This window comes from Ixodes scapularis, unplaced genomic scaffold (genome assembly GCF_016920785.2).
Source record: "Ixodes scapularis isolate PalLabHiFi unplaced genomic scaffold, ASM1692078v2 PGA_scaffold2__306_contigs__length_199485367, whole genome shotgun sequence".
NCBI lineage: Eukaryota > Metazoa > Arthropoda > Arachnida > Ixodida > Ixodidae > Ixodes > Ixodes scapularis.
In genome coordinates, this window is record NW_024609857.1 from 126,233,965 (window position 1) to 126,378,143 (window position 144,179).

The following is a 144,179-nucleotide window of genomic DNA, read 5'->3' on the forward strand; positions in this document are numbered from 1 at the left end:
TCTCGTGTTTTTGTGCGCTATTTTTTCATCGTTTTTATACAAATCTCTGCCCATTCACGGCTGTCATTGTGGTTCTTGTTCAGAACATTCCTGAGCGTGGCGTGCGTATGAAAGTAGCGGTAACGCGCAGCCTCGGGTCAGTCACCTTCCGTCGCCGGCGCAAGACTTGTGGCACATTTCTTTTTAAGTTTGTAGGTGAAGGTTCATCTCAATAAGCGTTTATTTGTCGTTCTAAATTAATCTGCTTTTTTATTGGCGACAACAATGCACCATGTGGAAAGTGTATACAAATCAACACGTAGACAATTATGTGACTTGAATACATAAGCTGACAATCCATCCTTAGATACGTCTTCAACAAAAAGAACCACTAATAATGGCATATGTTTTATGATTATACTTGCTTTCAACACAGTTATATATGAAGCTACTTGAGTATATCGTACTCCAAATCAACTAGAAGAACTTTAGAACTGCGTGCGACGGTGTTTGTGAAACTGTTTACAAATTCCCATGCTCTTTCCTTCATCGCAGTATCGCAGTGAAATGGAGAGGGAAAATGAAAAAGTTATAAGCACGTTGCAATCGTCAGGCACTCATTATCTCCTATTTTATTATATTTGAAGTTACTGTAGTTTCTTTTTCTTGTTTTATTCCCCACAAACCCCGCTTTGACGGCAATTTGCACATGGCATAAAAATTAACGATCAATACGCATCGTGGGGCCAGTCAAGAGAACTAGTATCGCCTGTCACAGTTTTCTGCCAATGCTCAAAGCTATATGGGAACGTGCCTCCGAGTACCTAGAGCGCTGATCATAGGGGTGCATGAGCACATTTCACGTCTTTCGAATTGCAAATACGGTGGCTCGGTTCTTACGCCAACATTGTGGCTTATGGGACATTCGATTTGTGGAGGAGATAAACGACTTCGTGTTGATTCTTTCTACCGTCCCGAAACGCTCTTTGAAATGCGCTACGATATATAATACTCTGCAGCCAACGGCGGCGTTGCGGATGCGTAGCAACTATTTCTTCATTGCGGATAAATAAATTAATCACTACATGGCTTGACCCATTGCTGTACACTGAGAGCTTTTAAATTCTACTTCAACAATCTAATTAACGTAATCTAAGGTAATTTCATAAAAGAGTGTTCTCTTTAAAATATACCTTTTTTATCTTTCGTTCAAACTGTAATTTTTGTATGTAAAAAAAGAATCAAGTGAAATAAGTTTTTCTAGGTAATAGCGATACCGAAGAAAATGATTAAATTATTGTTGGGGAGTCTGGCGAATTTCACATGCACCTTTAAAATAGTCCTTACTTAAACTTCTCACCTGTTTTCACGACGTTGGTATTTAATTGGCAAACAATGGTCCAATGTTGGGCCAATGTGGCCATCGCAAAACCAATATTGGTGTTGCACTGGCATATACTGGCCAACGTTGGCCTGTCTTAGCCAATTGGTTACAAACATTGGTAATCAATTGGCTTAGGTTGGCCAACATTGGCCTACCTCAGCCAATGGCTTACCAACGTTGGCAGTCGATTGGCTTAGCCTGGCCAATATTGGCCAGTCTCAGCGAATGAATTGCCAGCATTGGTAATCGATTGGCTTATGCTGGCCAAACATTGGCCTGTCTTAGCCAATGGGTTACCAACATTGAAAATGTGTTGGCGCAAGGTATCAGGGTGCCTCGTTTTCTGGAACCGAACTTTAAAAACGAATGAAGTACTCTAGGCTATGAAGATCACTCTTGGCAGAAGGCGTCTTGATAAAAAAGGCTGCTAGGAAGACGCTGTGATTAAATAAGTTATTTATGAATTAAAACTGATTCGCATACTTTATTAAATACTTACTTGAGGGCAAAGGTGTCAATTGAAAAGTTGTATTTTGAATAGGTTCTTGATGAAGGAGTTTACAGCATGGTACACTCCAGGCAGTAAACTTGCTTAGACTTGCTATGGGGCCAAGATTCGGCCTTGGCCGTACTAGACTGGACCGGGACTGCCCAGGGAATTCGGTGATCTACCAGGATGGCACCTCACTGTATTTCCCAGGCACCGGAGTTACGCGGAACTGCCAGGGAAGGGATTTTCCTGGCGCCTTTTGTCTCTTTTTGGTCCGAGCCGACCAGGGTAGACAGGCGGGCGGCCCCAAAAATTAAAAATTTTGTGAGGCTTCACTGTATTCACTGGCCTCAGGATTCCACGGAACTAGAACGGAATGGTTTTGGGTGGAGTTTATTGGCTTTGTAGGATTCGGTGCGCCAAGGAACTACTGGCGTTGTCACGAAGCTCTCTAGAAAATGCAAGTCTCCAAAATCAAAAGATCAGTTCATTAGTGTAGAGTGCGAGCCGAATGAACGCAATAATAGTGTCAACAAATTGGTCCCTCCATGACATTTACAGCATCCATGTTTAAAATTGCCACATCTGAAACTGCAAAAACCCGCGAGATAATTTTTCTTTGTTTATTTTTTCAATATCACGCAACGTCGCAATGGTTCACGTACTTCGCGGCTACTCTGCTTCAACTTAGAATGTACCGCAGCACATGCTACGGGCTCTCTTTGCCTATCAGGCGCCAAAAAGGTTGCGATGCTGCGCGCGAGATGCGCCAAGCACTGGAATGGCTCCCCAGGCGTTTGCAAGGTCTCAACGACTAAGCAGCCTCTTGCAACACCAGTGACCCAACGGTGCTTGGAATTTCCACGCTCACATTGCAGCACAGCGAGCGCGGTCGGCCAGATCGAGGCGCAGTCGGTTCTGATGTCGCGATTGCTACGCCGTTGCTCTGTCTTGCACCGACATTCGAAACAACTCTCTCGAGGCTGCATGCGGGCCGAATATACGAGTCTATAGCGCGATATAGTGTCGTTACAACGCGTAAAAAGTAGTCCTCACCTCTACAGGGGCGGAAGCAGCGGCGCTATGTCCGTCGACGCGCACATCAAGAACGACGAAATATACATTAAAAACAGCTTTTTAACACCGGAAACAAATGTTTAATAACTTAATCGTGCATTTTGTGACACCTTAGGGACGTCGTATTACCTCACTGTTCTGCAAATTCCTCAAATATGCAGACGCTATTGCTGATATATTTCTTTTTTTTTTCTTTTATTACTCTGCGATATGATAAGTCGTTAGCACTTTCGACCCCAGAACCCCTCCATTTGTTGTCATCGTTTTGTTAGATTCCCGTTTTTTTTTTTTCCACTTCAGCTTTGGGGATTTTTGCATCTGTATTGCATTTATGATTACATGGTTTAAGAAATGGTACAGTTTTTGTTACATGCACAAAACCCCTCGCGAAACAAAAAAATCTATTAGCGTGCTGCGAAATATACGGCACGGGTGATTTCTGAGTAATATTTTTTCTTTGTAATTTCACTTTATTTGGGGACATCGTGCGCAGAAAGAAGACGCGGTGATTTTTGCATTTTAGTTTAGAGTGTGGGTTTTACGGCGTAAAACATAGCATAAAGGCAATTGCTTTCCGACTCCACAAACTATCTCGGTGAGAACTTTTCTGCAGTGGAAAGGAGGAGAGCCCGCGCACAGCTTTATTCAGCGCTCAAAATGGGAGAGGGAGCGCGGGCCTGTACCTTCCACAGCAGTGCCAAGAAAAGTTGTCCGTGCGTAGCCTTCATACTGCTGTCCTGTTCACTCGGTATTGACAACAGCGTAGACGCTATGCGTATTTTAGGCCAAGCGTGTCTCCGGTTACGGTCACGTGACTAGAGTCTCCAAGCGGGTCACGAGGCAGAGAACGGCACCTGCCTGAAGGACACTGCTTGGTAGACCACTTACATAGCATCCACTGCACTATCAACTTCGGGACGAACTCACAAAAGTATTCACTGACAGATCCTCTGCCTGTGTTCATTATTCGGATGACCCTCGATGACAAGCCTTTTGTGGGCGCACCCGCCTGGGGACCTTGAAAAAGCAGGATGCAGGCGAAATGCTGGAGGGAGGGGAATGTTTCCTCCTCTCCTCTCCAGCAACTCATCTGCCTCCCCCTACCAGCATTCCTTTCCCTGGCACTCTTAGCTGCGGCCTGTGTGGCTCAGTGTTTGAAAAGTCCTACGTGACAAGCGATTTCTTCGAAGAAGTCACAGAAATTCTCGTGATGGTGGTTTGGTTCGGCAAATGACAGCTTGTACCGCATAGTGTTGAATCTTCACGGAGCTCTACCATCTCGTTTGTGTGTGTACGTGGCTGTTCTCCAGTGCCCATATCGACGAATATCTCGGATTACATCTTTCAAGTCCGCTAATATTTTGGTAAGTGCACGGCAACCCGCTTGTTGGCAACGACTGGCCGCTGTTCTATGAGGCACTCTTCCAGATTATTTATAGAATTAGGCAGTGTCTATTCTCCCGGCAGCCGGGACAATAATTTTTCCGAAATTCTATGGAGAGTCGCCTCCCATTAGCTGCCTGAAATCATGCACCTCCCGGTAGAATACTGACTTCTTGTTCTCCCGGCTGTTCGTGGAAACGCGTTTCGTAGACAACTTTTCGTGGACACACGTTTCATGGACGCGTTTCGTCGACACTAACATATCACCGACACTCGTTACGTGAATCGCACGCTGCGGAGAAATTTTTTCCCGGAAGTGGATGAAGAACGCCGGCGGTCTTGTATAAAACGAATTGTGAAAACGGCTATTTGAAGCTGTAGAGTAGCTCACTGGTAAGGTGTCTGTCTCATACACAGCCGGACCCCGATTCAATCCACCAGTGTGGGCTTATTTTTTTTCTCGATCATTTTTAAGCATTTGACGATATTTACAACATGTTTTTTTTAATGATTAACACTGAAAAAAACGAATGTTGTGCACGAAACTTCGCTGAAGTAAATGGTATGGGACTGCGCCCTTCCCGGGGGTGAACGGAGGACATAGCCCGGGGAAAAACAAATTTCGCCTGTTTCCGACGGCGCGTGTATCACAGTCTGCGGCCGCTCGTTAGGAAAATATTAACCCAATTGACCCACCTGTACACGCCGCTTCTCAGCGGCCCGCCTGCGGCCCAAGCCTCGCTGTCCTTCATTCATCCCCCGAAAGGGAGTCTCATACCATTTAATTCTGCGAAGTTTCGTTGACAACATTAATTTTTCTTTTTTCAGTGTTAATCGTAAAAAAAAAAAAAAAAATGCCGTAGGTATTGCCTTATGCCTAGATAAAAGAAAGTAATCCCACTCTGACGATTAAACCAGGGTCCCGCCGTAAAAGAGACGGACGGACACCTTAAAAAGGAGTTACTCTACAGCTTCAAATACTGTAAACGACTAAATTTTCGCGAGGACCTAATCTTCGCGAATCGCCTACAAACGCTAAAAATACGTCCCGCGAACAATTCGGGCAATATGCGAACACTACGGAAGCTACGCCCGATTCGCGAAAATTCGAACCCGCGAATAATTTCAAATTTTCAGCTTTGGCCCGGTTCGCGAAAATTTGAGCCCGCGAAAATTAAGTCGTTTACAGTAGTTGTTTTCAGAATTCGTTTTATACCAGACCCAATAGGGGCAACTGTCGGCATTTGTTTCCCCGGGCTATTGTGCCGCCGGCAAAATATCTACTTCCTTTTTTCTCTGGTGCGTCACCGGCCGGCAGACCCGTCCACGCAGCTTCGCGGCGACTTTCTGTGACGGCTCATTACAAGAATGTTAACCTACGCGTCCCCCATACATGCTATTTGCGGCGACAATTTGGGGTAACTTGTTACCAGAAAAAAAAAAAAACTATTCAAATTATTTTGGAAAATAATCTGCTGGTGAATCAGCGTGTCAATAAAACGATCTGTCAATGAAACGTCATTTGATAAGCTGATTGCCACCGCCAATGAGAGGCGTATGTCAGGAGAATTTCGGGGAAAATATTTTTCCAGCTGCCGGGGGAACAGACAATATGGCCTATAATTACCCCGGATCTGTTTGCTTTGCACTCTTTTCAGCGGTCTAAAAGCTTAGCAGTACTTCTTTACGTTTCGCAGATTGCTTGCACATTTGTACTTCTGTACGGAACATGCTGTGTGTAATAAAGTTCTAGGAGATTTGAAGAGAATACTTTGTGTCTGTTTTGCTGCCTGTTTACAAACTCATGTGCGACTTCTTTTTTTTTTACGCGTTTCCTTCATCTACTAAATAGGTTAATTTAGTTCGGGACGTTTTAAATAAGTTTGAGATATCCAACCTTCCAGACGATACCCATTCAGAGATAACGAATAATTCGCATGGGTGCCAGATGCTAGCTCAAGAGCGATTCACTTCAGAAAGCATTTGTTAGCGGAGGGATGCCGCGGCTAGGCTTCTGCTACCGCAAGTGAGCCAGCACTGCCTTTCGTGGTGTGATTGCGTCTGTTCATTTGCTTGTGCGTGATATCTTCAGTTACATAGTTCAGAAGGAGCTAATGGTGGCCAGTCATCCTTGACTTCACGACGACTTGGTTGAGGTTGCGGAAGGACTTTTAGTCCATTGTGAGCCAAGCTCTTCAGAACATCGCGTTGCTACAGAAACAAGTGAACTTATGTAGAGCCTTGGGCCATTCACAACGTGCTGCTTGGAAGGTCCATATCACAAGAGCAAATGACGTTTTAGCGAACAGCGGGATTTGAGCGAATCGACGTTTTAGCCAATAACGGGGGCGCGCGTTAACCCATCCGCCGCGCTGCGCTTTACGGCGCTTCGCCAATGACAGTCTGCGGCGGCTCATTACAAAAATGTGAACTCCTATGGGCCACCCGAAAACGCCGCTTCGCGGCGTCCAACTATTCGCTAAAGTGGCATTCGGTGAAACGCGGGCGTTCGCTAAAACGTCAATCGATCACGTGAGTGCCTCCCCTGCTGGGGAGTGTGCTTTACTAAGACCAATGTGTGTTTGAAAGCGTTGATTCTCGACCTTTGGATCTTTTCGCAGATGCCCTCAGTGCGAAGCTAACAACTGAAGATTCGGCAGCTTAAAAAATGGTGCTGAAGTGGCTGCCAGGGTCTTGCCACAAGGGAGGCGGCAGGAAGTAACGTTTGGGAGCCGTAGTGGCTCCCCAGCCCCAGGACTCGCCCCAGGACCAAACATAGGCTCCCCGCTAAGCCTCCTCCCTAGCCCCTTTAAACAAAAGTTCCGAAAAAAGTATTAATTGATCTTGAATTAGTCATTTGCTCGCCAGATAAAATAGTGCATAGACAAAGCAGAGGAGGACCTTGCCATTTGTGCCCAGAATGCTTTTTTGAATTGGACTACTAATACAAAACAGGCCAGGGGTTCTTAAAACGCAATGTTGGAATAACCAGAATCTGAACGCACTGCCATCATTGCATAGCCAAAATTGAAGATTTGGCATTAACATTGGGACATGCCAATGAATTAGCTTGACTGCCAATAACGGCCTATTCAATGAATGAACTTGAATGCCAATGATGGCATAGCCATTGAATTAGTGTGAAAGCCAGAATTGGCATAGCCAATGACGTAGTGTGGATGCCAATAATGGCTGAAATATTGGTTTAACGATGGCCCAACAAAGGTGCCGATGATGGCTGGGAAGTTGGTCAAAGGATGGCGTTATATTGGTGCCAATGATGGCTTGAACATTGGTTGAACGATGGCCCAACGTTGGTGCCAATGATGGCTGGAACATTGGTTGAACGATGCCTCAACGTTGGTGCCAATGATGGCTGGAACATTGGTTGAACGATGGCCCAACGTTGTTGCCAATGATGGCTGGAACCTTGGTTGAACGATGGCCCAACGTTGGTGCCAATGATTGCTGGTACATTGGTTGAACAATGGCCCAACGCTGGTGCCAATGGCTGGGCCAACATTGGAAGAAGTTGAGCTTGGCCAGAATGCAAATGTTGGACCAACCTCCGGAGCCAGTGTTTGCCATTGTTGGCCCAATGTAGGTCGAACATTGGTGTGCTGCCTGGAAAATAACATATATTTTTTTCAAATTTTTAACGCATATCTCCTTCAAATAAGCCCTGCAGTTCTGTTTGTGCTAGTAAGTACAAGTAAGAAGTAACAACAATTTTTGTCTTCAATAAAATTCGCAATATTTTTGAAGTTATACGTTAAAGAAAATTACAAAAAAAAGTTACAAGTCTTATCCCCATGACACCTTAGCTGCAAATGCCGACTGTCCAATTGTGACGCGACTTCCCAATTGGCTGCGGGTTGGGTTCATGACGTCCTCTCAGAAGCCGCAGGTCCCTTGTCGGCTCGTTGCTAAGCTTGCTTGCTTGACCTTCTTCGCGGCTGGCTACGGAGTTAGTTGAGTACGAAGCTGAGCGTCGTTGCGTTAAAGCGGGTGAGCCTAAGCCTGGCACAGCGGGAAAAAAAATGGCATATTCTAGCTCAATCTATCGTTTATAGTCTTCCGTAATCGTCTCGTACCCGCAGAAAGTAGCTGCTTGTTCTTTGTGAGTGGTTTTCGGCCATAGTTAGTAACGTCCTGCAAATAAACAACGAATCTTAACGGCGTACCGCTGTTTTGCTTTTCCACAATTTATTCCGATCGGGTCTTGAACTTCATGTCCTGAAAGCCAACCGAAAATTTCGTAAAAATAAAAAAAAAGTAAAATAACGTTTCATGCTCTTTTTAAAATGCAGTACTGCACGTACGTTACATATATCTTTTATTGAGGCGTATTTGTGCTTGTTGCAGAATAAAAACCCACGTGTCTGTTTTTCTAAAATATTGTGCTGGATTGATTTTCGAACTTCCAATTTACTTGTAATCATTGTACATCTTCCTGGCAGATATGTTTCAACCATACTCAAAACAAGACAACTCCGACAAAAAGGCATGCAAGAACCACAAGCGCGATGTGTATTTTTCACAAATCCCATACTTCCAGTTTTATTTGGTCATCCAAACGTGCGTCTACAAAATAGTATGGCTCTTTGGTAGTCCGCAGTCTTCTGCCGTAAATGGTGTAGGAAATTTATCTCGAATCAATCTGATAAATTCTGTAACCCTGCATGGCGATGCGCAGCCCTTTATTGGAAACACAACTGGATCTGCAGTCCCATTTCTGTACAGGACTCTAATCTCGTGCTCACCCTGATTTTGTTTTGTCACCTCGAAAAGCACTAGCGAGCCATAAAAAGGCTTTTGGGAAAACGTTTCGTTGAGAACCATCAAAGTCGCCATGATATTCAGGTCGTGATAAGAAAAAAAGAGGAACTTGGTTTGACTAGTTGCATTTTCAAACCCTGCGATGGCAGTTGCGTTCTGGGTTTCGATTGCTGCAGGCTGATATCGTTCCTCAAGCAGTGTGGCAATGTCCCTGGAGAAGAAGAAGAATATCGTAGTTTTATGTTAATAACTGAAATTAATATTATACCGAACGGAAGAAGCATCTTTGAGTTATGAAACACAAGGGTAATAAAATCATGACGAATTCTAGAGGAACACAAGAAGGGAGCTGACTTGAATAATCAGAAAGTGAAGGTTTCGCTAAAGGCAGAAGTGGAACATGACACTTTTGATTACGTCGATACCGCCGTCGTGCTTCCTGGCTAGAATGACTATTGCCACTCTCAAACTATGGAAGAATATTTAGAAAAACGATAGACTCCTCTTGACGTTCCGATTCACGTTCCAATTGACTGGTTTTCGCGAGGTTGTCTGATTTTCTAAAAAAGTTCCGTATTTATAAATACGTAGAGCCGTATTGTATTTAAACGAGGAATTATGGCAAATAAGCATTAAAAATATCTATTTATTGCATATTTTACAACTTAAATTTAACTCAATCTAAATTGGGTATTCATGTACTGTCTTCTTCTATATGACGGTGAAGGTGCGCGTATCGACCCATCGGTACTGCCAACGGCAACAAGCGGCGCCTGCGCCCATCACATATAGAGTAAGCACATGCACGGAAAGAACTCACATTGTCGCGGTAGTGTTTATCTCCCTGGGCGCTCTCTAAAGAAATAATGAAATTACCGTCGCGTTCCGGAAAATATGGGCCAAACTCGTGCGCTTTTCTTATAAAATGCAATGAATTACAATTACAAACTACCGAGTCTCAAATGTAATGGACTACCGTTACAAATTACTTTCGCTGAAAAGTAACAGATTAGTTAGTCTTTACGTTGCAAATTACTTGCACGTTACTTTTCCCGTACACTTGTCAAGAAAACACTAGTAACAATCTTAATGTTTTCAAAAAAGTTATGCAATACTGCATTACATTTCTCATTCTCGGGGGTAAAAAAACACAATGGAAGGTGATGGAAAGATATAGTGCCCACACGGCGTTGTCTTCTTGATCTTTGATTTTCGTATGTATTGCGCGTTTTCAGGTGGTTCTAGTAACCGGACTTACAAAAGAATCGTGTTTTATTTTCGGATTTTCTCCTTTTCACAATGCATTTTTTGAACTTGTTAGTTTTATGCTGCGTAATTGCCTGCTCATATTGCTCCACTTTTTGCATTAGGTTTATATTTTTAAAATGTTCCGAGTACCTGAATTAATTTGTTACCAGTAATTGTAACGAAATTTCATTACAAATTACTGCCGCAGGAAAGTAGAACACAATTACAAATTAACTTGAAAAAGTAGCGGATTAGAAGTAATTCGTTACTAGTACCGGATTACTTAACATGTCTGAACATAACGCACGGAGCGACAGCAGCACAGCCGAGAGCGTAGAACGTATTGACTTCGTCATTTCAATAAATAGATGAAAAATATCGCCGCATCATACCTAGACTGGCATGAAAATGGAGGTAATATGCATTCTTGCAACAGTTGAATCGTTCTTTCTGTGCAGACACGTACTCTCTCCGTGGTTCACGAAAGCGCCGCTAGTCGGCACTGGCAGTACTGATCGAACGACGATCGCATCTTCGCCGTCGTATTAAAGGACGACAGTAGGGGAGAGAAAAAAGTTACACTCTTGCGTACTCTAAATTGATATTAACGTTTTTTTGCATGAAACCGTTTAATACTCTTTAATTACTTCTATGACTGTTTAAAAAATATATATTGTCACGAATGATGGCTGACGACACAGAAATAACTGAGAAGAAATAAAGGTGTATTGGGGTGAACCTGTGACGATACCATAGTACAAGATGTGGCATTGAGTGCGGCAACGTTGGAAACAACAACTACGTCCCTGCCTGAACACAATAGTTCCCAAAATATACAGAAGAATTCCACCCATCATGCCAGACAAACGCTTGACCTGACACAAGCTTGCAATCCTGGGTACCTAAATTGGACCTAATACGATTTTGCCTTAAGGCGTTAGTTAATGCCGGAGTACTCTTATTTAGCATTTTTATAGATTTCCTTTAACTCTAGACATGGTTTCCAAAGTGCCAGACGTCAGCCAATGATGCCATGTATGAACCAATGAACCATTGATGAAGCCTGAATCAAGCACTCAGTTGTTTTACAATTTCCGCACGAAGTTGCTACAAGAAAATCGAACAACGTGAAGTGAAGCTTATCTCCGGCCTTTTTTCGGTAATTTAGACCAAAGCTGCCGAATGAGACCATATTACTCGCAGTGAAGCCTAACTTTGGAAGTTGCTTGGCGAAATGGGGCCAAAAAGTTTGACCTATATTGCCTCCTTCGGGCTTTTTGAGGGCTTAAATTTCCAGAAAAAAAAATGTTGGCCCAAGGACTTTAAAACTGAGTTTTAAAGTCGATGCACGAATTTCGGAGTGAGCTCGGAACGTTGAGTCGGAGAAGGAGGATGTAGACTGTTGCAAAAAGCGTTAACTCCAAGCTTGTGCATATAATAGCGTAAAATCGCAGTCGACCACGGTCAAGCTTCAAAAGAACACGCTATCGTCGCTTGCGGCTCAACAATTCGCGTCTTCAGAACGTTGCTCGCTCTTCCGCGGAGGAAACGGGAGCCTGCTAGCGAGAGTCCACCATTTCTCTCGCGCAGGATTAACGGCAGTACTGCTTGTGGTCATGGCTGGTGAACAGAGATTTCTTAATCCAAAGACCACTTTTACTTTCTCAACGTAGGGCTGCAGCATGTATGACGAGCCTTGGCGTTTCAACGGTTTTCCGAAGCCAACGAAACTAGCTGTAGTGAACACAGTGTAAGCGGGTGGGCATTCCTTCGAACTGCATGGAACGGCTGAGATTAACGTAAAGACATGCGCAAAAATGCAAAAAAAAAAAAAGAAAAACATAATTTTTTTGTAAATAAATAATAAAAAAAGCAACAAATCCTCCCTTTGTTCTTCGGTGCACTTGGTACAAAAGGATCAGTGGTTAGCTTGGATGTTTTGCCGATTTTCAAAGGCCATGAGTTTGATATCACCATATGCTTTCCCACAGTCAGTGTCATTTTAAATGAATTCGTTATGATAGCTAGAGAGATTCCATTCATTTTAGACTACTTTTACATTAAACTTGTTAATTAAAAACGCTACACTTTGTACCTGCGATGGTAGTTTGCTATATTTGGATTACCTTAGCTATTCTCGGGTTTTAAATTAAATTATACGCAAGGAGTGAACTAGTGGTTAAAAAACTAGGCATTAAGATTTCCTAATTTTATTATTATCCACACTAATTTTGATAATTCATGCCCGCAATACAAGCCGCAATCACAAAAATATGCAATTTAACCTAGTAGCCTTTACAGGGAAGTATAATGATTTATCTTATGGAAACTCTGGCTTCGTTATCAATATATTCATAATGACATGTTAAATGTAGTACTATGAGTCACGCTCTACCTTAACTGGAGAGAAATTTAACTAACTGGATTGGACGTATGTGCCGAAAAATTAGTTTAACATTAAATATTTTAAATCAATAATTACGCCGTAAGACTTGCATTGGGATCGAAGCCGAAATTAACGTCGATATTGAGATATGAAATCTAAAAGGGAAGATAGTTTCGCATTTTTTTCTGGATTGAAATGTGTCTCCTGAAGTACATATTACTCTAAACATCGCTGTTGTTTGTTTTTTTGTAAGATAAGGAAGTGACCCTCGTACGTAACGCCCGGCATCCTGCCTAGGCGCATTTTCAAACACTTCTGGCGGCTAAAATCTCGTCTTTTCCCGCCGTATTTTTTGTGTTTCCTGGTGCATGTACTTTTCCGAGGACATTTTGAAAGCATTGTACCACATTTGAAAAGAGAAAGGAGGAAAAACAAAAATGTGAGCTATTTTTGGTGGGTACGCGCGCAACAGAATGAACGCGACTGAAATGCCAATTTTAGTGTTTTTTTACGATAAATGTTGACGGCGCCGCTTGATTAACCGTGTGTCAGACGACAAAGCACTTCGCTGTCGAAAATAATTTACAGCAGACGATAGCCGATAAGCATGAATTTTTCACGCTTACAAATAACGTGTTTACCAATCTATAGGACAAGAACATACGATTTAGCAAGTGTTAACATTCGAACAATATATTGTACGTACCACATGATGTAACGTTATCTGTAAATAATTTATTTTAGAAAGATCTCCAATAACAGTCAACGTCAACGACAGTCACACCTTGACGACCGGACGGAATCCAAGATGACTTCGTTTTGGAGCACGCATTAGGGAGAGCTTACTTCTTTAACACCAGCACCAAGGCAAAGGAACGGGCACGACTCAGTCCAACCCGAAGAACTATTATTGGCTATAACTAAGAAAGGGGGGGGGGGGGGGCTTTACGAGTATTATCTCTGGAAGGGAGAGAACAGTTGTCATTTTTTTTCCGTCGACGGCCGTTTGTCGTCATTTCCCTCCTTCGTTTTTCGTGAATGTCAAGCAGAAACGCTCTAATGGCCAGGCATTTACCAGCCACAATTCTCAAAGTGGAAGATCACACAAAAGGGGTGCGCAGCTTGAATAAAAAAAAAAAATTAAGTGGAAACTTTCAAGACGGGCTAGAAAACGTCAAATTCAAAACCGAAAAACATAGGTCGAGCATCCCGCTGACCGGGTTTTCACAGTTCAAGAGAGTGGCAGAAACTTTCTAGCTGATAGGGAGAGTGAGTGTCACATCCGCAGCATCAGCATCATCACCATGGCAGCGACCTGGGAGCGTATTTTTTGGAAATGTGTATAAACAGGAATAATTTCCGTCGTTCAGTGAAACCAGCAGACCAGACGGGCTATGCCACTGGTATACCACAACGCATTACCGACCCCCACTAGATCCGCCATTTTGAAAACGAGTGGCGCTACATATAGACAATGGCGCCTTGAGCGAGTCTCCGACTGGTGTGTTTAGCACGTAAGTAAAAGTGGTCCCTCGATTTCCGCCTGGTGACGTTATAGAAGTGTCATGCTGTCACCAGTCGCGATTTTGGCGGTGTCCCAGCAGCGGTGCTGAATGTGACAGACGCCTGCTCTGGTGCGGGCCGCTCTCCTGTGTGGCAGTCCACGGAAGCTTCGGCAGCCAGAAGTTGAGACGCCGCGACGACAGCGACACTCGCGTTAGCTGGTGCTTTTCGTCAGCATTTCTTAGGCCAGCCGCCAGAATCACGACATCCGACAGAATAACACTCCGGCTTTTATGACGTCATTTGTCGCCACTTTGGGACCACTTTTGATGTATGGGCAGAATAGGACGCTAAACACACCAGTCGGAGACGCGCTCAACGCACCATAATATATAGAGTTGGAGTCGCGAGTATGACCATTCATATAGAAAAGAAAATCAACCGAGTGCTTTTGTTTGTTTTCTTTTAATCGAGATGGTGTAAAAATAATCAAAAGAGCGAAATGACAAGACGCGTGGTTCTGTCGGCCATTGAGGGAGCATATTCAAATTGTTTCAGCAAGGCGATATGTCATTATAAAAAAAATATTTTAACAACCAAAATATGACGAAACAGTTATGTGCATAACGCATTGGTTTATTTCATTTCCGAGACAACGGGGCGCTTCATTTTGCTCGTTCAAACTTATTTTAAAAATGCAAGTTTCAATCTTGAAATTTAATCGGTACTCACATATTCTTAGTGGTCACCCCAAGTACCGAGGTCTCACACGAAAAATGAAAATACATTGGGAGGCCACATTTAATAAAGTGCTACCAACTGCTTAACATGATCAAGTTATGCTTGGAAGTAACTTAATTGACATCCAAGCACTAAAACAAAATTTCACAATTTTCATTTTACAGATATGCTGCATAACCAAATATAACTCCTGTAACGCCGAATTAGAGCGCAGCTCTTGAGGAGGAGGAGGAGGGAAGGGTACTGAGGGGACGGTATACCCCTCCTCCCACGCATCACAGATCGTTGGGCCAATATTGGTGCTCAATTGACAAAGAATGGACCAATGTTGGGTCATTGTAGCCAATAAAATTCCAATATTTTGGGTACACAGCCATACACTGGCCAACATTGGCCTGTCTTAGCCAATGGCTTCCCATCGTTGTTAATTGGTTGGCTTAGGCTGGCCTTTCTTAGCCAATGTCTTACCAACATTGGTAATTGATTGGCATAGGCTGGCCAACATTCGCCTGTGTCAGCCAAATGATTACCAACATTGGAAATCGATTAGATTAGGCTGGCCAGCATTGGCCTGTCTTAGCCAATGGGTTACCAACGCCGGTCTTACCTGTCACGAATTAAGGCGACGAGAAGGCGAACCGTGAACTGAATGTAAAGGTTTAATTGGCGAACTTGTGCCAAACAAAAATAAGTAACGAAAGGGCGTCGGGGCAGCAGAAAAGCGGGCGGCGATTCACGGGACTACAGAGCGCTAGCGAGACTGGGACTGACTCGACAAGGACGCAGGCAGCTGCTTATCTACCGTGCGTCACTATCTCGAAAGTTTGGCAAAGAAGGTTCGAGCGTCGCGCGCTCGGGGCGAGGATGAACTGACACTTTTGAGAATAACAAAGCAGAGGGAAAGTTACGTCTGCTGCGAGAATGACCGGGAATCTTCTAGAAGACCGTGACCAAGCGTTGCCTTCTCGGCTCTGCGGGCGGCATTATCCCCCTTTTAAAAGTGCATCGCCCCGACGCTAAACGAAAGGAAAACGGAAATGGCTAAAAAAATTACGGCGAAACAAAACAAACATGCAGTGTCACAATCCTAACGCGCGTAGAACGGCTTGAGTCGAACTACGTGGACGACTTCGGGTCGTGGCTGGCGGCGTCCTGATGGGCGAGTTCCATCGGGGAGCACCTCGTAGTTCAGGTCCCCAAGGCGGCGGATGACCTTGTAGGGTCCGAAGTAGCGTTTTAACAGTTTCTCGCTGAGGCCGCGGCGGCGAATGGGTGTCCACACCCATACCCTGTCTCCGGGCTGGAACCCCACGTCGCGGCGGCGAAGGTTGTACCGGCCAGCGTCCACACGTTGCTGGTCCTTTATTCGAAGACGGGCTAGCTGGCGTACTTCTTCTGCTCGTTGGGTGACCAGTTGGACGTCGTCAGTGCCGTCGTCCGTCGGGTCGTGGGGCAGCATGGCGTCGAGCATCGTCGTCACCTTTCTGCCGTGCACCAGCTGAAAGGGTGTAATGCCCGTAGTCTCTTGAATTGCCGTGTTGTACGCAAACGTGACGTAGGGCAGCACTTCATCCCATGTCTTGTGTTCCACGTCCACGTACATCGAAATCATTTCGGCAATGGTCTTGTTTAGTCGCTCCGTCAGCCCGTTGGTCTGCGGGTGGTATGCCGTGGTCCGGCGGTGGTCGGTGTGGCTTAGGCGGAGTATCTCTTGTGTCAGTTGCGCCATGAACGAGGATCCTCGGTCCGTAATCAGGACTTGGGGAGCTGCGTGTCGGAGGACGATGCACTCCACGAAGAACTTGGCTATTTCCACGGCGGTCCCCGACGGGAGTGCTTTTGTCTCGGCGTACCTGGTGAGATATTCAGTTGCCACGATTATCCACCGGCCGGTTTCCCTGCGTCGACGATGGGAAAGATCGAAAAGATTCATTCCAACCTGCTGGACTGGTGCAGTAGGGGGCGCGATCGGTTGCAGGAGACCTGCCGGCTTCGTCGGTGGTTTCTTGCGTCGTTGGCATTCGTGGTACGAACGGACGTAGAGGTGGACAGTCTTCGGGAGCTTGTGCCAGTAGTATTTTTCTCGGATCCGTGCAAGAGTCCTTCCTACTGTAGTTAAGGTGACCAGATGTTGGGTCGTCGAGGCAGGCTTGAAAGATCTCTTCTCGAAGACTAGCAGGAATGACCAGGAGCCACGTCGAGTTGTTGCCCCCGAAGTTCTCTCTATAGAGGAGACCTCTCCGGACGGCGAATCTTGGCAGGTCACGTGAGAAGGCTCTGGGAATCGTACCCTCTCGTCCCTCCAAGTGGTCGATCAGTGCACGCCACTCAGGATCGTCCCGCTGGAGCGCTGCCATGCCGTGAAGGCTCACCGCGCCAAGAAAGTGGTGGTCGTCGTCGTCGTCGTCTTTGGCTCATCCGGAAGCTGACTCGACAGGGGCTCTGGACCGGCAGTCGGCGTCGCTGTGTTTTCGGCCTGACTTGTAAACCACGGTCACGTCGTACTCTTGCAGTCGTAGGCTCCACCGAGCGAGGCGTCCCGATAACTCCTTCGGGCTCGCCAACCAACTCAGCGAATGGTGGTCGGTGACCACCCGAAAAGGAGTCCCGTACAAGTATGGGCGGAATTTCGTGATGGGCCCAGAGGACGGCCAGACACTCCTTCTCGGTCGTCGAGTAATTGCGTTCCGCGTTCGACAGCGTCCGGCTAGCATATGCGATCACGCGCTCCCCACCGTCTTGTCGTTCGACCAGTACCGCTCCGAGTCCTGTATTACTGGCGTCCGTGTGAACCTCCGTTTCGGCTGATTGGTCGAAGTGGCCGAGAATCGGTGGTGACTAGAGCCGTCGCTTTATTTCGTCGAATGCCTGTTGTTGTTCTCCACCCCATTCAAATTTCACGGCGTCTTTCGCAAAGTGCGTTAACGGCGCAGAAAGCTTGGCGAAATCCTGAACGAATCGCCGGTACTATGCGCAAAGTCCAAGGAATCTTCGGACGGCCTTTTTGTCGGTGGGCGATGAAAAAGCCGCTACGGCGCGAGTTTTCTCAGGGTCAGGACTTACACCTTCGTTGCTCACAACGTGGCCCAGGAACTTCAGCTCGCCCTAGGCGAACCGGCACTTCGTCGGCTTGAGGGTGAGTCCTGCGGTCCTGATTGACTCAAAAACGGCACGAAGGCGTCGCAAATGCTCGTCGAAGTTGGCCGAGAATACCACGACGTCGTCGAGGTAAACGAGACAGCTCTGCCACTTGAGGCCTGCCAGGACGGTGTCCATGACACGTTGAAACGTTGCCGGCGCCGTGCACAGTCCGAAGAGCATCACCTTGAACTCAAACAGTCCGTCGGGCGTGACGAAGGCAGTCTTTTCTCGGTCCCGTTCGTCGACTTCGATCTGCCAGTAGCCACTCTTAAGGTCCATCGACGAAAGGTATCGAGAGTGGCGCAGCCGGTCCAGCGTGTCGTCGATGCGGGGGAGCGGATACACGTCTTTCTTGGTGACCGCGTTGAGCCGCCGATAGTCACCGCAGAATCGAAGTGTAGTGCCGCCGGTAGTCAACGCAGAATCGAAGCGTTCCGTCTTTCTTCTTTACAAGCACGACTGGAGAGGCCCACGGGCTGCTCGAAGGCTGAATGATGTCGTCGTTGAGCATCTCCCGTACTTGTTCATGAATGGCCTCTCGTTTCTTTGGGGAGACCCGGTACGGCGGCCGATGCACAGTGAGCGCGTCCTCGTTGGTAATGATGCGGTGTTTCGCAACTGTTGTCTGGCGCACCCTCGACGTCGTCGCAAAGCTGTCGTCGAACTCGGCGAGGAGGTCTCCGACCTGTCGTCGTTACGTGGCGCTGAGCTTGGGGTTAACGTCGAGTTGTGGCGGCACTGTACTGGACTGCTGACATGGCGAGGGCTCGTCGGAGATCGCGGCGATTTTGGCGTCGGCCCGGAGTTCCTCGGCGTGTCCTATAGCGGCACCTTTCGTGAGATGCTGCGCCTCCGGTCGAAAGTTCGTCACGAGGACCACACAACGTCCATCCTGCAGCTCTGCTACGCCCCTTGCGACGCCTATTCCTCTTCCGAGAAGCAGTTGGACGTTGCCTTCGAGAAGGACTTTCCCGCTGGCAACTGCGCCGGTAACGGCGGGCACAAGAACACTCGACCGTGGCGGCAGCTTCACGTGGTACGCAATGACTTGGACGGCGGCTTTCGCAGCGTCAACCTGTTTGCTCCAAGGTCGATCACCGCGCCGTACTCACAGAGGAAGTCCATGCCAAGGATGACGTCTCTCGAACAGTCTTTGAGGACGACGAATTTCACGGGGCAGGTCTCTCCGTGGATGTCCACGCGCGCAGTACACCTTCCCACTGGTGTGATGAGATGTCCACCGGCGGTTCGTATTTTCGGGTTTTCCCACGGCATCATCACCTTCCGAAGGCGGCGAGAGAGCTTCCCACTTACAACCGAATATTCTGCTCCGGTGTCGATGAGCGCCTTCGCGTCGTGGCCGTCGATGGTAACGTCGAGGTTACTCGACACCGTCACAGAAGCGTCGTTCTGATGCGTCTTGTCGCTAGTGTGGGAGCCCTCCGACGTTTGTGGAGGACATTGGCGTCGTTCGTCCTCGGCAACACCACCTCCGGTACTGCCGCACTTAGTTTTCCCGGCGAGGCAGGGGGAACAGGCTTTCTCGGCGGGACCTACGCTGAGGCGATGCAGGGCGTTGCGGTGACGGCGATCGGAAACCGCGGCGGGGAGACGGTCCTGGTGATGGCGAACGGCGGAGGTATTCGTCGATGTCCCTAGGCCGCTCTCCGTAGCGCGGTCGCGGATCGTCGGGGTGGCAGCCGCGTTGCCCAGCTGCCGGTACGGGCAACGACGGTAGACATGGTCGGCTTCCCCGGCGTGGTAGCAGAGCGGGCGTCGGTCGGCGGTTCGCCACACGTCGGTCTTCCTCGGCGAGGGTCGCTCTGGGCCAACGTCCTGGGCTTGTTCTTGGCGTCGAAGGATTTGCGGCGTTGGATTGTCCCGTCGAGATGACGCCTGGTATTGATGGGCAACAGGCGGCGGTCGGCGGGATACGGCGGCGTAGCTCAGTGTCGGCTCCTCTTGCGCCACCATGGTGCCGGGAACCTTTGGCCGGAGTGTCCGGTGAATTTCTTCATGGACAGCCTCAGCGATGGAGAGGGATGCCGGAGGACTGGCCGCAGGTAGCAACTTTTCGAGCTCCTCCCGGACGACGTCGCGGATAACCTCACGGATGTCCCGGGTACGGGCGCCGATCTCGTCGTTAAGCAGCGTGGAGGCAACGACGCCGGGATGTCGTTGGTTGTAGGGGGCGCGTGCTTGGAGGGCGTGCTCCATGTTCGTTGCCTCCAAGACAAACGCATCGACGGTGGTTGGAGGGTTGCAGACGAGGCCCCCGCGCATGAGGACGCGCAGCTTCTTGTCGTCGGCGGCTTGTGGGTCGTCACGCGCGCTCAGACGCAGGACGTCTTGAACGAAGCTGGTGACGCTTTCGTTGGGACCTTGCGTCCTCCTCCGAAGGAGATCTTCTGCTCTCTCCCGTCGGTATATTGTTGCGAACGTGCGCTGCAACTCGGCCACACAGATGTCCTACGACGTAAGCGAAGCCTCGTGATTCTCGAACCAATGCCTCGCAGTACCCTCCAGCGAAAAGTAGAGGTTCTGGAGGCGTTGCTCGGCGTTCCATCCGTTGTGGCGGGCCACGCGCGCATAGTGAAGGGTCCAGTCCTCGACGTCTTCACAGATTTCGCCATGGAAAGGTGTCGGCGACCGGGGGCGACGGGCAGGACAACGACGGGCGGAGCGGTCATCGTCGCGGTCTTCTTTGAATTCTGCGGAAGGGCTCCGAGTTCAGGAGCTTGCCCTTGAAGACGGCGGCTGTCACGATGCTCTGAGTCTTCAACGGAAGGTCGTCGGGAAATGGGGCTTGCTGACCGAGTTCTTTGTAGGGGTACGCTGCACCGGTTTTGTACCCCGCACCTCCACCAGAAATGTCACGAATTAAGGCGACGAGAAGGCGAACAGTGAACTGAAAGTAAAGGTTTAATTGGCGAACTTGTGCCAAACAAAAATAAGTAACGAAAGAGCGTCGGGGCAGCAAAAAGCGGGCGGCGATTCGGCGGCGCTACACAGCGCTAGCGAGACTGGGACTGACTCAACAAGGTCGCGGGCAGCTGCTTATCTACCGTGCGTCACTATCTCGAAAGTACGGCAAAGAAGGTTCGAGCGTCGCGCGCTCTGGACGAGGATGGACTGGCACTTTCGAGAATAACAAAGCAGAGGGAAAGTTACGTCTGCTGCGAGAATGACCTGGAATCTTCTAGAAGACCGTTACCAAGCGTTGCCTTCTCGGCTCTGCGGGTGGCAATATGCATAACTTATCGGTTTATTTCAGTTCCGAGACAACGGGGCGCTTCATTTTGCTCGTTCAAACTTATTTTAAAAATGCAAGTTTCAATCTTGAAATTTAATCGGTACTCACATATTCTTAGTGGTCACCCCAAGTACCGAGGTCTCACACGAAAAATGAAAATACCTTGAGAGGCCACATTTAATAAAGTGCTACCAACTGCCTAACATGATCAAGTTATGCTTGGAAGTAACTTAATTGACATCCAAGCACTAAAACAAAATTTCACAATTTTCATTTTACAGATATGCTACATAACCGTGTAACGCCGAATTAGAGCGCAGCTCTTGAGGAGGATGTAGAGGGAAGGGTACTGAGGGGACGGTATACCCCTCCTCCCAGGCATCACACAGCGTTGGGCCAATATTGGTGCTCAATTGGCAAAGAATGGACCAATGTTGGGTCATTGTAGCCATTAAAATTCCAATATTTTCGGTACACAGGCATAAACTGGCCAACATTGGCCTGTCTTAGCCAATGGCTTCTCATCGTTGGTAATTGGTTGGCTTAGGCTGGCCAACATTGGCCTTTCTTAGCCAATGTCTTACCAACGTTGGTAATAAATTGGCTTAGGCTGGCCAACATTTGCCTGTCTCAGCCAATTGATTACCAACAGTGGAAATCGATTGGATTAGGCTGGCCAACATTGGCCTGTTTTAGCCAATTGGTTACCAACGTCGGTAATCGATTGGCTTAGGCTGGCCAATATTGACCTTTCTTAGCCAATGGCGTACCAGCGTTGGCAATCAATTGGCTTAGGCTGGCCAACATTGGTCTATGTTAGCCAATTCGTTACCAAAGTTAGTAATGAATTGGCATAAGCCGGCCAGCATTGGCCTGTTTTAGCCAGTGGATTATCAACATTGGCAATCGATAGGCTTAGGCTGGCCAGCATTGGACTGTCTTGGCCAATGGCTTACCAACGTTGGCAATTTATTGGCTTAGGCTGGCCAACATTAGAATGTTTTAGCCAATTAGTTACCAACGTTGGTAATCGATTGGCTTAGGCTGGCCAGCTTTAGCCTGCCTTAGCCAGTGGGTTATCAACATTGATAATTGATTGGCTTCGGCGGGCCAACAATGACCTGTCTTAGCCAATGGCTTACCAACATTGGCAATCGATTGACTTCGGCTGGCCAACAGTGGCATGTGTTAGCCAATGGGCTATCAACATTGGTAATCGATTGGCTTAGGCTGGCCAACATTGGCCTGTCTTAGTCAATTAGCCTAATTACCTACATTTGCATTGTTCAGGGTGTTGAATTAAGAGATGGGGGCTATTCCAAGATTGATTGATTGATTGATTGGAGTCTTATGGCGCGAGAGCAACTAGGCCAAAATGCGCCAGGTGCATACACTATTGCAGGAAAAGGGTTAAGGAGAAGACAGAGCTATAGTAGCTGGTGATACAATAAAAGTATGAACATGAATCGTGTAAAAGATGTGGATATGAATTTCAGGTAGGTATAAAAGTTATAATCAATAAGGAATTATCTGAAAATAAAAAAAACATGTTGAAAAAGGAGGGGTTATAACAGGTGTAGATAACCTGTTAATTTAAGAAATTCCAAAACTTTACTGAAAGGTACAAGAGGTTCATTTCCTAGCAAAAATTTGGGGTGAATTGGAAGATGGGATTTAAAAATAGTGGAAAAACATACTTGTCGTTTTTGATCCAACTCCCTACAGTGCCACAGAATATGTAGGACAGTCAACGTTTTGCCACAATGCTCACAGCGCGGGGTATCATCATTACAAAGTAAATATAGATGCGTTAAACGAGTGTGACCAATACGCAAGCGGCACATCAAGACCTCGTGGAACCGGTTCCTCTGGTGGGAACTCTCCCATAATCCTAAACAAGGTTTGATATTGTGTAGTTTATTGTCTGTTTCTTGATTCCATTTCAACTCCCAAAGTTCATAAATTGATTTTTTAATAACTGGTTTAAAATCCTCACAAGGTAGGCCGACCGATGCTTTTAGGCCACCATTAACAGAGGCAGCCAATCTATCTGTTGCCTCATTACCTGGAATACCTACATGGCTTGGCACCCAGCATAGTTTTATATCAAGGCCAAGTAGGAGAGCGCGATTCATTTGGACACGCGCTTGTTGAACGAGGCGATTCTTCGTAACGGTAAGAGAACATAAAGCCAGTAGAGCACTCTGGGAATCTACGAACAAAATAGCCTTCCTCACACGGTCTTCTAAGATGTGTTCAAGCTCCATGAGCACAGCATAAAGCTCAGCAGTGAAAATACTTGCAACACCGTCAATTCGTCTCGCTCTACTAAAGTGTTCCGAATATACTGCGGAACCTACGAAAGACGGGCTTTTGGCCCCGTCAGTAAAAAATTGCACAGAGTCTTGATATTTCTCTTGTAATGCGAGAAATTCCTTGAGGAGAACCTGATTCTTAACTGACCTTTTGTTACATTTTGTAAGCGACCAGTCACATGGCAATCTTACTGCCTTCCAAGGGGCAACAGTTTGTGTTGCCTTAATCAAGTTACTTTCAGGAAGAGCCAGCTGCAGGGAGGAAGTAATGCTCTGAAGCCGGAAGCTTAATGGGCGTATTATGCTAGGTTTGTTTTCAAAAAGCCGCAAAAACATGGAGGTGTGAACCGAATTGTTTGATGGATGCATAGGATCAGATTTCACTTTGTACCCATAACACAAGCTAAGATATTGTCTGCGCTTCTCTAGTGACATTTGATGTGTATCTACATACAGGCTCAAAACAGGCGATGTCCGAAATGCTCCTGTGGCAAGTCGAAGGCCAAGGTGACGGACCGGATCCAGCATTTTCAAGACAGATTGCCGTGCTGATCCGTACACAATTGCACCATAGTCCAGACGGGAACGGACCAGTCAGTTGTACAATCGGATGAGACATCGCCTGTCAGACCCCCATGATGTGTGTGAAAGTACTTTGAGAATGTTAGACGACCACAAGCATTTCTGCTTCATCTCCTTGACGTGAGCCAGAAAGGTAAGTTTCTTGTCGAAAATAACCCCTAAACATTTGTGCTCGCATTTTACAGGTATTGCAGCGCTATAGAGCTGCAAACAAGGATGAAGCACCAGACCGCGACGTAGTCAAAAGGGCACACACACAGTTGTTTTCAGATGAAAACTTAAAACCATTTTCATCGGCCCAATTGCTCATTTTGTTTATTGAGAGTTGAAGCTGGCGCTCGCAACTTGAGAGATTGCTGGACGAAAAGGAAGTCTGCTCATCATCTACATATAATGAATATGAAACTGATGGAGGTATCACTGCAGCAAGGCTGTTTCTCTTCATCACAAACAAAGTAACGCTCAATACAGCCCCTTGAGGGACGCCATTTTCCTGAGGAAAAACATCCGAAAGTGTGGAACCAAACCTAACCTGAAAAGTTCGGTTAGTCAAAAACTCCCTTATGCAGCGCAACATGCGGCCACGGACACCATGTCTGTATAAGTCCTTTAGAATCCCGTAACGCGAAATAGTATAATAAGCTTTCTCTAGGTCAAAAAATACCGAAACGCAGTGCTGTCGATGAACAAAAGCTTCACGTATGAAAGTTTCCAGGCGAACAAGATGATCCAATGTTGATCGCCCCATTCTAAACCCACACTGATTGGGATCTAAAATTCCCTCAGTCTCTAAAAAGTGTACTAATCGTCTATTTATTAGTTTTTCATAAGTTTTCCCAAGGCAACTGGTCATTGCAATGGGACGATAACTTGCTGGTAGAGTAAAGTCTTTACCGGGTTTTAGGAGAGGAATTATATGTGCCCGCTTCCAGCACTGAGAAAACGCAGAAGCCATCCACAAATGATTAAAAAAGGTTAACAAATGGCCTAGAGATTCAGGAGACAAGTGCGGCAACATTTCATAGTGGATTTTGTCAGGACCAGGTGCCGACTGCTTTTTTAACCCAAGGGCCACCTCGAGTTCGCACATTGTGAAAGGCTGGTTGTATACAAGAGTGTCTGATCCTGACATAGAAATTGGCTGCTTTTCTGCTACAGCTTTGAACTTCTTAAATTTTGCCGAATAATTAGATGAGCTAGACACTTCACAAAAATGTTTCGCAAGAACATTTGCCTGGCCTTTCAAAGTTGGCGAAGCCGAGGGAAAAAGAGGCGTTCTAAAAGAGAAGTAGTTACCCCGAATTTTCCTCATTCGGTCCCACACCTCTTTAGTAGTGACAAAACTGTTCACCTTGGAAACATATTTCATCCATGAGCTTTTCTTAGCTCGTTTCCTTGTCCAACGAGCCTTTGCTTTACATTTTTTAAACTCTATCTAGTTCCAGACCGTTGTGTAGCGGCAGAAAGTGCCCCAGGCCCTGTTCTGACGTTTAAGCGTAACAGAACAGTCTTTGGTCCACCAAGGCTTGCAGCGCTTAGGAAGATTTTCAGATGTTTGTGGAATAGAGGCAGAAGCAGCATTTATGATACGGTCAGTAACGTACAACGTGGCATTTTCCGGAGTCATAGCTAAAAGTTCGGCTGGGTCAAGCACTGCTTCCAATGCAAGAAGAGCTCAGTCAGCTTTGTCTAATTTCCCCCTGGGGATACGTGTTGAAAATGATGGAGGTGCTACAGTACTTTCTAAAAAGACAGGAAAATGGTCACTCCCAAAAGGGTTATCTAAAACCTTCCAAGAAAAACAGGGAAGTAAAGCTGGGGATGAAAGAGACAAATCAATGGAAGTGAACGTATTATGAGCTGCACTAAAAAATGTAGGATCATGTCCATTTAAAAGGCAAAGGTCGGATGACCATAAAAATCTTTCAATGACACCACCACGGGAGTCTTGGCGAGCACTACCCCACATAAGATGGTGGGCGTTAAAATCCCCCAAGATTAAAAAAGGTTGCGGAAGCTGCGCTACAAGTCCATTCGGGTCATGTAAATGCAGTGGAATATTTGGTAGCAAGTAAAGTTAAACAAGCGTAATAAGGCGGTCAAGAAGAATACGAACTGCCACTGCTTCTAGAGAGGTTGTGAGAGGAACAGAAGTACAGGCAATACCACTCTGCACAACCACAGCTACTCCACCAGAGGAGTTGCTATGGGATGCACGGTCCTTTCTAAAACCCTGATGACGACGTAGAACATTTGTCTGTGTGTCCTTGAGATGAGTCTCCTGTAGGCATATAGCGACAGGTCGAAGCTCATCAAGAAAAAAATTTATGTCATCAATATTAAGGAAAAGACCACGGCAATTCCACTGCATAATACTATAGTTTTTTGACATTTAAACGAAAAAAAAATATATATATATAAAAGTGACCTAAAAGGCAGATCCGTTAAGGTTTAAAATCTATTTTTACACGTGGGCTACTCTGCTTTTTAGGAGGATCTTTCTGTTTCCGAGTGGGGTCACTGGCAACAGAAAGAGACGACTCCGATCCTGAGAGGGGAGCGTCCTCCTCGGCCCTGGGCTCACTTACGTCCATGGGCTCGTCTGTTGCCGCCGGCAGCTGACCCTTGGAGGTCGTCTGCTTCGGCGACTCCCCGGGCTTCCTCTGGGGAGCAGAGGTGCGAGGGGGTAAGCCTCGGCCCTTAGGGGACGAAGGGCCAGGTGGAGCAAGGGGGGGGGGGGGGTAAGCCCCTGCCCTGAGGTGGATGCTGAGGAGGCAGCATCCACCTTACGATTCGAAAGTGGTGTCACTGGCACCGCTCCCGAGGGCGCAGGAGACCTCGACGGGGGGCGCAGATCGTCCATAGACGTCTGTGTTCCAGTCGAAGCCATTGGCCATACCGGTCCCCTGTGTACGACCTGGGCCTACGAGCCTTTGGAAACAAAGGCAAAACGCTTTTTGGCATCAATGTAGGAAATGTTTTCATTAACCTTCAAGGTGAGAATTTCTTTTTTTTGCTTCCATAACGGGCAAGATCGGGAGTATGCTGGGTGTTTTCCTTTACAGTTCGTGCACTGAGCTTCGTTCTCACACACATCAGCGACGTGCTCCTTACTAGAGCATTTGGCACAGGTCTCGCTGCCCCGACAGTTGCGCGACCCATGGCCGAACCTTTGGCACTTAAAGCAGCGCTGAGGGTTCGACACATAAGGCCGGACACGGCACTGAAGGTAGCCTGCCTTTACATTAGTGGGTAGAGTCGTGGAGTCAAAGGTCAGAATGACATGCCTGGTTTTACGTTCTATGCCGTCGCGACGGATGGTGATGCGTCGTGCTGCAACCACTACTTGTCTTTAGAGACCCTCAACTAGCTCTGTATCTGTCAAGTCGAGCAAGTCATCTTCAGAGATGACCCCTTGGACGGTCATCTTTCGGTGAGGGGTCACACTGACCTTATAGTCTGAGACAGAGTTCAGGGCTAGGAGTGATTCAGTTTGTTTCTTTGTATTCACCTCAACAAGGAGGTCGCCTGATGCCATCTTTTTGGCGCTAAAGTTCGCACCAATAATATTTTCAAGCACTTTAGATACTAAAAATGGAGAAAGTTTAGCCAGTGGCTTTTCACCCTCAGCGTGCAAAACAAGGAACTTTGAGAATTTAAAAAGATCAGGAGTCTTAGTCGGAATGTCAAGGACTTCGGTGCGGGTCCTTTGCAGGGCCCGATCACTTGGTTTAGTACGAGAACCCATAAAGATGTCAAGGAATTTCAGTGCCCGGGTGCACCGCCCACCAGGGAGCCCAACGAGGGGGTAGGTAATGTGCCATAACAAGAAAGGCTTGGCTGACACAATTACTCTACCAGTGCTGCCCGGACACTATAACCGAGTGTGGATGCAGGGACAGGACCTGTTTCCACTCAAGGTTAGCCCTTGCCGCCTAAGAAGGTGAAAAGGAAAGAAGAGAGTGCAGAAGAAAAGAGAAAGAGGTGGAAGGAAAAGTGAAAGAAGGAAGAAGAGGGTAGAAGAGGCGACTGACTGAATCATCCTGGTCGGGCCAAGCCAGGACACCCGTCTACGAGAAGCAGGTGTCGAAGCAGTGTATTGCTTCGCCCGGCGGGCCCCGAAGGGTCCAAACATACCCCGGGCTCAGCTCAACCACCAGGGCCCCCTTTTCCCCGGACACGGGTACGACACGCACAGCCAGACGTGGGTGGGCGAACCCACATGGCTCGGGGTTCGTAGTGACGCCACTCACCAAGCACCTACTAAAGTAGGTGCCCCCTGCGTGCGGGTATGGTGGCCCACGCGGCTGGGGTCCGTGGTGACGCTACTCACCAAGCACCAACACCTAAAGTGCAGGCGCCCCCTGCGGAGCTCGGGGTCCGTGGAGACGCTACTCTCCAAACCCCTGCTTTCACAGGTGCCCCCTGCGGGGGCTATTCCAAGCGACAATTCAAATAATGTATTAAGGAAGAGTAATATCTGCTCCGGCTCTCCGTGTTTATGCGCAAAATAACGGCAGTCACCGGCCAAGCCGGATTCAAAATTAAGACTGCCATATATGGAGATGGTGCGAACTTAGCGTACGTAGAGAGGGGCGGGGGTCCGTTGCCGCTGCGAACCCTCCGCCCAGCCCTTCGCCCAGCCCTCTGCCCTGTCCACTGCCAAGCCTGCCGCCGGCCCTGCCGCCGAGTCTGCCTAGGCTCCCTGGTTGCACAATTTCTTTTATATTTTTATTCGATTTCAATAAATTATGAACTGTCAAACGTTATGAACAATTCATTTGCATGCTTTAATGATTTCTAAAGTGTCCAAATATGGCAAATTGCTGCATTTAATAAACTTTAGTATCAGAAAGAAAACAGTGCTTGAGGAAAAAGGACAAGGGACTTGCTTGGTTCTCTGCACTGTTTTTGTGACGCTGGTTAGAACACTGGCTGAAAAATGGCATCCAATTATGGCATAGACAATGGATGCAAAAAATAGCCAGTGTATTAGACTGGATGCAAATATTGGAATAGCCAATATTTAAGCCAATGTTGGAAGAGTTAGTGCATAAGGCGCTGGATGCCAATGCTCGTTCGGCCAACGGTGAAACCGCTTGCCAATATTGGATGATCGATGGAAAAATGTATTTATTTTACGACCAAAGAAGTGGGCACCACATGCACCCTGCTGTTTGGTCAACCAATCTTGGATAAAAAAGCGAAAACCACGTTGGTCCAACGTGGCCTAGGACGTTGGCAAACCAGTGGTCCAACATTGCCGACAATGTTGGACCACCATTGGATCGGGTGGCGTTTTGGAAAATGGCAACGTCAGACCAATATTGGAACCATTTTTTACCAACACTGAGCCAACGGAGGTCCAACATTGTGGGCTGCCTGGCCGCCCTCCTCCTCACCTCCTCATCCTTCCTGCCACTGCTCCACCTCCTCCTTGTCCTCATTCTCCACTCCTCCTCCTCCTCTCCTCCTCCTTCACCTCCTCCTCCCCTCAACCTTCAAGTTCCTCCCCTCCTCTCCTCCTCCTCCCCCTCCCTCCCCTCCTCATCCTCCTCCCCTCCGCGAAAAAAGAAAACAGCTCGTCAAACATTTATTATTTCCGATTAAGCGTAAGAAGTGTGTATATTCTTAGACCACGTAAGCTGAAACAATAAGCGACGTCCGAAAGCAAGAACCTCAACCTGGGATGACAGATTGTATTATAATTGTTGACAGGTTAAGAATGAAGTGGATGCTCCTCTTACCTATTTCTACTTTAGCAGAGCGAACGCTGGAGAAGAGGCGACCAACTTTCCGGCGTTCATTCTGTTAGAGTGGAAAGAGGTGGGAGGCGCTTCCACTTCATTCTTAACCTGCCACCAACTTTAGTGCGATCAAGAGCAGGCGCACAAAACCTCGGCGTCTCTGTGACTCATTGTATACTTTGAGAGTGTGAAGGCGGCAGCTTTAAATCAAATCGCATTCACGTTGTTTGCTACTGCTCACCGATGCGAGGCACTAGCTTTATTACATCATAACACCGGGGCTAGCTACAGCAGAAGAGAAACTGAAACGGTTCTGCATTTGAGTAAAAACGCTTATATCATTTTAAATTGGCCTCCAGGATCACAGATATCGAGATTAATTTTCAGTTTAATGCACAAAGACTGCAACCAAAAAAAAAACATTTTAAAAGTACCGTTGAAGCCAATCCTTCTAGACCGTGACACTCTATTTAGAGTTTGCGAAATCTCCGCTCTCGCGCATCATCAGCGCCTATCAAAGATATGCACGTGCACTCTGCTTTTTTCAAAAAAGGTCCTCAAAATACGTGACGATTGGCGTAAATACGGGAGAATATACCTGACAAGCTTGCACTTGCAAGCGCTGCCCGCACGAGCGACATATGCTTGGCGGCCCGAAGATTTTAGTATGCCGCCACGACTGGTAGGTTACCGTATGTTCTCGCGTTTAGTGACATCTTCGGGAAAAACGAACGTGATATTTAAATTCGGGAGATATAATATGCGAGTATTAACATCTAAATCGTTCTTTTTTTAAGGCCTCTTCAGCTTCCCGTTAAGGGTATTCTCATAAATTTTTTAAATACACTCTGGTACCACATGCTCGTTTTTGCGCTATTTCAAGTTCTTTGAGGGCGTCGGTCGAATGATAAACTGAACATAAAAACGTAATCCGCGAACTTGTGCTAGAAACAAAATAAACAAGAAACGTCGAGAAAGCAGCAGCAGCGTCGACGGCGGCTGCGTGAGGGACGGTGCGTCGACGTGAGAGCCGGCCAGCGCGAGAGTGAATGAGTCGTCTAAACCGCGCTCGGCTCTTTATCTACAACACTCGTTGTCTCGAACATTCGACCTAGAAAGTTGGGGAGTTAGCTAGGTGAGACTGACTGGGCGATGTCAACGTGGCCTCCTTAACTGTTACACGAGGGGTAAGAGTAAGGACGAAGCTTCTATACTTCGTTATAGCTTAGGTCCAGACGCAGCTGACGGTATGACCAGATGCGGACCAAGCATACAGCATCAAAAACGCACCATCACTCCATTCCCATTGTGTCAGTACGTGTGCTCTAATCGCTGAACCCATGGCAGACACAGAAGACATATGTTGACTTGCGCTTTTAACGCTGCTTGTTTTGTCTCATTAGCGGTAGCGTCGGATGCTTTTGGACATAAGCTGAAACAAAGTATATAAGAACGGAGAAGCGTTCCTCGTCGGGTCATGCACGCCGCATTCTTCAAAAGCGCACTGCCCCGACGCGACATTAAATAAATAAACACATAGCTAACCCAAATGAGAGCAATCAGTAAACTGCAAGGTCGTCTGAACCATAAACAGACGTCAGTCCAATCGAGCATTAAACGGCTTGAGACGCGGGACATGCACCACTTAGGGTCGCCGCTTACGGCGTCCTCAGGACTGTGTTCCGTCTGCAAACACCTCGTAGTTCAGGTCTCCGCGGCAACGCAGCACATTGTATGGTCCTAAATAGCGCTTCAAGAACTTCACGCCGAGGCTGTGATGTCGTATCTGGATTCGTACCCACATTCTGTCTTTCGGTTAAACACGGACGTGATGTCGGCAAAGTTTTTACCGGTTAGCGTCGACACGTTAATGACCTTGAATCCGCTGGCAGGCTAGCGGATTCCTCACGCCTCTTCTACTCTCGGACTGATGGCATTGGCGTGTACGCTCCACATCAACGTTACAAGAGGGGGAACTGTAGGAACTTGAGCGGCATTCACTGGAGGAGAGCGGGCCGCTGCGGTAGCGGGCGATACAGTGGCGCTGCCGCAATGTTGTACATATTCCTCAAAAAAGGAACGAAAGCTCGTTCCTCGTTCCTTCTGATTTCTGGAACGCGCTCCCGTTACAAGTTTCGTCTGTGGGAAAAGAACTCGTTCCCGTTACGGGTTGAAAATTGAAACTTATCGTTACGTATACGAGCACGAGACACCGCCGAGAATCGATCTTAGGACGACCACGGCGCCACCTCTTGCGCGCTCTACGAATTGGAGTCACGAAGTGAAGCGGGTTTTCAAACTAACCCCCTGTATACTCCGTTCACCCTTAAGTTGAATTGCTGCCAATGCCACAAGCAGGAGAGCTCGAGGTTGCTGCTTTAAGCGTTTTTTTCCAGAACGAACGCTCACGCTAGATATACATGTTGGAGCCCGGGCTAGCTCGCGCTTGAAACTTTGGCTGCAGTTTCAGCTTAAAGGTGAACGGATTATAGTAATGTTGGCTCCCATCCTTATCTGGTTTGAGAGGCAGCATCGAGTCAAGCATCGTCCTCACCTTTCTGTTATGCCCCAGCTGAATATGTGCCACTCCGGAGGTTTGTTGGACTGCCGTTTTATAAGCAAACGCGACGTACCGTGGCACTTCGTCCCATGACTTGTGCTCCACGTCGACATACATGAAAATTATGTCGGCGATGTCTTGTTGAGCCGCTTCATGACCTCTTTGGTCGCCTGCTGGTGGTACGCTGTGGTTCGTCGTGGCTGGTTTGGCTGAGCCGAAGAACCTCCCGAGTCGGGTGAGCCGTAAAAGCTGCTCCTTGGTCCGTAATCAGGACTTGAGGGGCGCCGTAACGGTGAACGATAGACTGAATGAAGAACGTAGCAAATTCTAGGGTTGTCTTGAATGGGAGGGCTTTCATCTTGGAGTGCCAAGTGAGGTAATCCGTCGTGACGACTATCCGCCGATTTTCGTGCGTCCACTTGGGGAATGGCCCGTGTAAATTCCTTTTGATCTGCTGGAACGGGCGATCGGTTGCAACAGTCCTGCGGGCTTCGTTGGTGGTTTTTTGCGTCGTTGGTATTTGAGGCACTATTTTGTGTATTGGTGGACGGTCTTCTAAAGCCTAGGCTTGTAGTACGTTTCGCAGATTCGTGCCAGTGTCCTGCTGTAGCCAAGATGTTCTGCCGTCGGTTCGTCATGGCAGGCTTCGAAGGTCTCCTGTCAAAGACCGGTGGAGATTACCAGAAGCCTCGCCGAATAGTTGTCCCCGAAGTTGTCTTAGTAAACCTCGCCTTTTTGAACGGCGAAGCTTGCAAGGCTCGTGAGCAGACACAAAAAACTCTGCTTACTCCTTCGATTTTCCAAATCTTCAATTAGTGCGCGCTGCTCAGGGTCGTCTCGTTTGAGTGCCGCCATATCGTCGACGTTTACTGCACTGATAAAACTCTCCTCGTCGCGGTCGTCGTCGTCGTCGGTGCCGGCGAGAGCTGATTCGACGGGTCCCTTGACAGGCAGCCTGCGTCCCTGTGCTTGAGACCGGACTTGTACACCACGGACATGTTGAATTCTTCCTGTCATATGCTCCAGCGAAAAAGGCATCCTTACGGATCCTTCAGGTTCGCAAGCCGGCAGAGCGAGTGGTGGTCTTTGACCATTGTGAACGGACTTTCATACAAGTAGGGACGAAACATGGTTATCGCCCAGACGACCGCAAGGCAGTCCTTCTTCGTTATGGAGTAATTGATTTCTGCCTTGTAGTGCGTCCGACTTGCGTAGGCGGTCACCCGTTCTGCATCTTCTTTTGTTTGTACAAGTACAGCGTCTAGCCCCATAATACTGGCGTCCGTGTGGACTTCAGTCTCGGCATGCTGCTCGAAATAGCTGAGGATCGGAGAGTCTGTTTCAACTCATCGGATACGTGCTGTGTCTCTTCTGCCCAGTGGAACTGTACAGCGTCCTTTGTTGCGCTCGGCCAGCGCCGCAGAGATCTTCGCGAAATCTCAAAAGATTCGCCTGTAGTAAGCGCACAATCCGCGAAATATCCTCACGGCCTTCTCGTCTCGCGGCGGTGAAAATTCAGTCACTGCGCGTGTCCTCTTATTGTCAGGACAAACACCTTCCTTCCGTAAAACATTGCCTAGGACTTTCAGTTCGCCGTAAGCGAACCGACATTTCGGAGGATTGTGTGTCAGTCCTACGGTCTTGATGGCTTGGAACGAACACTGCGCGGAGTTGTCGCAGGTACTCGCCAAAGTCTCTTGAAAATACCACGACATCGTCGAGGTAGACGAGACAACTCTGTTATTTTAGACCCAACAACGCAGTATCCAGGACACACTGCAAAGTGGCTGGTGCTGTACGAAGTCCGAAAGCCACCAGCTTAAACTCGTACACTCCGTCGGGTCTTCTCGCGGTCCCGCTCGGCGACATCGATCTGCCAGCATGCATTCTTCAGGTCCATCGATAAAAAATACAGAAGTAGCGTAGGCGATCTAGCGTATCGTCTATGCGTGGTTGCGGATAGACGTCTTTCTTCGTCACACAATTCAAGCCTTCAATAGTCCACGCAGAAGCTCGGTGTTCCATCCTTCTTTTTAACACCACGACGGGGGAGGACCAGGGACTGTTTCAAGGCTGGATTATGTCGTCCTCGAGTATCTCTTGAACTTGTTCTTTATTAACTCCCGCTTTTTCAGAGGGGTGCGGTATGGCGACTGGCGGATAGACAGGGCATCTTCATCCGTAACAATGCAAAGCTTGGCAATCGTGGCTTCGCGCAAGCTTGATGAAGTGGCGAAACATTTGTTGCACTTGGCGAGAAGGGGAGTCTTCTCGATGAAGGTCATCGCGGCTGAGCCTGAAAGTCCCTGGACGTTGCTCAAGGCTGTGCCCCTTGTCAGGTGTCGTGACTCTTCTCGGAAGTTCTACACAAGAGGTATCGTGCGCCCAATCTTGAGCTCTGTTGCGCCCCTGGCAATGCCGTTTCCTCTTCCTAGGAGCAGTTGAACGTTTCCTTCCAACAAAGTTTCACGGGACAAAATTGTTGCAATCCCGACTGGCATAAAAACTTGACAGCGGCGGCAGGCTCGCGTGGTACTTAAGGACTTCTACTGCGGCTTAGGTCGCATAGAGATCATGTTTCCCCGCTAAATTTAGCGGGGAAACATGACCCGTTAACTTACTGAATATGCAAGACACTACTTCGTCGTCGCGAATCCTTTTCCCTTCGAACGGCTGCGAAGCCGTTGCGCCTGTTTGCGAGCGTCGGCGATTCATCGTGTGTTGAAAGTCGGACGATGTGCTGTCCGTGGTGTCTTTTATGTTCCGTAAAAACATTGAAACACTGTTCCGTGAAAACATTGAAGTTTAAAAACGCGAACCTAACAGCATACACATAATTTTAAATTTATTGGTAAAAATATATATATATATATATATTTATTTATTTATTTGTGGAAATTGTGCCAAAAAATAGTCGCACTTAGAGTCTAGAAGGCAGAACAGGGCACATGCCTGAAGCCCAAGGCCACACATAGTATTCACTGCACTAACCATTTTGGGTGCAAGTGACAAATCCTCTCGTTTTGGTCATTCTTGGGATGCCCCAGAAGCTAAGCATTTTGTGTGTGCACTCCCGTTTTTGCCTTTCTTTCTCTCCCTTTCTCTTTCTCCTTAAGCTGAAAGCGTGGTAGTAGGTGCGCACTTGCCGAACCAATCAGCCGTAGACTTTTTATCCCTTGACTCCACTCTCTTTGCGTGGAAAATGGCAGAAGCGTGGTCGCGTGGCGTGACGGATGACGCATTAGCCATTGCCAATCTACGAATGCCTGCTTGCGTACCTGGTTTGGAGGGTGGCGCCCTGTGTGTTTGCTGTGGTTTCTGCGTCTGTAGTAAATGGTATCTCGTTCGAAAAGTCCAACCCGTATATCGAAAAGAAGCGATTTCTTCAGAAAAGCCCAAGAATGTTTTGTGATGCGTTTAGCTTTCAGTTTCAGAAATGACAGCTTGTGCTACATTGTGTTGAATCTTTACGGACACTTTCCTTCTCGTTTTTGGGTTTGAGCGGTTGTTCTGCCGCGCCAGTGTCGACATATATCTCGGATTACACGTTTAATGTCCGGTATCGTCAACGTAAGTGCGCTGCAACCTACTTCGTGACAATTGATCGTTTTCCCACAAGTACTCTTCCAGATTACCTCTGGAATTAGGCCCTGTCTATCTCCATGCAGCCGGGAGAAAAATATCCCCGAAATTCTACCAGCAGTCACCTGCATTGGACGTCTGAAAACATGTCAGAACTGCAGGTAGAATACTGAATGTTTTATTCTGCGTTTCGTGATAACACCATCAACGGCCACCTTTTCGTGGATACAGGTTTTATGGGCACGTTTCGTCGACATTAACGTTTCGCCGACGATCGTTACACGATTGTCGATAATCCTGCTTTCCTGCTTTCCCTGGGAACCAAGTTTATCAAAATGAGGAGTGGCGTAAAGCAGCTCATGTAAAAATTATAAAAGTTGGTACATGCTCAATATGCACTTCGTATTTTTCTTATACAAATGAGAAGTCACTTTTGGTAGTCATTCGTAGAATACAACAATATATATAAAGGTTGCCTTATTTGATAGGGACATACCTCGCCTTATATGAGAGGCAGATATGCCCCTATTTGGCAGGCCAAATATGGATATATAAAAAAATTGGCAAATCTTGCCAGGTTTGCCTTATATAAACATATATGCTTTATAAAACCAGATCTGCTGAATTTTTATATAATTATATCTTGTTTTTTTTTTTATGTAAGTCCAGATAAGCCATTTTTGTACGGGATACTTCTTTTCGAACGACCTTGATGATCGAGAGCGAGGCCGCGCGTTCGACGATAGGAAGCAGCTACTTGAGCTCCTCCCGGACGACGTCGCGAATAATCTCGCGGATGCCCGGTTTACTTTACGTTACGTGCAGACAAAGAGCTGGCCGGTTTAGGACATTGGAAATTCTCGGCCGCCGTTTTTGCTTTAGTTTTTAAGTTTCACCACGTCTGAATGTAGCTTTAAAATATAAAGTTTTGTTGTGTTATAAACGGCGTTGGCGTACCCAATTTCATGTACGTATGTTTGGAATTTTTCAAGGCGAGTCAAATGGGTTGGTTCTTACGGTTGATACCTGTAATTACCCTTTATACAAACATTGGGCCATTACGTAAACAGGCAGTAATAAACAGAAGGTGCGGCTCTCTTTCCCGAGAAGTATTGACAATTTAAAATTATTTTTTCTCGATTAGGCGTGTTAAATTTATGCATGTATTGTGGAAAAACAACTCACCTGAGAAGTTCGCCTCCCATGTGCCCTATTAAAGCTTCAGCAATCAGGAGGTAGAGTCTTCGAGAAGCGTCCGATAGCTCGCCGTATCGCTCCTCGAACCAGTCTGGGATCTTTAAGCCGTACTCCTTCTGAACCAATAGAGCATCAAGTGCGTCCGGAATGATGGCATTGTTTTTAAATAAACTAATTTGAAGCTCCCAAGCGGCTCTCACAACAAACCACGCCAACTTGAACAAGCCGCTAAATGGATTAAACAGCTTCCTTAGAATCTTCTTGATTTGGGGCTTGCAAACTAACCTGCAAATAAAAAAAGAAGTTGCAGGGCATGAGGCAAAGGTCTGCATTATATAAAATAATATTGCAGTCTGTTCGAATCAACCAAACGCGGATTGTTTCCTTGCATACTTCACGTCTAACTGGCAACCAATATTTTGTTTTCAGCTTTTTTGTAGTTATCAAGCACTGCAAATATGGCTGTTTTGTGACATTTTATTTTCGTCACATTTCAGGTTACTTTTACCTTCGTAATTAACACCAAGTCTAGCATAAAAGGACACCGGTGCCTCTGCGTGTCAGAACGTAATCTACCAATTGTTTTCACATAAATCCTTGCTCTACTTCATGTCTCCATAGTTACTTCCAGCATCTCTATAGCCAAGATAGTTTTCATTTTTCTTCTAAAATACGCACCCTGTTTGCTGTTTTTTTTTTGTGATAATTGGATCCGAATGGACTATGTCTTAGATCAGGGCTCTGAAACACGAGGACCCCGGGCCGCATACGGCCCGAGACTCACTGGGACGAGTCCCGAAAGCATACCGCGGTTACGAGCCCCCGTTCCCATGCCGTGCGAGCGCTACAAGTGCCATAAATATTAGTTTCATATCGTCGATTGATTTTCCGCTCTAAAAGAAGCTCTGCACAGATAGCGTGCTCCCATATATTGCAATATTCTGTTTTTGTTTACAACGTGTATTGCTTTGTGCAAATATTTACGTCTCAACCCTTTCTCATGTAAACTAACCGGAACGAGAACACGTACCACTATATTAGGCTACAAGATCTAGCGTTGCTCCAAGAGGCACCCCGGCTGCATAAACTCTCGCTCAGCAGAAGCCACTGCCGAAGCTATAGCTATGTTCTCGCGGACTTCTGACCGTCAGAAGATATCTTCAAAATGCCAGTATTTTGTTCTGTTTGTGCTATAAAGATTGTCAGGAAAGTAAAAACTGCCGTATGAGCAAGTATTTGTTTCCATGACTGGTGAGCCTAGTGAACTGTGGAAGAGGACAACGATAATATGATTTGTTTTGTTCTATCGAAAAATGCCCTACGTTGGGGTTTTAAATCTTATCAAATCAAGGCTGGACCCAAGGTAGACGTATATTAAAACCAAATTTAAAGATACCATTTGCAAAACAGCGAGCTTACAAAAAGCAGAGAGCACGAAGTTTCTCTTCTAGAGACTCACTGAGGTGTCGCTGGGAGAGTCGACTGCTTTTCAACATGAAACAACATTCGCGCTCATTGTTGTTATTTTTTCCCACAAGCTTTAGGGGTGGGCTATCTGGCCATTACACTAGAATGAGTTTGATACCCCTCAAGGTGAACAAGAACAACGAAGGTAATGCAGACACTGTCGTCGCTTAATTAAGCTTTTTTGCTCGCAAGGTTACTTGAGGTACAGGAATTCACCTGCACAAATCCTCCAAAACCAGAAGAAGACTTCACACCCCGTACGACGCCCGTCATCTTATACTGCATCGAGACAACAAGAACCTGACGCTCGACGTCAACGTCTGATAACAACTGTGTGGTTATCAGATGATGGCCGCAGATGTTATCAGATGATGACGGGTGTGACATCATCAGATAACATCTGATAACAACTGTGTTGTTATCAGATGTTATCAAGTTATCATCTGATAACAACTCAGGCCGTCTCACGTGTGATGTCACAGGCTTCGAGCTGCGTCCGAAAGAGGGCGCTCACGTGATGTCACACAGGGTTCGTACTGCATTCAACAGAGGGCACTGCGCTCCGGTCACATGACGGTCACGTGTTTTGAATTTGAATCGCTGCGCGGTAGGCCCTTTTATTCGATAATAAACGGCTCCGCGGCCGGCTAGGAATTGAACTTGCTAATTCGTGCACAGCAGCCCGACACTCTACCCCCTGAGCTACGAGCACATTGCTTCCGAGACCGCTTAAGTCGTCTTAGTTGTTCGTGTGTGTGCAATTCAGATCACGTGGTGTCCCGCGCGCTACTTGGCTTTTGTAATGCGGTTAAAGAACAGGATGCGTCATTGCCGCAGGTCATGTGACCATGGTCGTGTGACGTTGCTCGTCTTCCTATCACGTGATTTCGCACGCGCGATTCAGACGGTGCTCGCGGACTCGTCACCTCGGCAATGGCTTGCGTAATCTGGTGACAAAAAAAAAAAAAAAAAAAGCACTCCACGGAATGTGAACGCGTCATTGCTCCAGGTCATGTGACGAAGCCTATCTACAATTCCGTCATGCAGGAAGCAGTCTAGATAGGTTTTGATATGTCTCGAGAGCTCGGAATATTTTTTTTTTTTTTCATATGCAAATGAAATACATTGTTTCGACGCTCCGCTCGTGCGCTTTTGTTTATTCAGCTGTCGCACTCGGGCTCGGAATGTCACTTGTGCGCCGGAGGTCGATCTGACAATATGCTCGTGCGTGAACGTCTCGATGGCTGCGCAGAAGAACAGACTCGATGGAGCGATGTCAAAGCCTGCGCTGGACAACAAAAAGCAAACAACTTCTTTGTGTCGGCGTTCGATCTGCTGGTGGTCCTCGTCATTTTTGGCAAGTTCGTTCCATGTGAAGTGGACCCCGTTGTGTTCAGGATAATAGCCCACGTCTACGAGAGCTACAAGGGGCGGGACAAGGAGTGGGAATCGCACGAGCAGCCCTTTGTGCTCTTACCCCATTGGTCGGGCAAGGTGTTGACCAAGGTGACCGCATCGGAGACGACGGACGTGGTGGAATTCATCACGGATACGCTGAAGACAATCAAACGCGCGATGCAATATAAGCACCACATCGAAGCCACCTACATCCATTGCCTGGCCACCGACGTTCTTCGATATCGCCTCATCACCGTGGACACCGTAGACTCGTGGAAATAGAATAACTAACCCTAAGATGACTGCGTGTCTCTCTCCTGTGGTTGGTCGCCTTGTTAAAGACTGGACCCTGTGAAGCGGTCCGGTCAGTCTGCTATCGACCTACGTACAGATCGGTCGCGAAGGAGCGAAATGAGGGATGAGTTTTACGTGAATCTATTCTCAAATGCCACGTCAGACATTTTTCACGACAATAGTTTCAGCAAGTTCAAAGTACAATTGTCCCAACCTAGTATATTAAATGAACCGTACGAGGTGGCCCTAGAAGAACTGAATTTCCCATTTAGCATCAAGAATGTGACGAGCCCATCTTACGAGCTGTACTTGGTCAGGCCTACGGATGCCGGGAAAGTGGAAGGCACCAAACAGCTCCGGATACAGCCAAAGCGAGACTTTATCGCGCTGGTGAAAAGCGCCCTGCAAGAGCTCTTTGGTCCCAAGACGAGCTTCGAGCAAAGAGGAAAATGTTACTCTATAAGCTTCCAGAGAAACAATGCACTGCGCATATCTCCTACATTGTCGAAAAAACTCGGATTTGCAGATATCGTTTTTGGAACAGGTCAGCCCGTGGAAGGCAGCCCCGTGGAGGAAGATACATTCGATCAGGAGGTAGAGGTAGAGCTGACGAGGGTAAAGCACCTGATGACTCAGGGCCGAATTGAGATCCTCGAGGGCTTCTACGAATCGCCAGAAGATCTCATTAACGCAATAAACAGCGCCTACCAGTCTCATCTTAAGCTCAATTCCTCGAAAATATTGCTTCGTTATAATCCATACATCAAAGTCGTAGAGTTACATTTGCACCACAGCGGGTATATCTTAATCAATGCTCACTTATCCCACATGCTTGGCTTTAACCAGAAAAGCGTGTACACTTCCTTCTCGGTGGCAGACCGTGATGTCATATTATTTCCCAATAATTACATTTTACCTATTGCGCTATCATAGAAGCGGAGCACGTCGGCGACGTGAAAGCCCCTCTATTGAGAGTCGTCCCATTCGAAGTGTCAAAGCGAAACGAAATGATACCGTATTCTTTCAATCTACCCCAATATAAGAAGGTAATCGTAAAAGAAGTGAGCACCATTTGTCTCGAGCTTGTTGGCGAGAGAGGAAGCTACATCCCATTTCTGGACGGATCGGGTCACGTTGCAGCCACTCTTCATTTTAGAAAATGCACGTGAAGTCCCCACCGTGTTGTTTAGAACATTTCTCGGGTTCCGGAGAAAAACCGCTCACGCATTTTGTGTCCGGGCCCCTGTTCCAAGTTGGGAGCGGACTACTGTCGGACCTTTATCAGAGGCTATCGCCAGTGTTTACAAAGCGAGTGGCCCCTTACCTGGGTCGAAAATTAGTGTCCACGGGTAGAGATATCACCGAGCGAATGAGACAGGGTTCCTTGCTGAAGGACGCCATAAAGAAGGGAATTGGCCGCACCTATCGATACACCAGGGACGAGTTTCTCCAAAAGCTGCAGTCTGGCGGAGGGCATAAAAGAAAGGCGTCCAGCCAGTGCTGTTCAGTTTCTCGACGACAAAAGAAAGGAAAGGTCGTGCAAGACTTTTTCGATACCTAAAAAAAAAATGACGGGCGATATTTTTACCCTGCACGAGCGTTCCTGTCTGTGCACCAGCGGAGAGCTCGATCTGTTCTCTCTTCCACCTACGTCTTTTGCTTTGGAAAAGTTCGAATATATCGAATTCTTTCCGGTCGCCACGACTTGCGTCTTAGAATTTCACGTTCCGTCTCTAGGACCTCACTTTTACGATCTGAAAGCAAGCTTGCTGCACATCCCGTCAAAAATCGTGCGAGCCAATGGCGATACCGCGAGCACCACCGCAACGGACGGAACTGTCACGCACGATAAGGTCATACCGATTCAGGCATTTGGAAGCTCCCTTTTTTCAATACTTACACGTGTATGTGAATCAGACTTTGGTGAGCCAGTACGACAATTATTCTTATCGTTCCTATCTCGATATTCTCCTGCACGCAAACCAGACGAGTAAAGATGACTCTCTTTCCGCGATGTTGTACGAAAAAGACCCGGTAAATACGTCCAAAAAGCTCAACATTCCCGCCGATGCTAAGGGCCTTATGGCACGTTTCAAAACAACCGAAGGAAGTACGCTCTGTGATTTGTTTTGTCCTCTTATGAGTGACATATGTAACCAGGACAAGCTTCTCTTAAACGGGGTGGATATTCGCATCGTGCTGCGGCACAATACCGAAGATTTCAGGCTCTTGGCCGCTTCAACGGTTCCCCAGAAACACGTCGTCCAACTTCCTCGCATTGTGCTCTACATTCGACGCGTGCAAGTTGCCCCGACGGTGCCTGTGGGCATCGAAAGACGTCTCCAGTCCTCTCCCGCGACTTATCTACTACGTGGAATGGAGATCAAGACCAGAACCGTTTCGCCCGGTGTGTCGCACATTGTCCTCGACGATCTGTATCCGCATCGAGTGCCGTCAAAGCTCCTCGTCGCTTTCGTGAAGAGCGAGGCGTTTCAGGGAAGTCGCGAGGACGACCCATTCAAGCTAGAACACTTCAACTTGAAAAGGACGGTCCTGGACGTTGGTGGCTGCCAGCAGACGGAGCAGTTTGATTTTGCTCAAGATCTGTACATGAAGGCCTATATGAGCTTCCAACACCGCCTCAATCGAAGAGACGTCCCCTACTCTAAAGGTGCCTTCTCAAAAGACTCCTTTCTGCTCTACTACATTTTGACTCCGGACAGGGAAGAGCAGAATCTTTGTCTAATCTCCACGGTGAACGTGAGACTCACCTTGACCTTCAAGCAAGATCTAACTAAAGCCATCACCATTCTCTATATGTCAGAAACGCCTCGCGTCCTGGAAATTGACAAGGAGAGAAACGTCAAGTTTGCCGCTTGAAATGGAAGAACACGAATTTTACCCAATGTTCGCGGGAAATCATTGCACGCGTCCCTGGTTTCGTGGAACGTTCGCGTGCGACGAGATTGGTCAAGAGACAGCGTCACCCGGTCGTTACGTAGTGAATACGGCACCGAGGTCTTCGTTCGATGAACACTGGGTTCTTTTCTACGTATGCCCAAAGGACAAGGCAATTAGTTATTTTGACAGTTTCGGAATGATTCCGATTCACGGGGAATTTTACGACTTCATCGGAGACGCAGCGGCTTTCTTCTACTCCAAAAGAATTCAAGGGACTCTGTCGCACACGTGCGGACTTTACTGTCTACACGTGGGTGCGCGCCTGTGTTGCGGTGTACCGCTCCGCGAATGCATCCAAGCTTTCTCGTCGAGCGACTACCGACGGAACGACACACACATTTCCATACTCGTGCGCAAGCAATTTCCTTCTCCCGCTTTAAAGCTCTCCTGCTGCTCCGCTCTGTAACCTGATCTCGAAGTAAAGCCACACAAAAAGGACACAAAGTGAGGATGGATCTTTTTCTTTTTTGTTTTATTCAATATGCATGCATCTAAGCTATTCTCGAGAATATGGCTCGCGACAGCTCTTTATACAAATATCAAACACTTGGTGAAAACCAAAAAAAAAACAACCTCGCGCTACATAAAAATGGTTCTTTACAATACCCCCTGTACACACACACACACACACACACACACACAAATACATCAGCTTGAAATGAAAAAGAAGAAAAAAAGCACTTCACGAGAGGCTCCAATGTCCGAAAGGAAGAGTTGAAACGCCATCAGAGTCGATGAAGCCCTTGTTGTCGAACGGGTTGAGTCCTATCTCCTCTGCGACAACAGTCTTGTTCTCGCACAACTTACGTGCGATAGTCCGCTGCGTGATCTTGTGCAGAGTTTGTTGCTCGAGAGTTTGAACGTACAGCTCGTAGGTTAGCTTACGGGACTCGCACCTTTTCACTCCTTTCGCCCTCACGTAGTGCTCTCGGGAGGCTAGTTCCGTCGAATAGAGTTTGGGTTTTAAACAAACAAATCCAATAATGTGATCTTTTGGGAGCTCGTTTTTGAACACTCCTAGTTTCATTTTGTTTGCGGGAGAGAACAAGGGGTGATCGGCTGTGTACCCAGAAGTATCCAGGTGAGTTTCGGCAAGGGTCGCTAGCTTTGAGTCTATATCCGGGTCGGTGATTTGGAGGATGAACGAGTCTGTGTCGCTGTACGCTGCGCGAGCGTCGGGGAAAATGCGCCTGACCTGCTTGTAGAAAAATTCGTACATGACCAGTTTGGACATCTCTAGGTTAGAGAATCCCGCGTACACGGGTTTGTTCAAGTGTAGGGTTCTCTGGGAAAACTGAAAGATCACAACGGTCGGGCTAATTGCCGCAAACTGTCTGAGGTTAGGTTTCTGCAGGTTTTTCAGCACTTCCTTCTCGCTCACGCTAATGACAACGTTATTGTACTGACGTGGGTTTTCGATAGTCTTGCGATAAATCGAATTCATAATGAGCTTAGATAGGTTCTCTTGAAAAGCATTTGTCGCCTGTTTTCGGAGGTTGTGGTTAAAGTCGATGAAATCTTTAAGAAATGCCCTCTGCGAAAACTTCAAAACACGATGAATGACCTTTAGTTTTAAGCCCAACTCCAGGTACAGCTTGAGATTTCGGTAGTGAATGATGTAATTGCGTTTCGGGTAAAAGGTGAGAAGCAGCTTTCGCTCAGACTCTCTCTGGGGTAGGTGAAATTTTTCGACGAGCGCTTTTTGATAGGGTGAGAGCCATTCGAGTGGGACTCCTCGTTTCTCGGGAGCCAGAGGAAAGTGTAGTAAATCGTGTAGTTCCCGAGGGTAGTCGAGGTCCACCTCTAAAATGTAACCCTCGGGCGCGTCGTCGGGAACCTACTGGAAGTGGAGAGCGTTGATTTCCGCGCGGTCTAGCCAGCGAAAATTTGCGCATGGAAGGGATTGTCCCGTGGTGGAAGCGTAAAGGCCGTTCACGTCAAGGTCTAAAATTTGAGAAACCGCCGTGTTCGGATCGAAACATGCGGTTCCTGGCACGTTAGTCCTCGTGTTACGAATGGCACGTTGAACGATTCCTCCTCGCAGACCCGCTCCGATGAAGAGATACGCATCCACGTCGTCGAGCAGCTCGAGTTTTACCCCAGTTTGTTTAAGTGCGCAGGCGTGACTAAGCGCGGGGAGGGAAACGTAGTGTAACGGATCGAGCTCGTACGTGTCTAAGGTCATATTCCTGAAATTTTGTAACACGTCGACGAGAAGTAGGCAGTCGAGTTGCAGGTAGCAGTCACTGTATTCTCCTAGGCTTTTGAAATTAAATGTTTCAAAGACGGTTTGGGCGTGACGGTAGTCCTCCTCTGAAATTTGACTGTCGTTAAGCTTGTTGTAAAACGACTCGGGCGGCGGTAGCTCGGGCTCCCGGTAAGCCTCAAAGCTGGTCACGTAGTCGTAGGGAAATACGCCTTTCCGCGGCCAGAAGCTCAACGTGCTGCGGAAAAACCTGCTTTAGGCAGCACAGGTTTTCTAGTCCCTTGGAACGGTGGTCCTGAACCAGCGCGTCCAAGCTGGCGGGGAGAAATGCCAGACTGTCGAGAAACCGCAGGTTACCCACGTCGAGTCGCTTAAATTGTTGGCAGCTAGTGGCGAGCACTTTAATATCTTTAAACTCGAATAAGTCGAGTTTCGGTAGGATAAAGGCCAGGTCATACGAATGGTTGTGCGCGAGCACTGGAATGACTTTCTTGTTTACTCTCAAATTTAAATTGCATCCCTGACACAACGACTGACTGTACGATCCGCTGAAGTGGTCGTGATCTCTGACTTTTCTCTTTCGATTTCCAAACGATTTGCCACAAATCGCGCAGTGAGAGGCCAACGCGTGAGCCTCTTCGTCCACGCTCACCATTGGCACTTCCTCGCTTCAAATCGATTCGCCAATGAGCTTTGACAATTGATTAAGGATGGAAATGAACTTTTCCGCGCAGTCCTCGCCCCGGTACAAAAACTGCTCGACGATGCGCTAGTCCGTGGATCGGATTACGAGTATGCAAAACGAACTGGGGACGTGCTTCTCGTAAGCCTGACCCATGTTTTCCGCTTCCAGAATGGCCTCGAAATCGTAGACGCAAGAGAAGGGGAAAGGTTCCATCGTGTGTGGGCTCCGGAAATACAGGCCGTCCCCCTTTGCAGGACACACTGTTCGAACTGCCTTCTTTTCTTTACACAGCAATAAATGACTCCCCAGCGCAGTGTGAAAGCGAAAGTCCATCATACACCTTTTAGAGCGAAAGCGGTGATTGTGCCTGTTCGCGAACAGTCCGGCAAAGTTGGTGATTAGAACAAAGTGATCGTCTATTAGAAGCAAATCCACGTGCTTCTCCCGCTCGCTATCGTTGACTTTGAGCGGGTAGACGAACCTTTGTTCTCGATCGTAACCGTACACGTTCACGGACACGCAGTTTTTCCTCTCGAAAGCCTGTACGTCTTGCGAAAACGTCTCTGGATACCTGGTGGGGAACCAATACTTCGTCAAATGCTCTCGGTAGCAAGAAGCTCTCGATCGTTTAGAGGGCACGGGATGGAGACCGGCGAGCACAGAAAACACAAAGCACATGTTTTTTCCGTGTCCTTGAGTTTTTCGGTCACAATCACTAGGCACTGTCTGCTTGGGAGTTCACCGGGCAAACGAAGCTTGCACAACCTACCGTGGGCGGAATGAAACGTCCAACGGGGATGGTGCAGGTCTGAATGGCGACGACGACAAGCCCAGATCCTCGTTCTTGATACTGTTCGAGGCGAGCAGAGATCTTGACGTATGCAGTCTGTAGAGCATCGCGAATGCTACCTTCGGCCCAGACCGTGTGGACTAAGCATTGAAAGTAGTGCACGCTCAATTCAAATTCGTCGTCGCCATTGAGACGAGTCATTTCCACGGTTAGTGTGATACAAAAACGCAATGGCATTGCATAATGCCTAAAAACATTGGCCATTGCGTCGGACTGAAGCCGAAAAAGCGTGGATACATCGTGAGACTCGTCGTCGCGCTCGTGCAATTTCATATCATAACGCGCGGTAAAGTTTTGAAAGGCGCACAGCGAGTTGATGAAGGGAAGGCAATCTTGCGGCGGGATATTGTGCACCTGGGCCAGATGAACTTGTAACGACTCCGGGCTGGAGTACTGCTGCCGCTCTCGCGCATCGCATAAGTGGCAGGTTACCATTTTTTTTAATTGTTCCGCGTGACTCACAAGTTTTTAGTCAGAGCCTGAGAAGGTAACAAAGGGTGACCGCTCGTCACCGATGGTTTTTTCCATTAATAGTCCGGTCACTGCCTTCATCTTCTGGATGACTTCCTCGTTGAGCTCGGCGAATCGTTTCGGTAAAAATACTTTTACGACGTCGCTCTCAAGTTGGAGAGCAAGACAAACTGATGGTCCGTAACGGGTGTCCATTCGCCTCACATCCAGCACGGGTATTTTAACATTACACGGAATGGTGGTCATGCTTACGAAGACAGAGGATGACGACGCTCGCAGTGAAGACAGCTTGCTCAGGATCCCGTCCATTTTGGATTGACTGCGGAGAGGGCGGCGCCGATGGCTCCATGTGAGACGACAGGTCTGAAGAATATTCACGTCAGTACACGGCGGACCTGCGAGGCCTTTTTCTCGCATTACCTTTTCTTCCGCGGAGAGAAAGCAGTGAAGGAGAGCGGATGAACCCTCGACATTTATACCAAGCGGATAGTGAAATGACGACTCGCCGTGAATGAATACGTGCGTCACTATATACGAAAAACAAAAAAAATACGAGACTGAAAAACAAAAGTGAACGAGCGGATTGTCAACACAGCGTATTTGATTTGCATATAAAAAAATCACATTCCGAGCTCTCGATACACGTCCAAACATGTCTAGACTTGTTCCTGCTAGGTACGCACTTGGGTAAACATTGTGATTTGGGTATACGTTCGGACGTCGCTATAAACCGCACTGTTGCGACGCGTGTAAGCATTTATCGGGAAGCAAAAGCCGCACGGGTCTCCCGCCGCGCGGGAATGTGCTTCGAGGAGTACTTAGAAACGTGTCTGCGATGCCTTCTATTCACTCGTCTACGAGCGTAGCATGCATGGTCACCGACATGTCTCGAGCCTAGACAAATTTCGTTTCCAAACGCCGGCGTCATTCACGATGATTAGATCCTCTAAATCGGGCAAAGGGCACGTATATTCGCAAATTGTTGAGATTTAGAAGAGAAATGTTCGACAAATAGTTTCACGTCGTCTACTATGTCTACGAGTTTCCCCAGAGCTGGTTTTCGTAGACGAGCGGGGTCATTTTCACCAAGGAGATCCCGCAAAATTTAGACCCCGAAAGAGACTCGCTGATGATATTCGACGACTTTCTCGCAAATCGAATAATCTCAAAGGCATTTGTGAATATTTTACAGGAGCTGCTCATCACTATAATGCTTCGATCATTTTCATCACGCAGAACATGTTCCTCCAAGACGCGTACTTTAGAACAATAAGCCTAAATTCTTCGGCCTTGTTTATATTCCGCTCAGTTAGGATTGCCGATCAGCTCCTAGTGCTATCCCGACAGCTCTTTGGGGGTAGCAGGGGGCAGGTTCTACCGCGTATATATTCGGACGCGTGTAAAACGCCGTTCAGTTACATTCTGATTGACCTATCGCAAACTTGTCCCGATAATTTCCGTGTGAGAGCAAATATCTTGCCGGACGAGGGTCCGCAAGTCGTGTACGACACGTCCGTCTCCTAATGAACCGCATCACCAAGCACGCAAGATTCTTGCACCTGTTGTCGGAAGCCAAATCGTGTAAGCAAAGGGAATCACTACTACGTCAGGCCAAGGAGGAGCATCTTAAAATAATTAGGGAAATTTGTTTAAACCTGTACGCCGGAAACCTCCGTCTCTCCGCGGATATAAAAAAGAAAGTGAAGAGATTTGCACCCGACATACGGTCACTGGCAAATCGAAAAGACACGCACAAGAACGTAAGAAGGACGCTGGTATTGAAGGGAGGTTTCCTACCCCTGATCCTTCCTGCTCTTATAGGCTTCATATCAACGATCGGGGGAAGAGCCATCGCGAGGGCTATCGGAGTCTGAGAAGCATGAAAAAGTACCATCTCGTACCTTACACAGAGAACATTACCGAGATTCTGAAAGAAGACGACGAACTGGATGACATCATGCTAAAGAAAGTAATTCAAACGCTACACAAAATGTTACGTCCGTACACGTCGAATGATAGTAGCGCACACATTGACGAGGTTAAAGCGACACCAATTGCACGGAAGAACGGGCAACGCAGAGGAGCGAGGAACAGCGTGGGGACGACCCTTCCGTCATTGTCAATTACTTGAGCAAAAACCTACCGGCAAAAGGGTCGATCGCTTCTGGCTCTACTGAGGCCGGTGCTCACCTGGGACCCGCAAACCTTGGAAATTTCGATCGACGAAAAACCTCTACAGGGATCCAACATTGTGGACCTGGTTTCCTATTTAGTTTCACGCTCAATGAAATTGCCAGTTCCGGCTCATTTCGATCGTGTCACGAGGTTATTGGTCAAAGAGAACCTGCCAGTGACCATCGTGAATCACGATCGCTTTAAAAGAAGGACCCTCAAGGCGCGGGCGACCGTTCGTCGAGGTGCGTCTTCTTCTTGGGTCACTTCGCCGAAGCGCCTTCGTACCGCTTCCCCGAAGCAGCGGAGTGCAGGATCACCGACCTCATCGCCGACCAAACCGGCTCCTGCTGATCCCGTTTCTACCGCACCACCTCGTGCCTCGCAGCGCCTGGTCGAGAGAGCAGGGAAGAAATTCTTGACAAGGGTTACTTTAACGACGAAAAAATTCTTTCCGCTTTTCACCCACGACACCGAGCGAAGGTCGAGACGCTCCTCGGCGCGATTTCCTCGGTAATTGCCTACACCACCGAGGGAACGCTGGTGGTTCGCGGAGAGCCGCTCGAGGGATCCAGCATTGTAGAGCTTCTGCACTACGAGCTGTACAACAGGCAGCCTCCCTGGATGAGAGGCGCCATTTCCTCTCTCATCAATTGTCACCTGAACCTGACGACGTTTCGAGCTCGACACTGCCGACCAACAAAGCGGTGCACCCAGAAAGCATGTGTTCGTCACAAAAGAAGGGGAGCAAAGCCGTCTACTACGAAGCAAGTCATCCAGCCTCTTTCGGTGGAATCAACAGGCTCGCACGACATACGGGACGAAGAACGGCGGAAACGTTTCTAGAAGGCTCGGACGCATATACGCTGTTTAGGGAAACCAAGCGCCTTCGCGTTTACCGCAAAACGCTATCCTTGGGACTGCGAGACGTCTATCAAGCTGACCTAGTGGAAATTTATAAAATTGCCAAATACAACGATGGAAAACGATATATATTATGTTTGTGATTGATATGTTCTCACGATTTCTCACCGTGGTCCCCATAGCTCCAAAGACGGGCGAGGAAGTTGTCACGGCGTTGAAAATTGTCTTTCGCAAAATGGGGAAAAGCAAGTGTTTATGTACGGATTGTGGTCGTGAATTTTACGGAAGATTGGTCCTCTCGTTTCTGGAGAAAAACGACATTAAATTGTATTCCGTGAATTCGAAGCAAAAGGCTTTGATAGTGGAACGCGTACAACGCACCACAATGAGTCGGGTTTACAAGTACTTTGAGTATGCACGAACCAAACGATTAATTGAAATCCTCCCGGAAGTCGTCAAATCTTATAATTTTAGCCACCGCAGGACACTGAACGCTAGGCCGGTCGATGTTACCCCACAGAACCAGACCGAATTTTTCTTTCACTTGTTCCCCGATCCCGGTCGTGTGAAAATACCTAAATTTCGCGTGGGTGAGCATGTGCGCATCTCCAAAGATCGTCACGTTCTCTTGAAGAAGTACAAGCAGTCGTTTACGGACGAGGTGTTTATCGTGGATCGAATTCGATTAGGTGTGCCCAATACCTACCACCTAGTCGATATGGTAAGAAAAGAGCCCGTTCTCAGCTCTTTTTACGAGGCAGAACTGCAGCGCGTTTCCCTGGCTGAAGACAAGACCTTGATCGTGGAGAAGATTTTGAGACGCCGACGAGCGCTCCATCTTCAATACCTCTTAAAATGGAGGGGCTACGACACCTCGCACAACAGTTGGGTTAATGCGAAGGATTTTGAGCAATAAAAGAGATGAAGAAAAAAAAAATGTTCGCGTCCTATACCCGATGCGTCGAGCGACTGCGTGGGCTCCGTGTGCACACAGATCGCGCGAAACACACACACACGCGTAATGAGTTTTATAATTTTTTATTCAAAAATTTCACAGGGGCAATATAGCTTCACGATCGAGATTTATTCCGTACAATGAAGCTTTCCTTCCTCCGATCAGTCACCGAATTTGATAGATGTTCAGAGGACATCTTCGAAAGTACATGTACTCGCTGATGATGCAGCTGTCTTCACACTCGAAATCATATTTCCGGGGAGCAAGAACGTCCAGCTCATTGAGACAGTGCTTCAGCGCTTCACTCTGATTCCTGTCCAAATTTACACCGGCTCTTTCCGGATAGCCCTCTTTTGAGCATACACGTATTGCTAGCACGAATGCAGGACACTGATGTACTTTGATCTCCTTGTTCAGAGTCATCTCGAGCGTGCAATTTCCGTGCAGGCTCGCGTTCGAGATGCTGACGCCGATGGTGATCACGCAGACAATTAGAAAGGAGCCCATGATGAATGCGAGAAGAAACATGACGGACGCGAGCGCCACCGCCATAATGACAGTGCGCCGTCGTCATATACCACATATATATAGGACATTGGGTAAACATGCGACAGTTATGTGTGGGGCGCCACGAGGCTACGAGGCCGCGAACATCGTTTGAATCGCGCGCGCGAAATCACGTGATAGGAAGACGAGCACGTCACACGACCATGGACACATGACCTGCGGCAATGACACATTGTTTTTAACTGTATTACAAAAGCCAAGTAGCGCGCGGGACATCACGTGATTTGAATTGCACACACACGAACAATTAAGACGACTTAAGCGGTCTCGGAAGCAATGTGCTCGTAGCTCAGGGGGTATAGACCCGTTGCTCTCGGGCAGGGGGCGCGAGCGCGTCTGCAAGACGCGACCATGTTATGTTGGCAGCACAATCCAGGCGGCGCTGTAACGTTCGATTTTGCACGTGCAACGTTCGAATGCAAGCATCTGTCAGCATCTGTAGACGCGCGATAACAAAACGTCTAAAAAATAACTAAAATATAAAAAAAAGAATTATGCAGCTCGCGAACTTAGCGTCCCATTCAGCTTTATTATTTTATAGCGTTCTTTAATCGCTTCCATGAGCCCGTATGTTTCACTTTACGTGATAGCGAAGCTGAAGCTACTTGCAAAAATATGTTCCCCTGAACGATTCTCGCACTGCACGAGCGCGCGTGCTTGGAAGGGACAATGCAAGATCGGAGCTCGCTCTTGTAGCCTCTGCTACGCTGGCGGTGAAAATGGAACGGAGTATAAAAAACTCTAGTGGGGAAGCGTAATGAAACGCGTTCGAAACGCGAGCCAAATATTCTATTTTGCTCGCCTGGAGCGCTGCTCAAAACTTGAGAACTACGGGCCTATAGTGTGGGGCTGGTATGCACGAAGTAGCGAGTTCGATTCCCAAGCGGCCACGGAGCCGGCTGGGGATTGAACATTTACCGCGCAGCGATTCAAATTCAAAACACGTGACCGGAGCGCAGCGCCCTCTGTTGAATGTAGCACGAACCCTGTGTGACATCACGTGAGCGCCCTCTGTTTGACGCAGCTCGAACCCTGTGACATCACACGTGAAGACGCCCTGAGCGCCGCAATTCAAGTCCTCTGTCGAACGAAGCTCGGACCCTGTGACCTCACGTGGTTGTTATCAGATGGTGACCGCAGCTGTCAACCCTGGTTAACCACACTTGTGGTTTGAGGTTTGAGGTCATGGTAAGTGGCACGCGCCTGACACGCGACGCGCACGTCACTCGAGGGCGGGACCTCGCTGAGCTCCGATTGCTCACTGGCCAACGCCCATGCCCTGTCATTGGTCCCAGGGATAGGAGAGACGCCCCGCCCTGTGGCTCTGTGATTGGTCGGGGTGATTGACAGGTGGCCGAGTTTGTAGATGTTTTCTACTACTGAAGTCGGGTGCTAAGTGGGCTGGCTTGACTCTGTCCCGAGAGACTACTTCTTCTCGACCGTTAACGTCGAGCGTCATGTTCTTGTTGTCTCGATGCAGTATAAGATGACGGGCGTCGTACGGGGTTTGAAGTCTTCTTCTGGTTTTGGAGGTTTTGTGCAGGTGAATTCCTGTATTTCAAGTAACCTTGCGAGCATAAGCTTAATTTATCGGCGACAGTGTCTGCATTACCTTTGTTGTTCTTGTTCACCTTGAGGGGTTTCAAACTCATTCTATTCACCTCATTCAATACCTTGAGGGGTTTCAAACTCATTCGCTTTGATGTTGTTTTTTTTCTTTTTTCTTTTCGAACCATCGCGTATTTTGTTTTGACTTGTTTGGCTTAGTTTTTACTTTCACTTTCTTTCCTTCGATACTCCCGCCAGTTATTCTGCTCCTCTATGCTTGGACATCTGGAGGGCCGTCTACAACTTTGTTGTTTTTGTTGTTCTTTCTTTTTTTTTTTTTTTTGCACGGTCGTCTGCGATAACCTCTTATTTTCGCTTTCAATTGAGTTTCTATCGGAAATCTTCATATGTGCTTTTTGATACTTAATAAATATATTAAAGAGTGTAAGCTCGTTATAAACTTCTATTTGATTTTATTTGAGTGCGCAGTCAAGTCTGGTATGGGTCATCGTTTTTTGATCAAACGGCCGTCTTCGGGCATACACCAGCGCATACTTGGAGGTGGCAGGCATGCCATGTGCCGCCTACCACTGCAAAAACAAGTTTTCGCGATATGGAGAAAAATCCTTTTGTCGCTTTCCGAAGACCGAACAAACGTGCGTAATTAAGTTACTTTAAATTAAACTGGAAGAGCTATCCAAGTCTGGCTTCAAAATCGACACTGACGCCCCAACAGACGATTATGACAAATCCACGAAGATGGCACAAATATTCACGGACGACAGACCAGATGCACAATTGAATACTCAATCCTATGTAGCCGGGTGGGGAGCCAGTCAAATCTGTCATCATGCTTGCTAAGTCCAACTGCAAGCGGAAACATGGAACACCTCGAAAGACATTCTGTTGAAGAACAAGAAATACTCGCATGCGAAAATGACACAACCTTATGACTTAGCTCGTCACCTAGCCGGTAACATCAGTCATGCCGTCAACACACATTTCACTTGACATTTTGCACCGAAAAAGAGTTCAGCTGAAGGCGTACTTAAGCCCGCCGATCGACACGCAAAACAAAGGCACGGTGTGCAAGGATTGCCTAGAGACATATACCTGCAAGCACTTGAATATACTTTTGAACTGCTTTGCCAAGCGAGCAACAAACAACCTGCTAAATTCACTGGGAAAGAAAAATGCGAAAGCAAAAAAGCTCACACACTGCTAGCACGTAGCAGATTGCAGCGTGCGACTTACCGGGCAGTGTGTGCTGGTCTACGTTATACCTTTCGTCCGTGTTGTTTCTAGATCCTACCAACGCCGCGAAAGCAAATAAACAAACGTGTAACATGCAGCAAAAAAAAGTAAAGCTTTCTTTTAATAGTTTCCACATGTTGCTTCCGTATGGTTTGTTGTAGACTCAACACCGACGGCGACCACCGCCGGCTCATTTTCAATGCTCCTACCGACTCTTCGCGCGATCGTCGTCTTTGAAGGAGGTCTTTGGTGGGTGGTTTGTATCTTTGTATAGTCTGCTAACTTCTTTGTTTCATTCGTCGTTGTCCACGACTATTCCCCATTTCTTTTTTTATTTTCGTCTAGATCGTTTCTGCAAAGTTTGGAAGGTGTTTGCAGAGTAAGTTTTCTCGATGCGTTTTGTTTTTGTTATGCATCAGCGGCTGGTGCGCTTGGTCTGGTAATCTTAACATGTTGTTAGCGCACCTTTTAATGATCACCCGTTTAGGTAAAAAATTGTGGCAACTCAGTTTGTAATAGATCAACAGTAACCACTAACGACGTAGTTCGTGTAGCTAAATGCAAGTACGTTTAAATAGGGCAGGACCCGGCATTACGTCATGCTCAGTGCGGCGGAAGATAACCCAATCCCAGACTGCCTCGCGCACCGACCCGCTCTTGACGAAACTAAATTCAACAAAGCTCCCATCGTCTGCTCTCCGCTCGGTCGTTAGCATAGAGTTATTAACAATAAACGCTAGAGGTTCGGGTGGCGCTAGTCTGCTGTTGCATTTTGAAGCGGACAGCAAGCAGTCATAATTTGACTTCCGGTAATGCATTCGTATGGGAAAACGCAAGTGGGTTTTCTCTTGGGATTCGATTATTAGTGTAAATATTGCTTCGTGTTGAGACGGAATAAAAAGTTTAGAACGCTTTACAATCGGATGAACGAAAATTCGTGTCATTAAGAGCGCTTTTCTTTAGAATTCATGGCGTCGAACACTGCGCTAAAATAGCCCAATACATATGTATTATACGGGTTGAAGTTGCAGACTGCTATTATAAGGCACGTATTTACGCATATAGTCAATACTATGAAGCACGCGGGGTGAATGAGCTTTAGAAAATACCGAAAGGATGCTAATATCTGTCAAATAAAACAATCGAAACAAACAACAAGAACGAAGCATGGAGTTATGGAACGAAGAACACGTACTGGATTAGTAACAAACTGTGCACGAATAATCATTGATAGCTTGTATATATAGCTTGCATTGATTGATTGATAGCTTGTATTGACATTCGATAGCTTGTATTGACATATGCCGTACAACATAGACCTGGGCCTCAATGTTTGCTAACTTAAACATCACTCAGGGAGTTTTAAAAAAAAAACTATTAACTAAAGAAATTACGCTTTTAGTGTGTGAATAAAGCTACATAGTACCCGTGACGAGGAAAGAAACTTCGCTGATTTCTATTATTCCCTGCTGAAGAGAAACATATCACGTACCCTGTGTTTCCAATAGGAAAACACAGGAAGACTGGAAGAGTATACTGCTTGCTGTCTGCTTCAATCTGCAATCGGAAGTCCCGTTGACACTAGCGCCTGCTGAGCTTCTAGTATTCATTGTAATAACTCTATAGTCGCTAGGCTCAGGCTACGTCTACTCCGTGCCTGCGGTCTGCTTCGTCTTCTCGCTGTCGCGGCTGGCTTTTCATTCGATCGGCGCACCAAAAGATGTTGCGATACGAACCCGGATTCTCATCACGGCAAAGTGAAACCAACACCTCCCGGAAGCAGGGTTTGTACGGCTTTCTCAACCCGCGGTGTTATTATCAGCGTTCGTGCATACGACGACTGACACGCTCGCTTTCCAACATCGAGCTATCACACCTCGCTCTAGACGACGCTCCCGGCGCGGTGTCGAGAGCGTCCGCTGCACGCCGACTTCCTACTGGTCAAGCAAGTGTGAGGCTCCGAATCTCACCTGTTCGACGCCGATTCAGTAGACGCCACCATGACATTATGGGGCAAACAACAGCGTTGCCACGGCCATTTCATGGCAACGAGGGTTGTTTGCCCCAAAACATCAATGGCGGCACCCACTGACGAGCTCCCTATCGGTTAAGAAGTGATCGTGGTTGCGCCTACTTCCGTTACAACTCGCTCCCTGCATTCGACATAGGGACGCCACCTCCTGCCCATTATAACTTCCTTGAAATAAATGCCTTTTTTGCCCTTCCCCGACGAGCTTCAAACGCGTGTGATCCCGTGAGTGGCGTTCGAGATTGCTAAGTAAACTGCTCTCTCTTTGTTTATGCGCGCGTTGTTGTTTGATTGTCCTTCCAGTTGCGATCAGTGGATTCGGCTTTGCAAGCGGTCTGACCGCAATGAATTGTTTCAGCTGTTGGGGTGACGAATCGGGGCTCGCAGAGCTCGACGGCGTCGCGGAGTCTATACGCTTCCATTGTGTCGTCTGTTTCCGTAAACTCCGAGTCCGCTAGAGGCCTCACTGTCGCGTTCGCTGCCTCTCCCATGGGTTTTCGGAGGAGTTTCCAGCATTGGCGAAGCTATATGGCATATGATTTTACCTTTTTCAAAAATAATTTTATGTTTTGAGGAACAAAAGACTAGATAGTGTCGCTACAGTTTTCAAAAAATATCCAGAGATTGCACTTTATGGTTTTGTTTTCAAACCATGGAGTTATTATACCGTACGCTATAGGTTCAACTGTCACTAGTTCGCTAGTGTCTATGCGCCTTCGAGGATGCAAATTAAAGGAGACAGCAATCGTCTACTTTAGCGGGGCTCCTGTGCATTCCTATGGGAAACAAGCTTGCATTCTGCCTCTTCGCAGGAAACTAACATGGATCAGTTTTGTAATTCAGTTCGTACCGAATAGTATGTACCTTTATTATCATTGCAAAAGTTTAAATTTTTTTCTTTGTCAGTATTTGTATTTATTAGTGGACGATGTTAAACTACGCTATATTCAAGACCCAAACCTGTTCCACAACAGTTGCTTAAAAACAGGCGACTATTCTAAGTGAAATAACCATAAAAAATGTATAGTGTGTTCAAGGTTCGCCAGCGTTCCGGTGACGTTCATATATTGCTGATATGGACTCGCCTGCATGCCGTCCTTTAGTGCAGGCTCGACTTTAAATATACTGTATTCTTTTTTTTGCTTTTTTACACGTGTGGGTGTATTGAACTTCATTTTATTTATTTGAAGTTGTGAGCAGTGAGCCATGCTTCCTTAATTGTGTTTAAAACATTTTTAAAACAATATTGTGGGGTGTTAGCAGTGAAACTTTGAACTTTTTGTATGTGGCTGAAACATTGGCCCAACTTGTATATTTTGCTTTCTATTTTACTCAGTGCTAAAACTCCACCTTGTATCTGCCCTTCTAAGCTAATCGTATAATAAACAAACAAAGAAATGACAGGACTGCCACAGTTTATGAAACTGGCCACGTTGGGCATCTTTGCGACCGCTTAAAAATACTAAAAACATAAAGAATAAAGTACGTCGTCTATGAAAGGTGTCTTTTTCTATTATTAATTCTTATGCCGGGCTCCTTTTATCGAGCACCTGATTCCTGCATTCTCCCTATTTTCACAAATTTGGAACCTTCGCGTGATGTTTTGAACGCAAAGCAAGCACCTAGGCATATATGCACGAAGAAAAAGATTGAACCAATACACATTCATTGCAAATTAAACTATATTACATTCATGAACTACATCCAAAGAAATTGACCAATCTTATACTAAGCATTTCTTGCGTCTCTCATGTTCTTTCAGATGTTCTTCTTTCGTTTGGCACGTAAAGTCCCTATGCAGATAAGCGCCGCACCGTGTTGGAGCCAAGAGTGCCCGACAGTGCCCACGAATGTAATTATGAAGTTGTTTTAGGACTGTGTTTAATGCCTTGAAAAAAAATAACTGACCTATATTTTTATTTACGTTGTTGGGAAAGGTTTCAAGCTAGTTACTAAGCTATAAATATTCGCTTTTTTTTTTATCATAATCAGGTGCAAAGGCAAAATGCAACCGCTTTGCCCGGTAGATATTTCCGGAGTATAATTTTCGACAGGTTGGTGTCCGTTTCAATTTGCAACAGCGCACTAGCGCCAGCTGAACCTCCATTAAGGTGGCGATGCAGGCGAGTTGGTTAATGACGAAGAAACAGCACAACAAACAGAGACAAGAGTAGTAGAAGGAAACTGAACGAGCGCACATTATAATGTCTCCACATTTCAAACTATAAGGAACATGGCTGCCGGCGTTCGCGGCGTGCTCAACGAGCAAAGATCGTTTAGATCGTTCATTTATATGAGTCTGTGCCGTTTTGCGTTCACCGAGGTCTCAAACGACCAAGTTTGCCACGAACATTTGAGTACGAAATATCGGAAATTCTGCGCGGGTGCTGGTTTTCGTAGCGGGACTGGCCTTAGTTAGCCTAGCGTACTATGTCAGCTACTTAGCTTGATCTGGCTTGATTTATTCGCTTGCGCGTGTTGATGCTGAATAATGATGTTAGCCCCCGTAAAAGCGGCCGCACTGCTCGTTGAATTGTGAAACCGTCGTGATTGCGACCGTGCTTTCAATACCGAGAAGATACATACACAGGTGAAAATTTGTGAGCCATTTGGCTGGCGACAATCGGGTGTTCACCTCGCATCAAGTTTGTGCAGTTATGTTCCCGTAATTTCCCCTGGAAAGGCAAGTAGCTCTTGAGCTTAGCAAGGAATGCTTTTTACTGCCTAAGGGAATATTTTTAGGACGTGTTTTAATGGTGCGTCATGACGCTTACCCACCCTGCTGGCCGATACAACGCGGAAACGAAAGAAGAACAGAGGAACTAAAAATAACTGCATATTTAATTTTCTTTATATTTTGTTTTTGCCTTCTCGGTTGCTTTTTAAGTAAACCGCTTTGCCTGATATGACTCGATTTGTTTGTTTGCACCTGTTAACACTGGATAAAAATGCCGGATCCAGTAAGAGCGGACCCGCTGCTTTGTGAATTGGTAGAACCCCATAACTGCGACGACCATGGTTCGAGTTCTGGGAGGATGCATATATGCATGAATTTTCCAGCCATTTGGCTGGAAGCCATCGGGTGCTCGCCTACCATCCGCGTCAGGTTTGTCTTGGTATGTTCTTGTTTTAACTGTTAGCAGCCCCAAACTTGGTATTATGGTTCGTTTTGGGCGAGAGTGAATGGGGAGAACAGCCAACTGATAAGGCATATTAATAATTCGAAGGTAGGACGGGTTCACTATCGTGGCTCATTGTTTCGCTGGCTGTCTGGGTCGCCCTCAGGAGTCCAGGTTGGAAACATTACCTAGTGATGTATGAGAGGTGCTCCAATTATCCAGGGGTGGAGGACCTTAATGACGCAACTTCTAATGGTGTGATCACCAAACGTTCTGACATTTTTTTACGTCATAAAATACCATCGGAAGTTTGCTCAGACAGAGGTCCGCAGTTTTCTGCAAAAGAATTCAAATACTTCTTTATGTGGTATTATTTTATTCATACAGTCTCAAGCCTTGGGTATCCCCGCTCCAATGGCCTGGCCGAGAAAGCTGTCCAAGTTATCAAGCGTATAATCCGCAAAGCACAATCAACAGAGTATGACTTTTTTTTTTTTTTTTTTTTTTTTTTTGGGGGGGGGGGGGGGGGGCAGCTCAGCTACCGTGCGGCTCCTCTGTAAGGCAGTCTCTCTCAATCGGAGCTTTCAATAGGTCATGGTGTCCGAACCCTTGTTCCTGACTTTTTTTTTTTTGGATCCAGCACCGCCTGTTCGAACACACGCCCAGAACCTCAAAAAGGGACGACATCTAGAGCCTCCGCAGCCAGGAGACACCGTTCGTATTCCAAACAATGGAGAGTGGTCCACGAAAGCAACAATGGGGCTGGACGTCGCTTCTAGATCATGCAGCGTCATCACAGAAGATGGCAGGACGTTCCGTCACAACCGGCGACATTTCCTTGACGTTGACGAAGATTGTGATTCAGGGACAACAGAAGAAAACGACGACTCAGAATCGAAAAATGATGGGCAACCGGAGTCACCTGGACCAGATTCTTCAGATGAAGACACAGAGGACTATGAAGCACCGCAAGCTCAGACACAGCAGGAGTCCTCATCACGCCTATCTGGCAGATGTAGGCTGCTTCCAATCGAAGTTATGATATGCCGTTCTAACAGATGCCGTAGTTGTTGTTTTTTTCCTCGTTTGTTTATGTTTTTCGTATTCTAATATTTTGTCTGGTTCTAATTTTACATTTTGCTTTTCCTTTTTTTAACGTTCAGAGAACGTTAAAATCCTCGCGCCACGAGGATAGCTTTGTGGTGCTTAAATAAAAGACAACGACGAGGAAGTCGTTCCAATCTCATCCTGGGTAGCTAAACTCGTCGAGCACATCTTTGTGTCCGAAAGTTGCGGAACGCGCTAATTGGACTCTCGCGACGCTGACGTCAAGCCGAGCGAGGTGTCAATCATCCAAGCTCTCTCGGTGCTCAAATTCCAGCGAGAATGTAAAACACAAAGTGGGAGCGAGCTCCATCGAAGCGCGTGCGAGCAACACCGTGGTGCGAGCCGATTGAACGGCTGCACTGATGACGTCTCGCCCGAGTGTCCCTACATCCCTACGCCGCGTTAGAGTCAACGATGCGTAGATTGTACCTAGGCTGCCGGTAAATACTCTGAACTTTCTCGTCGCAAGATCGTCGCTTGTGGAAGTTATCGGTGACGACAAAGCGACGTTTCACAACTTTGGGAAGGAGTTATTTGAGGCCAAAATCTTCGCTTCAGAATCGAGGCGAAGATTGAACTTTGTGATGTTGTGGAGCCGTGCGCGGTGTCTTCCGCCACTTTCAACAACGCCACCGGGGTCACCCACAGGCGGTTTGTGTAGAGACGTCGGTAATCTCTGAGAGATGAGGGGAAACGGGGAAAACAAGAAAAAAAAGAAAAAACCGAAGAAAGGGAATTAAAAAAAAATTAAGACGTTTACAAATCTTTGTAATGCGAAATTAGAGCTCAACTCTTGAGGAGGAATAAGGGAGGGTACGGAGAGGAGGGTATGCCCTTCCTCCTCTTCTCTTCCTCTCCTCCCCTCCTCCTCACATTCAGTTTCTCCGCTAAATTTAGCAGGGAAAAGGACTTCACATGACAATCTAGCGGAGAAGTGAATTGGTGTTGAAGTCACGCAGCTGGGAATTGAATTGGTGTTGAGGTCATGTGACGTCAATTTCGCGCTAAATTTAGCGGGCCGGTTACGCCGACCGCGACGCCCACGCCGCGAAACCCGGAAACGGGCGCCGAAGAGCTGCGCTCTAAAGAAAGAATTAAGGTACGACCAACACACGCACAAACACACACACACACACTGTGGGAGCCACGTGTTCCCCGTCTCCCTATCTAGGCCTAGCACAAGCAGGCCGTGGGAGCGTTATGGCGACGTCATCCCGGATACGGGGGTAAGGCCGCATTCCTCGAAGAGGGCGTGTCTTCCCTCGCCCTTTTGGGTGAAAGTGCCCCCGGCGCACCCTTCGGAAATGATTGTGGACGCGGCCCATCTGCGGGAAAAGCCACACTACCTACCCCGGGCGCGTCCACTTTCCGCTGGCTAGATAAGCGGCCGCGAACGGCGGCCCTGGGTCTCGTCCGGGGAAGGCTCTGGGCCATGGAGCCTCGTTCTTTTTGGAGCTTTCCCCATTCCACGAATCTGCCTAATGCGGCAGCGTGGGCCCCCTCCAGGTGAATCTGTCTAATGCGACAGCGCCGACCTTTTTCCGTTCTTTTCTTTTATTAGTTTGGCCGACGGGCACAGCGTGGTGGCACAGCAGCCAAATAAACCCGCTTCTTCAGTATCTTTGTGTTTTGGAGTGAATCCTCTCCTCGGAGTCCACGGCAGCCTCCGGACGGACCCGACCGTAGCAGTCCTCAACATCGAGCTACGGAGTGGGATCGACCTCGTGGTGCAGTAAGGCAAGTAGAATCCCACATTTGGCGCCCCAACGTGCGGCCTGTCCGGCGACTGCAAACAAAGCAGCACTTTCGCAATGACAGCGAACCACGCCAATTTCCGGTCAAGGATCAAACAGGTGGACAAAGGGAGAGGCGAACGCCCAACACCCGATGCCACTCAATGGCTTAGTGGCCGCGTCAGCCACGCAAAGAGACAATGAATAAGTGTCTCGGCCGAACGCCCTCCCACACGGAGGTGACTCAACGCCCGGAATGCGTCCGAGGCATTCCCTTTCGGGACGACGCCAGCCTACCTCGCTGGCAGGGTTACCAGATTGGGCTATTAATAGCCAAATTGGGCTACTTCTTTTTTTATTTGGCTTCAAAATGTGGCGGTTGGCTATGTGGCTATTTTTGGGCTATTTCAAATCATGACGGCGAAAAATAATTCAACTTGACAAACATTGAGACTGCGGGCAATATAAGGGGACACGAAGACACAGAAATCTCTATTATTTATTTTTCTTGTGCTTGCTTTAGGGTAGAGAGATAAAAGACACTTTAGGATGGACACAAATCAACAGTCCATTTTTTACGGATTCCTGCTTTCAAGGTTTTCTGTGAAGATGCGTAGGCATGACGTCAGGACCACGGCTTTGACCTAGATTCATTTCTAATGGCATCGCTTCTGTATTCATTGTCGCTTATCTTATGCCTCCTAGTTCACACAAAGAAGGACCTTGCCCCTGCATCCTCCTCCCTGACCTTTCTTTTCATCACCCTACCATTTCCTAGGAAAGAGGTGGATTGGGAGGCTACATCTAGGTCAAAGCCGTGCAAGGGCAACTCTTCGATATTGATGAAACGAGTAATCATGCCGAATTACGCATCACCCGAATGCGCGGACTGGGAAACGAATGTGCTTCATGTACGTGCATGTGGCTTCGGAAGTGTTTTTCTGAATACTCTTGAACAGTCCTCGCTTTGCGAGAAGGACAGAATTGCGCTCTTGGAAGTATGTCGGAGGTTTGTGATTGCGTGTATCAAATGTGTGATGAAACGCCTCCCTGCGAACATGCAGCTTCTCAACGATTTGTTGTTTCTCAAGCATGGCAGCATCACACAGCTTTCTTTTGACAGTTTTTACAAAGCGTTTTCGCCTTTTATACAGACTTCGGTGATCTCGGCCATGGAGTCCGAGTACAGGCTTCTCCAGACGAATATCAGAGATCTGTCTGATGATTGTTTAGAGCTATCTTGGAACATTGTAAGGGAGGCAAGAAACAGCTCCGGGGCAGCCATGTTCCCGTTGCTCTCTGCGCTTGGCACCGCGCTTTTGACACTACCCATGTCAAATGCCGCCGTTGAGATGGTGCTTAGTTAGGTGTCCCTCACGAAGTCGGACCTCAAAAACAGATTGTCCCATTCGACCCTGGAAAGCATCCTGTTTGTGAAGTTCGCATTCCTTGGGAAGAAAGAGTGCTGCAAGGACTTCAAGCCCACAGAAGAATTTTTTGCGCGCTTCAACTCGTAACTGATGTATGAGGTCAGCCAGCCCTGCACGAGCGATTGTTAACTCTATGTGACTGTACAAACGTGTGTCAATACTTAAAAATGCCGATACTTTTTTGTGTGTGTTTTTCCAATAAAATGTTTCATATACATTTCAAGATGTTGCTGTTCTTGGAAGCTTCTTCTACACAATATATGCAGATGCAGTTCCGGCTCCAGTTCCTACTTGCGAGAGCATAATTTTGAATTTTGTGGACCCTGACACTCAGCTGGATTTTGGCTACTTTTTGGCTATACAAATTTTTTGCATTTGGCTACTTTTGGGCTACACCGTTTGGCATTTTGGCGGTTTGAGCTAAACCTACCTGGCAACCCTGCTCGCTGGGGAGAGCGCACCTGCGGATTCCCGTCCCGATGCCTGGAGCCCGCCTGCAAGCCACCTGTACTGCGGGTGGGCGCTCGTGCCGACGCCAACGACGGGGCGCGTCGTCGGGAGACGCCCCGGCGTCGTCATTGCTGGACTTCGGCCAAAACATCGTCCTGTCCCTGCGCCATGGTGAGCCACGGATTTCAACGCCGGGAGCGTCCCCGAAGATTTTTTCATTTGTCAACCCCAGCATGTGGGGTCGGTACCGGACGCGGTAGTTTTTTTTTTGTTTCGTTTCTTTTTGTTTGAGAGTCGGTAGGCCAATTTTGTTTTTTAGTCCTACCTTAGCCTTAAGGGGGGAGGAGTGTGGGAGCCACGTGTTCCCCGTCTCCCTATCTAGGCCTAGCACAAGCAGGCCGTGGGAGCGTTATGGCGACGTCATCCCGGATACGGGGGTAAGGCCGCATTCCTCGAAGAGGGCGTGTCTTCCCTCGCCCTTTTGGGTGAAAGTGCCTCCGGCGCACCCTTCGGAAATGATTGTGGACGCGGCCCATCTGCGGGAAAAGCCACACTACCTACCCCGGGCGCGTCCACTTTCCGCTGGCTAGATAAGCGGCCGCGAACGGCGGCCCTGGGTCTCGTCCGGGGAAGGCTCTGGGCCACGGAGCCTCGTTCTTTTTGGAGCTTTCCCCATTCCACGAATCTGCCTAATGCGGCAGCGTGGGCCCCCTCCAGGTGAATCTGTCTAATGCGACAGCGCCGACCTTTTTCCGTTCTTTTCTTTTATTAGTTTGGCCGACGGGCACAGCGTGGTGGCACAGCAGCCAAATAAACCCGCTTCTTCAGTATCTTTGTGTTTTGGAGTGAATCCTCTCCTCGGAGTCCACGGCAGCCTCCGGACGGACCCGACCGTAGCAGTCCTCAACATCGAGCTACGGAGTGGGATCGACCTCGTGGTGCAGTAAGGCAAGTAGAATCCCACAACACACACACGCACGCACAGGCACAAACAAATAGGAGTCTCAAGAAGGGCCGTAGAAATTGTTCGGGAGAGAGAGAGAGAGAGAGGAGGTGATGGTGGTGAAGAAGGGAAATATTCCTTTCCCCTAATATTTTATTATAACTCTCTTAAATGCTATGGTGGTTCGGGGCTGGGGCGATACCCCCCCCCCCCCTTCCACCCTTATGCCCCTTGCCCCCTCTTTCGCCGCAACTGGGGGAGGGGGGGGAGCTAAATCCCCCGCCTCCCCATCCTCCTGTTTCGACGACCCTGCTTAGAGGTGTTCCAATGAGCAATGACGAGGAACAGCACAGCCTGCAATTTTCGAAATGACGGTTCAAGAGATTCTGGAATTAAAACGGGTCGCGTTCCATGAACTGAAGAGTGGCCATGACAGACTTTCAAGCGAAAGACTCGTGCCACGGCACGTATATAGCAATATATAGTGTGCGGGCGCGTTCAGTGACGTCATTTTATAGATGATAGTTCTGACGATGGAGTCAGGATTATCAGTTGGGAACGACAAATTGGATGGTGCGTGTTCAAATCGACGATGTCAAGTTTAGTGTCCTCGCGCTCTTGAAGCATCACCGCCAATATTGACAACCTGACATTACTTTTATTTCCTTATTTCCGTTGATAAACATACTTAGTCCCAAACTGACTCATCTTCGAATGTCTACCATAAAATGATTTTATCCCGCCGATGAAGGGGCAACTGCCCGGAGGCGAAACTCGCCGGAAAGTGGACAACGGTAGTTGGCTGGTTGTGACCTAGCCACGCCGGGCTACACTTTGGCCGGATTCGAAAGGCCGAGATAAATCAAAAGAACGGCAGGGACGCTTTTTAGTAAATTCTGCTTTATCGGCGGAAATAAGAACGATACCAGACTATCAACTTCGACAGCGTTGGTTTTAAAATGCAATTCCCAAGCATCCATCGTGCTTTTTTAAAGACCATCAAACATGACGGTCGCAGCTGATAATCTTTGTTGTGACGTCGCACGTATGAGCCACGGTCGTCTCCGCGCGCTCTCTAGTGCTGCTCTTGTTCGGTGCCTAGGAAGGCGTAGGGATTTTTCGTCCCCTCAACGAAAAACGTCGCGAAGACAGACTGATCTGCGGGTTTGTGAGAAAAGAAAACTTCGCACTAATCTTTCGGCTCCTCCCCCCACTATGTCATAACACAAAGAATATTTTTGTTGACGAGTTTAGCGACCCAGGGTTGCTAAACTAGTGGAGCAAAACATTCTTCGCTTTTTGACGTAGCGGGGGGAGTGACCGAAAGAACGCCGCAAAGTTTCCTTCTCCCTGCGCACGCTCAACTTCGCAACTTTTCACGAAAAATTCCCCGCGATCCCTAGGCGGTGCACGAGAGCACGAGACAGCGCGGGGAGGCGAGTGTTCACGCCGCTCGCTGTACGTTGTCTTTGAGCTCTCTAGTGCCGACAATCCCGTCATGCCTCGCCCAGGCAGGGAGCGAGAGCAGACGACGAGAATTCGTCTGCTACGATGCGGCATTCGCACAGCGGAACCGTAAGAAAAAGTTGGTTTTCTGCTCGATATCGCGTCCCGCGGGCCACAAACTGAAACGCGAGCTTGAATTGTAAGTGTCTGATATTTCACGAAGGGAGGAATCGACGACCCGTGTTTTATTTGTAAAATTTGAATCGTTTTGTAGCCGTACAGACGCTGAAACCTACCAGTGTGTATTGAAAGGCCCAGGACAACCACAGAGGCCGCGAGATCTCACATCATCTGTGTGCGGGTGAAAAGTGGAATATTTTTCGACAAAGCTCCCACGGCAGAAACCTGTGACGCATTCACTCAGCGTCCGGGAAGGCTAAATATGGAGACGTTGCCCGAGGCTCAAGCAATGTCATATTTGAACGGCAGCTATCTTGCCCCGTCATATTTGATTTTGAGAAAGCTCTCGTTCTCAGTGCCCTCACCAGGGGAATAAAAAGTCTTACGAAATGTAATGCTAGATGTTCCAAAGAACTAGATTTAAGCCGTATCCTTTCAGTGGTTCATTCATAATACTATGCTTAAAACGAAGCAAGCTCTTGCGCGTACAGTGCCATCACTTTTCTCCAGTGTAAGCTGTTTTGTAATCAGCTTGTTTCGGAAACTTACGCCGTCTGTAGTTATCTCTGACAGCCGAGTTCCTTAATAGGAAGTCATCGCAAATATAAGTTTCACGTTGCAGCAACCAATGTTTATAGATAAACGATGGCAGCGACTGCACTCTCGCATTCTCACCCATCACGTGGAACAAAAAGGCGCTAGTTTCGGTTTGAGGTCGGTACTTTTCTACAACATCTATGGCGACAGCATCAGTCTGCACTCGGTGCATTCGGCAAATTTGTTTGGGGCCTGTTCTCCGTGCAGCACTCCGCGGGTGCAATGCATTAGAACTTTCACAGTGCTAGTCTGGATCGCGGATCGGGAGCCCGTCACTGGCCTCACCGGCAGTCATTGCTTGACAACAGGCAATACGCCGCGTCCTGTCTAGTTCTCCCTTCGTTTTCGTCCTTGTTGTTTTGGCGTATTACACCATGAGGCAATACACGCAAGTCTAAGGGAGAAACACGCGAAAATTGGAAGGTTGTATGCGGTGCTCGAGGGCGAGCATTTTATGACGTGCTGCGATGATTATATATATCGGGTTCTTGGAGATCAAATAGACATTCATCAAACGTTCGAACATCGATTTAAAAAAACAAAAATGAGCCGGAGCACCACCGACTCTACCGACGTCGCTCGCTTCGGTTGCTAAATAAATGGCACGTTCAACAATTGAACGGCACGCTCCGAGTTTCATTTTGTCACTGAAGCCCTCACAGCAGTTCAAAGAAAAAGCTTTCACCATGAAGTACTATGTACAAGCGGTTAAAACGATGTGAATGTCCCCAGTAAAGGCCTTCGAACTTATCGTTTGCTGAGCTTTCACGACTCCAAATCACGGATGACTCCACAATAACTATCGGTAGCCGTTGTCTCATTAAACACATCACAGTTAACGCCCAACAAAGTCGCCCTCGACCGTCAACCACACAACATTTATTTAAACAAGATTGGTATTCTAACGCGTTTAATATTCTTGCCCACAATATTAACTGTTATTTGTGGAAACACGATAGAAGTTTCATGATTGAGAACAACCTACTAACGTAATAAAATTGAGTTTTCCCGTTTCTCCTATAGCATGCATAAGATCGTGTCAAGCGATGACTGCCGGTGGTGCCGGTCGACCCCAACAATACAGGCCTCTATCCGCGATCTGGCCTCCTAAGAAATCAGTGGTGCCAGTGCTATTAGACATAAATCGTTTATTTGCATCGGTACACCCATATCTGCGGATGTCGGGCCGAGGCGCAAAACCGTACATCTGGCCAATATTGAAGCCGGTTTTCGGCCGAAATTGCCTCGACACTCGCCAAGAAGCAACGTGCTGTTTCGGCGACTCGTTTGTGTAATTTATTTGTTCAGTCATATTATTAGGTCCCGGGCCACTGTGTACACCCCAAAAAAGAAATGTACTGTGGTAATTACACCTTGGCGAGAAGCAGGCACGTAGCCAGAATTTTGTTTAAGGGGGGGGGGGGGGGGGGGGCCATGACAAAGTGCTCTATGAGGGGCAGGGGGGAGAGGAGGCCCCAGCAAAATGGAAGTTTTCGGGGAGGGGGGGCGGGGGGGGTGGCGGGCCTTATGGCGGTCCCCTGGCTACGTGCCTGACGAGAAGGGGTATTGTAGTTTTACATCTTTATAAAAAGGTGTAGTGCATTATCACACGTTTTAAGAAACGTGTTTAAAAAATCACACATTTTAAAGGTGTGAGGTTTACATTTCTTTTATAAGGTCCATCGCTACACTTATTAGGGTGTTAATTATGGGATACCCCACTTACATGCATAAAGGTGTGAAAATGTTTAATGTGCATATACCTCTAACGGAAAAAAAATCTAATCTCTTTCATGTGATTACATCGCGTGCCGATGAAACGATCTGTCGATGACACGGCGTTCGATGAACTGATTTGACTCCAATGAGTGACAACTGCCAGTAGAATTTCGGGGAAATAATTCTCCCGGCTGCCGGGAGACTCGACCCTACTCAAGAATTACCCCCGGTTCTTGTTTGTTTCCCAACATTCTGAATTGTATACCAGCTTATTAGTACCTCTTCAGATATTACAGGAAAAAAAAACAAAAAAAAAACGATGGCAGCCGCGAAAACTTTGACAGCCCGGCTCACAGTCGTGTGGGAGACTGACAGATGCTCGTCAGTCGCCATCATGCCTTGAAAGCTACCGGTTCCAAAGAACCGGATCGCGCAGAGAACTTGTTGTTCCACGGTCATGGTAGACGCGATTGTCCGCCGCCTCGAAGTCCGGGCGCCGAACGATGCTCGTCGCAGAGTCAACGCACAACGGCTTTCGATAGCCGGCACTGTTGCCGAAAGCGGTCGTCGGGGAGTTGAAAGGTCTCGGTAGTGACGCCGACGGTGGCGGAAGATAAGCTCGGCCGCAGCGTACGGCACCGCCATGTTGACAAAGTTTAACTTCGCCTCGATCCGAAGCGAAGATCTCGAGCTCAAACCACGGCTCTCGCAAGGTTCGGAAACGTCACTTTGACGTCAGCGACAACTTCGACAAACGAGGCTTCTTTTTTACACAAACTTCTAAGGGATTTTGAGCGTCAGCAGGTCGCCTAGGGACAATCTGCAAAGCATTAGTTTTAGCTTGGCGTAGGGATGTAGGGACAAATGGGCGCTACGTCATCGGGAAGCCGTTCAATCAGCGGGCTCCTCGCGCATCTCACGCGCCGCACGCGCGGCTCGATGAACTTTGCTACATTCTGCCTCTCTCGAAGAAATGAGCGTTCGAATGATTGACACCTCGCTCGGCGCGACGTCACCGTCGCGAGAGTCCAATTAGCGCGTTCCGCAAATTTCGGGCACAAAGTTGTGCTTGACGAATTTCGTGACCCTGGTGTCCCGTTCATCACCCGCAGTCATTCATCATAGAACGATACAACCATGAGCTTTTCACGCACTGTATTTCTTGCGGAAGCCAGTTTCCCACGCAAGTAAGGAAACTCGCGTTTGGAACGCAGTTACCGAGTCCTCTGGCTGCCGATAAAGTTTAAGTGTGAACACTGCGATGTTAAACAGATACAACCAAAACCAGGCCATTTCACGCAATTCAGGTCTCACCTTTGCTATTCCTCGAGCCATATAACCTTCGTCAACACCACGCGCCACTCAGGAGTGGTAAATCCTTCGCGAAACCAAAAAGCGCGTTTAAAAGAGCTAATTCAAAGCAACCTACTTGGTTCATTGCACCGTAACCAGAAAATATCCCGAAGCGTGAAAGAAGATTAAATACCTCCCCACCAGATGGCACGGTCAAGAAGAGTAGTGGGAAGTAGCTAGGCCAGGTAGCGCTGGTACAGGCCAATTCCTGGGCCATCAAAATAATTTCGCTCCCTCACGCAGCCATTGCGCTTCGAGCATGTTTATCATGCACACATGTACATACATTTCGCGTACTAGATTACACGATAGCATCAGCTCAGCATCATATACAATGAGCATTTAAACAGAACATACAAACATCAACATGAACACTCACTATCCGATTACTAATAATACCAAAGGCTGCGCTTCCACTTTTTATAGACGTAGTTTCTAAAATACGTATTTCTTGGTGATCACCTGAGCAATAAATAATTTCCCCAGTTTGTAGATTTTTCTTTCAGTAATGTTAATCCTCAAAAGGTTTTGCAATGGGCCAAGAGAAAGTCTCTTAGTAAAAAGTAAACATCCATGTAGTAATTATTTCGATATCTGATATAATAACCCGCTCAACTGCGATTCCCAGCAGCCACGTGTTCGCTTTCCCACAAGTCAAGTCGTAGAATGGCGTGAGGAACGCGTTTTTCTATCGAGTATTTGAATATTTTTGCTCTGCTCGTGTGCGGCCGCAATAGTCGTCTTGAATTTACCTCTGCATAGGAGATAATCACTCAGCTAGAACCATGGCCGCGATCTGCGGCAGGTTTTGTTCGCGGATAACTACGCTGTGGCGAGTTCAAAACCGAGCTACTCGGCCACAAGTCGAATGTCTACCAAACACTATCTGCCTTAGATGCGTCGGAACTGTTCCGGAGAAGAGGGGGGGGAGGGAGAGCGGGGGCCGGCAACGGTGGTGGCGGTGGGGGCGAGCGAGATTCGGGTTGCATCGGGCCGATACACTTTTAACGGAAAGGGGGGGGGGGGGGGGGGGGGGGGGCGGGGGAGTAATGCCGCGTGCATGACCGAGAAGGCACGCAGTACTTTAGAAGTGTTTCTCTTTCCGTCCAGTGTAAAGGATAACCAGGCCAGAAGGACCTTGCCGAGTCAGTCCCGCCCTAGCTCACTCGCGAGCATTCTGGGTTGAATATTCGAGATACCGAGTGTAGTAGACAAGGAGCTGACCGTGGCTTTGCCGACTCGTTCAGTCTCTCTAGACAACGACGCACTCAATCTCGCTCCAGCCAGCAACGACGAAGACGCCGCGACGTCCGCTGCCTCTATTTCAAAACTCACTTTTTTTCTTCTTTTTTTTTTTTTTTTGGGGGGGGGGGAGGAGGGGGGTGGTAATTGTATGTTGATTGAAGATTTATTTTCAGGGTACACTCGTCGAAACTTATCTATTCGCGACAATACCTCAAGAAGGGCGGTAATTATCACGATCACGACGAACACAAAAGTAGGAGCCTACATTCACTTACGTGTATTTATCGTGATGCTCGGTCATTCTCGTCAGATGAAACATACTCTCTTCCTTGCCCGGGTAGAGACCCTGGAGCACAAGAGCCGCACTCTTGAAGCATCTGAGATACAATGAACGAAAGGTATAAACCTGTTATCTTTTTGGGCGGTTTCTCTCGGGTTCTTGGTACATCTAAAGTGGGACGGCCCTAGAGTTTTGCAGGGTTAAAGGTACTCGCATGTAAAGCAAGTTATTAGTGGCACCGTGGTGCCGAAGATATATATCTGTTCAAAATAATCACTCATTTGATTTCAGCTTTGTCTGAACTCGGTACACCTGCACTAACGCAGAGCTCATTCCAAGTATCTATATACCAAAGAACAGAAAACCATTTTTATGGCATGCGCTAGTTTACTTTCTTTTTATGAAACAATCTGAGTTATAAAATTTATTGCCAAAATGACTGTGACCTTCTGTATGTTTTACCGTTGTGTTTACTTGCCGTTTTCGTCCTCAGTCACGCTGAAATACAACTTGTTCCTACCTCTCTACAGGGAACTTTTCGTAAAAATCCAACTGAGCTTCAACTGAATTCAATTAAAAATTAAAGGTCATAGTACCCCGGACCTCTAACACGTTCTTTTGTCTGACGTCACTGGGAGTACCACCCGGCTTCCCGTTGGGTTTTTCCTTCGGGTCCTCCAGCCCTTCCTTCACAATAGACCTCATTCATTATTAGCGCCATCTCTCGGCGGCCACGGGTATACTATCAGAGGTTCGGTGCCATCTTTGAGGCTTCGCCTCCCCGCCGCCCGCCGCAGTACGAACTCCTCTCCCCTCTTTGCGTTCGTGCATGTTCCTGCGTTTTTCTTTTTTTTTTTTTGTATATTGATGGTGTTAGTTGCTCGAGAATAACTTGGGAATATTAAGCTCAAGTTTGTTTTCAGAGGTTTCACTAAGAATCTCTTTTTATAAAAATGATCTTCATTCCAGCACCAGAGCAGGCCGACTCACGCACTTGTTTTAGGATCGTGCGTTAAGTTGACTGATCAGCCGATTATGCCCGTTCGCACAAAGACGATTTATATTATATATTTAGCAGAGCCGTCAGCTACTGTGTGACAGTGTGTTTTTATTTGGCATTTGCGGCTGCGGGTCTCAATAATGCGAGGATTTCTTCACCCAGTGCGCATTGACCCAGCGTGTGCAGACCCGAATTGCAGAATTTTATGATTGCGGCGTTGAACATTAAATTTTGGTTCCCGCTGCCTTAACCTTCGGAATATTTAAGATATGATTCCGCACACACACACACAAAGATATGAAAATAAATATGTTACATCGATTTTTATGTAGTTTCTTGGGGAGATCATCGAATGGTAGCTGAAAACATCAATATAAGGAGTCCGTGTGATACATCACGAATTTACGATAGTAGTATTTTTATCGCAGGTAAAAAAAAAAAGGAACGCTGAAGATCTACACTAGCATGCTCACCAAAGCGTATGCGAGGCACAAAAGCGTAAAAGGAAATGACCGGCGTGTCGCGGCAACGCAAGTATGCAGAATATAACGTATAAAAAAAACGATTTTACGGAAATTTTTTACATTTTTATTTTATAATCATATTAATAATTCTAACAACTGAATTCAGTACTACCGCATATATACTCCTTGGCCCTTTGAGAGTAAATGCATTAATAAATGTCAGCAACATTTTAATTTGCTCCTCCTGGTAGCGCGGTTACATAGTTAAATTTCATGCTTACTCGCAATAGAACATGACCAGTGCTCATAAAAGTGGCTGCTTGCAGTATTGGCTCCAAATAAAAAAGCCTCTCCCGCAGCGCGAGCCCGATTTCTTGAGAAGCGAGCAAGCGCTACTGTTGAACTCGCCAACAGGTCCAGGTTAGCAGTCAAGAAGAGCCCGCTTCTATGCTTTCGTCTACATCTCGAAAATGTTTCTCGAAATGTGAGAGACGCGTGATAATAATGGTACAGCGTGAAGTAAGCGGGCGTTCACCTTTGCTTTTTAGCACCGTTGTCTTTATCATTCATGCGTTAAACGAAGTGGTTACGTTGCCCAACTCTTCTGCACTTTGCATCAGCTTTCAATCGGATGTAAAAAACTTACTTGAGCGAGAAAAAGAAAAAAAGAAAAATCTCGAACAAGTGAACTGAGTGATGTTGACTGGACCTCGCAGTTCCTCCGTGCGAGGGAAGCTACGATGCTAGCCAACACCGAGCTACCCAAAAAATCACATGAAATAATAGATGCTCGCTGTTGTTACATGCAAGTATCATGAGCCCTTCATGCCATTGTGGAAAGTGTCATATATTAAAAGCGGTTTAAAGGCCTTGTAAAAGCACCGCACGCTAACGCGCGGGTGGCTCTTGTTAGGAGCATGAATAGTGCAGGAAAGCGCTACGGCTATTAAAACGTTGGCTATAATAGCTTTAACTTGAAACGAAAACAATGGGACTCGAATCTTTACACCGATTGTTTTTCATTTCATTTCCTCGTTGAATACGATAGCGGAACAGAGCAGTCGTACGGTCGCAAAGCGTCGCTTTCTCGCGCCGCGAACGGCCACAGCGCTTTGCCAGTCGCCTCAAAGATGGCGTGGGAAGGAAGGTTGGCGCCACGTCCGATAGATGGCGCGCGAATTTGAATAAGTTCGATCGTCGACTTGTCAAAAATTAGCGTCGCTAGCATTACCCACGAGCGCTTGAGACAAAAGGCGTTTTGTCACGGGGCTGACGGCAAGTGTTGCAGCGGAGCGGGTGTGTTTTTGTTGAATTCCGTGTACTCGCAAAGACGGGAGACTGTGGCTCCTATAACCGCAAGACGAGGCCAAAGATCGTCAGATTATATGTTCTTCTCTTTGGGATTACGTAGCGGAATTGTAAACTTGAAGTAAAGATGACGCGTGACTTTTTTTAACTTGTGCCAAGACAAAAAATTTAATATACAACCGTTTTTAGGGTGAGCTCGTTGGTATTGGGTAAACATTTTCCGAAAGAATTACGCCTAATTCTTTTTATTTAATATTGCAAGCTGCAAACTCTTTCCAAGATATAATTATTGCACTGCCCCTATAAAAGAGCGTTGAACATCGCACTCGAAGTGTTTTCTATTGCACTTCTCATCGAGCAGGTTGGCCTTGAGCGGAACTATACATATCTCATTGTATTTTATTTTTTTTAGATTAAGCATTTAAAGAGGGACCGTAATTACATTACAATAGTGTCTGCACACGTAATGACGCATATTATGGGTTTTATGATGCAAAATCCGGCTGTTCCCAAGAACAATTGGGCATTTTCAGATAAGATCGAACAACCGTGTCCAGTGACCATTTTTAATATAGATGAAAAATTATCACTGGATGATTAAAAAGCGTAAAATTCCGCGGGTGGTCAGGAAAATACAAATTGACAGCACAGAGGTGGACTGCAGTTTTGAAGAGAAAATTCCTAATACATTTGCGTACAACCGACCCAGAAATGCCCATATGCCGGAGCGGTCGGGAGGCGCCACCTTGTAACATGCTTCGCGGCGCCTGTTCCAACAGCCGGCGTCTAGCGTCTCGGTCTAAGCGATGTAAAGGGAGACCGCGGAGCGACTTTGCAACCAGATCAGCCTACAACCTTGGCGGTAACATGATATACGAGGTAGGGCGCGGCTGACCCTGAACCTGCGCCGCCCTTGAGCGCCAATAAATCCTTCGTCGTAAAAAATCGCACAACGCAAAAAAAAAAAAAAAAAAATTGAATAAGATTGTCTGTTACTTACTTTATATGACAATGGTTTGGAGAATCGTGAAGTTCAATTTGGATATGCTCATGTTAGGTTACATGAGCAAACCCAAATGGGATTCCAGTGATGGTGCAGCAAGCCACTTTAACAACAAGTACCAACTACACGAGCTGCAGAGGAACAAGTGGAATCACTGTGTATGGCTCCTGTTCTTCCCACCGAAAACAACAATTAAATAAACTAATTTATAAAATTGCAACGAGCATTGCCTATGCTTCGAATTATGAAAACCTTGATAAAGCAGAAAAATTGGCCTCCCTCCAAATATTGCAAATAAAGGAATTAATGAAATTTGTTGTTCTAATAAAATATTATTATAATAATAATTACAAGCACAGAGTCACCAGACAAAAGACCTCATGACATTCGGAAACCTTTTCTATCCCTATGGTATACACAAATTACGGACGACGTTTAAGAAAATACTATGTTCCCTCCTACTTTAATAAACTTCCTCAAGATTTATGCGACTTGCCATCTTTAAAAGTAGCCAAACAGAAGCTCAAGGAATGGTGTTGTCGGTTTGAATTATAAATGTTATCAATTCTCATGTATTATCTATTTTCCCAGCGGACTCGTCACTACGATTTTAACATTCTGTACACTTGTTTTGAGCAAGATGTGACTGCCATCATTTACTTTTTGAGCGTGATGTATGCACTGTTTGAGTGCGTTGCTGGGTTGCCATGGTCCCGCACACAAGCGCTTGCGCGCTTAAGTGGGCCACCGATTTCACTGTACAAAAGACTGTGCAATAAAGGATTTATTATTATTATTAAAAAAAAAGTACACGTCAGCGAAGTGCATCTTTTATGCAACTGGAGATGGCAAGAGTTTCTGCTATGGAATCGAGGGTCGTGTCAAGCGCCAGGCAACGTTGTACAACCTCCGATGGTCCACCAGGTCGGTGATCAAGACGGCGTCCGAGATGGTTGCCTCACTGAACACTAAACTGTCCAGCATGGAGCTAATTTACCTCCCGAAAGTTGACGTCAAAGCGTTCGGGGATATGAAAGCAAAGGAGTGGGACTTTGTTTCTGTTTTGCGAGAAATTCAGTCCCGGCACTTGTGGCAGTGTACACGGTCCGACACTTCGCAACCCCAGCTGTTTTATCAAGAACAGTAGACGCAGAAAAGATATAGCTTTGAAAGTAAAGTCTCCTATCGCTGCGAAAAGCAGATCGAGGTCACGAGCTTGCAATGCTACTGCGAAGAAACGAACAGTGATCGCGACAGGCAAAACGGGAAGCAAATGTTCCTCCTCAGAGTGCCAGGAGAGCGCCGTGACCGATTCAGGTCAGGGTCCGGCAGAAGGGATGCACGCGACAAGCGCCGAATGTGCGCCCAGTATCGTGATTCATTAAACTCGTCTCAATTGCACGACTTTAAACATGTGTTTTTTCTTATCACCATTTAAACCTGGTGGTCAGCAGCCCAGCATCCCTACGAAAGTTAGGCTCCAAATTTTACTGATCGGAGAAATTTCTATTTAGGTTTTAACTTGTGCTTCAAGCTAACCTGTGATCTTTCGTATGAACTCTTATTTTTCACAAAATCCTGTCACAGTGCTTTCTCTTCACAGGCTTCCTAAATTTTCCGACCCCTTTTTTGACTTTGTTTGAAATCGGCAACGTCCTATCTTCCTCTATTCCCGCTACGGCGATTCGTTATATTTAGCCCTCTGTAACAATTAAAATGATAAACAAATATTGCAAAGTATTTTCAAGGGGCAGATTATGAGCCTTAATCTGTGAAAAGTAGATTAAACATTAGTATAACCTCTTATTTTAAACTGATTTTGCAATTATTGCAAAATCGGTAACCTGTCTACATTTCAATGTTTTTTTTTGTTCTTTTTTTTTCTTTAGAAAGGTTATTGTTTTCAATTTCGATGACAATTTGTGCAAATATTAAACAGATGCGTCCAAATCGTGTTAGAAAATTTGAATTTCCATTGTTTTAAGATCCAGATCCATAAATATATAAATTGCTTCGTAATCGATAATGGATGTTTACCTCCTTTTTATTTTATGTACAATCTCTGCGCAAAAAGTATTAAACCTAATTCGACAATCGTTTTTCTTTTATAAACATCCAAATAATATGGATTCTTGGGCTAGTTGGTAGCTCAGGCTTGGATGAAATAGCGCGGATATACAGTCACCCTCACAGGCACACAGAAGGAAAAGAGCGCTGCGAGACTGTTCCCTTCTTGTGTGCCTGTGAGTGCGACTGTATTTGCGCGCTCTTTCATCCAAATATCCAAAGGGGCGGTTTTACGCAAGTTGCAAAAACGTGCGTGTATACCGACAACGATTTTGTGATTTTTGTTCATTAAGAGAAATTTTATTTTCAGCAAAAAGAGCGCGAATATCTTTTTGCGGTTCCGCAACAAGTAAGTCTGCAAAGTCGCTCCGGTTTCTTCCTTCATGGCGTGTAGACGGAAACGCTACACGACGGCTGTTGAAACAGGCACGGTGAAGCATGCTACTGGGTGGCGCCTCTCGATCACTCCGGCCCATGGGCATTTTTGGGTCGGTTGTACGAAAATGTATTAGAAATTTTCGCTACCGTCAACCTCTGTGCTGTCGATTCGTCTTTTCCTGGCCACCCCGTAGAATTTTTCCGCTTTTTAATAATAATGAAATTGTAAAGAACGGGTCGGTGCACGCCCTATTTATGGTAACCGCGTTAGCCTCAATTTAGCCATATTTCTCGATTTGTAACTTCAAAGCCAAACAAATATTGTATCATGTTTTGCGGACTCTGTAAGTACATATTATAAACGTTAATTTGGGAGAGTTTAAAGAATACTAAAGATGGCCTTCTTTTTAAATAATTTCCAAAATAATGCACTTTTAGTTAAATGCCCCTGTGTGAGCAATTGTTTTAAATATCTCCAGCCAACCAGCACAACAAGATTCCATGTAAAGATGAACAGGGCAACACACTGGTAAATTTTGAAGACCTTAGCTTTTAGAGACAAGGAGAGAAAAATCTTTGATCCAGAGCGTTATTGCCCAATGTGCTGTGTTTGCGATTTGGTTCCTCAAAATAACGACCCCAAAACTGGGTGATTGATACTTTTCACAATCCTTCCTGTGCCTAATTTGCCAGTAAATATTTCTAGAGCCGTAGCAAGAACAGCTGTTTTAGGGAGAAAACGCACACGTGACTGAGAGGGTGCTTACAATTTTTTTTCGCCGAGACAAATTTTTGTTTTACATCGCAAGGATTGCTTTTATATTTCTGGGGATGGAAGCCAGCAAAGTATTCTGTATCATCAAAATTAGAAATGGTCACCGGACATGGTTGTTCGATTTTACCTGAAAACGCACAATTACTTAAAGAAAACGAGATACAATTAAAAATACTTAATATTATATTGAACAAAACTTATAAAGAGACCATGCAGCTCTTTTTCAAGAATGTTTAGAACACACAAAACAATATTACCGGTATTTCGGACTGCTTCGGACGTATGTTTCGTCGGCTTCACCCCTTGAGAAATTTATATAGCGATTCCTGAGGTATTCGCCGACTTTCCGCATGGTTTGTATACCCCGAGCTGTGAGATTCCCCAAGCCGTCTATCCAGAAATTGCTGTTTCCATTCATGTCAGTGGGAAATGTCGTCAGGGGTGCTCTATCGCCGTGACGGAAAAGACCAACCACAAGGTCTAAGCCTTGAGGCACCGAAGCATCTTGCTGAGCTTGAGTGCAGAAGGACGGTGGCCACACCAGAAGAAGGCAAATAACTTGGAGCAATGGATGTGCCATGGTGCTTTCCTGATTCTGAAAGAAATATATTGAAGTATTAATGATTCAAGCTAAAAGAGTTTGGGCATTCCGTATCAGCATCTGAACTACATAAAAGTATATACCAGGTGTCCCATTTTAATTCGAACAAATGTATTACGAAGCATTCGTAAAATGTGCACTAATACAGTTTGTGCAGGTGAGTTATACGGCCAGAGGGACATTAAGTGGGCGACTGAACTTTGCGATAAGTTGGATAATTAAGTAAGCTTTCTTAATTACGATTTAATTAGAAAAATAGTCATAATAGTTCAATAAGAAACATGCTGAGCATAATCGAAAACCACTATATCGGCCAATTTTAGAACGACTTGAAGCTCGTAGGAAACTCGCGGGCTCACCAAAATTATCACTTGTGCAGCAGGCGTAAAGCTAGCAGTGGCGGAGCGCGATTGTAATCTAATCATCTGCGTTTTTGGTACTGCTAGCTTTGCGCCTGCTGCACGAGTGATAATTTTGGTGCGCCCGCGAGTTTCCCGAGAGCTTCAAGTCGTTCTAAAATTGGCCGATATAGTGGTTTTCGATTATGCTCATCATGTTTCTTATTGAAATAATATAATTATTTTTACTAACTAGGGAGTCAATTAAGACAGGGTAAGCTAATTATCCATTTCATCGAAAAGATTAACCACCCACATAAAGTCCCCATGGTCGTAGAGCTCACCTGCACACACCGTATTAGTGCAACTTTTACGAATGTAGTGTAATAAATCTGTTCGAATGAAAATGAAACACCCGGTATATATATATATATATATATATACCGGGTGTTTTTTTGTTTTTTTTTCTTCTTCTTACAGATCTGTTTAAAAAAAGCCATAAAAGCTAAACTTATGCGGTTTGTGCGAGTGAGTTATACGCTAAGGGGGACATTATGGGGATGGCTAATCTTCGCGATAAGTCGGCTAATTAATTAAAATTCGTTAATTAACTTTTTAGTTCTTGAAATTAGTCATATCGTTCCAATAAGCAATTTGCTGAGCGTAGTCTAAAACCCCTAAATCAGTCATTTTTAGAAAGATTTTGAGCGCGTGTAAAGTGCAAAAATGCGCTGAAGTTACCACTCGTGGAGCAGGTACAAGGTAAGGCTAGATAAGAGACGAAAAAATCGCGCGGGCGCCTTATCGCAACCGCTAGCCTTGTACGTGCTCCACGAGTGGTAACTTTAATGCACTACTACGCTTTTCACACGCTGAAAGTCTCCCTGAAAATGATTGATTCAGTGGTTTTCGATAACGCTGAGCAAGTTTCTATTTGGAACCATATGTCTATTTTCACAACTTAAAATGTAATTAACGAATATCAATTAATTAGCCGACTTATCGCAAAGATTAGCCACCCACATATTGCCCCCCTGGGCGTATAGCTGTCTCGCACAAACCGCATAAGTGTAGCTTTCATGGGTTTCGTTGAACAAATCTCCAAGAATAAAAAAAAGTATGTATATATATATATGTCATGCTTAATACAGCGCAAATCACACAATTCAGAAGTCCATCAAGCAATAATGGCAGTCACCAGTGAATGGGCACGAGGCGTTTGATTGAATCTGATACCTCGTCGGATGCAGACGCAGTACTCCTGTCAAATGCATGCTCGGAGCACATTCCGAAACAATGGCACACTAGGGTAATTGCGCAACCGCCACTAAATGGCCCGCGCTTTTTAAAAGGGTATAATATAGAGAGCCAAAAAAGGTAAATATATTTTTAAATCGTCGTACCTCGAATTCAATTTTACTGCACAAAGCGATCAAAACTAATACCTTTTAATATGAAACTTTCTTTTATAATTCAATCCCTTATACAGTATAAATGTCGTATAGCGTATAGAGTAAAGTATATATAGCGTAGAGTTAAAGCCGCTAAATGAGGTAGCGCTTAATGGAACAGTGTAAACAACAGGCCGCTGGCTGAAGTTCAAAATCTTCGATATGGGGACAACACAGCACCCTGCCTTCGAGGCGATATTTGCTTTCCGCCTCAAACACTAGAAACAAATTATGCTTATTGAACGAATCGTCTGATTACTGACCACTAGAACAGCTTCTAACGCATATTTGTGCGAAAAGTAGATATTAGCATACCGCAGAAATTTCTTTGGTCGTCACGGTCCAACATGCGCCTTACCCCCCCCCCCCCCCCCCCACACACACACACACTTTCACACACCTCTCTTCTCGTGTTGTTTCAAGTAGGGTTTTCTTTTCTTTCTGTTTTAGAGAGCTACATTATGAGCATTTTTTCTGCCATCAGTATAGCGATCACATTGCAATTATAATGACCGCAGTGCAAAGTTCAAACGTGCAAGTGTTCATTCTTCCTGGAGCGAGCTTCCAACGCATTCATTTGACACCATGAAACTGCTTCGAATCAGTTGGGAACAAATTCTACAGTCCAAAGAGTGAACCCCTGCACTTCCACTAACGTCACTTTTTCGTTGTTGCCAGTAGAGACTTTCAGCTTTAAAAACGCGGTGTTTACCAAAATTGTAAATTCAATAACTTCGTAAAAAAAATTATTTTGACCTATTATTTGGGATACTATTTTGCCGATGTTGTTTGGCGAGTCTAGCAAAATTTCAAGCGTATCGGAGACCATGAAGAAATCGCCGGAGTACCCTATCCCAATATAGTTCATTTTTGGCTAATGATGACTACTTGAAGATACCCTAACATATAAATACTAAAATAACTAGAAAGAATAAATAATAGCCTGAAATAGGCATTTAGCTACACAGGGTCAAAATAAAAAAAACATTTACTGATTCGCATATGATCTTTCTAGAACACATCAATTGATACAGAAGTGCCATAATCAAGTGTTTTTTTTTTTTATTTTAGACGGTAGCTATGTATTTTTAACGATAGCGTAAGGGGAGAAACAGTGGAGCACCGCGACTGATATCAATTTAATTTTCGGTACCGAGTTGACCACTCCACGCCAAGAGATGGCACCACTTCTGTGTCTCCCGCCAATCCTATGCATTTATGGTTGAGTTTCCTGTATTGGTCTCAACGGTATTTTCCTACACGATCAAAAAGGAAGGGACTGGGCAGTGTGTAAGCCAAGCATCGGTCAATCTACATAGCAAAGAGATACGTTATCTCGACACGTATCGAATTGCCCATGATGGTGTGGATTGCTGTTGCTTACTTCGGTGTTTCTTTTCAGTACAAGTTTTAGTAGAGTGTAAGCGCTTGCCCTACGTACACCCTCGTAGTTTGTCTTCGTTTGTTGTGCACTATGTCACATACACTAAGCATGAACCAACTAGCCCGCTTTGCGATCCCAATTCAGCCCGCACTGCCACCCTAATTCATATGGCATCGCAACTAAAATATCTTAATACTAACACATCTTGGTGTCTGACCGATTGTTGTAAAGAACGAGGATGACTTGTTTCGCCTGAGGAGGTAAACCAGTTGTTCTTTCAATCTTTGCTTCAAAAAGTGGTTTTCCCCTCTATGGCGAACCACGCATCTCTGCTTCCTAAGGAACTTAGGAGTTATATGCCACCTTAAGAAAGAAAGTGGTCCCTATTTTATTTTTTTTTCGTCTAAATGTGCAGTTAGCATTAATATTAAAGAACTCACATTGAACTTTTATTTGATAATTTTTCGAGTTCTTTTGATGTTATTTGTTCACCGAGACACGGTGCACTGATCATTTTGATATCTTTCATTTACCATCCTATAAAACTTACCTTCTTTTTTTTTTACATTTCAATTTAAATCTTTAGAGCGCGTCAGAGGATGGCTTTCCTAACAAAAAGAAAAAGCATAAACTGTGATCTTCTGAGTGACAATACATTTATAACGAAAAATGTGGAAGTATTGTGTTCGCGAGAAAACAACTCAACCTTTTCGCTGTTGTTTACGGATCACCAGATGGTGACATTTTGCCATTTCTTGAATTTTTCAATATTTTTGTCCTTCACAAACAAAGGTCGGTATAACGCCATTGGCGGGGGTGACTTCAATAAAATGTGTTTTCTGACCGCGCCACTAAAAAGAAAATGAAGATCCTTGTTGGCGTGAAGGGATGCATCAATACGATGGCCAATCGCACTAAAATTACTTTGCACTTAGCAACTGTCTTAGATTTTATTATAACGAATTTTTCTTAGGTCGAGCGAAAAGGGGAGTAATTATAGCTGTGAACTGAGCTACCATCTTCCAAAATGTTTGCGTGTGCAGGTGCGGTGTCGTGCATTTGAGGCACGCCACAGCACTTGGAATGTTGGCCTCACGGTTTCCTCTGCTTTAGGAAGGTCCCTCAGATTTTGAATGCTAAAAGGACGATGAGGTACTTTTGACTGCGGTGTCGTGCCCGACCCACGTGCGCATGTTTTTAGAGTGCAGCGCTTAAGGCCCTGTCACACTGAGGCAACAGTTGGACAACTCTAACCGCCAACACGGGAAAGTCGTGTTGCCGGTGACGCTGTCACATCGCGGCAACAACAACAGTCGGGCAACATGTTCCTGCCGCCCGGCAACCGTGTTGCCCGACCCTGTCACACCGCGCTGACGGCGAGGACGTGGCGAGGACAACAAGGGGAACAATCCGCCATCTTGATTGTTTACCTTCGTTCGTGTGCGGCGCGGAATCGCTGGAAATGTGACTCTGCAAAGTGCTAGTGCGTTCGAAGGGCAGGGAATTATCACGGTACTACATCAACCAGTGACTGCGATTAGAAAACTTGACACGGGGAGTATTTTCCGCTCTTTATTTTATCGAAATGTTCCTCATTCGCTGACAAAGCAGATAGCCCTAACCGATGAAAGTGACATCGCTGATATATTTTTGGGATTTACGCCACCGTATGAAGTGTTTCTGTCCGGTTCTGTCATGCAATTCCTATGTCTTCTGTAAAATTGAGTTAGCACCGGCAGTACCCCAAAGCATCTTTTGTAGAGTGGTGTTGAGCTGAACTGACAGTGCTTCAAAACTGCGACACCGACACGATCGGTCTTTCTAACAATCGGTGGAATAAATAGTTTTCAACGCTGTCTACTTGCCTACCGCGTGCTATATGATCGCTTCGTTCCCCCAAAACATCCTGGGTATTTTGAAAATAAATCATGTATCTGGTAACGGCTGTTTCCAAGTTCCAAGCATCAACAATCATGATCAAAATGGTCGTTTAAATGCTTCGATTTTTTAATCTTTGGTGTTCTGGAATATTTTTATCCTACTTCATTAGCGGGTGAGTATAGAATGCCATTTTATTTTACAATCAGTAATGTGAGCTGGTCTCTCCGCAGTTCCAATTTCAAAACCAGTCTGAACGTTCACGACCGCAGCTGTGACCATTTCAGAAACCGCTTTCCGTAACTACGCAGCAAAACATTAATCGAAAATATTTTAGCTGCACGCCAGTCCTAAATATTGTTAAATAACGTTTTCCAAGCCTTTATTTGAGTAAAACGTTATTGATAGGGGACTAGCTCTACCATCGAAGCTATCTATGTTGTGTTGCCGGCCCGAAATTCGCTAGCCAGCGATCAGGGCAACACACGTTGTCCAACACAAGTTGCTGCTGTTTTTGTTGCCGAAAGCTGTCATACCGAGCAACATTTTAGCTGTCGTCCATGTTGTCGTGCTGTTGCCGCGATGCGATAGGTTTGTCGGACAAACATGAGCAGCGAGCAACAAGTTGGCCGACTGTTGGACAACGTGTTGTGTTGCTGTTGCCGTCGTGTTGCCTCAGTGCGATAGGGCCTTCAGGCGCCCATTTCCGTGTTTCGCGGCATAGGCGTCGCTGTCGGCGTCGGCGTAGCCGCTCTAAATTAGCGGGAAAAATTACGTCGCGTGACCTCAACACCAATTCAATTTCCCGCTAAATTTAGCGGGGAGATTAAGTTTCTCCACTAGATTTAGCGGACAAATCCAGTTTCTCGCTTTTTGGCGGGAAAATTAACGTCACGTTACCTCAACAACAATTCATTTCCAAGCTACGTGACCTCAACACCAATTCAATTTCCCGCTAAATTTAGCGGGGAGATTAAGTTTCTCCACTAGATTTAGCGGACAAATCCAGTTTCTCGCTTTTTGGCGGGAAAATTAACGTCACGTTACCTCAACAACAATTCATTTCCAAGCTACGTAACCTCAACACCAATTCAATTCCCCGCTAAATTTAGTGGGGTAATTCAGTTTCTCCGCTAGATTTAGCGGACAAATTCAGTCTCTCCGCTAGAGTTAGGAGGGAAACTGATGTCGGGTGACGTCAACTTTCCCGCTAAATCTAGCGGAGAAACTGAATTTCTTCATAGGTGACGTGACACCAAGTCATGTAACGTCATTTTCCTCGCTAAATTTAGCGGGGAAACTGAATTGGAGGGGAAGCGGAGAGGAGGGGATGGAGGAGGAGGAGGAGATTGTACAAAGGAGGAGGAGGGGCATGCCCTACCCTCTGTAAAATTCCCCCTTCTCCTCCTCAAGAGCTGCGCTTTAATTTCGTATGAGAGACTTGTAAACGTAGACGTAGCAGAGTGCGTTGAAAACTACAGAATACACAGAAAGAATAAAACACATGAAAGAACTGTGTGCGTCTGTGTTCGTCCTTCGTGTGTTGTATTCTTTCTGTGTATTTTGTAAACGTCTTTCATTTTTTGTTCGTACTTTTTATTCGGTTGGTCCAAAGATATGAACGTTGCTACTACTGTTTTTCGGAGACGTTGAAGACAAACCTGGCGCAATAACAAAAGAACAGGAGCAGCAGCTGGCTTCGGTGCTGTCAGCTTTCGGTGCTGAAACTCTTTTGACGCACACTTGAGACCAAGTGGCATAACCGATAAACGGTACCTGCCATACGGAGTGCAAAGGTGTAAAATTTTGGGCTCTCTTCACCCAGCTTCAGGTGGTAAACTAGATGTGAGATATCGCACAAATGTAAACACAGTTAAATCCTGCAGCTTGTCAAGGAGGGTATCTTGTGTTTGGGTATGGTAATTCGAACGCATGATGTTCTCATTCAGCGTTCCTGAGTTCAGATATAGCCGGAGGGAGCCGCCTCGCTTCGTAATGATGACGAGATGACTGACACAACTAATCGGCTTAGTCACTTTTACAAACACGTTTTCAATTTTCACTTTCTTCGGTTCAGCTTTTATTTGATCCTACAATCCGTTGGATATTTTCTTGGGTGCTGAAACACCTGGCTGAGCATTATCGAGCCGTAGAGTCTTGTGGAATCTAGGGAGTCTACCTCTTCCTGTGAATACATCTTGATGTTTTTCGATGATGCTTCGTGTTGCTTCTGGCGGGTCGTTCTTTCTTAATCGTTGCTGTTTTTTTTTTTTTCTGCAATGCGATGTCACTGTATCGCATGGAACTGTGTCGCACATTTTTAACCAAATTGTACCGTTTGACTGCCTCCAGTCCAAGTATGGGCAATGCCCCAGGTTAAGGTTTGGCAGTACTTCCCTGTATTTCGGCTACCTTATGCATTCTGCGTTCAGTTTACTGTATTCGTATCCGCAATACTTTTTTCTGGTATGGTTGGTGCCTAGTCGGAACCAAATTGATTTTAAATGCAACCATTAGTACAACATACAAGAAAAACTGGTAGTTAGCAAGGAAGTTATATGAAGCCTCATAACTGTTATCTTTACTGTTTTGCTGTTTTTTTTTGTTTTTTTTTGCTGTTCTTTTTTTTTTTTTTTTTTTTTTTTGTGCCGGCGCAAGTACATATATTACCTAACTAATTAACCACGCTCGAGCGAAGCGACGAACATACTGAAGGAGGATTGAATGGGGAAAGCTCTAGTGGGCTCAATTTGTTGTCCTTTATGTGATTTGTACCTTGAAAGTTTGTAAATTTCAGAACGCATTTGTTGCCCTTCCTGCCATCAGAAACGCCTCGATAGGGCCACATCCGTCGATATATCACGTCAAAAATAACATTTCCTTCGTACACTGGTTACCCCTTCCTTTCAAAGCGAGTGCGCAGAAAAAAAGTAGATACACGTGAAAAATTACCGAGAATAGTGACTGAGGAAGAACGGTTCTTGTTTCACAAGACATACTTCAAATAAATTCTGATCGACCGGTATGCTTTTTAGTCGCTTTATAGATTTCTGAAAACAAGGTTTTCAAGTACGAAAATTACATATTCCAGAAGTAGGAAGTCGAGAACACAGAGCGATAAATCAATCATCGATTAATTGAGAGTGAGCCTTCATAGATTATTTCGGTTCTGCTGTCCAAAATTCACGCCTTCGTGGGTGCCCCTAAATATGCGAAGCACCAGAAGAGATACTGAAATACTTTAGATTCTCACGAGTAACTTCAGTTCGTAGGTCTGTATGATAAGTGAACAATTTTAATGTGTATTTAATCAGCCAAAAGGAAATATATTGTAGTGGAGGAAACCTAATACATTGATATAGCCTGCGAAATCCTCGAAGGTGAATACAAACATGTTCTGTGCTAATTTAAAAAAAGATTATCATAAAATATCTAGAGAGCTGTGTATCAAACTGGCAAAACACATTGCATGATTTTAAATACTTCGCATTAATCAGAGTTTCGGTGTGATGAAGAAAGTTTCATGTGTACGTTGTATATTTATTCAAAATTAAGTGACATATTACCGAGAACACGCGAGCCCTACTATTTATACAACACAAAAATACAACTAGTAGTTACTAAAGAAATCACATAAAGCCACCTGACGTTTATCGCTATTGCTTCTTTTTTTTTTTTTTTTTTTGGGCGTTTGTTTAAATATTTATAGGACCAAGCTTAAGCGAAGCGACTCTCGGAAAGAGGACCAAGCGGGGGAGATGTAATGGACGAAATTAGTCCTTTCAGTGATTCATACCGGGGTGTTGAATCGGTCATTATCCGATTCTACTCGGGTTTGGGTTAAGCGGCTTGGTGTTTGTATCCGGATCGTTTTCGGATCAGTAACGCATCCAAAATATCGGTTTCGTTATTTGGTCCGCCATGCGCAAACCGGTTCGAACCGGTTCAAAACTCTTTATTAGATAGTAAGCTGCACTGCATTTCCTGCGGCTTTTGTTAAGAACGCGCTACTTCAAGTAACCGGGCAGCAGTTTGGAGTGTAAGGTATATGGCATGTACAATAATTTGCTCAACCTATGCGAACTGCGCTGGGTCACCTCGCAAGCGACGGGCACCATTCGCATATGGCAGTACTGGTGAGCTTCTTTTCATAAAATGTACGAAGAGCTTACTAATTTTAAGGTCAATGTTTTAGAGAAAATACCACACATTATCTTGTTAGAAAGGGAGAGTACGTTAAATAGAACTTAAATATAGATCAAATGCTACAAGTCAAGACATATTATTAGAGTCATTTCGTCTTGCAAAAAAACTATTTGAACTGCAATTATTGGGTGGCACTAAACCTCAGTGATCTGTTTGCAGTTCTTATTTCCAGAAATAGAGCTTGACTTACTACAACATAACGAACACAATTGGCGTATCGAGGAATGTGGAAACGCAAATAAAACCTGTCACAATTACCAAGAAACGTGTTTCACGCATTTAAGTTATAAATAATTATATGCACCAAAACAAATGAAGACTCATCGTATAATTAAGAACACGCGTAACTTCTGATTTGAATTTTTTTTTTATTTCAATAAAACTATTCAAAACACGGAATTGAACTAAAGAAAATATAAATCATGTCTAAGTGATGATTTACATGGTCCTAATTTTATGTCTCCAACCTGATTGTATCAGACTCGAGCGCCGTGCTCTTGAGCAGAGAGCCAATTAAATACATACTTCATTAAAGCCCTAACCACAATAGGCAACTCCTCTTTGTGTTTTTTTTGTTTTTTTGCTGTTTTGTTTTAGCTAGAGAGCCATATGATCTCGAGTCTATGTACAGTCTCCGGCAATATGAAAGACCCACAGGGAGCGCGTGGCCGAGGCGGTTCCATTCTGCTTCGAGGGGAGGACGCTCACTCGGGGCTCAGCTAAAGCGAAACGCGCTTATCAGATTGTGCTGAGCCGCGAGTGAGCGTCCTCCCCTCGAAGCAGAATGGAATTGCCCGGAGCGCTCGCAGCGCCCCCGCCAGCCACCGCCTCGAGCACGCGCTCCCAGTGGGTCTTTCATATTGCTGGAGAGTGTACTTGTAGATGCCCACCTACGAATGGAAAACACTTCCAATTACAAAACACCAGCAAGACTTACAAACACATTTTTAGCTTATAATAAAGCGTGTATTTTATGCAGACTAAATAAAACACTACTGAGCAAAAAAAAAAAAAAAAAACAGCATTGCAGCGTTTGTGGTAACCTTCGGCGTCGGAACAAAATCGTATATAGATAGTGTAATAATCATGACGAGGCAACAGTTAAGCCGAAAAACAAATGTTTATTTTTTTAGATCTGCCCCTTTTTTGGGGGCTCAAGGTCGTGACGTAAACGGCGCGACCGTCGTCTACAAATAATGGCGAATTGGAGTGGTCAATCGCCGGCGAGACCGAGCCGGCGGAACCGGCAACCAGAAACGCGCCGGCGGCACACCACGTGACCCTCACCACCCGAACACCAAACGCCAGACGGTGGCAGTTTACTTCACCTCTTGCACGCGCGACAGCGCTAGGGAGGTGGCCACCCATGTCCCAACGCCTTGGATTGACTCGAGTATTGGCTGCTGAAGTGACTTCAGATCAGTTTCGTTCTTTCGTTCATTTTTTCTCACTGACCTTCTCTCCCATTTCGGAAGTGACGACACCGGATACAGTCTGGCGCCTGCTCGCCCGGCCGTTTGGAGCTCGGGCGGAAAAAGCGACGGAAAGTTGCCGGTGCTTGCCGGAGAACCACCACCCGAACGGTGCGCGCCGGCCGGAAAATGACCACGCGAACACTATTGCCGGTTTTCCGGCACAATAAGTTGCCGGCGACTGACCACCCGAATTCGCAATTAGTCGCCTATCACTTGACGACCGCGTGAACGTTGTTGACACCAACACCCGCATATCACCTCACAATGCGCTTTCGGTGCCCGGTCAGCGCTTGCACAGCGCTCTAAGGTCACGTCGCTTCAAATACATGCTTGCTTTCCTTAGCACAAGGTGCTAAGGAAAGCACATCCACATCCACGCTTTCATTCGCCACATCCACGGATTCATTCGCGGACTTTGACTCTAGCTCATGTACGCAGGGTAAAAAAAAAAACTGGCACGCTACGAAAACTTATTTTTGATACCCTCTACTCGCAGGCATCGTCAGACATATTTTGAGCTATCGGTTACAGCGGAACAGTTATGAAAAACAAAAATCAGATTGTTCTTTGGATAGCATAAACGCTCGGCACACTATAGCCCCTGCATATCGTTTAATGAGTGACAACATCAGTTAAATCAAAAACTTTGTCGTAAAACCATAAACTTACACCAATCTTGAATCTGAACAAATATAAGACTGTATAGCTTGAAGTCGCTAACAACCAAAGTGGGTTCATCTCGGCGTCATCTGATTTAAAACATAAAATAGTGATCACAAGCCATGCGGCGGAAGCGGGGACAGAACAACAAATATACGTATACTTGTAATCAGTACTCTGGAAGTTTTATTGCACACACCACTCGATGCAAAGGATGTGGTCACACGCGCTCGGGAAATAAAACGAAGTAGAGTACTCACATGCGAGGTAATGGTCACTGTTGGTCAATATGTCAGCACACACCGTACTCTCAAACTGCCTTTTTTACAATGGCTGACTTGTTGCTTCGGAGGCGAGAAAAACGGATAAAGTTAGAAAAAAACGTAATAAAAAAAAAGAAACCGACAAAAAAAAAAAAGTTTGCCAAGCAGAGTCCAGCGGCAGTTTCATCTGGATAAGCAGCCGCCGAAGCTAGGTCTTCAGGAATCTCGCCCTTTGAGCACAAAATATCACGTCTATTGTTTTCACTTGACAAGAAATATTTTTAGAAACATCTTACATATCCTGAAACAACAAGTATTATGTGAATTCTTTATTTCATTTTTTTTTGTGGAAAAAAACGTTGCTGGCTTGGTCGGTGCATATTTAGATACAACTAAATGAGCGCAAAGGGGACGTGCGCCTGTCTTGTCTACTCTCATGTCCTTGATACTTTTGCTCTATTTCATTTTGAAACGAAATCAACTAAATGTGAGATTGCAGGCCGTCTCCTTTTAATGCCTCTCTCTCCCCCCATACCTCAATTGATTGGACGGTGTCGTACTCTGGGTTTAGTTGTCCAACTGCTGTTGCTGCAAGGCTCATCAGAATCCACAGTGGCGGTTCGGGTCCGCAGAATCGACACGGAAAAGGAACAAAGGCACGTCGGTAGAGTCGGCTGAGCCGGGACGAAAAGATAATGACGACCCACTCGCTCGATGACGGAGGCAAATGAACAGGGAGCTCTAGCCCAGCTCTTTGTTAATCTGACGTCGTTGCACGCTTCCTGTATTGATCTTTTTTACCATTCATTAATCCACATTACCACTTTCTTATTTTCATAAAAAATATCTGTTGGAATAAAAGATGGGATCCTGTGAACAAGAGGTATGCACCGAAAAAAACATGTAAGATTAGAGAAAGCAGTATTGATTACGTTAACCTAAATGTTTCTACATCTTTCATTTCTCCTTTCCTTGTAATGACGATTACCAATACCCTTAGTACTTCTTAAAAACAAACATTCAGACTATTTTTACATAAAACGTTGCAAGGTAGCAGACTTTTTTTATGTAATTAATTCACCTTTTATCTTCACAAGCTATCTACATATTAATAAACATCTAGTTGCTTTTGCCTTTCTTTTGCCCTCCTTGAACTAAAAATAACAACGAGATTCGAATATAAATGCACGTTTACAAAACCTTGTCCTTCCTTGTTTTATTAATTTGAAAACTGATTTAACTTAAAAAGTGTCTACAAAAAAACCTGCAAGGTGTCACAAAAGAAAATTTACAGGGTTTTTTTTTACCGCAAAATAAACTAGGCATCGCCGAACGCTCATTCTCCGCCTAAAGGTAGTGGTACAGGTCACAACCAGATGCCAAAGTTTCAGCCCTATTCGATACCTTATCCAAAGGTTATAAGTGATTTCCTCAAAATTTCAATGGAAAAATGGAGCCCATTTTTACACATTTTCGGTTTCTGGTGCCCATAGAGCCACATGTATTCGAAAACTCCCTCGGCCGCCATTTTCCCATTGAAATTTTCAGAAAATCACTTATAATTTTTGAATAAGGTCCAAGCTTCCAGATGTCGCTGTTTCGATTCGTGTCATTGCGATAGGTCATAAGAGCCTCCCAATCGCCATGTCAGAAAATTCCAAACACAACGTCGAGTTTATGAACTTCGGACTTTTCCTGTGAAGCTTCATCACCAAAGCCATCCTGTGATATCAACAAGACGTAAATGACTTGAACCCAAGGATGCAACATGGGTTTTTCCTGTTTAGGAGAAAACAAGAAGTTATGTTTAACAAGAACGTCCAAGGAAAAACACCCCACAATATTTAAAAAAAAGGCGATGACTATCATGTTGGCCTAAATTTACCGTAATGTCTTTGGATGCGTTTTAGAATCTTGACCTAACACTTAGAAATGAAAGGTCACAAAATAGTGTAATAATTTGTGGGAAAGTGATATGCCTTGCTCTATAATCTGATAGTCTTTGTTACAGCTTTATATTATATGTCAATATTTCAAATTACATTTTAATACTTCAAATTACTATTTCGTTGAGGTCGCTTAAAGCTACGTATTCTAACAGCATTCTACAAACAAAAAGTTAAGGGGAAGCCCAAGTTTGAAAAAGTTAAGGGGAAGCCCAAGTTTGAAAAAAAACAAAAAATTTTGCTTCGACTCTGCAAAAAACAGTATATATGAAGAAAAACAGGAATAAGAGTTGTGTACGTACACGCGGCCGCCCAGCCCAGTCTTCCCGAGTACGCAGAAACACCAAGTCACATTCGGTCGTTTTTTGCAAATATAAGAAGTGTTTTAACAAACCGCGACGACCTATTATCACTGTTTGAATCATGCACTGCCGACCTCATCATTCTGACAGAAACGTGGCTGAAACCCGAAATTGCTGACTCAGAAGTGTTCCCCCCAATATGAATTATACCTTACACAGATGCGACAGACTAACAAAGAGAGGTGGCGGTGTCCTAATAGTTATCCACAATCATATTAGTGTGTCACAAGTTAATGTTCCAGGTAACCTTGAGATGGTATGGCTTCAACTTCACTCTCAATCTTCCAATATCTTGATTGGTATGTGTTACAGAGCACCCGATAATCACGCTAGTTTCATTAGCGAGCTTCATGACTCCCTCTCGTTCATCTTTAATACCCTTAAACCAAATACGTCGGTCATCCTATCTGGCAACTTCAATTTTTCGAATATTCATTGGAACTCCCTGGTCATCAGGTCATCAGTTTGATCATGACTTCATCCACTTAGCTCTCAGGTTTAACCTCTCCCAAATGATAACTAAACCAACAAGAGTTAGCCATCACTCTAGCAACATTCTTTACCTGTGCCTTACTACTGACCCTTCATATGTGAATAACATCACTCATCTTCCCGCTAGTAGTGACCACAATGTTATACACTTAAACCTGCAGTATGACGTCGTCATCGAATCATGTCATTATAAATTTATTAAAGACTGCAATAAAGCTGACTATGATAATTAATAGAAATCTTCAAGTTTCATTAAACTTTCCATATCAACTTTTATCAAAGAACAGTTGAGGAATATTGGAATATCATTAAAAACAAGGTAACACCTCTGATTGACACGTGCATTCTAACCACTTTAATTAAAACAAACAATGCAAAGCCTTGATACAACAAGAAAACCTCCAAATTAAGTGCTAGGAAGAAACGACCTTTCAAGCAAGCTAAAAAAAAGACAGTACTATTGCATGGAATAATTACAACGCGTCTGCTAAGGAATATAAAAGAGAAGTAAAAAATGCAAAGAATAAATTTTTTAACTTCGACCTTCTTAACATTTTAAAGAATAAGCCTAATAAGTTGTGGGAGATCATTCATCCTAAAGAGCATAAATCCATCCACCTGACTAATATAAATGGAACTCTCGCATCTGATAGCGAAAGCGCCTCACTAATAAATACTTACTTTAGCTCAATATTTACTTTAGAAAACAATGACAATATTCCTCTCCTAAATCACCTTTCTCATTATGCTATGCCTTCTATCAAAATAAAATGTTTTGGTTTAGTGAAAGCGATAGAAAATCTCAAAACTTTTGCTAGCTTCGGTGATGACCAAATACATTCTAAATTGCTGAAGAACACAAAACATACCTCATCCCAATTTTTAACCCCTCTTTTTCAAGTCACTTGATGTCGGAAAGCTTCCGTCTGACTGGAAAATTGGAAGAGGTACCCCTATTTTTAAAAGTGGGGATCGTAATGGTTGCATCGAACTATCGCCCAATATCTCTCACGTAAATTACTAGAGCACGTCATTTTCTCTTCTATCATAAAATATCTGAAAAATTATGATCTTTTTAAAAATCAACATGGTTTTCGTAGACATATTCGTGTGATACCCAGCTAATACATTCAATCAATCAATCAATAAATCAATCAATCATTTTATTTTTCTTTCACAGGAAAGAAGGTAGCTGGGGCAAAAAGCTGCAACATGTGCAGCTTGACAAGGCCCCAGCTCCAAGACAGCAGCGCGCGTACAGGGCTTTGTTCAAAAATCAAATCTAAAATGAAAACATTCTTCAAGTTCAGAAAATAAAAAAGACATTAACAAGATTCTAATGTAACATATGATATCAATTTATACGGTACACATACAACACGAAGCCTGAAATTCACAACCTCGACAGTATCAACATTAAAGCTTCAAATGGTAAGCTATGGCTAGGATCTGTTTCAGCATTCAGCTTTGTCAAGAAAGATGGAAGTATGTATGTAAGCGATGTCAGTCCATAATTTGTCCGGGGGGTGGGTACACTCCAGTCTTCACTTCGCCGTGTGTTATAAACACTAGTATTTCTATTTAAATTTGCTATTTGTAGAAAACAACTATGTTGATTTTTTTGTGCTATTTTATAAGATACAAAAAGGCGGTAGTAATGTAGGTGTGTTATTTTGACAACATTAAAACGGAAAAAAAGAGCATCTGTATGGTAAAAATAGGACACATTTGCAACCACTCTTAGAGATTTTTTTTGCAGAGTTAGAAGTTTGTTCATGAGCTTCACAGTAACCTTAACAAGAGATTACAGACCGATGTGATTTTCATAAACTTTTCTAAAGCATTCGATAAAGTGCCTCACCAACGTCTGCTACAAAAACTAACCCAACTGCGTATTTATAATTCAATATTCACTTATATAAAAAAAATTTCCTATCCGATCGTACACAATATACTGTTGTAAACGAGTCCCGTTCAGCTCTTTCTCGTGTAACGTCCGGTGTGCCCCAAGGTAGTGTTCTTTGCCCATTTCTGTTTTTAATATACGTTAACGACTTTCCCGCTAACCTAACGTCTAAAATTCGCCTCTTTGCTGACGATTGTGCTCTATACAGACCGATCAGTAATAATAATGATCAGCTACTCTTACAGGCTGACTTACTAATAATATAAGAATGGTGCCAAAAATGGTAAATGACAGTTAATGTAAATAAAACAAAACTAGTGTCTTTCACCAGATCACAGTCCCCATTTCTCTTTTCATATCAACTCACCGACCCAATAATTAACCCCTGTGCATCTTATAGATACCTCGGCGTCCATTTATCCTGTGATTTATTTTGGGCAACTGGGCAACTCACATTAGTTTTATATTATATAAGGCTAATTCATCATTGGGATCTCTTCGGCGCAATCTCAAACTGGCCGCACCTGAAATTAAACAATTATCATACATAACATTTGTTAGATCTCGTCTAGAGTGTGCGTCTTCTGTATGGTCCCCATGGCAGCATTACCTGATTATGAAATTAGAGGAAATTCAAAACCGAGCTTTAAGGTTTATTTTCACAGACTACTTTCGTTCCACTAGCGTAACAGGACTAAGAGCAGAGCTAACCTTCGCTCACTTTTATTTAGGTGCATTTTTTCACGAACTAACCCGTTTAATAAATTATAATATAACAATGCCTCTCTATTAGAGCATCCCTCTTCCTTCCACCCCACAGCATATCTCTCCGCCATGATAACTCCCGCAAAGTTCGCCTGATTTTTAGTTCAACTGTAGCATTTTATAATTCCTATCTGCCCATGACAATCAAGGACTGGAATAAATTACCCGATAGTGTTTTAACCGAGACTAGCTCTGATTGATTTGCCGAAGAACTGATACATTACCTTGAACTTACAAACATGTCATCTGCTAATTTTTTTCTTTCTTTTTACTGTTCACAGTGCATACCGTTAAGAATGATAATAATATTGTGTAATGTCGATAACGACATTCTTTTGTTGTTCTTTGATTAACCTGTATTTCTGACTTCCTCACGTGAGTGTTAATTTATATTAAACGATGATTATTAGTGTGTTATTGACCCCCCGTGTATAATTCCCTAACGGAATAATAAGTGATTGAAGAATGAATGATTGAATGAACGGTTAAAATGTAATGTAGACACTTTAACTATTAACTCTCTTAAGTTTTATTTCGATCATATTAATAAGAGCAACGTAGTTGTCATGTAAAACTTCGAAGTAGACCACCACCCTCTTGACAGAAGGCCACGGCACCGTGATCGCACCGTCATCAGAGTTAGATCGATCGAAGCCTGAGATTGGGCCCGAGTGCTGTGTCAGTGTTCGTCTAGGGCTCGTGCCCAATCAGCGCGTTGCCAGGTCGGGCTCGGGCCCAACAGCCGAGTTAGCGCGACCCGACTCTGATGACGTTTCATGAAAGAAGAGTGGAGCGTTCGGAGTGGAGCGTTCAGAGGCCTTCTTTATTCTAGTTGGTATTGGATAGACCCGCCCGTCGCGGTGGGCCTATGGTCGCGAAGCGCGAGAGCGGAGAGACAAAGTAGCAAAAGCGATGTCATCAGCGGGGACGGATAACCCTTGCTCGCGACTGAGCTGGCTTGGGGATGTTGACGATGACGTCACGACATTCTGATCAAAAAACAGGCGTCCGAGAGAATATCCGCCTACCCGGTGGCAAATGCTGCACATATTTTTTTCAAAATAAATGTGGTTCACGTTTACTTCTGCCCAAGGGAAGTGCGATAACTGCATTCGCGGGAAATTGCATGATCGTCAACGAACAAGCGCAGTGAGGAAAAATTTTGAAGAGTAATGTACGCAGATAATCAATAAAATGGGATCATTGACCCTTCCCTGCGGGACGCCAGACCTTACAGTGCAGGTCTGATATTTCAGATTATGATAAAAATGTGGTGGGATTAATCCCGCAACATTTTCCAGCCACAAGAAGGTGATGAATCATACGGTATTTCGCTACGGTCTATTCAAACTAATTGACGAGGAACCTGGTCGAATAACTTAGGCGTGTCAATGAAAATATGGTGAGTTTAAGAATCGCAATCTAAATTTCAATAAGTCTTCGAAATACATTATGCTGACTGAGTTTCAAACTGTAATAACTGAGGAAATCCGTTTCACTATTCAAATAGAAGGTCCTGCGAGTCTAAGATGTTCATTTTTCTTAATTAAACTACACCATTGAAAAGTTTAGACGGAGCTCAAGTGAGAGAAATATGGCGGAAATCACTGATTAGCTGCAGCTCATCAGTTTTGTGAATTTGCCTTAGTATATTCCAATCACACGAAATTTTGAGAAGCCTGACTAACTGCATGACGATGTCGCAGGGGAAAGTAGAGGAGTTGTGTATAAAGTTTATTAAGTACTTTCAAATTATTCTCTTTATACTATAAACTACAGGATGCTTTCAGCTGTTTCATGGCCTGCAGTACAACAGTCATCGGTTACGATAAAATTCATATGAAGGCAATAGATATGGCATGAGTCAAGACTCATTGACATTTTATTGCGTTATCACGGTCCCGTGTAATAAACGCCTCTTCCCAGATAAGGAGACGGGAGCAGACAACCACGCAGAGGCTGTCGTCGAATGCTTTCACCGCATGTCAGCGGATCAATTCTGGGTGGCTGCTCGGCCGCGGCAGCAAAGTACGGCGGTCTGCGACTTGCAAAATTTTCCGAGGTTTATTATTCTTCAAAATATTAAAAACTTTCTCTTTGCTATATCCGCGGGAGCCGCTCAATTTCATTGGCTAAAAACAGACACAAATACCTGCATAAGCCTAAACGGGAATGAGAAGTCGTAATTGCTTCGCTATGCCGCTATTTCGTTACAGCCGACTTCGTTATAAATGGCCGCAGCATATGACTTTCTCCGTGCCTCGAAGGGGCTGGAAAGTTGAGAGTCAATATGATGAAAACATGTTCACAGAAGTGACGTCTCTTGAGGCGTACAGCAATGACGGGGCGAGCAGCTGTCTTGTCAGTCACGGAAGTACCGTTGGCTACGTTTTTCTCTTCTTTTTCTTATTTTCTTTCTATTTTTTAAGCGTAAAGCAATGACACGACAAACAAGCTGTTGCTTCAGCCACACAGCTGCTGTTGGCTCCGCAATTATTTTGTTTCATTTTAAAAACTGGTTTCTTTCTTTCTGCTTGCACCAATGATGCGACAAACATGCTTTCGTATCAGCCATGGAGGCGCCGTTGGCTCCCTTCATCCACTGCTTTCATCATTGTGTACTTATTCCCCCCAAAAAAAGCTTCCCGTTGTATGTTTGAAAGGGGGGGGGGGGGGGGGGGCAGTAGCGCGCCCAGGTTTCCTCCGTCGGCTTACTTCGCACGCAATTCCGCATATGTGCCTCGGAGATGGCGGCGTGGGGGGCTGCAAAATTGTCTCTACATGATTCCGAGTCACGGGCATTCCCTTCTTGCGCACCCGGCATCGTCGTGCGGCATGAACCCGTTGACTTAGCTCCAGTTGTCACGAAAAACACATCTGGGATGAGTGAAAAAAGACACTGCGCCTGGGAATTTTCCAAAGTGAAATCCACTACTATTGGAGATGCAGCATTCAGGCACGGACATTTCCGACAAGTTTTCGAGCAAGCCCCTGCATTGATTAATTTTTATATGTGTAGAAAAAAATAAAAAAGAGGAGATGAGAGCACTCGGGGACGACAAAACAGCAAGCTTTATTTGGAACGATTAGTGGGTAGATGCAAAGCTTGGAGAACATAATAGCGCTTCACGACAGGGACGAAGAGTATATAGCAACGAGACAACACAAGCGCATTGTGTTGTCTCGTTCCTACTCTTCGTCCCTGTCGTGAAGCGCTATTATGTTCTCCAAGTTACAGCACCAACTCGCCCAAGAATCCGCATTACTCAGATGCAAAGCTAGCTGCCTTTGTCTCTAATAACGGTTCGAACGCAAACTGAAAACGCCGGACACCGCGTTCGGCATTTAAGCGCATTCGAACAGTTAGTAGAGACGAATTTAGCTGGCATTGCATCTACCCACTGCTTATTCCACCACAACTCGGCGTCCTGGTGCCCATGAACGCTCTCCTTTCTTCCTCTCGTTGAGTTTCTATCAATATCACAAGCGCGCGACAAAACTGTGGCGCCACGATGTGGCTCCTAGCAGAAGCATATCGCATTGGACACAACCAGACTAACGGAGACTTCCTGAGTAGCAGTTAACTTTAGTTTAGCACAACGCTATACAATTCGTTCGAGGCCATATTCGGCGCTTAGTTTATTTCACGCAAGGCCTATATTTCAGAGCACTGATTCCGTCCTTGTGCCAACGAAAACCGCCTAGACTGAAAAGGTCATTCATGCATCTTAAGCGGAGCATAAAAACAGGACCGGAGGAAATATCAAATTAAATGCTTCGCAAGTTGCCTAAAAACAAACAAGACGAATTGTTCCAATATATTAACCAGGTAAGGACTACAGAAGAAATGACATCGACATAAAAAGAAGCTCATCTGGTGCTCCCCCTTAGACTTGGCAAATTTCCCAAAACACACTCCAACCTCAAACCTATTTCTGACATAGTGCGACGATCAACTGCTGAGCAAGTTTGTCCTCAACCTTTAGATTGCCACATGAAAAAAATAGCCATCATTTCGGCCCCACGCCTGTCGGTTCCCCAAGAACGTCAGGACACAGGCCGTCGTAAGACATATTAGAGAGTAGGCCTAGGATACACCCAGCACTGCACAACTCCGAACGATAGTGGAAGTAGATATAAAATAGGCATTTGACAATGTAACTCACGAGGCCATTTTTACTAAGCCCCATGAAATACAACATGACATCCGCATGTTCCGCTATATCCACAAAAATCTCTAACGTGGAGCAATTCGTTTCATCGATCACGACACCCAACCGTTCAAGCCTGACCCCTTCACCACAGAGCTCTATTCTTTCATCCACACTCTTCAACTTCGTAATGAACAATCTCCACCATAAGCTAGCACATGTTCCACAACCCTGCCATGCAATTTACGCGGCAGGCATCACGCCATGGAGCACAAGGAGCCAAGGCGTGTAGGAAGCATGCTCCTGAGAGGGCTGGACATCATACAAGAAAACGCGAGGTCTATCGGCCTACAGGGCAACCAAGAGAAATCGGAGTTCACAGTCGTCTTCAACCACTTTCACAAGACCACCGACGATTACTAAGGTCTTATCTCTTTCCATGTAAACGGGGTATACCATTCCCCGCAAGCCGCACATCCGTATATTGGGATTTATCCGGTATCAAGACGGCCGCAGTACGCAGTACTCCACTGATCTAGCCAAACAGATTAATAAATTCAAAACATGCCCTTCAGTCGCTCGCCCCAAACAAGGCACGAAGGAATATGAGTTGCGGTAACACTTCAAAGCAACTGTGTACGCCAGCATCATATATGCATATCCACACCTAATCTCTCCAAAACACAAATTATAAAAATTGAAACAGCACTAAGCAAATGTCTACGCACCAAAGACTGGATGCCCACCTACTTACCAAACACTGGGATACAGGGCGTTGCTCTCCATGATACACAAGAGGAGAAAAGGGCAGCCCATTACGTGCCCAACACCATCGCCTCAGCCTACAACATCAAGACAGTATCAATATAGAAATCTCGGTTATTCCATAGAGAACCTTCCCTTTATCCCCAGGAGTCCTCTTCTCTGGGACACCACACCCCGCATCGCAGTACAACCGATCCCCAAATAGATAAACCAAACAATCAGCGAAGGAAGGCGTCCGGCTCGGGTCAACCACTTACGGGAGCCATCGCACGACATGTACTACACTGACACCAGGCACACGAATCATATCACAATTGCAGTAGTCGGATCACGAAGTCACGTCGTGCTCCGTCAGAGAAGCGTAAAGCGCCCTACACGCCTTCGCAAAAACTATACCCGACTACCTTCACGGACCCCTCAACGCACATATGCACAATCACCCCCATCTTCGCGTCCTCCTGGGGACGCGAAGATGGGGGTGATTGTCATATATCTCTCTGCAAGAGAGAGATATATGGCAAAGCCATGTTCTTAGTAGGAACATTCAGGTATATGTGAACGCCGTAGGTATAATGTTTCTAGAGATATAAAATTGAGAAGCTCGATGCGTGGACATTTCCTAGATATTACGATGTTAATTTGCACTGCTCCACCAAGGCAAGCACGTGGGTTTTTTTATTTATTATTTATATTTGAAACAATTGAAAACAAGCACGTGAAATATTAAGAACTATATTGCTATGTTTCTATAAAAAAAAATAGTTTCAAACACGTGACAAAATATGTTTTCTTGACATGTTTACAAATTATTTCCCTCCTAATATAATAACGCAGAATGTCACCAAATGCATGATGATGTGCGTCCTGAAACTTACCTTACGAATATAAAGCAAATATTTGCTTAACCATCATTTCAGGTTTGTTATTTACGCAGAAACAAAAGTCATTTCTCTAAACGTAGCGAAATCGCATGTCTCTATTAGAACAAATCCTATATTATTTCCTTTAAGCTCAACTTAACTGCTTGCAGTTACTTGAACTAACTCGTGATAACAAAACATTGAGTACCATGTGACCTATATTGACTACTATATCAGAAAAGCGACGACAAACCTTCACTAAAATTAGCTAGCTTGTCTTCGTTGTAGGTGCTTTGCCGCACGACGTCGGCTCCAGAGAGATATTCTCTAGAATCGGCGAAGTCCACAACGGTGCCGCACTATTGCAGAGCGTAGAAAGTCGTCCTACTTTAAAACCATAGGACTAGAATGAATTAAAAAAAACGGAAAACACAACACAAAAGCTAAAGAACAGCTGAGTTTATTGGAAGTACAGAGTCTCCGCTAAAGAAAGGGAAGTGATCCAGGAGCAAGTTCAAGAGATGCTGAACGACGACATAATCCAACCTTCAAGCAGTCCCTGGGCCTCTCCAGTCGTACTGGTTAAGAAGAAGGACGGAACACTTAGGTTCTGCGTGGACTACCGGCAACTGAACGCGGTGACGAAGAAAGACGTCTACCTACTCCCCCGAATCGATGACACGCGAGACCGGCTGCGCCACTCTCGATACTTTTCATCGATGGACCTGAAGAGCGGCTACTGGCAGATCGAAGTCGACGAACAGGACCGAGAGAAGACAGCCTTCGTCACGCCGGATGACTTGTACGAGTTCAAGGTGATGTATTTCGGCCTATGCAAGGCGCCGGTAACTTTCCAGCGTGTCATGGACACGGAACTGGCAGGGTTGAAGTGGCAGAGCGGTCTCGTCTACCTTGACGACGTCGTAGTGTTCTCAAGTGACTTCGGTGAGCACTTGCGACAAGTCCGAACTGTTCTCTAAGCCATTCAGACCGCCGGACTTACACTCAAGCCGTCAAAGTGCCGGTTCGCCTATGACGAACTGAACTTCCTAGGCCACGTGGTTAGTAAGAGAGGCGTCCGCCCAGACCCCGAGAAGACTTGCGCCGTCGCGGCATTTACAGCGCCGATAAACAAGAAAGCAGTGCGAAGATTCCTTGTACTTTGCGCCTACTATCGACACTTCGTTCGGGATTTCGCTAAAATTTCCGCACCGCTCACAAACCTCACGAAAGACGCTGAGAACTTCGAATGGGCCGAGGAGCAGCAGCAGGCATTCGACGAGCTGAAACGACGACTCGAGACTCCTCCTGTGCTCGGACATTTCGATCAGGATGCGGAAACTGAGATTCACACAGACGCAAGTAACGCGGGATTGGGCGCAGTACTGAACGAAGTGCAAGAAGGCCTCGAGCGAATCATCGCCTACGCAAGTCGAACACTGCCCAAGGCGGAGAAACATTACTCCACGACTGAGAAAGGATGCCTTGCGGTCGTCTTGGCAATCACGAAGTTTCGTCCGTACTTGTACGGGAGCCCGTTCCGCGTGGTGACGGACCACCACTCGCTTTGCTGGCTTGCGAGCCTCAAGGACCCATCAGGACGCCTCGCTCGAGGGAGTCTCCGACTACAAGAGTTCAACAAGACTGCGGCCTACAAGTCAGTCCGCAAGCACAGCGACGCCAACTGTCTGCCTAGAGCCCCCGTCGAAACCCCTTCCGGCTGCAGCGACGACAATGACGACGAGTGCTTCCTAGGAGCAGTGAACACTGACGACATGTCACAACGTCTACGGGGCGATCCTGAGCTGCGCGCATTAGTCGAGCACCTGGAAGGGGGCGGGAGTACCGTGCCACGTGTCTTCTCACGAGTACTGCCGACCTTCGCCATTCGACAAGGTGTGCTCTACAAAGAGAACTTCGGGGACAACAAGACACCGTGGTTGCTGATAATCCCGACCGGCCTTCGGGAGGAGATCTTTCAAGCATGTCACGACGACCCGACGTCCGGACTTCATCACGCTGCCCCCAACGACCGGAAGTCGTCCACGTCGTGCGCCTCAAGCCGTACTACGATCGATAGGACTGTGAATTGTCTCTTGTAATACGCTCGATAAGACTACGTTGCACAAGTCTACGTAGTTTGCCATTAGTTTTTGTTTTGCTGCTTTTGCTTTCCGGCATGTCCCATCGAGACGACGCGCTTTTAAAAGGGGGGAGTAATGCCACGCGCGTTGGCGAGCAAGCGCGCGCGTGGTCGAGTGGTTACCGCGCTTGAATGTCGCACGGAAGGTGTAAGTTCGATTCCGGTCACGCGACTGTCTTATTATTTATCCCTTCAACTTGGTCTTCTCGCAAGTTCGAGAACATTCTCGTCTGACCGAGTTCCGAAAGTTCTACGCACCGAACGTTCTACGCCGAATGATCCAGAAATCCACGAGGGCACATAGGGACTCCGCATGGCGAGCGGAGTAGTTTCGCCCCAGCGTCCGATTCTGCTGTTTCGCCGACTCCGACGCCCGCGACGCTCTGCTTTATTCTGTTCCCTTTTTAGTTTCTTGAGCACAAGTTCGCCCCATTAAACGTTTAGTTTCTCCTGTTATTATCGCTTCATCCCTTGTCATTCGTGACAATATTTAACCATCACAAGTTATTTAACGTTACTGCAAAAGAGTTAAAGAGAGTTTATCAAGAATAAAGATGGAGTTTTTTTTTATTATTGACGTTTAATTTTGCTACTTTAAGAGAAATGACGTTTGGCATGAATAAGATATCTACTGTGATGGATAAATGAATTTTTTTCTTTTATATATTTTCGTAAGCGTAAGCGTAAGTAATTCATATATTTTGAGACATTTTGCATCGAGCTTTTTTTTTTTATAAATAATTTAGGAATTTGTCTCTAATAGGTATTTTAGGCGTTGCGTAATTTGTTTCGAAAAAATATTCTAATGTGCGTTTTTAATTTGGTGTGCGCGTTGTAAATTGTCCGTAAAAACACTGGAAAAAGTAACTACATGCCTGTTTTAGTGTGACATTGGCGGCTGTGCAAATCACCCTAGTGAAATCCCGGCAACGACCACGCCTCGAGCTTCTCATTCTTATATCTCTGGGAAAGCATTTGCAACGGCGTTCACATATGACTGAATGTTCCTCCCAAGATTGTGACTTTCACATATATTCTTCACAGAAATATCCAAGATATGACCCCGACAGTCATTCTACGATCTGACGTGGTAACATCAACAACGGACGTTATTTCAAGTAGTGGCAAGAGCTTATACAGATATTGCTCTAGAAAAATGGCTTAGCTCTGTGATAACGCTCCCTCTTCAAACGCAGTGGACCCAGGATCGAATTCCTAGAGCCGTGGCCGATATTTTTCAAGCAGTTGGCAACACGGGACCAAGCCGGAGGCAGTAGAGTGTGGCAACGAACAGCAGCCGGGTGACGGACCCAAGCTCTTCGAGACTTCAACCTGGCATCTGCTGCCGGCTCCATCCAAGCCCCACACCTCCGCTGTAGGCTGGTGTGCATGTTGCCGGTGCACCTCTCAAGACAGGGTGGCGCCGTGCTCCCCAACACGCCACCCCGGGGCGTCCATGCAGCCATATCTCAACACCATTCTGTCATCGCCAGCACCCAGAGCGCCCACCAGGTCTACGAAGCGATATGTGTCTAAGCGAGCTCTCAAGTTTATTTTAGTATTACCTCCGTAATTGTGTAGAGCTACATCTAGCTCTCTCTTCAAGGGCACCTCAATTCGCTGACTGACTCGCCTAAACCGTCATCGAACTTCCGAAACTCGGTTAGCGGTTTTCGCGACAATCGGAAGAAGTAGTCCTTCTCTTGTATTATATATTATCACTAATTTACAATCACTAGACGAGGCACCGCAGGAACCCCATGGTACAGTATTTCGCCTTCCTGCGAAGCCGCGGCTCTTATGAGTCAATAAAAATTTGTTTTAAATTATTTTATTAGTAAAATGTTTAATATTATTATTATTCATTAAAAATGTCCCAACGCCTTGTTTCTCTACCTTTCCTAATGGCCTCTTCTTTTCTAATTGCGTTAATTGAGAGCCTTTTTTTTGTGTGCAAACGGCCGCCTCCTTCATTTCGAGAACTGCATCTTGGCAATAGTATTTAATTCACAACTTTGAGCCTTACAGTCATAACTCCTAACCACTTATGTTACAAATCGCACCTGGCGTGAAGAGGTTAATTGTGATTGCAAGATATGGGGGGAAAAAGTTATTCGGGAAAGCAAATTTCGCATATGACCCCATCAAACGTATTACGCAACAAATTCGTTGCATGATGTGATGCGAGCCTCCTTCAGTACAGTGGTTTCGTGTTATTTCGAAAATAGAGTTGTGAGATTAAGGATAAAATGTGGTTTATATAGATGACCTTCTTGACAATCATTCCATAATATATCTCTATGAAAACCAGGCACGTAGCCAGGGGGAAGCCCATGCCTCACCCCCCCCCCCCCCCCCCCGAAATCTTTCATTTTGCTGGGATCTCCTCTCCCCCTTCCCCCTCATACAGGATTCTGTTAAGGGCGGGCCCCAACGAACCAAAATCCTGGCTACGTGCCTGATAAAACTCCTTTTTTTTGCCTACTTCCTCCAAAACCAACTTCTGTAACGTGTGCTACAGCCACACCAGCTCGTGGATTGCGTAATTCGCTATAATCGTTGTGTCATTGTCGTTACTGCGCAGCCTCATGAGCTCCATCCTCAAGGTTTTCATGGTGTTTCCCGCTTCCTTTCCATTCCGCACACGTACCTCGTCCGTACTTCGTCTCCGACGAACCCTCTCAGCCAGTACCACCTAGGAGGCAAGGCCTGCGTATGACGCCATCGTTAGTGAATCCCCGACCCACCTGAAGCGGCAAGCCCACTAAACCCCGACGAGTGTCACCGCAAGACCGGCAGCGGCTTGGCGTTGCCGTGTGCTGGCGTCGTGCTCGCTCAGAGACGCCGCGAAGCAGGCGCTGGCGGCGATGCTGACGACACCTGCAGGCGGCGCTTCATAGATCCACTAGTGACGACGGTTGGGGGATAAAGACGAAACGGCTTGTCTTCTAGGAGGTATTGCCTCAGCCCGCAAGAAAGAAACCTCATGGATGAAGAAAGAATAAAACAATTGAAACAGGGACAACACAACCACATCTTTCAACTAGCAACAGACGAGTAAACTTTCAAACAGCGAGCAGCCGTCTATACCCAGTAGGAGTAGGGGAGAGAAGGGGGAGAGAAGGAAAGAAAAGAAACGCGAAGTGCAAGTCAGGGTGGTAGGGTTATCTCGGATTTTAAAAATTCAACCTCACTTTTCGTCAGCAGGAGGGAAGGGTTAGACACAACCTTCCCTCCTGCTGACGAAAACTGAGGTTGAATTTTTAAAATCCGAGATAACCCTACCACCCTGACTTGCACTTCGCGTTTCTTATCTTTCCTTCTCTCCCCTACTCCTACCGTGTATAGTCGGCTGCTCGCTGTTTGAAAGTTTACTCGTCTGTTGCTAGTTGAAAGATGTGGTTGTGTTGTCCCTGTTTTAATTGTTTTATTCTTTCTTCATCCATGACTTAAACCAACACGCTCTTCTCCCAAGCAAGGAAACCTCCTTTCCTCTCAAACGTTCCTAGTGCTCTCCCTGTCTCACTTCGCCTTTTATTGCCCTCCTCTCCCGTTCCGCGTTCCTAGTGCTCGACCTCTCTCTTCGCCTGGCGTAGCCTTAGCTTGCACCGCACACAGCTAGTGACACGCGGTAGAGGTAGAATGCAGGACATTCGGCCCATTTGCTTTACACAGAGCGATGCCAGCGCCGAAACCTTTCTTCGTGAGCTAGCTACCTTGGCGGCCGACGTCTCTCCGCTCTTTCGTTCTTATCATCTTTCTCAATGCCTCACCGGGAAACATGGACCCGTCTTTGCGTGGGCATTCGGTGACCCGGAACTGCCTAAATCGGGAAACACGGATGCGAACGGCAACCACGTCCAGGGAACAATGGTTGGTGTTATGCGAATGGTGAGCTAGTCTCCTATTCACTTCATGAAAAAAAAAAGTATTTATTAGGGGTGAAGCTCCTTAGGGGCTAGCTATGTCCGTATGTCCGTCCGATGTCCGGCGTCGGATGCTCGTGCTCACGAGCACGTGAGCACGTGCTCCCGTGCTCGAGTAGGGAAAAAAAAAACCGCATCTCCACGTGGTGAATGATGTTGTTTGGGGCGAAGCTCTGGTGGTGCTTGTCTGCGTAGGCGCTGAGCCGCAGCATGCCGAGCCTTTCGTTCGTTTTCATTCATGTCAGAAAGAGAATGTGTGGTATAGAACGTGGTTATATACGCATTTGAGCATTTGACCGCAGCGTGACATGTATGAAAAAGGAAGGAAAGGCACGGCATGCTGCGGCTCAGTGTCTACGTAGACAAGCACCACCAGAGCTTCGCCCTAATCAACATCATTCACCACGCAGATATGCGGTTGTTTTTTTTTAGCAATATATATCTAACTGTATTTATGAAAGATCCCTTAAACTTAGTTCTGAATGATCATCGTGGAATTAAAAAAATATGTATATATTACTTTAACTAAACTAGTTTAAGAATCATTATCGCATATTCAACAGCTTGTTGACTATTCACGAAATATTAGGCTCCGCTGTTATTAATGACGTTCGTATCGTCTTACGTGTTTCTTAATAAATACAGCCGACAATGTAATTGACAGTTTTTACCACGCGAAAATAAAACGGAAGTAAATTGCGAAGCTAAACCTTCATCCTACGATGTCGACCACAATACATTCCTCTTCCGATCGCAAAGCTAAAAACCTTCTTTTCAGCGAAACGTATCTGCCACGCTAACTAAATATTAAGCCCACAAAAATAAAGACGCTAACATCTGCCATATCTATGTCCTCTCACTATTGAAACATGACCAACTGATTTACTGTTTACTTGCCTGCTAAACGCGCCTATGGCGTCTCCAGCTTCCTTCCCCATTAAATCTGTACCGCTGTAATGCGTGATTTGCGACTAATGACACGGACAAGCACCATCGTAATACTCAACGAGTCCGGTAGCTTCAAATTGGTGTGACTACAATTTGAAAGCCCGCTAACATACTTTACGATTAGAAAAGATCAGAACGACGAACTGCACGTACACCAACTACGCTGCCGGCAGCGAAGCAGCCAAACCGAGAGGTGGCGCCAGTTACCAGCCTAATCGAAAGAAAAAAAATAACACGACGTTGTGTTTTTTAGGTATCAAAGCGTCAGATCCCGCTCGAGCAGAACCTACTGTGTTCGCGGGAGTGGCCTGTATTTCCCTAGCAAAGTATTTGAGAACACCGAGTTATTGTTGAAATGGTTAATTGGTAAACGAAAAGCTATCTACCCTTGTTTCTTTTCATAATTCAAACGCAGACAGCTGCGTCCTTCGTTCAATGTTTGTTTTCGAACAGCAGTAGTGACAAAGGCTTTGCTTTCCCGCGCGCTTTCATCTACTCTTCTCGCTCAGTTTTTACTCGTATAGCCACTGAAAAGGTGAGGACGTCAGGACATCTTTTGAACGCCCACCTTGAGCACCAGCTGGTTGCCTTTAGTCGACCTGGAGGCTGACGAGGCACCGAAGCGTTAATGAAGGTAGAGAGAGATGAAAGTACTGTCGATAGTTGAGGAATTCGAAAAACGACGCCCTTCAAAATTGCCACGTCGAACATGTTATCCGCTGGAAACGGTGCATCAACCACTGGCCGAGCGCCTATGTCAGAGTCTACCAACGTTACTAAAACACTAAGTTGGGAAACTCGCCGTCGAAACCTGGGCCGCTGGCGTCCACCGAGACCGAGCTAAATGCGACAACAGCGCCACTCTTTATCGTTTGTCTGTACTGTGGTCACCTTGAGCGTTTTGAAAGCCTATTTTGCGTAAAAACAAACGGAAAAGACACTTTTTGTACGAAATTTATTGGAGTTTCGTACCAAATGATGGGCGCGTGATGTTTTTATCATCTTTAGTTCGCAAGGTTTTGCGGAACAATTAATATTGTTTTCATACAACCATGCCTCAGCGGGCCTTTTAGATAGCACGTCCTGACCTAGGTGCATTTGGACGTCAGTTGTTGAACGCGGCGCGTCCGCCGGGGAGATGGGGGTGGCACCCCTGTAACCTCTGCCGCTGTATCTGTTCTTAAAGCAAAAATAGAAGTCACGTGCACTTCCTCCAGAGGCCGCTGCGGGAGAAATGGTGGCGTTGTGTTCGTCATTAGCTCGGTGCTCGGAGACAGATTGGAGCCACTTTTTCAAACCCTTCTCTATGGGAGTTTCCCAACTGAGTGTTTTAGTAACGTTGGAGTCTACCGACGGTTCAAGCGATTACCGCATCAGCATGCCTCGTCTTTTCTACGGTAACATTCTTCTCAACTCCGTCTTCTTACATGACAACCTGGGCGCCCATCCCTATCGTGATGCCGACTTCCGAAACACTAAGTAGGAAGTCATCGATTTGAAGGACCTACTAGCCTTACGCCAATACCGAATGAACCAAGAATGGATCTCATATTTTGCCACCGCTCTCGCCAAAAAAAGAGCTCGTGTTAAAATGCAAGCTGCTGGTCGAAAAGCAAAAGTGTAGCGTCAACAATCCCGACACGAAGGATATTTAAATTAATCTGCGGCGGCTACAGCAACCACTTAAAGATCGCCGATTAGTGTAGGGTCTCAGCCTTACAGAACCGTGAAGTCCGTGGCCCGGAAGAGGTGGAGGTGCCTGGGTCTGGAACACATAGACACACTCAGTCGGTAGGTTGTCTTGAGAATCCATGACCGCATTTCGGTGGTCCAAGTGACGCCGTGCGAAAATCAAAGCAATAATCAAAACGTTTAGGGAAAAGTCCCTCTTTCTTTCCTTTATCATTTTTTACTTAGTAGTTTCACCAACCCGCTGTTTGTTCCACGCCCCACTCGCTAAATGTGTTTGGGAGCCAGAGCTCGGTTTTAATGCCGGTACGCCCTCTACTGTGCCTGTGCTTCAATAGAGTGGGCACGTCCATCGGCAGTGCCGCGCGCCTCAGTGTGGTGATTGCTAACGTTTCGGACACCCTGCCGTGGAATGTATTTTCACATACGCTGACAAATAGCCCAAGAGAACAGAAACAAACGGCGACGGAGCAGCCGCAGACCCTTTCATTTACGTCAGCGAGATACCCGACGCTACAGATGAATTGTGCTCTCCTGATCCTTCTCGGCAGCAATCTCTAAACACCGCTTTGCGTCCACCTGACGAAGCCGACCACCCAGTGTCCGCAAAGGGCTCGGCTCATGCAACTTCCTAAGAGCAGTCGATTTCGGAGGTCGTAGTTACACCTCAGTTTGAGGCACGGCCGAAGCTTTCCTCCTCTCACATCTTGAAGACAGCTGCTTAGCCTGCACCCACTAAAGCACCATCTGAACCACAACCCATCACCACTTTTTCGTCGAGCAGAACCCTCACCGTGCGCCCGGCATCGCCAAGTTCCGACCTGCCGTACTTGTCCGCTACTGCATCTGCTGCCAAGACTCGCGCGGCAGGCGTTGGAGATGGCAAAAGGAAACCTTCCGGACTTCGAGTGGTGCCGTACGTTAAGCACAGTGGGTTGCTGAAGATGCCCAGTGGCAATCTGCACCACCATGAGCCCCTCGAGTTTCTCAACATTTAATGCTCAGCATTTACGGTCAAGGGTGAAGCAAGTACAAGTGAAAAAGCTTTTGTTCCGCGAGCAACTCATTTTGTAGTCGTTTGGGAAGCAAGCTATTCACCGATAAGAACACCGCAGGTGCTCTGGATCCCTTTATTGATGCTAACGAAGTGTTTCAGTCCTTCAGTACGTGTCTCAAATGTTGTTTTCCGTTCCTGAAGAAGTCTTTTGATCACTATTTCCTTTTATTTATCGTTGACACTCTGGGAAGATTTATATATTGGTATTTTTTCAATGTGAGTTTAACGGCGGGTGATATGTGTATATGCGTTCAATGACTCCAAGAGGCGTTGATCTTCTTAGCAACGTAGCCACTTTCTTTGACAATGATAGGTAATTGTTTTGTTTGGAGGTTTCAATTGTGCATACATGTGAACAATCGGGTTAAAGCTTTCTCAAGCCAGAATAAATAATAATACTAATAATATATTTATTTTCACCCCCTGAGACATGAATGAATGCTAAAAAGATCAGCACAAGAAGCTACCTGACAAGGCCACAGCAGCCTTGTACATTGCTCAGCAAACACACACACACACATAAACATACTAGAAACAACAAAGACGTAAATATAAAATCAATCAACATAGCACAATACCACGTAGAAAAAAATGCACGATACATAAATTTACTATTTTAGAACTAGAACGTTTGAGTCACTGTTTTATGTTTGTTGTTTGAAACGTTGTTTTCACACGTACTTCTGTCTTCTTTAAGGAAAAAAAAAGAAAAGGGTGCATGCGGTTTGCAGGTAGTTATTTACTACTAATCACAACACTTTCATAATAGAACACAACTGAACTTGAGGGCACGGGACATCCCGAAGCCTTAGACCGTCAGTCAAGCCGAGCACTAAACCTTTCTTTTGTAAATGGGTGCTGCCCCGCAGAGAAAATAGACCAAACCACGTGTGCTGAGTGAGTATGGTTGATTATTCTCCGTTCCAAAGCTTCGAAGTTGGTTTTCGCGGAGTTTGTTTCTTTTATTTACTCTTCTCTCATTGTAGTTGTCCAATAACCATCCTTCCCTCCTGGTGGGTGGGGTCTTCTATCACTTCTGTCCACACAAAAGGGATCCCCGAAACCTCAGTGGTTAAGAACCACTGCTATATCTGTTCGAATGAGCAGCCATAATTTATTAACTCATTAAACGTGTGATTTAACTAATTTACCATCTGTCTTTCGTGCATAACTTGTGCCGACGAGGATAAACAGCGAGTAAAGCACCCTCAGGAAAGAAACATTGTAACGCAAAGGGCACAACTGGACCTGCAGCCTTTGGATGCATGGAGGATTTTGAGCCCTCGCAGCCAGACTCATGGCCGCAATTCGTCGAGCGACTTCGAGTTTACTTCCTCAGTAATGGAATCGACAACGACGCCATGAAGCGTGCTGCCTTGTGTGGCATAAAACCTTCCGCCCACGCAATCCTCTCATCTCATTGTCCTCTAAAAACACCAGGTAAAGTATCTCTCAAACAGTTGTTAGGAACGCTAACAAAACACTTCGCCTCAAAGACATCGGTAATTTCTTACTGATTCATGTGCAGCAAGCACTACCATTGACAAAGCGAGTCTCTGGTCGGCTACATTGCTGAGTTGCGCAGTCTTGCCGTGCACTGCGAGCATAGATGCCAATTTCGGACGAGATTCTCCGTTATCGGTTGGTTTGTGGGGTCTTCGAGGAAACCGTTCAGCGGCGCTTTCTCGCCGAGTCTGATCTCACATTCGCTAGAGCTCAAGAACTGGCGATCGCCGCAGAGTACGCCATAACACATCTTTGAGTTGTTCGAGGAATAAGTGACCATGAGGCAGTTGTAGCGTCTCTGAAATGTTTGAGAGTGCCCAGATACAAAAGCCCATCCCAAAACACATACTTGTTCAACAGACAAGATTACGATAGTATGGGTTTTTATCTAATCAATCTTTGTCTGATTTTGAAGTGCACAGAGTGTCCGTTAATGTAAATACCCTGTTGAATATCCTTAAAAAAATACTGGAATTGGTTGATATTTATTTTCTAATGAATATTATAAGCGCGAAGCGTAAGCAAGATAAGCCTTGAATGAATTCGGAAATCAAGTGTTCAAGAAATAAAAATAAACAATTTTTTCACGATATAAAAAAGTAACCATTCACTGATCCTAAGGCAGCATAAAGATTTTCAAAAATATCTCAAAACAAAAATAAAAAAAAATGCAGAATTTGAATATTTTGTTTAACTTGATAAGGAACCTAAAGACTGTCCCAAGGAGCTTTGGAAGTATGTAAAATCACAAAGTTAAGATCCCCGCTTTTCTGTTTGAGGATAATCTCGTGACAGACGATAACGTTAAGGCAGCCGCTTTCAATAGAAACTTCGAGTCTACGTTTTCAAATTTTACACCTACACCCTTAGCTTGGACCTTTGATGAAATTAGCAGCGAGATCAATGATATAACATTCGATCACAACGACACACGAAAATTACTAGACAATACAAGTCAGGTTTTTTTCCTTTCTGATGATGATGTTTGATGCTGGTGCTAGCTGCTTGATGTCAATTTTGAAGTCTCGCCTCCTGTCGAGGATGTCATATAACGCATCACGGAAACTTGACGTCAACAAGAACAAAGACGTTTACTAATTAAGAGCGAATATAAAAATTACAAGAGCAGGATTTTACAGAAAAGTCATCCTTGCCGGACACCGCATGAGTCTTCCGGCAAGACCCGCTCCGAGAGCGTATATCTGGTCACTCCCTGGAGCCCGTAAAAAAACTCCCTTTCCCCAGTCCTCCTCGGGTTTAAAAACCCGTGGCCGCCACTTGTTCCACCCAATCACAGTCCAATACTCCTCCTATTAGGTGCAGTTCGCAACGCCGTCATAACATACATACGAGAGGTCACGCACCCCCCCCCCCCCCCCCCCCCCCCCCTTTTCTGAGGCCGGAACAAGGACCGTTGGGTGATCACTGGTCTCAGAACAGTCGCAGGAAAAGGGCCCGAACGGGCACCCTATTCCTCGGCACTTGTGGCGGCGTCGGCGTAGCCACCTGCCAAGGCGGTTCTCAAAAGAGAGGATGACGAAAGCCGACACGAGTCGGAAGCCGAAAGCAGTATCAGGAATCAGGTATCTTCCCCCCTGCCTGGCTCCCCTTGAGAAGCAAAGAGAGCCGCCAGGACGGAGACACGCGGTGCGAGGAGGACCGGAAAGGCGAACATCCTCGGGTAAGAGAAAGAAGAAAGGGACACCGACGAGTCGATCCCAGATGCTGTCCGTTCGGTACACGTGCAGGGTCTTTCCAAGTGCACTGCCGCGGGCGAGCAATAATCGGGACCCGACACCGCCGAAGAAAACCCCTCACCATCCACCCTTCTGAGCCAAAGCCGCCGTGTATACAAACAGAGAGTCGCCTTCGAGCGGCGGCTTCAGGACACACAAAGCTCTTTAAATGGTGCGCCCTTTCGACCGCTGCCGCGCATAGCGCGACCTCACAATACAAAATTAAAAAAGCACCAGGACCGAATGGAATTCCGAATATTGTATTAAAATCTTGTGCTCATATCATAGCGTCATATAATATTCACGAAGTTGCTAAAACGTGGATGTCTGCCTGGTGATGTGAAATTGGGAATATAGTTCCAATACGTAAGAACGGTAAAAAAAAATAATGTCGAAAAGTACTGGCCCATTTCCCCAACAAGTGAATGATGTAAATTAATGAAACGCATAATTTATTTTAATATAATAAATCATTTGAATTGCAATCAATTTTGTTTCTCAGTTAAACACGGCCTACGCGCAGGGTTATCAACCACTTTAATTTTATTGCGACCTTCCGTGTGCATTCGAGAAATGTTGTCAAACTGATTGTACTTTTTTAGATTTGAGGAAAGCTTTTGACGTAGCAAAGTGGAAAGATGAGCCAGTTGGTTCATGGTTCTTTAAATAATTGAAAGCGCCGAAAAAGACAAGGACAAAGAAGGCGCTTTGTGTCGTTCCCCTTCTTTGTCCTTGTCTTTTTCGGCGCTTTCAATTATTTAAAGAACCATGAACCAACTGGCTCAACTTTCCACTTTGCTGCAATTTATTTCTTTTAAGCGCCTTGTGTCGTTGCACTTCTTTGTCCTTGTCTTTTTCGGCGCTTTTGACGTAGTTAATCACTCTCCTTCACTGCCTAAGCTACGTAATCTAAAAATCGATGCAAATACTTTGCAGTAGATAGCCAATTACCTCGACGGTAGGAAACGGCGTGTCATCATAAATGAACCTCATTCACTGTTATGTCGAAGTAAATTCTGGTGCTACACACGGCTCTGTTTTAGACCCTCTGTTTTATATATTTAATTATGATATCTCGCATGGAATTCCATCGAGTACCAGGCTGCATGCTGACGAGTGCTTTTTATACATAAAAGTGGCCGAAGACGGCGACGTTCAAGTCCTACAGTGATTTAGATAAGTAATAAAATAAAGTGATAAATAAAAAAATGTAGTAATGTATCCAAATGTTGTCTATGTTCGATTCTCTAGAAAACGTGAAATTGTCTCTGCAGGTCATTAACAAAAAAAAATCATTCTTTTGAACTTAGTACTAAAGCAATATATCTCGGGGTTCGCTAGACCGCTGATTTAAGATAGAATAATCACGTGAAGAAATTTTGTTTTAAGGCCAGCGGCATGATGCATTTTTTGCGTCGCAATCTCAGAAAAGATTTAACTCACTTGAAAGAAACCCTTTACTTTTATGACGTCCTCTCGATTCTGGACTACGCCTGTATTGTTTGGGACGCGCACACTCAAATACGTATAAACTAAATCGAAAGAGCATATAATAATACCCTTGTTACACGGGCACACTTAACTGCAGTTACGCTAAGCCACAGTTAGCGCACAATATTTGCTGACAACATTCTGCGGCTACGCACTCAAAGCTATGGGCGAACGTGCGCTTTAGCATTTTGATCATCCACCAAAGCAGTGCACGCGCGCTCTTCACTTTTTATGGAATAGCCGTCCGAGGGTATAGTGCGGCATGTGTGCTGGCACGTAACCGCAGTTAAAGCTGAGTTAACCGCGGTTAAGTGTGCCCGTGTAGCAGGGGTATTAGGCTGCGAGATATGTGACAAAAAGCTAAGATTGTCACGAAAGTATTTTTTAATTAAAGCTTCAGCTCGGATGGAAACTTTTACAACAAAGACGAAAAGGGCCTCCGTCTCTATTTTATGCATAATCTATATTACTGTAGCATCGGCAAAGATTAATCAAAATAGCTGTTGTCACCTCATTGTGTTTTTAGTCGAACTAGCATTAAAAAAAAGATCTGAGAATTTTTCTCACGCACTGGCGTTCTGAAATATGTATTTTTGCCCGAAACAATTAGCGACTGGAAGGTGCTTCCCGACTCAGTGGTACAGCTTCCTAGTATTCAATCCTTTTTTGATGAAACCATGTTATTGAAATTTGTTTTGACGGCTTACTTTGTTCGACCTGTGGTTGCTGTTGATTGTGTCTCATATTACTGTATTCTGTATTGGCATATTTCTTCTGTATGATTTTGTTTTTATTTGCTTCTTTCCTTATATTATCGTTTTTGTATAATTATTTGCGTCCCTCCTACTAAAATACCCACCGGGCGATGTAGGCAACAAATAAATAAATCAATAAATTACCACACCAATATGTAGAGTAAGAAAACATAAATGTTTAATACTATTTATAGTGAGCGGCTGTGGAAGCCGGTAGACTTCAAAGTCCCGTACACGTCGCCTTGATTTCTTTTTTGCTGCCTTGCCTGATCGCTACAGTATGAAGCGAGAGTTAAAAAGAAAACTGTTATGTGAACCAGATTCGAGTCAATAAACATACCTCTACAAATAAATTGTTCTTCAACAGCACTTACCGTACTTGAAGACGTGACTGTTCTTATTACATACGCTTTTGATGAGAGCGTTGCCTTATTTCTTATAGTTTGCAAATAACTGGGTGCCATATTGTGTTTTTCTTGATTGCTCACACTATCAAATTCAGAGCCTAGAAGTTGTATTTATAAACTTTCTTCATTACAAATTAATTTCAAATATTTGAGCCATCTTTTTATGCCGGACTATGTGGCAAACATGCTCTTTTGTTTGCATTATGATTTTTAGGTATGTAGGTTTCTGTAGAAATTGCATTCATGCTGAGACTGGCTGGTGTTCTTTGGGTATCAGTCAAGAGGGCTGTAAACTTTCCTTAAAATTTAAAATCATCAAGACTTTCGACACAAGGAATGATATCAGAGTCCTATCTTAGATTTGAAAGATCAAACAAAAAAACATCAACAAGCAAATGACTAATAAAGAAAAAAAATATGCAAGAAATGGCGCTAGCATCGAAATTGATTTAATGGGATCATAATCCATGCAATACATGCCAATGTCTGCATATGTTCTCATTCGTGCGTGCGTCCAAATAAAAGTACAATAAAATTATAAACCGTTCGACATTGAGAGTGGATAAAACAATAAATAAGCAATATTATTTTGTCAATACGACCAAGGCAAGGCTTACTGACGCACTTGTCTTCAGCCTTGTTGGTAAAAAAAGCCTCTGTTATTTTTCCCAGTCCATTTGTTTGCTATATTTAAAATTTTGTCGTGTTCATGCATGGTTCACGCAACATTTAGAGTGCTAATCGAGATGACCACCAAAGCTGTTTTGTACTGATAACCCATGTTCGCAAGCTCTGCCACTGAAACAACGACGAGTTTGTGCAATGTAGGCGCAGCCACGGCTAAAAGGAATTGGGTTGGCAACCCCCTTGCACACTCCGTTGACGTAACAACATGAAAATTGCTTCTGCTAAGTTGTTTTATTGCCCACTAGTTTACTCGACATTAAGTGTGAACCATCTAGCACAAATACGAGTCGCTGTGTAAGGTCGGCCGGTCGGAATAAGATTCTTCCTTCCTCTTCTTTGTTATTCTTTTTTTATTGCACGTGGAACATTTAGTCTTGTCATCTCATATTTCTTTTAAATGCATGCAGGTGTGCTCGCATCATGCATCACCCTAGTGAAAAATCAATTTGTATGAGCATTTTCTTGTGTCCAATAAATACACCTTAGTCATACAAGATATATTAGAACATTTAGGAACCATATAAGAAACGTATAAGAAACTTCTCACAAGGTTCTTATATGGTTCTTGTATGTTCTTATATATCTTAACTAGTTCTCATATAGTCCTCCATAGGTCTTATATGTTCATATATCCTGTAACATAAATATGTAATTATGGAAGACACCGAAATTTCTCATACAAATAAGATTTTTCAAAAGGCATGGTTCCGCCGTCTCTCCGCCCACCATTCACAAGGTCCTGAACAGGGAGAGTTTGAGTTTTTTTCTGACAACTCAATGGTAAGTTTTATTCAGTAAGAATTTAAAATTATTGTCTTTCGAAAGATGCAAAGCGTTCCTGTGTATAACTTTAAAAGAAATAAATTCCTGCTAGAAAATTTACTAGGCGATTTCGTTTTTGCATTGCTATTGTTGAGCCATGAGGACCAGGACAAGAGTGCATCAGTGCGTAACTTCATGTTTTTTTGAGCCGCTACACTGATGTACAAATTGAACGTTATCCAGCGTTTTACGCTATAATATGACTATCATAAAACCGTCGCATTTTCGTTTTTAGTTCATTATACATACATCGTGACACCGTCACAAATCGTCTACAGGGTGATACAAGGAAACGCCAGGCTCTTTAAATCGACCGGAAAATTCGGTTTCTTAACCTATAGCGCTACGACTTTGTGCAGCGTTTCCCACAGATGGTGTTGTTTTTTTTTTTTCTAAAATTTGCAAACAGCGAACTCACCTGAGTAAAAAGTAAAGAAGAAAAAAAACGAGAGAAAAGAGATGGCGCAAGTGGTCGCGACGCCAACTGCCGCCAACGAACGAGCAGACGACGCCGAGAGCCGGCCCTTTAGCAGCCAAGGAACTGCAATTCCTTGGTGTTACCGCGCCTGTCTTTTTTGTTCCTGCTACTGTCGCCGCCTGCGGAACGCGCGCCGCTTTTGAGTCGAAAATATCGTCTGCTAAAAAGGCCTGCTCTCGGCTCCGTATGCTCGTTCGTTGGTGGCGTTTGTTGCGCCACCTCTTGTCTCCCGGGCGAAACGGCGCCGTGTTGCTTGCAGACCGGTGGCGTCGCTGCGTTTCCATAAGAGCTAAGCCTTTTTTTTTTCTTTACTTTTTCCTCAGTTAAGTCCGCTCTTTGTGAATTTTACAAAAAAAAAAAATGCACCATCTGTGGGCAACCCTGCACAAAGTCGTACCGCGATAGGTTGAGAAACCGAATTTTCCGGTCGATTTAAAGAGCCTGGCGTCTCCTTGTATCGCCCTGTATAAAAACGCTTTGCATTTGTGATGAATTTTTCATTGTTGTATCATCAATCTGCCCTAGATCCATTCGCATACCCTTATTACTTTATTCAATCCCACGATATGCTTTCATGCGGCTTTTCATCATAATTTCTTCATTGAGATTTCCCAGTAAATCACCGACTATGCATGCTGCTGCTATGGCCAATTCACAAGAATTAGAGGCAGCCTGCCGGTTATTCGGAATGGCTTCCGCTTGTCACGCACGGCTCCCGGCTGTCAAGTGTTAGGGATATCTCGTCTCCTTTTCTTTTATCAAACATCCTTTTTTCACTTAGAGTGTAACCTCTTTGAATGTTACCAACCAAGGTGATCAACCGTTTTAAGTAAGCGCATAATATTTAAAACATACTGATACAGGAGGCTTCAGAAAAGGGAACTACCGGTTTTGTGTGACGCGTAGTTTTTGCCGGTGTGGCGTTCACCACGTGAAAGCCTTTCTGAACGCTTTGAGACACCTGTCAATGAAATAACGGATTGGGTCGGGCGTGGATATGTGTACCACAATTGAATGTGCCGGCTTCGAGAAGATCTGCCATCGAGGCGAGCATTCACTAGGTATGCCGATACTTGCGCTAGTTTTAACCCCGACGTATACATCTAAACAAAATGCGGGCAATAGTAGTATTATTTGCTAATCTATACTTTACCCAAATTTAAATAGCCTACGAATTCCTAGTTACTCGGTTCGAATTCGGGTTGAGGCTCCTACAATTCGACGCCCGCCTTTTTACAGCGTGTAGGCAAATGTTTCGAGTCCACTTTGAACAAGCCACGAGATTTGGGTTTTTAATCTATCGTACTGGCAATTTAGTGCAGAGGTGCGACTAGGTCGTGTACGTTTGCACTAAAATATCAGTGGATAAACGCATAGCTTTCAAAAGGAAGGACAAAATGTAAACCTTGTTTCGCGCAATCATGTTACCTCTCATTGTGGGAGGGCAGCCGATTTCTGATATGTTTCCAATAACTCTATGTATATATTTAAAAATCTGAGTCAACCATTCATGCAGGACTATGCGCCATATGATGACAAGTTTGTTGGCTTACGTTGAACTTATTTATTGCATCCATGCTGAGACTGGAGAAAGTTATTTGGCTATCAATCAAAAAAGGCGTTCCTTGAAATCAATATATTTTAAAACCCATGGCACCAGGAATGGCATAAAAGCGGTACCTTAGATTTTTGTTCACTTGGCTTTTTGATTATCCCTCTTTATGATAGGTGAATCGTTTATACTTTTGATCTCATATTTACTAAATGTTCATGTTGCAGGTGGACTATCACCATATATCGGGGTTCTGATGGTTCTTCACCCACAAGCTAGGAACGCCTGATCAAAGTGATATGCAGCTTTGTTTCACAGCTTAAACTGCACTTCCGCTGAGTCACTAATTCATAAATCTCGTTCTTTTTTCTACAATTAAGTTTCGCTGCATGTAAATTGTTTTTAGGAAAAAATAAATGCTAAAGCATATCTGAGTGATTATATTTTTAAATTGATATTGTACCTCCAGCACATCCTACAAGGGTATATCACTGTGCAGTCAGTATGCTTGTTTGAAATCACTACGCTGATATAAAGACTCGTCGATATTTACCGTTTCACATCACAATATAATCCTCACAATGCCATCACGATGCCGGCATAAGTTCATTGTGAATCTGTCATGAACCTTTCATGACGCCATAAGGAATCCATCAGTCTTACGTCACCATGACACTACGATTTATTACATAATGAATTATACTTTTATACGGCTTTCGCCATAATGACTCAATAACAGAAATTTTCCAACAGGGCTGCGTCTTCTCGCCTGGTGCACCAGGCATCCAGGCCGACACCTTGCGCTCCCTTTTAAACTTTGTGCTTGAATCGGACCTGGAGGTGTACATCTGGCTTTGCCTTTGTGTTCACCGTGTGTGTATCACGCGTCAGGGCGTCTAGGCAATGTCTTACTACTAGCACTGCTGGTGGTAAACTGAATTAGGGCACATGTTAAATGACAGTAGGTCATATGATGTCAATTTCCAGTTAAATTTAGTGTTCAAATGAGTGGACGAACGAAAGAAATTACGATTCTTTTCGGTTTTATGATTCCCTCAAAAATCATGTCAAATTTTAAATATAAAAGAGAATATAAAACTTATAAAGTAGAAAATTAAACCCCCCCCCCCCCCCCCCAGCGAGCATCGACTAAAAATATACTTGTACATAATATGATACCGAACCTGTTTGCTTCCCCCGAATGCACACGCAATAGTCGTGCGCGAAAACTAATCTCCACAATTAATGTTTCGCCATTGCGTGATTAAACAGGGACTTTTATATTATTAGAAAAAAAGACGTTCCTACCTTCTGAGCAGCATAATTAAGAATGATATTTCCAGGAGCGATTTGAATGGGCCCGACCAGTCAAGATCAGGGTCCCATATAAATATACACTTTACAGATGTTCTATAAGACAACAAAAAATATATCTAGAAGACTTTTGCGTTACTGTCGCTGACAATGATACTGGCTCTCTACAGGTTATGTAAGTCTTGCAAGTCTTTCTTTAGAAAAACTTGCAAGTTTGAAATCGATTTTCTAAAAAGAAAGCAGCTTTTTATTACTTTCATTTTTTTTTATTTACAGTTAGGTAATATAGTAGTCTGCCAGGACCTACCAATAGGAATTGTAATACATTGTTTGTATGGCCGCTATTAGGACTCGAATCTTGTGCTGTGTGAGTTTTGAACGGGACCCCGCATAGACGCTCAGCTGAGCAGAATTTTGACCTGTGTAAGGTTTTCTACCTCATTTTAGTACTTACCTCAATATCTGAGCGTAAAAGTCAGTGAAGCAACAATATTTATCCTAACAATATTTATTTACTTAGCACTGGCGTGATTTGCAAGGTGTGTGAGCTTCGCCCTATGTAATGATGGAGAAGACACGTAACATCTGTACTCCCGGAAAAACTTAAGTCAAGAGGAAAAAGTCTAAGTAACCCGGCATGAATCACTGAAAATAGAAATGCAACCTAAACACATGAGTTTAGCGTGCAACGCTTGAAGCCTTGCACGCTACGAAATGCTTGTTATTTTACGAAAGAGTCCGTACGCACACGAAATAAACCGTACTTCCTAAGCGTCAGATACTAAATCGTACACATGTATATGCACTGCATATCTGTTTGACATAAAAAAATATGACAATTACATGTCAAGTTCGGTATCTCAAACTCAAAGCCGAAAGCAAAAAGCCTTAGAGGAATTCTCTAACGATCTGTATTCCCCCGTATTGGGAGGAAGTAAGCGCTGCGCCCGAACTTGTGGATACGGACTTCGAAGTAAATTTTTAAGTACACTACTCCAAATTTTATTAATCTTTATGGTCGGATATTGAGGATATTGAGCTAACGATAAAGAGAAAGCCTTACATATAGGCCAAACTTCTGCTCAGCAGAGCGCCTGTGCGAAGTCCCGTTCAAAACGCTCATAGCAAGAGATTCGAGTCTTAATAACAGCCGTACAAACAATATGTAAAAATTTCTGTTGGTAGTTCCTAATAGACTGTTATATTAACGAACTGCGGATATAAAATTAAAGGAATAAAACGAGAAGCTTTTTTAGCAAATCGACTCCCAATTTGCCAGTTTATCGAAATTTTCGTTTTTCAGTCACCTGTAGCGCATTATATACTTATCGCAATACATTGAAATTATACTTTAAAGAAATAACTTAATTGGAGCTTTACGATGATATAAAGATCATAAATATATGTTGATTAGGTCACACAGCACAACTTGCTGAACTTCGTCAAATTTCGTCGCAGAGAGCCGGTTTGACAAAAAAAATCATTAAAAATGCCATGACCTACACGCTTAATTGCCATGGAAAAGCCTATGACTAGAGTGGTCCCAAAAAGTTACGTTCATGTAGCGTGAAAAGTAGGGAAAAGGGATGGGATGAAATATGGCGCCTCCGATAAGCTGGAAAAACGTCAGTTTCCACCTTGGCCGCTTCAACGGTCCATAACATGAGAACGAAAATTCCGACGAAATTCCCGTTTGCGTCTTCTTTTATTAAAGAAATAGCCCCAAAACATACCTGTTTTTTGTCAAAATTGAAAATTCTATCCTAAATCCGTGCCTGAGGTGAGATGAAATCACCCAAATACATGTTGAATATACTAAGGTTGTTTTTATGCTCCCTCATATTCTTGGGAGTGTATTCCAAATTTTTTTCGAATGGCTGTTTTTTTAGGCTTTATATAGGTTGTCTTTAATTTATTAAATTAATATTTTTATATATACATCGAAGAGGCATCCGGATATACTAATTTAGTATGTATACAATTAAGTGTGCTCAAGTGCTGCTACGTGCAGTATTTTCGAATCATTTCTGATTGCATTTATATAAGGGAAGAAATGTCTGTTTTTGTATATTTTAGCACATTCCTAAACACAATGTACACTTCATATAAGTTTCAATTACATTGAAATGTATTTCAGACATAATATGTTTACCAATGGTAGTGCGGCTCCAACATCGTTAAATCAGCGTCGAATTGATTCAATCGGGTGTCAATAAATCTCCAATATTCAGCAAAATTAAAAGCGTATTGGACTTATAATGAAAATCTATCTAATTGAATACAATTGCAAAATTTTATGGCACTTGTAGAATGGGATACCAATAACTCTCAATCTTGCACAGCACTGTAAACCCATAGGTAGATAATTGGAAAGTTGTACCGACGTATCAAGTGGTCTGCCAATGACCCCCTCCCCCCCCCCCCCCCTCATCGACTGAACATTGATAAGAAAAAGAACATTGATAGAAATAGTATCCTATCGGTTTCTAATCCCTCTTCAACACTGAGGAACCTGAAGAACACATCAAAACTAGATAGTAAGTGATACCCGAGCTATCCATATGGTGCACCAATAGCTCCTGAATAATCTGAAATATTGGAAACTCATTTGAAATACATTGCCACTGCTGTCCAGCGTATCCATGGAGTTCCTAAGAGTAAAAATATAACGAACAAAAAGTATTCAGTGGTCATATTATGATGCAATTTTCCCAGGACATTATTTATATTGGCCAACTGGTCAGTACTGAGAATGTACACGAGGTCAATTGTAGCTAAATTACTGTATTGTGAAACATTTTTTCTAAATAACTGAATATGTTTTCATTTAGAGCTTGATAAATTCTGTTAATCCACCATCACCCTGGATTTGGTGGAGCTACAAGAAACATATTACTCAATCTATTCTTGAAAAACTATATAACATCTCTGGGACAGAAAAAGTACATTAGTGTATGTATTTCTGTGGCTGTATTTTAAGACACTTCCTAAACATATTTTCAAACTGTTCACCGAAATATTTGAAAATACAAATGTGTCACGGTATATGTGTATTGCAATACAGTTCAGTATAAATAGTCCGTTGTTAGGCCAACTATTTGCCTTGCTGTACATGCGCAGCAGTATTAGTATTCTCCAATAGTGTCGTCAATACTCTGACTAAGCTGAGTATTGTTATTGGTACAGAGTCCTGGCTGAAAGATTCCATTAGCGAAGCTGAAGTGTTCCCCTCGGACTATGTTGCGTACCGCCGAGATAGAAACAAATATTGTGGTGGTGTCTTTCTTTTACTTCATGACAGCCTGCAAAGGTTTGAGGTCAAAGTTAATCGTCTGAATTGTGAATTGCTATAATGTAAGATTTTGCTAGAAAATAGACGGTGTACTGCACTGGGCTCCTTTTATGTTATTGGCAGGGAACTGGGTTGTCTTCAAAAAGTTTCCTTGGCGAAACAGCGCCTCGGCAACTTTTTATTTTTTTTTAATTCGCGCATTCGCGATGACGGCCGAACCATCCCACGCTTGACAACGGTTTTTTTTAAAATCGTTTTTGGCTATTTGTCATAGTAACAGAATGCGCTAGAGGGCTCTATATTGTTTTTCGCTGCCCCCTTGCTAGGAACTGGGTGCGCGTGCCCAAATTTCGAAAGATTACCGAATTTATAAAAACGGCCGTTGTATCATCACTTCGAGTCGATGCTAGTAGGTATGCGTTGATTTTTGATGATTTGGTGTGATGGATGCGGATGATAGAATTATCGCTGTTTTCACATCGCAAGCCTGCGCCTTTTGCGCGAGTGGTAACTGTGGTAACTTTAGCGGACCACCGCGTTTCCAACCTGCTGTGACTCTTTCTAAAATTGACTGATGTAGTGGTTTTCATTGACGTGAATCGGAACATTCTGTTCATTTATATTTTATACAAATGAAAATTATTCAAAACCTTTATATTGTGACGATTAGTCCCCTATATAGTGTCCCCCTTGTCGTATAACTTACGTAATTATACTGCAATAATGAAGCCTTAACGGATTATACAAAACCATGCCACATCTTAAAATAACCACCCTGCAAACCCGATATAAATGTAACAAATTATATTTAAAAATTCCAGCACATTCGGGCGTGATGGAAATGCCGCATAAACGATAGCTTTAATACTTCGTTTCAGCTTAAGGGTGGATAGTAGGTTGAGATATGACTCAAGTTGTTTTTACACTATCTTAGCTTCATTTTATACGAGCGGTTTCAAGCCTTTCAAGTTTCTTCTGTAGTGTTTCTGCTTGCTGCTAACAAAATTTCATTCAAAAACATTAAATAATATGCCAATTAATAAAAAAATTATTTATGACTTTTTTACATTGGTTAAGGAACATTTATGAAATGCCAAAATTTAACTAAGCTTTTCCAGTTATTATACACAACGTTGGCTTTCTCCTTATTCTAAAAATATATAAACTCCACGTCTCATTTTCTTCATAAATTATTATACAGCTGTGGTCAATTTTGTTGCTTCTTCTTCAGATAAATATATTAACAAACAAAAAATCATTGAACAAAATACAATTTACGAGGTTCAGTAAATAAACTAAATAAATAATAAATAACTGCCCAAAATATTTCTCTGACAGCTCCCCTATTGTAGCTTACACGTACAAAAACAAAGTTTTCGAGAAAACGCAATTGGAAGTTTGGCCACTCATCCGCAGTTCTAAAACGCGCTTGGTGCATAGTCTTCAGCGTCATTGCCTTTGCACGGCCTTGTGAAGCCTCTCCTGGTACTCGCCTACGACTTCCTTCTTTTCTTACTTTCTGCAAAGGTCAGAAGGTTTGCTTTTGTGATTCGGATATTTTTCCTCCGGTTTAGGGTCGCGTGACGAAACACGGCTTGTCTTACACCAAACGCCTCCATCACTTTTGTTCTTCCTTCTTTGCCATTGTTGTAGAACACCATTGCGTCGTAGACAGCAGCCTCGGTGCCGCTCCAGCAGGTGTAGTTTTTGCACACCTACACCAGAACAAGTTGTTTACCCTATTGAAAAAGGCCAATATGAACTCGGCTTATTGGAAATATTGTATTCCAATGAAGTTGATGGAAACCAATAAAAACTTATTGTTATCCGATTAACCCAATACGCACGATGGGAATTCATATCGGAGCACAATATCCCGATATAGTATGTGGTTATTGGTATACAACAGGATATTGGAGCACAATATCCCGATATAACTTGCGGTTATTGGTATACAACACGATATCGAAGCACAATATCCCGACAGAACTTACGGTTATTGGAATAGAATACGACACCGCGTGCATATTGGTGACCGACATGGACATACTGTGCGGCCACACGATATATAAATATCGGTCGTCGATCACGGGCCCAAAGGAGAATACAATATCGCGTGGATAAATCTCAGAACGAATTTCAAGTTACCAACATGAATTACGTCGGCATATACCGCGGACTAAGAGGATACGTAACACAGTATTGATCGCCCGTGAAGCAACATGTGGATATCGGTACGCCCACATATACGACATCGCGTGAATGATATCGTAGAACAGCAGGAGTTACCATACGGCAATACGAGAGAGAACGATATTGGAGGTGGATACGCACAGAACACAAACGTTCCGCGTTGCAAACACATTCACATTGATCGAAAGCGCAAGTGTACGTACGGCACACAGTACACAGAGCCTCGAGCGCTTGAAATGCTAGACAACCACCGAACCATTCAGAATAACTAGCTGGGACACCCGCGACCTACCTTTCAATGAGAAAGCCCAAAAACGACGTGCTCATTGGAGTGATCGTTTTCAAACAAATGTTTATTGCAGTTTTAATGCAACAAAAGTTAGGTTACCGATGTTGAAACCCAAATCGAACGCGATACGTGACAATGTCAGTTCGCACGATAAAATAATGAGGATTAATGGGCTTGACAGGTCACGTGCTTCTTACCCGCACATTTATCGATATTGACCCACCTTTCTGGGTAATCCTACGTCGTACACAAAATCCACAACCACACACGAGCACATTTCACCCACCACTCTTCGTCGCCTGTTTCGCAAGATTCACTCACTGTAAAAAACGACGGGAAAAATACGTGCATTTGCGCCATCAAACGATACGTTACAGACTCGTTTTATGAGAAAAGTTTCCATCGTCAACCCGCGCGCGCGAAAGCTCGAGCTGCTCGAGCGCTCGAGCTTCGGAGGCAGTTCGAATGGTTCGAATTCCGAAGGGAGGCGAGCCGAGCGAGCCGCCGAGTGGCCGAATCCGCCGATCCAGCCAAGCCTAACCAAGCCGCCGAGATTACGCTATTGCGCAGCGACCGCGACCGCGTCAACCCGGCGAGACCACGGCGAGACAGCGAGACAGCGGCGATGGCGGGACCGACGGATAACGGCTCGTCAAGTTCGTCGCGCACTTTGCTTGTGGATTCCAAGTGAAACCAACGCACTTTCAATCGCTTCGAAAGGTACGTATAGACGACTTTATTACTTGCAGCATTGAGTGCTTTGGTATACACAGATCAAAGTGAACACTGAAGGACAGAAGGGATCATGATGTTTTGAAATCGCAGCTTATTTGAACGCATGCGTCCCCTGCTGAAAGCGTCTGGCTGTGCTCTGTTGCAGACGTCATTTCGACTGCGTGTACTCTGATGTAACTTCAGTCAGTGTTTACACTCGGCTAGCTATCACTCGGCTTGTTATCTCATGTGCGAAATAGACGTAGAAACCAGCGCCTCGTCTCTTTCGGATATTCAACCTCCAGCCCCCTGGCTCCCAGCGTGCTTACCGGCGGAAACCGTTCGACGTGTTGGATTCGTGGGCTCGTTCGAAGAGGCGTTGTTTAACGCTCGCGAGTCGCCGAAGTGTTACCGGAGCTTCTCTTTACGAAAGTCGCGATCAACGCTGGGCTCTGAGCTCGTACTTTTTTCTTCCCTGGTAGACTAAGAGTGCCGACCATTCATCTGTGGTGCCGACTGGCGCCGTACGAAGTTGAGAAAAGCTAGCGAGTCTGTCAGATTTTCGTGACGCCGCCCAACTGCTCTGCTACCGGCTGCGCTCAAAGAACAAGGTAAAAAAAAAAAAAAAAAAAAAAAAACCGCGTTTTTTAATTTAAAAAAAAAAATTTTTTTTTGTTATGTTTTATTTTAGTCGCCGCAAAGTAAATCGCGGCCGTACGTCGGTTGACTCCCGATTACTGTCTCTACATCGTAGATTGTCTCACCACAATGGTGCCTCGTTGGTGTGATCTTATTCTGATATCATTACATCTTGCTTTTTCATCTTGGCACACTTCTAGACGACCTTCTACACGTTGCACTCCTTGTCGACATGTCGCTGGTGTTAGAGACAAATCTGAAGTCGCTGTTTGCTCACTCCTTGGTGCACATATTTCATGTTCAACATCAGGTATCTGAAGGAGGCGCCATGAAACCCTGGAGTTTGTTTAGAGGTACCTCAACATACTGTATTCAAGTGTCGTTTTGTGTGTTATAGTTTCCTACAAAACCAAATTGCACTTTGTTCGTAATATACCCTATAACTGTTCGCTACAATTAAAGTTGCTATGAAACATTGGCCACGAGAGGTGACTCGGCCAACGCAGCCTGAAAATTCCTCGCATAATTTTCTTCATGGGTCATTTTGGACATTGACAAATTTTCTTGTGAATAATGAGTGTTATGCACATGTGTTCTACTTTTCGCACAGGTACTTCAGTTAGATAAACCCCAGCAAAGGCAGCAAGACAGTCTCATGGGGTCACACCAAGGATAACTGCATTCCTGCTCGAGTCCCGAGTCTTGTCACCAAACTTCACTGAACATAATGGTACATTCCGTTTCCTTAACTTTTTCTTCTGAAATGTGTTTTTTTTTATTGTTGTTTTTTTCTATTGAAAAAAGGGTAGTACAACGTTTAAACACCCAATGTTTTTTTTTTCTTTTTGTAAAATGTGTAGTACATCGTTTAAACACCCATGCGTTCATAAATGGTCTCTGTACCAGACAATAGGGTGTCTTATACTCTGTTTCATACTTAGCGTGCAACGCTGTGAAAGGTACTAAAGCGGTGCGCATGAAAAAATAGAAAAAGTGTTACTCCGCGCGTTTCGTGGACGAGTGGTAGAAGGCGCTGCTCTGGCGATATTGACGTCTCGGTGGCCGTGGCTTGAACCCATTTTACGCGCAAACTTTTTTTTTTTTTTTTTTTTTTTTTCTTTTTTAGACATACTTTTCGTGCAAGATTGTGCGCATTGACGAAGTGCATATTTCAGTTCCTCCTCCTTCATTTTTATTTATAAGTCGCCGAGAGGCCAGATTTCTACCATCTGGTCTGCCGCTTTGCAAGTGTTATTTGCCTCCAGCACCGAGTTATATTTTCTTTCGTGCAGCGTGGAATGAGGAATCGCCCTGATAGCGGCCTTGTCCCAAAATTTATAATAAAACGTTAATCGACAATAGTTGTGGCCTGTACAGTTTATTTTGAAATAGCTGTCAAGGGTAGGAATCTCCCTCTCGGAGCACTTGCGATGCACCTTCAGGCGAATGGCGTTCTGTGTGAACTCGTCATGCTTCACGGTCCCCGTGCTCGAAACTTTCACGTTGCGAGGTCGTTGCTTCGGGGACGCCACCTTGCCAGATGGGCACTGCGCCTTGCACTTCGCGACAGTACAGGGCACACTCCAGTGTCGCTACTGGCCGTCTCCAGGACTTCACGACCGAATTCTCTGGGGAATGTGTTCTTATACTCCCGTACACATTGGCGATCATCTGCTTGCACTCTTTCAAGATTTTCGCACAACAAATCTTCGAAAACATCCGAGCAGGAGAGGTACTTGAGCTTGCTGCATAAGGCGTCATCTTCTCAAAACCAGCCAGTGCCACACAACCCGAAAATCCACAGCGGCTGCCACACGGATGAACACGAAATCAATTTAAGGTGGTTTACATTATCTTTTCCTTTTTCTTGAAAAACATTTGTGCTCCGTTGAAATCATAACACCACTATCAGTTACTAGCCCCGAGGAGGCACATTTTCCGACTTTTAAAAATTTTTTTGCAGGGGACGCACTATCTTATGGGGCGAACGTAGGCACGGTCAGCAATGCAAACCGGTGTGCTAGCTTTGACTGCGTTGCACTCTATGTATGAAACGGAGTATAGGATCGCTTCAGACGGGGCAACCTTTCCAGCAATTTTGGGGCTGCTGGCGGGTTGTTCCCTAGTTTTCCCTAGATCGACACGAATTGCTGAGATTGGGTCCGGCTCGAAGCGGACGAGCAACTTTGACTACTCGGAGATGTTTGAAGCGGCAGCAGCCAATCAGGAATGCAATATTTTCACGTGACACCCCTGTGGTCGTGATGATGAGAACTGAGGACTTAGTTCAGGTTTGAAATGGATAATTTTCGAAAATAAACTGTTTCAAAAAGATGAGTTAGTATTCTCAGCGTAATTTAAAGATATAAAAACATGCTTTTAGGATATAACTCTGCGTCTAAATACTGTAAGAAAAATAAAATTTCATGATGATGATGGCAAGTGGTAGCAATTTGGTTGCTGCATGTGAACGCGGGCGGCCCGTGTTGCTGGTGTTGCGACATGAAGTTGCTGGGCGAAATTGTTCCGTCTGAAGCGGGCTTTAGGGAACTGAATTCAAGGGCCGTGGAGCTCTGGGTGCAAGCCCACCTGGAAACTTTTTTTTTCTTTTTTGCCTTTTTTAGTATTTAAATAGATATATATATATACATATATACTTTTTTTAAGTTTTAACATATAGATGCATAATTTACACACTAATTCATTTTCAGAAGCGCTTTTATTCACACTCTGTGGCTTTCTAGTGCTTGCAATAGCTTCTCGGTGAGCTAATGCCAGCTCTGCAAAGGGAGAGGGATCTTCCCACGCTTTGCAGGCTGTAAAGCTGTGGCTTGCACAGCTCTAGTGTGTCACACCTCGCTCACTGGCTCCATCGCGAAGCATAGGTGCTTCATGAGTCGCGCCACACCGTAAGCCCAAAAAACGGTCGGGTGACAAACCTGGGACCATTTGTCACTGCACTCAGCTATGGTATGGTGGCATGGTCGGGGCATGAAGCAGGGGTACAGCTTGGAAATGCTGATCTTCATGACATTTTAAACACATTTTTCATTACTTTTGTGTCGAGTTGTCAGCATTCTAAAGGTGAGAAAGCAAGCAGCAGCGACAGCAAGAAAAGAAAAATTTAAGACCGCTTTCACCAAGAATCAATTACGAGCACTAGAAAGGCATGGAGTGTAATTAAAACGCTTCTAAAGGTGAATTAGCGTATAAATTAAGTACTTGTGCCTCAAAAATACAAAAAACAATGTAAATATAGTTATAAGGATAAAAATATACACCAGGAGGACTTAAACCAAAACTACATTCTGTAAGTTTGAAATTTGACACCTTAAACCACTTGGTCACCACCCAATTTTATTTCCAGGTCGTTCATCGAGGTGTATGAATTTTGTTTGCAGCTGTCGGCTGCAAGAGAGATTGCCTTATTTTCATTTACTTTACTATTCCCACCAAATATGACAAGTGATAAAGAATAGAACCTCATTTGGTTGGCCGAGGCACTGTGCTTGCATCAAGGCAAACTAGCCTGTCTTGCTGGGTTCATATTTTGTTTCATCACCTGTTTAGGATTCTGTTGTCGCTCATCAAAAGAAGAAAAAAAACCGGACTAATTCTGACTTATTCTGGTGTGCAGGTACCCTTGGCAGTAAACTCTGCTAAATGGGGCAAAATATAGATACTTTTTTTAGCAAATATGCATCGTTTTAGCAAAATGAGCTACACTACTTGACTAACGTGAAACAGAACGAGCCTCTCCACTTGGGTCTTTTTTCATCTCTCGCAGACACTATTTCCTCCTTTTTGTGGTTTGTATCAGACTTTTGTATTCTGTCCAGCCAAAGCATCTGTGTTACACTAAGACTGGGTTCTTTAGGATATCTACAGGTATTCTTCGCAGCAAATGGCTTCCAATCAGGAACACGAGTTTGTTCTCGGCCTCCGAGAGCAAGTATTTTCAAGGTGAGCTATTGCCCGCCTATATGAGTTTTGTATTTCATTCCTCTTGAATGCCATAACCTATGTGTAGTGGTCTTGCACTAGTATTTTGTTGTCTCTCTTCTGCAAAAGCACCCAAGTTTAATTAAGACCGGGTTCTTTCTTACACATGCAGGTCTTGGTGGCAAGAACCAGCCAATCAAGGCCAGAAGTTTGTTTTTTACCGCGCATGGCAAGTGTTTTCAAGGTGAGTGATTGATGCCTATCTGAGTTGTTTGTGTTATTCCTCACAGACACTCTACCTGTCGGTATAGTGGCCTTGTTTCAGGCTTTTGTGTCTCTGTCCGGCCAAAGCACCTGTGTTAGACTAATCTTTAGGATATGTGCAGCAATTCTTGGCAGCAAGTGGCTGCCAATCAGGAACACGAGTTTGTTCTCGGCCACCAAAAGCAAGTATTTTCAAGGCGAGCTATTGCCCGCCTATATGAGTTTCAGCATTCATCAAGGAGCGCAAAATCAAAGCCCGGGGGTTGGCCATTGAAAAAATGTTGACTCGGAAGCGCATAGGGAGGAAGCTTTATAAAAGTATCCACTTGCTTCTACAAGACAAACCAAAACTAAGAATGTGGGTTCCATTTGAAAAAAAAAAACACAACATTGTCGGCCCGAATTAACTCGGGGGCGGCACTGAGCAAACAAGCCACGGTACGAGTATGCTTGGTTCAGGCGTTTGTAAAGGTGGTAGATGACTCTGTGTTTTCTAAAAAAAATATTTTTTTTTCTGAAAGTGTGGTGGTCGAATATTCAGGGATGGGCATTGAGTCGGGATGTTAAGGTAAAAATTTCATCCACATGCTGGGATTCATGTGCCTTGTCCCCCTAGCGAGCGGGACAAGGCCTTCAAAATTTTGGGTTCACAAAAGGGGTGCGTCAGTATTGACGTCTCATTTTACATCATTCGTCTCAATTTAAAACTCACTATAAATGACATGCCTGAGATTTGTTTGGGTGTACTTCCTCTCAGCAAGTATATGGTTCTGTCTCAAAAAGGTCTAATCTGATGTTGACCGCTCCTCAGGTCTCCACCGACGATTCATCAGATCGAGACCCAACCGGGACACTAGGGAGGAACGGCTTAAGTAAGGGAGGCTACATATACGACAGCTTCTTGCGGACAAGAAACGAAAATAGATTGATGGTGGGTGTTTCATTTGCTATGCCTTTTGGCGTGCACATTATGTTTGTTATGTTTCAAGATTCCTGCAGAGTTTGGTTTCAACTATTGTAAAATCCCGAGCATGCGCCCAGGTCGCAGAAGCGCCTACCCTCTGATTCGGAACGATCCGCAAATAAGCAAAGGGCATACCAGACACCCATCCACCTGTTTTGAGCCGTGCTCAAAATATTGAAAGAGCACATCAAGCGCCAGGTGCTGTGGCGTCTTTGCCACAATAGCGCCAGTCGCAGAGCTGACAGATCCGTGACTGGCGCAAGCCATGGCATGGACTTTGGGAACCAGGGAATCGAGATTAAAGAAGTAGCGCAGAAATTGGAGGCGAGTGGTGAAGGTGAGCAGAGTTAACAGAAAACAAGGACGAAGGGAGTTCCGTCGCATGAGGCATCTGTTTTCCGTGCATGTAATTTTGAGTGTGCTGTAGGTGGCTACCCAAAAAAATTGTTACTTGGACGTAACTAATCGCAAGCCTCTCTTGCAGTTTCCATGGCCCACAAGCCAGCCGGCGCCAGTTCGTTCTCGTTCAAAGGTGAGGATTCTAGATTTTCTAGATTGCTCTGAAGCAGCAATACTGAAGCCAGACAAGCGGTACGGCATATTTAATTGACAGAACGACTGGGGACGCTTTCACTGAAGCTTGTTTTGCTGCAATACACGTGTGTATTGCAGCAAAACAAGCTTCAGTGAAAGCGTCCCTACTCGTTCTGAGCTCCGTCAATTAAAGGTGCCATACCGCTTGTCTGTCTGGCTTCAGTGTTGCTGTAGGCGACAAAACGTGTGCCCAGTTTTGTCACAAGAGGCATATTATGTCACGCACATGTAATTTTGAATTTATCCGGCTTAGTGTGCTGTAGGTGGCTGGTCAAAGAAATTGATGCTTGGACGCAGCTAATCGCAAATCTTTCTGGCAGTTTCTACAGCCTAAGAGCCAGCAGGTCCCAGTTTGCTTTTCTTCAAAGGTGAGAATTCCAGATTACCGAAGCAGGAATACTGAAGCCATACGACCGGTACAGCATTTTTAATTGACGGAGCTCAGAACGACTGGGAGCTCCTGCATTGAAGCTTAGTTTTCTGTAATACAAGCGGGCGACATTGACACGTGCCCAGTTGCGTCGCAAGTGGATATCTATGTCCCGCGCATGTAATTTTGAATCTTTCAGACTTAGTGTACTTTACGTGGCTACTCAAAGTAACTGCTGCTTGGACGCAACTAACCGCAAATCTCTCTTCCAGTTTCCACGGCCTACAAGCAAGCAAGCACCAGTTCGTTTTTTCTCAAAGGTGAGCATTCCAGATACTCTAGTTAGGTGCGAAGCAGGAATAGTGAAGCCAGACGAGCGGATACATATATTTAATTGACCAAGCTCAGAATGACCTGTGGCAGTGGCATTGAAGCTTATTTTTCCACAATCAAACGCAGACGTAATTTTGAATCTACCCGCTTGGTGAAGGATTGCTACTTGTCGCGAACTAATCACAAATTTTTATTTTGCAGTTTCTATATAACTACAGCTAGCAGGTGCTGTTTTCATTAAGGTGAGGATTTCACATTCTGTTTTCAAACATCAAGTTTTTGAATGAGAGTCCTAAATAATTAACTTTCTTTTGCAGTAAATACCAGATCCTCCAGTTCAGGAATATGTTAAATATATTTGGTATGGATAAGTCCAGTGTTTTGCTTCTTTATTCACAATTTCACAACAGCAACATTTTTTTTAATTTATCACTCAGAAATACACACAAGAAGAGACTGCGTTGCAGAGAAATGTTGCGCTGAACGTGATATTCCAACTCGTTTTATAGTTTTATTGGTAGCCGATATAATATATTGGATTCCAATATCCATAATACGCTGAGTATATTGGAATCATAAACCCTTATTGGATCCCCATACGGCACATGGGGATCCAATAAGGGTTTATACGGTATTGGATTCCAATATTTTCAGCGTATTATGGATATTGGAATCCCATAACAAATCCTTATTGTAATACAATACAATAAATGTAATGTTTTCCAATACACTGTCTATATTGTATTGCAATACAATAAAAATATATTGTTTACCAATATCCATAATACGCTGTTTATATTGGGGTTTTCCAATAGGGTAGCGACTCAGCATTTTGTGTACGTTCATGAAACGTCCATGATATATCGGTGAAACGCCAAAATGAACCAAATAATATGTTTTATCAATGTTACACACCCGGAAAAACAAGTTGAGTTGCTTTTTTACGTTTTAAGAACGAAAAGAGCGATTCAAACTATGTCTGCGTAATGTCGCGAGATTTCGAAGGGCAGGTAGGTGTAATAGGCGAAATTTTTAAATGACTTGTAGCACTCATTTGATTATGCTCTTATGAGGACGAGTTCTACAAGAAATTTGCTATATTTTTAGATAAAATAAAAAAAAGGATTGGATCAATTATGTTTAGTTCTGACACAACCGACGCTGCGAGCTAATGAGACCCATCCAGCAGCGAAAAAAGCGCAAGTCACTGGGCCTTTTCTTTTTAAAATTTTCTCGGCGATGATAGAGCTCGCTCAGAAACAACGTCCTGTAGGTGCTCTTTGACGCTCTCTGATTGGTCCCATCAGCTCTAGGCGTCGGCTTCGTCTGGACGTAAAGGTGGGACAAAATATAGACGATAGTGCCGCGTTCGTGACTTCGAGATGTGTATATGCGCCACTACTAAGGTGGTAGAAATGTTTAATAATATTTGAGCACAATGAAAATTATGTTCAAGCTGATGGACGTCTTATTTTTTTGTGATTTTTACTGCTTTTGTGCAGGACATGACAGACGAAATTGCGCACAGTATAAAGACTCTAGCAGCGAGTTTAAGAATATTGTGGTAGGACGCGGTGTGTTAGAAGATGTACTTAGCGCGCCAAGTGGACGAGGTGTCCAGTACACGCATTTTCAAGGTACAAGCCACGCAGTCTTGGATACAGCGTACGTTTCTCTCAACCTTGTCAGAGGGTTCAAGCACTGGGAGGTTGGTCACGTGGCCTTTAGTGATTATTTTTATCATTTAAGCTTTATTTCTTTGAAGAAGTGCAGAAGAATTTTGTTTGGTATTTAGATAAGTTTAAAGCAAAGCTTCTAAATGAATAACATTTTCAAAACAGATCTCGCCGACCTCTTGAAGATTTTTCAAGAGCTGATAGGGTAGAGTTCAAAATCAAATGAATATTGTTTAAACAGGAATCTAAGATTATAGCTCTTAGAAGTTTCAGTTTTTTAGAGCACGAATAAAAGAAAGAAGAGAGTGGGTTAAACGCACAACTTCAGAAGCTGATGAGTGAGGAATGCACTCCTCCCGGTTTGTTTTCTGACGAAATTATCAATATAAAAAAACGAGTTGAACGTCTTGCTACTGGAATTAGTTATCGTTAAAAAATACCCACGATAAGGGCGATAGGGAAACATAATAATTCGTCAGTAAGGAAGAAGTCAATTAGATCGTGTATCCGACAGTCTTGGTAATAACGCGTTACTAGTAACGCGTTACTGTAATTTTGTTACTTTTAGTAACTTGTAACTGCACCGAGTTACTTTTGAAAAATGTACCTTGTAACTGTAGTTCTATTACTTTTTCTCAAATTACGATGAAAGTAACGACGTTACTTTTGTCGTTACTTTCCAGTTTTTTCTGAATAATATATCATTGAATGAGTACTATCCAGCTGGTCCTTGCACTTTCCAAATTGTCTGTTCCGAGATTTCGAGTGTCAAGTTGGCATTGCAGAAACTTGTGAATACGTTCTTTCTCTCGGGTCACAAACAGAGAGAAAGAACCTAAAGTGAAGGCATCACAAATCATCAAATCTACACAAACAACCTGTAGATTTGATGAAAAACATCTAGTAATATTTACGCACGCGCTTGTACGTTGTGACTGAGCACTTGTATCTTAATATCCTCAAGCTCTATCTATGTTACTATTTTCTTCTTTTTTTTTCTGTGCAAACGCGTTTTAATCTGGGGAATTAACAATACACGTGGGGGGCACTGCGCATGATTCGTATTTTGACTTGCGCAACTGCCCCGACGTGGTGTCAATAGTCGACTCAAAATTTACTGCTGTTTGCGTGGAATTTATTTCTGGCTTGCCGGGCACGAACTGAAACATGTCTAATGACCATATGAACCCAGCGCAACCGTCAAAGAGCCAGCAATGTGCTAGTGCTAGCAAATACAAAGCATTTGTATTGGGTCCGCGTTTGCCTCCGTGCAATTCCTTCCAGCGCGCCAGTTGAGCGCCTGTCCAGCAAGGGCAGGGGCGTGTTCGCCATCAAACGAGGAAAACTTTCTGACACTAATTTCGAGAAGCAACTGATGCTAAGTCACGATATAAAGTAAAAAGCGTACTTTTTATTTTATGCAATAAACCTTCGGGGGGAGGGGCGTTCTGTAGTTTTGTTCCAATTATATTTTTGTTATAGAAAAGTAACTGAAAAGTAACGTCGTTACTTTTTTAAAGTAACTGTAACGAGTTACTATTATGGTGCGGTAACTGTAACGGTAACTTTGCTGTTTTTTTTAAGTAACTGTAACTGTAACGAATTACTTTTTTAAAGGTAACTTACCCAAGACTGGTATCGGGGGTACTGTCGCGCGATTAAGGAATCATAGAACCCGCTTTCGTAGAGTATTATAAAGATGATTTCAGTTATCATGCGCAAAAAAGATGGCTTCTACAGCTTTATTTGACTTTGTTGCCGAGATTTGTAGCCGATTTAAAACAGAAGTTAAAACAGCCCATCACGTTATCGGAATTTTAAAAGCGATTCACAATATAAAGTCAGGGCAAAACTCCAGGGCAAGACGGTCTCGGCTTTCGGTTTTACAAAGCGTTTAAGGAATTAACTTGCTTCTTTCTTTGCGCTGTGTATTTAGTGAAGCATGAAGACTAGAAGGCTTACCCCCGTCCTTTTTGTGCCCCATTTTAAAACCCCGCCCCCCACCCCCCCCCCCCCAAAAAAAAAAAAAAAATCTCAAAATGTTTTTTTTTTTTTTAGTCGTACCGTCCGTTTACAACAACTAAAAGGAAACTTCAAGACACTGATGAAGGTTTTAGCGGGAAGTTCGCAGAGTGTTATAAACGTTATCGTCGGCCAACATCACAAGTGTAGAATAAAAGAGAGGAGCATAGTAACAAATGTGCGTGACGCACGGAGCGTTCTGGTGTTTCGTGACTCTTTTGTGCGAACAGTTGCCATGTTACAGGCCGACCAAAACAATCAACTACCGTGTCACACGATATTCTTTTTATTTGTTTTTATAATAGAACACGTTAACCTGGGGTCTGTCTTGCGCGATGGTGCAGGCATGGAGTACCGAAATTGAGCCACTAGCTTTTTTTACGCAAGAATATAAACGCGCTTATTCGCTTTTTCCCTTCTATGCGACAAGGCTGTCCACTTTCGCCTTTGCTTTCTTGTATTTTTTAGCCATTTTGTCTATATTCAGACTAGTTTTATTGGTGTGTTTAAATTGGAACCTACAAATGAGCGTACTTCAGCGCACGCGGATGACGTGACGATGTTTGCGTAGACTACAAGGGTGTCCGAAGAGCCGTCGAGCTGACAAAGATTTTTTTACGAAAATACGAGTAGCTCGGTCAACTAGGATAAGTGCTTGGGTCTTTGGCACGGCGATTGACCTTCAACGCCGACCGTTTCTAAGCGCATTGTATGAAACGAAACCCCGTACCCTTATATGGAAGTTCCCCTTGAACACTACCGCAAAAATGAAGACTATTGGCTGGATCAGGGTGAAGTTTCGCGCGCAAAAGCGACCAAGTTGGAACATTATGCGATATCTATTTTTGCACGGGCATCGGTTTGCATTGCGTCTCTTGCCGAAAGCGTAAGTTATGTTTTGAAGGTGCTTTACTGCTCATAAGTTAACACAAAGCGTATGCACTGTGCTTTTGCTGTTTAATTTGGTACTCGGCTTTGGGGGGGAAGAAGGGGGATTATGATTTTTTTTTTTTTTGTGAAGCAGAATTTTAGTGAATTTACTATTCTCGGAGCAGAGAGAACCATTTTTAGGGTTAAAGCATTATATGCCCCATTGCGCGAAAATCCGGCGTCAACGGCGGCGTGACCAAGCGATGGTACCGAAAATGGCCGACGGCGCAAAGAGTGAAGGCACGTCAAAAAGGCTTGGATTGACGTCAAATTTCTTAGGCAAGAGCCTGTAGACAAAGTACATTGATTGCCTTGAAAACAAAAGTGGTAATCGAACTTGTGACTCCGGGATGCGAGACGAGCATGCTTCCCGACAGCACGGAACTCCAGGATTCTGCCTGACTGAAGGTGCGCCTAGTTCTTGCGTCATTGCAGACGTCACGTCGTAACTATCTTGCTGACTAAAGGTGTGGCCACAACAAGACCGCTGGGAACATAGTTACAGTGGCGCGGAAAAGGACAGGGACAGAGAAGAGGAAGACTTAGACGACAGACAAGCGCACACTCCCAACTTATGTATTGAAAGAAGAAAAGAAAGAGATACAGAACGCGGAATCAGCTTAAGCATTGCCCACACAGGCACGAGGGACCACAGGCTCAGGCGCCCGCAAGCTCGAGGGGGACACGTAAAGTTACCCACACGAAAAAGATTTTAAAAAGGCCATTTTCTCCTCTGTTATTGAAACAGACAGAAAGGTGGCACATGCCTTTAATACCCTTTGTTTAAGGCGCTGTATGTCATGACATAGCTATACCCCTTTTAACGACTTCGGAATGGGAGGACGTGTAGTTCAGGAAACCTTTTTTGAAACGCAGAGAAGAAGTCTAGCACAGGTGATTGGGTAGCAGGGAAAGCGAGAGGTCTAGAAATTGCAAAATTCCTTTCCTAGGTGTTTTATAGGTAAATATGAGTCCTAAACCACATTTGTGCAAAATGTCCATTGTCTTACAGACATCATCATTGACTGTTTTTTTGTACACCAGCAGGAATTTGCCGAAGTATTTAAACACTCTTGTAACAGTCGTAGGATCAAACACTTACAAAAGTGTTTAGATACGTCGGCGACTTCCTGCTGATGTAAAAAAGAAACACACAGTCGATGATGATATTGTGTGTAAGCCAATGGACATTTTGCGGCGCCGAAGGAAGGAATTTTGCAATATCTAGACTTTTTGCTTTCCCTGCTCCCCAGTCACTGTGTTAGACTTTTTCACCTCGTTTCAAAACAAGGCATCCTAAACAACACGTCCTCTCACTCCAAAGTCGTTAAAGGGGGTGTAGCTATATCATGCCTTACAAGCGCCTCAAATGAGTCTTGTTTTCATGCCCTCAAATGTATTTTTGAAGCTAAAATTGAGAGGCTGACATCCTTGGGTTTTTCAATGCAGGTGCTGATTGAGGTGGTGGGCACATCGGTCAAGAAAGTGAGAGGAGCTCGAAAACCTGAGCCCGATTTGGCAAAAAAAGAATTGTTGTGTTCATGTATCTGCACAGAATCTACCACAATCTTAAAAAAGGTGACTATCCGGTCACCACCCCCAAAAATCACTCATATTTGCCAATAGGTTATGCTAAGGTAAACAATATAAAAAAAAATGTTTGCTAAAACACCAACCCCCACCCTTATGTGTCCTGCTCCCTGAGTGTAGTATAAAGTATGCCCCTTTCTTGTGGTTGAGGCTATGTTGGGCACACCGGACGGTGTGTAAATGACCGGCTACGAGAACACAATACCTCTCTAAAGTCCACGGTGGGGGGTCATCTACCCCACCACTGTAAATCCTGTATTTGTACGTCGTTTTGTGAAAAAAACAAGATAAGAGGCAGGTACTGGGAAAAACAGACCAGATAACTTTTTGAAGCTTTTAATACACTAGGCATAAACGAGCGATGTTTCAGCGTTTTGTCTGTTTCATTAACAGAAGAGGAAATGGCTTTTTTAAAATACTTTTCGTGTGGGTAACTTTACGTGTCCTCCACCAGGTTGCGGGCCCTTAAGCCTGCGGCCCCTCGTGCCTGCGCGACCAACGCTCGAGCTGAATGTGTTCTGTACCTCCTTCTCTTATTTCGTCAATAAATAAGTTGTGAGTGTGCGCTTGTCTGCCGTCGACGTGTTACTCTTCTCTGCCCCTGTCCTTTTGTGCTCAACTGTAGCTGTGTTCAAACTATACCAACTCACCCAACTGTCTACATTACTACGAAAAGCGCTGTGAAAGA

At 45.1% G+C, this 144,179-nt stretch overlaps 1 protein-coding gene across 1 annotated transcript; it reads right to left on the reverse strand.

Moving 5' to 3' along the window:
* Nucleotides 1-8,850: 8,850 nt before the first annotated feature.
* On the reverse strand, nt 8,851-80,361 carry LOC120850015 (testicular acid phosphatase homolog). The gene is made up of 6 exons (XM_040222370.1): nt 80,350-80,361; nt 79,923-80,260; nt 72,666-72,767; nt 37,336-37,632; nt 9,055-9,303; nt 8,851-8,935 (listed from the first exon to the last, which is right to left on the reverse strand). Exons 1-6 carry the CDS (start codon nt 80,359-80,361, stop codon nt 8,851-8,853), a joined length of 1,083 nt encoding a protein of 360 aa, XP_040078304.1.
* Nucleotides 80,362-144,179: the final 63,818 nt, after the last annotated feature.

Bases quoted from the DNA above. Each gene is read 5' to 3' on its own strand.
- LOC120850015 (XM_040222370.1), bottom strand. The intron at 37,633-72,665 runs GTAAGTGAATGT...TTTTATTTGCAG, and splicing joins GAGCATCACGATAAATACAC to GTTAGTTTGCAAGCCCCAAA. The intron at 9,304-37,335 runs GTGAGTTGTTTT...CTTCTTCTCCAG, and splicing joins ATGGGAGGCGAACTTCTCAG to GGACATTGCCACACTGCTTG.